General features: G+C 40.5%; 20 protein-coding genes and 4 pseudogenes across 25 annotated transcripts; 11 read left to right on the top strand and 13 right to left on the bottom strand.

Moving 5' to 3' along the window:
• Window positions 1–233: 233 nt before the first annotated feature.
• LOC147278411 (zinc finger (CCCH-type) family protein / D111/G-patch domain-containing protein) lies at window positions 234–2987 on the bottom strand. Its single transcript, XM_086251701.1, has 4 exons — window positions 2835–2987; window positions 2142–2459; window positions 1804–1864; window positions 234–1304 (listed from the first exon to the last, which is right to left on the bottom strand). Exons 1-4 carry the CDS (start codon window positions 2958–2960, stop codon window positions 304–306), a joined length of 1506 nt encoding a protein of 501 aa, XP_086107827.1. The 5' UTR covers window positions 2961–2987; the 3' UTR covers window positions 234–303.
• Window positions 2988–3120: 133 nt separating this feature from the next.
• LOC147278410 (spindle/kinetochore-associated protein) lies at window positions 3121–4653 on the top strand. Its single transcript, XM_086251704.1, has 4 exons — window positions 3121–3450; window positions 3532–3657; window positions 4128–4167; window positions 4428–4653. The coding sequence occupies exons 1-4, from the start codon at window positions 3226–3228 to the stop codon at window positions 4499–4501; spliced, it is 465 nt and encodes a 154-aa protein (XP_086107830.1). The 5' UTR covers window positions 3121–3225; the 3' UTR covers window positions 4502–4653.
• A 166-nt stretch (window positions 4654–4819) lies between these two features.
• Window positions 4820–6492, bottom strand: LOC147278409 (DnaJ/Hsp40 cysteine-rich domain superfamily protein). Of its 2 annotated transcripts, none has more exons than XM_086251702.1 (3): window positions 6199–6492; window positions 5370–5519; window positions 4820–5266 (listed from the first exon to the last, which is right to left on the bottom strand). In XM_086251702.1, exons 1-3 carry the CDS (start codon window positions 6430–6432, stop codon window positions 5165–5167), a joined length of 486 nt encoding a protein of 161 aa, XP_086107828.1. In that variant the 5' UTR covers window positions 6433–6492; the 3' UTR covers window positions 4820–5164. The 2 variants fall into 2 exon arrangements, with proteins under 2 accessions (XP_086107828.1, XP_086107829.1); XM_086251703.1 differs by having other exon boundaries at window positions 4820–5242.
• A 4173-nt stretch (window positions 6493–10665) lies between these two features.
• On the top strand, window positions 10666–11603 carry LOC147278408 (VQ motif-containing protein 31-like). Its single transcript, XM_086251581.1, has one exon. The coding sequence runs from the start codon at window positions 10794–10796 to the stop codon at window positions 11391–11393; it is 600 nt and encodes a 199-aa protein (XP_086107707.1). The 5' UTR covers window positions 10666–10793; the 3' UTR covers window positions 11394–11603.
• A 17855-nt stretch (window positions 11604–29458) lies between these two features.
• MGD1 (monogalactosyl diacylglycerol synthase 1) lies at window positions 29459–33352 on the top strand. The gene is made up of 8 exons (XM_086250997.1): window positions 29459–30187; window positions 30514–30686; window positions 31190–31351; window positions 31429–31570; window positions 31998–32222; window positions 32484–32546; window positions 32626–32700; window positions 32879–33352. The coding sequence occupies exons 1-8, from the start codon at window positions 29642–29644 to the stop codon at window positions 33113–33115; spliced, it is 1623 nt and encodes a 540-aa protein (XP_086107123.1). The 5' UTR covers window positions 29459–29641; the 3' UTR covers window positions 33116–33352.
• A 676-nt stretch (window positions 33353–34028) lies between these two features.
• On the top strand, window positions 34029–37726 carry LOC147278406 (putative vacuolar membrane protein YML018C). The gene is made up of 8 exons (XM_086250812.1): window positions 34029–34471; window positions 34760–35161; window positions 35395–35609; window positions 35875–35939; window positions 36067–36174; window positions 36687–36804; window positions 37137–37272; window positions 37466–37726. Exons 1-8 carry the CDS (start codon window positions 34391–34393, stop codon window positions 37529–37531), a joined length of 1191 nt encoding a protein of 396 aa, XP_086106938.1. The 5' UTR covers window positions 34029–34390; the 3' UTR covers window positions 37532–37726.
• Window positions 37727–38325: 599 nt separating this feature from the next.
• On the top strand, window positions 38326–40765 carry LOC147278405 (ER membrane protein complex subunit-like protein). The gene is made up of 6 exons (XM_086251473.1): window positions 38326–38557; window positions 38643–38699; window positions 38968–39121; window positions 39635–39732; window positions 39825–39890; window positions 40466–40765. The coding sequence occupies exons 1-6, from the start codon at window positions 38429–38431 to the stop codon at window positions 40499–40501; spliced, it is 540 nt and encodes a 179-aa protein (XP_086107599.1). The 5' UTR covers window positions 38326–38428; the 3' UTR covers window positions 40502–40765.
• Window positions 40766–41057: 292 nt separating this feature from the next.
• Window positions 41058–41669, top strand: MAPR2 (membrane-associated progesterone binding protein 2). The gene has a single exon (XM_086251819.1). The coding sequence runs from the start codon at window positions 41179–41181 to the stop codon at window positions 41479–41481; it is 303 nt and encodes a 100-aa protein (XP_086107945.1). The 5' UTR covers window positions 41058–41178; the 3' UTR covers window positions 41482–41669.
• A 3364-nt stretch (window positions 41670–45033) lies between these two features.
• On the top strand, window positions 45034–48307 carry UBP22 (ubiquitin-specific protease 22). Its single transcript, XM_086250870.1, has 3 exons — window positions 45034–46074; window positions 46639–46757; window positions 47074–48307. Exons 1-3 carry the CDS (start codon window positions 45308–45310, stop codon window positions 47850–47852), a joined length of 1665 nt encoding a protein of 554 aa, XP_086106996.1. The 5' UTR covers window positions 45034–45307; the 3' UTR covers window positions 47853–48307.
• Window positions 48308–50846: 2539 nt separating this feature from the next.
• On the top strand, window positions 50847–53572 carry LOC147278402 (putative folate-biopterin transporter 2). The gene is made up of 5 exons (XM_086249928.1): window positions 50847–51700; window positions 51972–52231; window positions 52352–52447; window positions 52528–52698; window positions 52862–53572. Exons 1-5 carry the CDS (start codon window positions 51328–51330, stop codon window positions 53459–53461), a joined length of 1500 nt encoding a protein of 499 aa, XP_086106054.1. The 5' UTR covers window positions 50847–51327; the 3' UTR covers window positions 53462–53572.
• A 137-nt stretch (window positions 53573–53709) lies between these two features.
• Window positions 53710–56902, top strand: LOC147278401 (putative folate-biopterin transporter 2). The gene is made up of 5 exons (XM_086249929.1): window positions 53710–54771; window positions 55120–55379; window positions 55497–55592; window positions 55663–55833; window positions 56123–56902. Exons 1-5 carry the CDS (start codon window positions 54408–54410, stop codon window positions 56729–56731), a joined length of 1500 nt encoding a protein of 499 aa, XP_086106055.1. The 5' UTR covers window positions 53710–54407; the 3' UTR covers window positions 56732–56902.
• A 141-nt stretch (window positions 56903–57043) lies between these two features.
• Window positions 57044–58247, bottom strand: LOC147278400 (L-type lectin-domain containing receptor kinase IX.1 pseudogene; annotated as a pseudogene).
• Window positions 57134–59355, bottom strand: LOC147278399 (anti-H(O) lectin 1-like). The gene has a single exon (XM_086249930.1). The coding sequence runs from the start codon at window positions 59319–59321 to the stop codon at window positions 58245–58247; it is 1077 nt and encodes a 358-aa protein (XP_086106056.1). The 5' UTR covers window positions 59322–59355; the 3' UTR covers window positions 57134–58244.
• Window positions 59356–61250: 1895 nt separating this feature from the next.
• Window positions 61251–63416, bottom strand: LOC147278398 (L-type lectin-domain containing receptor kinase IX.1 pseudogene; annotated as a pseudogene).
• Window positions 63417–64348: 932 nt separating this feature from the next.
• Window positions 64349–69529, bottom strand: LOC147278397 (L-type lectin-domain containing receptor kinase IX.1-like). Its single transcript, XM_086252267.1, has 3 exons — window positions 69516–69529; window positions 64734–66347; window positions 64349–64553 (listed from the first exon to the last, which is right to left on the bottom strand). Exons 1-3 carry the CDS (start codon window positions 69527–69529, stop codon window positions 64385–64387), a joined length of 1797 nt encoding a protein of 598 aa, XP_086108393.1. The 3' UTR covers window positions 64349–64384.
• A 1678-nt stretch (window positions 69530–71207) lies between these two features.
• On the bottom strand, window positions 71208–73151 carry LOC147278396 (L-type lectin-domain containing receptor kinase IX.1 pseudogene; annotated as a pseudogene).
• A 1183-nt stretch (window positions 73152–74334) lies between these two features.
• Window positions 74335–77365, bottom strand: LOC147278395 (L-type lectin-domain containing receptor kinase IX.1 pseudogene; annotated as a pseudogene).
• LOC147278394 (Myb/SANT-like DNA-binding domain protein) lies at window positions 77067–81685 on the top strand. Of its 4 annotated transcripts, none has more exons than XM_086250347.1 (9): window positions 77067–77190; window positions 77703–78056; window positions 78139–78289; window positions 78572–78912; window positions 79018–79165; window positions 79546–79886; window positions 79956–80106; window positions 80634–80968; window positions 81059–81685. In XM_086250347.1, the coding sequence occupies exons 2-9, from the start codon at window positions 77724–77726 to the stop codon at window positions 81575–81577; spliced, it is 2319 nt and encodes a 772-aa protein (XP_086106473.1). In that variant the 5' UTR covers window positions 77067–77190; window positions 77703–77723; the 3' UTR covers window positions 81578–81685. The 4 variants fall into 4 exon arrangements, with proteins under 4 accessions (XP_086106473.1, XP_086106470.1, XP_086106472.1 ...); XM_086250344.1 differs by having other exon boundaries at window positions 80628–80968; XM_086250346.1 differs by having other exon boundaries at window positions 77105–77190; window positions 77655–78056; window positions 80628–80968.
• Window positions 81686–82032: 347 nt separating this feature from the next.
• Window positions 82033–90147, bottom strand: LOC147278393 (RNA recognition motif (RRM)-containing protein). Of its 2 annotated transcripts, none has more exons than XM_086251175.1 (18): window positions 89932–90147; window positions 89640–89727; window positions 89412–89547; window positions 89189–89234; window positions 87622–87694; window positions 87390–87542; window positions 86868–86987; window positions 86603–86768; window positions 86400–86512; window positions 86150–86221; window positions 85844–86065; window positions 85630–85688; window positions 85412–85496; window positions 85194–85331; window positions 84811–85035; window positions 83915–84717; window positions 83635–83801; window positions 82033–83064 (listed from the first exon to the last, which is right to left on the bottom strand). In XM_086251175.1, the coding sequence occupies exons 2-18, from the start codon at window positions 89712–89714 to the stop codon at window positions 82751–82753; spliced, it is 2967 nt and encodes a 988-aa protein (XP_086107301.1). In that variant the 5' UTR covers window positions 89715–89727; window positions 89932–90147; the 3' UTR covers window positions 82033–82750. The 2 variants fall into 2 exon arrangements, with proteins under 2 accessions (XP_086107301.1, XP_086107302.1); XM_086251176.1 differs by having other exon boundaries at window positions 87634–87694.
• A 1558-nt stretch (window positions 90148–91705) lies between these two features.
• LOC147278392 (uncharacterized) lies at window positions 91706–97471 on the top strand. Its single transcript, XM_086250160.1, has 3 exons — window positions 91706–91973; window positions 92060–95435; window positions 95545–97471. The coding sequence occupies exons 1-3, from the start codon at window positions 91706–91708 to the stop codon at window positions 97469–97471; spliced, it is 5571 nt and encodes a 1856-aa protein (XP_086106286.1).
• Window positions 97472–108720: 11249 nt separating this feature from the next.
• On the bottom strand, window positions 108721–109491 carry LOC147278391 (uncharacterized). The gene has a single exon (XM_086250159.1). It carries the CDS (start codon window positions 109489–109491, stop codon window positions 108721–108723), a length of 771 nt encoding a protein of 256 aa, XP_086106285.1.
• A 594-nt stretch (window positions 109492–110085) lies between these two features.
• On the bottom strand, window positions 110086–112789 carry LOC147278390 (enhancer of rudimentary protein). Its single transcript, XM_086251449.1, has 4 exons — window positions 112657–112789; window positions 111880–111973; window positions 110988–111108; window positions 110086–110518 (listed from the first exon to the last, which is right to left on the bottom strand). The coding sequence occupies exons 1-4, from the start codon at window positions 112657–112659 to the stop codon at window positions 110428–110430; spliced, it is 309 nt and encodes a 102-aa protein (XP_086107575.1). The 5' UTR covers window positions 112660–112789; the 3' UTR covers window positions 110086–110427.
• Window positions 112790–114369: 1580 nt separating this feature from the next.
• Window positions 114370–118525, bottom strand: LOC147278389 (Major facilitator superfamily protein). Its single transcript, XM_086250158.1, has 4 exons — window positions 117863–118525; window positions 116457–116558; window positions 115094–115264; window positions 114370–114966 (listed from the first exon to the last, which is right to left on the bottom strand). Exons 1-4 carry the CDS (start codon window positions 118523–118525, stop codon window positions 114370–114372), a joined length of 1533 nt encoding a protein of 510 aa, XP_086106284.1.
• A 663-nt stretch (window positions 118526–119188) lies between these two features.
• LOC147278388 (phospholipid hydroperoxide glutathione peroxidase 1, chloroplastic-like) lies at window positions 119189–121724 on the bottom strand. Its single transcript, XM_086249544.1, has 6 exons — window positions 121336–121724; window positions 120867–120943; window positions 120664–120725; window positions 120149–120267; window positions 119883–120050; window positions 119189–119406 (listed from the first exon to the last, which is right to left on the bottom strand). Exons 1-6 carry the CDS (start codon window positions 121606–121608, stop codon window positions 119377–119379), a joined length of 729 nt encoding a protein of 242 aa, XP_086105670.1. The 5' UTR covers window positions 121609–121724; the 3' UTR covers window positions 119189–119376.
• Window positions 121725–121896: the final 172 nt, after the last annotated feature.

Raw genomic sequence — 121896 nt, 5'->3', positions numbered from 1 at the left:
TCTTCAAAATTAAAAAGGTAGAGAAGGATTGAAATTCAAAATTTTGGTTTTTTCTTAAAAGTGTAAAAAAGATAGAGAATCACTGGAGTTTCCAATTTTTGGAGAGTATATTTTAAGATCTAGGATAAAGAATGTGTTACGGAATCATTGAAGATGTTTGCAGCAAGGGACAACATTATTAATCTGGAAAAACAAGTCAATTTATGTACAACAATCCATGAGACCAAAAAAGCAATTCTCACCTAGGAAATTTTCATAGCAAAATATAATTTAGCATATAAGATTACAAATGATGTATCAATCCTAAAACTTAAGCCACCTCTTCTCTTTTTCTCTACTGACAACTGCATTTGATGCGGACGAATGAGCTGCCTCAGCCTCCACCAAAGCTTTGCGAGTCTCGTTCAATTTCCTCATAGCAGCCTCATAAACCACCTTCTCTTTTTTGTTTCTACTCGCCATTTCTTCAAGCTTCACAACTCGCATCCTCAAGTCCTTTATTTCATCGTCATAAGCAACCAAATCCCGCCTATCAACTTTCTTCCCCTCCCCTGAACCTTTCTTCTGCTGCTTCTTTGCTGATTCACCATTCAAAGCTTCACCATGCATAGCAAGTTGGCTATTAATAAGACTAAACATATCTGGTGTCGATTCCTCTTCTTCTTTTGCTGCTCTTGCCAGCGCTGCAAATTTCTTTTCACGTTTCCTCTTACCACCTCTGCTACGCTTCTTTCCTCCATTTTCTTTACCCTCTTCTTTACCCTCTTCCCCTTCACATGATTCAACAGCAAGACCAAGAGATTGCTTTCGTGGAAGGACCTTCACAGAGATGGGATTTACCATCCCCTGCCCAGATATACCTAGACCTGTTCCTTCAAGGTAGCCCATATTGGCCATCATCTTGGAAGCTATGCCCCGGGTGTGGTTCTCCCACTTCGCAAATATGGCTGTTTCTGTCTGGATGCCCCTCTGCAGTATGGTGCCTTCAAGAAATCCTAAGCCCTGCGGGCCCTCTACTTCATAGTCACTACAATCAGATTGTTCTGAGCTTGAATCACTTTCTTGATCACTCATTTGAGCATACTCAGATAATGTTATAAATTCTTTCCCAAGATTTGCAGAGCTTCCATCATCTCGGAAAACAACTTTCCCAACCCCAAGTGTACCATCCCATGATTCAAGTTCAGCTTCCCTCCAAACACCAGCTTTACCATCTGAGACTGCCCAAATATTTGAGCCCACAAGTGACTGCTCCCATGTTGTCGGCGTATACTTTTTCAGGGAGGATAGTGGGACATCAACTCCTGCATGCATAGAACATAGGTGAGCAGAGAGATGCTGGAAACAACTGATTCAGAAAAACAACGGTGGCATCAGCTGTTCTATGAAGCATAAAGAAACAACAGTTCTTCGTATAAATTAGAAAGAAAGCTACAGTGTAGGTGTATAACAAAAAGAAATCAAGATAGCTACATAACCATCACTCTTGAACTGAAAAATTCAAATCAGAAAGTGAGAGCTGATCCCCAATCAGAAAATGAGAAGGAAGAGGATCCGCTGAAATGAACTATTAAACAATTGCAGATGAAATACACCAGAACCAACGTTGAAAATAAAGGGGGCGAAACTCTGCAGCCTGACTATGCCCACCAATCTAAAATATGGCCTGCTATGAGCCTATGCCCACCAATCTATCTCATACTAGCATTGCTCTGGATCCTAATAACAATGCAAACATGGGAGCAGTGGGACTTCAGACAAGTTGTAATACTCACTTGTCCATTTAGATATGATTGAACATACCATGTGATAAGCGGCAGTTAGTACCAAATCGACATCGTTGTTGTAGAAAGAACTTGCAAATCTGCACTTTGGTGGTGTAGCATCAGTATATTAAAGTGGTTATATAGCATTAGGATATTGATGTGTTTATATACCATTAGTATCTTGAAGTGGTTATATAGCATTAGTATATTGAAGTGACAAAACACACCATCAAGTTCAACTTTATAACAAATATCTTTTTTTGATAAGGACCGGTGAATTTCATACTATGTGGCCTTGTTGCATTGTTTCTATCCAAGAACATAAGGCTTCACTATGTACTCTAGACAAACAAAGAACCAGTGAATTGTACGCACCAGCATCTTTTCAGATGTAGGAGCGAGGAAAGAAATCTTTGCCGAATTAGAAGCATCCAATCCTATAACTTCACCATTATACCAGCGTCCATCGGTGTGACGGAACCTACATTTTGACCCAACAGTGTAACTTGGTTCCTCCAGCGGCTCCTCAACAACATCTGTTGGAACAAGCTGAAGAGGCTCCACCTTGACGTCCTCACCAGCATGACCAGAACCATTTAGCACCGAATCAGCTTCTCGTAATAACCGTGCACGTTTTAGGTGCAGTAGCCCTTCCTCAGCATCTTTAATTGCCTGAAGAAGCTCCTCGTGAACCTGAGAGGGAATAATATAATGGTGTTCAACAACCAACCTACATTTCCATAACATCACCTACAGCTACAAACTTGTCTTCTTAATATATTATTAACTTGCGGAGCTAAGAGCTTAATCATTTACATTTACAAATGCAAATCATTTAAGCAGACATCAAGAGCAATAGCCTATCGGAAACTGAAACCAATAATATGATAAATTTGACAATAAAATCGTACGAATTGTGAAAGTTATACTCTTTTGTTACCGATGTTTTAGAGTACTTGTCTCGTTCAATATCACCAACTCAGTTAACCTAAAACCTAACATTATCAATATTCTCCCTTGGATTTTCTCGGTAACCAAACGGGGCCTTTAGAGTAATAAATGACCTACCGCGAGGAGCTCGGCATTGTTGGGGTCAGAGGCTAAGGCGTCGTTTAGGGTAGCGAGAGAGACTCTATGCTCTTGCAATTGAAGCTCGAACAGGTTCTCTAGAACCCTCTCTTCCTCGCTCGCCATGGCTCCACCGCACGCTTACGTTTACGCTTCTCCATCGTTGAAGGTTGAAAAGGAAAAGGAACTTGGGCCTGTCTGGGTTTATTTCTATTGGGCCTGAATAGAGTTGAATTGGGCCCATTACTCCGAGAAATCAAAAGCACAGGCCCATTGCTCCGAGAAATCAGAGTCTCACAGGCGGGGAAACTCAAAAAACTGTTTTGCTTGAATAACAGACCAAACGGTGAGCGCAAAACCCTAGGAGAGAGAAAGTGAGAGCTCTGAGGAAATGGGGCACATAAACGAACACCATGAAGCCACGGATGGTTTGGTGAAGCTTCTGATGAAAGCGAACTACGATCTCACAGCGGTTCAGTACAGGCTCGAGAGGGAGTTCCAGCAAACCTACCCCGACAATGCGAACCCAATGAAACTGGTTTCGAGGATAAAGAAAATTCAAGAACAATTATCGACCTTGAAAGAGCAGTGCCGTGAACTTCTTTCAGCCAAACAGGCAATTCTCTTTGTTATTGGCTTATTGCTCCAGCTGGGAATTCTTTTATTTTATTTTATTTTTTATTTTTGGGTATTGTAGGATTTGATTGACAAAGCTAGGTCGACTCTAGTTGGGAACAGAAACCTAGTGCAGCGGATGGAGGCATCGATGGGCATTTTCCCCAACAGTGATTCTGATGATTCTGCTTTTGCTAACTTCAATCAGGTTAGTAATGTGTTCTGGGTAGACTTTGTTTGCACTGCTAAAAATAATGTTCTTGTGCATTTGAGCTGCAAATTTTCAACTTTTTAAAGGGTCTTTGTCTATAGTGTGAGATTAAACATCAAAATTTTATGAAAGACAAGCTGAGATCATGGGTTCTCCTGTGTTCGGTATTAATGTTGTTAGCTGTTGTTGGCATACCGATGTGGACGGTTGTCTATTTCCAGATGGTGTCTCAAGTGTTTGCACCATTTGCCAGCAAGCAACAAAGATCAAATCTTTGGCTAGACAGTGTCTATTAATAAATCCCCAAGCAAAGATATTCCGTGGGTTGCTTTGTTCTCTGATTGAGCAGCAGAATTGAGCCTAGCTACATTCTCAGCCACTTCATCTTTGTTAGTTTGTTACAGTTTTCGCTCATTTTCATGTATAGTAGAAATCAATCTCAATGACCTTATTGATCTCTTATGCAGGTCATTGATGAGTGGACGGTTCAAGTCAGATCAAAAACAGGTAACGATTTACAGTTAATGCTGAAATGCTATAAATTATACTGTCGGGGGAAACTGATGATGCTCAACTTTTATCTTGAGATTCAGCCTTGCTACGAGGACTTAAAAATGTTTTTGGAGAGATACAGTAACTCTAGAAATTAATGCCTTTTCTCTGTGGTGACTCCATGGGGTGCTTAATGATTTACTGGGAAGAATGTAAAGCTAGCAATAGTTGCCTAGAGTTCTAGAAAATATTTTGATGAAATGTTGTTGATGCAGGTGATGAGATGCACGATTCGGAGTCCGAGGATATCAATCAATTACTCTTTTCAGCTATAGTTCAAAGCAACTGATGGTAATGAACTGAGAGCAAGACCAAACATGTTATTGCCCAGAAATTTTTAGAACACTTGAGGTGTCATCAATGTTGTTCTGTGAGCTGATTTGTTAGTGTGAATATTTGATTACATTTGGTATTGTATTGTAGTGTGAAAAACTTACTTTCTGTTTTGCCGAAAGAAAAGAAAAAAGAAACTGTTAATGTGAAATATCAGATAATGCCTCAATATTATGAAAACCTGTCGCAAGTGAAAAAGAATATCGATGAGGGGCTTCATCCACAAGAGATTGAAGCGTGGAGCAGGGACAGAAAGACATTCACACCCTTAACCTTAAACCAATTCGAAAACTTCATATCCACAGTTCTAACAACAAATAATTCAATAAACCAATGTGTAGCAGAATCTGGTGGAAGCAAATTACAATTCTACATTCCAAGAACCAAGATGAATAAAGTAAAACTAGTAAAGGGTGTGATGTTCTGTGAACTTGACTTGTTAACTACACAATTTAAACAATAGAGGATGTAACTTTTATTGTGGATTTAAAGAATCTGTAACAATCGTAACTTGACCGTATACCCTAAAAAGAAACAAAGAGTTTGTTACAACATGAATAAATGTCGCTACAATTTCTTTTACAGCTTTGATGGCGGATAACTCTTTCAAGCAACGCTGCTACTTGGAAATAGGAGGCTGTCCTAACCACTTGGCACGAAAGCCTGTTCCCTTACAATCGAAGCAACACATTGATCCCTGGAGGAACATGAGATATGGGGGCTTTTGTTATATATATAATATATAGCAAATGCATACGTATTAGAAACCGAGGGATGACAGTATTGTAAGTATCACTGACAGGCTCTATTAAGATTTGATTTACCTTTCCAGTACAAATAACACAGCTACTACTTCTTGAAGGGACTTGGCAGAGCATGTTATCACCGAGAATAAAGAAGCCGGTACCTCCACACCATTTGCATTCCACATGCCCATTTGAGTTGCAAGAAGAACAAGCAACAGGCCTTGGTTGCTGTAGGTAGCATAAACAATGAAGATATTAGAAAACAAGAAGCATACCACAATAAAGTAGTCTGTGTGGGAACCTCTATTGGTTGATGTACATAGAACCCTAACCCACATACATCAATGACTTTCAATCACCTACATACCAGATTACGAACACAAAATATCCATCTTTCCATATAGTGTCATGCGGGTAAGTATTTCATTGTTGTAGCAACAAACTAATCCAAAATCTGTCATAATGTATCCTTCTATAAGACCAAGCACAGTTAAAGTTCCATTAACTTCATCTAATCAGCCATTTACTTGATATTTATCTATATTTCCTTTCAAGCAAGAAGTGACTTCCAGGAAATACATACAACCAAAGTTTTTTATTTTATTTTGGGTAAGCAAAACATCATCCCAAGAGCTGTTTGAATAAGAACACAAAATTAACAGACGTTGATTAACTACACAAAGTTAATCAGCCAACAAAGTACAATTCATCAAAACCACTAATTACAATAAATTTTGAATTTCGAATTCAACTTCATTGAATTAAATTACTATATAATTTAACAATAGGATTGAAGTTGGAACGGATGAACCAAACCCAATTGGCGACTACACAACTGAAGCCCAGAAAACCTGAGACCCACAAAATTGAAAATGAAGTTTCAAAAAGTATTAGTAGCAAGAATTACCTCAGAGATTAACCAGGTCTTCTCCATGCGATTCACGAAATTAGAAGAGCTTTCATACGATTCCACAGCTGACGCTCGCACGCGGCCACGAACCCTTGAACCGAGGCACCTCGTACTTGTACCGTAAGGTACAACAACCCCAGCACCATTCAGCGCTCTACGTGACGATACAAAGGCCTCGTTGTAGAGCGGTTTGGCCACAATCGCAGGCCTACAACACATACAGGTCGTCATTTTCGTCTTCTTCGAATTCTGGGGAGAAAAATAATGAGATCGGGAAAATTGGATTTTTTATGTGGGTGCCAGTTGTAGCCCAAAGCTAACCGAAGTTTCTCTTACTATTTTTGGTTTTTTTTTTTTTTTATATTTAATACCACTTTAATTATTGTTTTAATATGGTACTTAAATTTTTATTTGTCCCAATTGAGTATTTAAATTTTTATTTTGTATCTAATAAGTACCAAAATGAATTTCTGTTAAAATTATCAACAAAAGTTAGGAGCAATATAGTCATTTCAAAGAATTTATATTTTAATTATAATTTTTTTATTTTTTTTGGTTGTTGTGTTTTTTTTATAATAATTTTAAACATATAAAGAAAATAATTAAAATATACTTTGACTATATTGCCCTTAGCTTTTTTTGACAATTTTAACAGAAATTCATTTTGGTACTTATTAGATACAAAATAAAAGTTTAGGTACTCAATTGGGACAAATAAAAGTTTAAGTACCACATTAAGACAAGGATCAAAATTTAGGTACTAAATATAAAATAAACCCTACTATTTTTGGACTTTGGATTTGAACCTAAAATATTAAAAAACAAACTACGTATACAATATACTGTATACCCTTAGTATTTTTGTTTCTCTATTTCTTCTTCTTCAGTAGCAAAAAAATTCTACAATGATGTCGGCATAGCATATGAATGTGAATTTTTCCGACTCTTAGATATTTACGAGTTTACTTTTTTATAATTAAGAGTATAAATTTCTTATTACATTATATGTGTTTTCTTTACGTTTCCAATCATTTTTATACAAAATTACCAAATACTCGACCAATTGGATTATTAGTTGACTGGCCTCGTATCCTACCCCTTTAGCATAAGCCATAAGGTAGAGGCGTAGACCAACTTCTTTTTTTTTTTTTTTTTTTTAATTTAGAGAGAAGTGATTTTAATTAGTCTCTTTCAATAAGCAGTGAGAAATATCACTGGACTTCGTAGCTCCTTTTTGGGCTGTCAAATCCTAGGCCTCTTTGTTTAATGAAACTTCATGCAAAGAAAAGCTTCGTGGACCTATTGATATTAAAAAGCCCAATAACTTGGCCACGTCGAACATGAGAGCAATTAAAAATACCGTGTAGCCTATAAGCTTATACCTGTCAATTAACAACAACAAAAATATAGAATTCTAATTCTATTTGTTTTTTTTTTTTTTACTGATTTGATTTGCCTATTTTTATTTTTATACTTCGTATATTTTAAATAAAAAATTAAGATTAAATATCACATCTCAATAATTTTTTGGTATAGTATGAAAACCATATAATATTTCAATTGAATTACCAAATTTAAATATAGTTTTTTAGATTAGATCACAAATATGTTGACCATTTTAATTTGAGCCTTTTTCATTTGACATTTTTATCCTTTAGCTCACATATAATGAGTATTAGTTAAAATTTATAAAGTTTTGACAAAATTACCCTTGAGACTTTTATATTATCTTGAAAATTTGTTAATGTAGTCTCAACTTCACATTTAGTTGTAACTGTACGACACTCATAACTTCAAATTTAGTTGTGACTGAACACATCTAAGTTGTGAGACAGTCACAGTTAAATTGTGACTTAATTGAATTTTTTTAAGAAAAATTATACTATAATATAGTATAAATAGAGGTCAAAATAATACTTTTACTCAAAATAATATACAGTATAGTGGTGTGAGTTGTTTCTTTTAATTTACCAAAACAGTCACAGTTAAGTTGTGATTGAAATGATTTTTTTTAATGTAATATAGTATAAATTAATATAATATAATATTTTTTTATTTTTTATTGTAGTGGCATGTGATGTAATATTTGTAAATTCTAATATTTTTTATTTTATTAATTTATTTAACTTTTCAACTAGTACCTAATATAAAATACTATTTAATTTTGACATTTAAATTAAAAAATTATTAAAATTAAGTAGTTCAAAACAATGTACCTTATTTTAAAATCATCTCACGTGTTAAGAAGGAATAGGGTTCGCGTGGCTTTCTGTCTAATTAAATAAACGACTGCATATTGTATAGTTAAAGACTTTGCTAATTGTCTTGGCCAAAAAAAAAAAAAATACTTTGCTAATTGTGTCGTTGGCCCAATTTAAAACTCTAAACGACAAAACGACACATATATAGTATATAGAATACCCATACCAATATTGTATCAAAATAAAGTGTCCATTGAACCATCCATCACTGAGCATGAAAACAGATGTCACAAAAAAAAGGGATAGAGGAATGGAAAATAAGAAAGGGATGTGTGAGTGTCTTCGTACAATAAAAGCTTCAAATATTATTAAATATTTGTCACCATTTCGAATCAAATTAAATGTTATTTGTCACTATGGATTTATTAATGGAAATAAGGTTTAAACGCAATCAAGCCAAGACTATTTTTCCTTCCCTTTTTGTTTTGTAATAAAATCACTTTACCAATCAAAACGAGAAATCATACCACAATTATTTAAATAATGGAGGCAATTAGAAGAACGTAGAATTGGTGTGTCACTATATATAAAAGGCATGTGACAAATACATAAGCATGTATTCTTGTATTTAGACTTCCTTTTTATTATTAAAAAAAAAAACTTTAGACTTCCTTATTTATTTTTTATTTTTGAACTTGAAGTTATTGCAGCGTGATAAATAAAACATTGCTATAATTAAAATCCTAATTACTTTTATTGATGTAGCAAATTTTTAATTATGAAAATGGTTGTGTTTGTTATTTTGAAAAGTACCATGCTTATGAGCAACAATGCGAGCGATATGCTAAAGTCATTAAATGCTAGTTCTTCGGTTCTTCCCACCTACTTAATTGCCTAATTGGTGTGTAGAGACGACGTTCATTGTAAAGCAATGATATTTATAAAGTAAATGGTGGTAAATAATTTTCGAGATTTTGAAATCAAGTCTAGTTTCAATAACAACAGATAAACAACAGATAAGTTTTAACCAACCGTGTTTCTTTTCCCTCTCGCTTTTATTTATTATTGTTATATTTTGTCATTTGTGTTTGATTCAATATTCTAAAACAGCGAGTTTGAACATATAGGCAATTTAGGCAAAAATCATAAATATCATAAATTTTCACCACCAATCCAATGGATTCATGGGTGTAGTATGTCCTTTGTCATATGTGTGTAAATAGTTGCATTTCTCATCAAAATATTCATCTTTTTTTTTTTGTCAAGCATATGAATATTTATCTAATAGGCTAATAATAACAACAATGATTTTGTATAATTGTAATACAGTCACATAATTTAATCAATCACGTTTTATAATATAAATAAAATGATTAATACTATAAACTTAAAAATATAAACATGCATGTGATTCACCTATATTTTAACATATGAATAAGTTACACCACTAGACATAATTAATAGCACCAAAAAATCAGATTTGAACAATTTATTTATCATTAATACAGTATCACATGCGGCATATCAGTTTAATGTTAGTGTTAGGAATTAACAAAAATTATAACATATTATTAATACAGTATAATAGTTTTAAAATTTATTATTTAAAAGACATGCACATTCACATAAAAAAATTTCTTAATAATAATTTAATAAATAAAAAATTAAGATTAAATATCAATAGTTTTTTAGTAAAGTAGTAAGACACTAATTTTTTTTAGTTTAAATACTAACCTAGAGTAAAATATTTTGGATTATGTCACAAATCAGTTTATTATACAGTTGTGACTGTCGAACAGTTACAGTTGTAATTGTCGAACAGTCACAGTTGTGACTATTTAGAATTTATAAAAAATCAAAAATTTTAAAAGTTTTATAATTTAGATTTAGATTTGGGAGATGACGTCTTATAACCCAAAGACTAAACATTAAAGTTTAAGCTTTACAAATATTGAAAAAACAACAAATAAATAAAAAAGTTATGATTGTTAGACAGTCACAATTCGATATAACCATATTTTTTAAAGTTGGTACCTAAACTGAAATTTAGTACCTAAAATGAAATGAAATAAATGTTTTAGTAGCTGAAATGAAAAAAATATTATAATTTAGTATTAAACTCAGTGACCTTTTAATAAATGCATGAAATCAAAACTAAATACGACCAAAATAAACAGAGAATCCATTCCCGAAACACACCCACCCCATACCCACAAAGTCACCATTATAAAAATCCTTTTCTTTTAAACACTCCTCATCTCTCTCTCTCGCTCTCTTCAAGGCCGAACAAAGCAACCATGAATTACATTCCTTCTTTTCCATCACACAAAACCATCATATCTTCACCTTAAAATCTCCTCTCTGTCTCTCACCCTCATTAGTCTCTCCAAAATGGAAAAACACCACCACCCACAAACTAACAACAACAACACCCTCTGTTCACCAACATCCTCAACACCCACACCAACAACCTTTGTTCAAGCCGATGCAAACACCTTCAGAGACCTGGTCCAGAAGCTGACCGGCTTATCCGGTGACTCGGAAAAGCTCCCGGTCACCCACCCCACAAGGCACTCACACTACCCCAAAGCACCCACAATTCCCGGTGACCCCACCGGCCCTCGCCGGTCACCCTTCAAGCTCCAGGAGCGAAGACACACCATGAGAAAACTGGAAATCAAACTCAGCCTCGCCACTCTACAAGGCACGCGCCAGACCAATTACCTGGTCGACTCCCCGATTCCGAGTCCCGTCACCCCACTCGGGTCCGACTCGCTCTTCTTCCCGAGTTCCGGCTCCGAGTCGCCGTCGTCACCGGCGGTGTCGACGGAGGAGGAGAAGGCAATTGCAGAAAAGGGGTTTTATTTGCACCCTTCCCCGCTCAGTACGCCCCGAGGGTCCGACCCGCCCGAGTTGCTGACTCTGTTCCCACTGAGTTCACCCAGTGCTCGTCAGTCGTCAGAATTCTCAGCAGCAGTCTTCCTAAAATGACACTTATTTGCTTTTGACCAAAATAATTTTTTTTAATACTAAGATATATTATATATGTGTGAGACTTTTCTGCTTCCGCATTCTTGGAGTTTTTTCCATCCTTTTTTTTTTTTTGGGTATGAGTGTATGGCCGTATGAGTATTATTTTTATTTGTGGGATAATTATTTGCTTACAGTTTCTGTAAAATAATGCAGCAGCTTGCCCAGTGGATTGTGGTTTTTTTTTTAAATTTTGTAGATGCGATAAGACTATTCCTTGTCACTCACTTAATCACTTTCCTCCTACTTTCTCATAGACTCGTAGTCATAAATTTATTATAATTAAGAGAAAGATTACAGATATGTACTAAAAGTTTATTATAATATTTTGATTGCAACTTGCGTTTTGTTTTCTTCTCGCTGTCTTTCAGTTTTTCTTAGTTATTACTACGGGATAGGGAAGCGTAAACGGTGCAATGAAATGTTGCGAGCAGCGTACATCGCTATATGTTGTCAATGAAATATATTTTTTAATAATTATCAAAAAAATTTTTTTTTCTCTAATTAGTCTATAAGCTTATAAAAAGAGATTTTTTCTTTTTTTAAGTAAAGTTGAAAAATAAGGTTGATAATCTAATCCACACATTATAGTAAATTACAGTCCGGTCTACTTTAATGAAATGCGCGCGACGCGGAACTCATTGAGTACTCGGTACTGTTCACTAAGTGCTCGACAATTATCATTATGCAACAGTAACTATTTGAACTGCTTAAAAATACTACTTATAAATATACCTTATATCTTTTTTTTTTACATAATCATGTAAAAAATAAATGAAATTATCATAAAACACACGAAAGAATTATAATGTGAGTTTTTTTTGTTACAAAGTGAACTTATTTGTCATTACAATTTTTATGTAAGTTTAATTATTATTAAGGATGATAAAATCGATTTTCAAGTAATTTACTGTTATAAAAAGCTAGCTAGTCTATAAATAAATTCTAGTTACATTAAGTGAAACGCGGAGTCGCGGACCAACCATTTTAAAGTAATTTGATAAGTAATTCAATCGCTACAAGGGTCAAGGATTGTTAGATTTTTTTTTTTTGTCAAACAAGGATTGTTAGATAGATGTGACATGTGAGGTATGGGGCTATAGACTGTAGTGACTGTCAGCAATCATGGGCCGTCGGATGCTTGGATTATAGCGGTGATGATCTCTCTCTCCCAGCGTGGGGTAGTTTGGTAGATTACGGCAAGAAGACTCTCTCTTCGATTCACATGGAAAGGTCTTTGGTGGTCCCCACTCTCTCACACAATACGCCTGGCGTGCTAGGCTGGAACTTCCACAGTGATCCAAAAGGTTGACTTGTGGACCGTCGTAAAAGGAGAAGCAAGCAAAATAAAGTAAGAGTTGAAAACAATGCTCAAAAAAGACACATCATCACTTCACTCCTACAGCTAGAAAGCAAATAATTTCCACGTAATAATAATGTATGAGTTGTTAATTATTTATTTAAAAATATGTCAATACATATATCAATATCTTAAAAAAAAATACGTGTATCACAAAGTTGTATGTAATTAACAAATTTAATCTATAATTTTCAGTTCGACCCTTGAAGCCAGACAATAAGGAAGGTAAAATCTCTTGTGAATTTTCTAGGCCCGGCATGAATTGTCTGCTTTTGACCAGCCCAAGTGATTAATCTGGTGCGCGAAAACTAACACATGACACCCTTGGTTACCAAAAGTAGATGACAGTGCAAAACATCTCTTTGCATAATTAGATTATCAGTAGTGTTAGATATTCCACATTTTTTTACCACTTTATGTGGCAACTTACATGACATTCATATATTGGATACTAAAAAAAAAAAAAAACTATGTCCAATAAAATAATAACACGTGAGATGGTATAAAAATATAGTATAAGAATGTAGTAAGTATAGCATTATTATTGGATTATTGAAATTGAATTTTGAATGGCCATGTCAATCACTGAAATTAAGGTCTTAAATGATTGCTAATTTTCATACCTATTTTCTCAATCTTGTTGTATTCATTTGGATGGGATTCAGACAGTTTCTGCCTCCTCTCACATGCATTTCTCCATCCAGTTTCTTGTAGACAATTAGATTCTCTCTCTCATGCAAGGTCAATGAATTATTATCCTTTTCTCTCTCTCTCTCTCTCTCTTCCCAGAAATATGGCTGCTCTTTCTCACTGCTCCTCTGTTTTCACTTTTCAATGATCAATGAATCAATTATAAGCCTGCCAAAGGTGTTTCCTCAATCTTCATATAATTAGTACCCCCTGCGCCCCTTCCCTCGGTGTCCATTAAATATTGAAGTACACCCTTCGATTCCTTTTGAGGGAGTCTCAAATTATAACTAAGTGTCTAAATTTTTCATTTTTTTATATATCTCGTGAAAAAAAGTGAGAGTCGAACTATTGTCATATACTAAGTAGTTTTTCATTTTATGAAGGTAACGTAAGTAATTTTAACACTAAAATAAGTCCTCACAAACCCAACAAAAATGTAGAAAGTCATACACAACGTGTAGAGGTTTGAGAAACATGATTTGTCATTGTCACACTTAATTTGCCATGTTTAAAAGCTAAAGCTACTTGGTTTATTAAAGTTGGAAAGCAGGATTAATTTGGTGCATATAATTACTATTGTTTAATTACAAGAAACTAATTAATTGGGGGTTAAACATCCATCATGGATTCATAATGTAATATGATAAGATGGGGGCCAGTAGACATGACCAAAACTTTGAAACTTGTGATGCTTAGCCATATTTCACTAAAGCAAATCAAACAGTAAACTTTCTTTTCATTTTCCCTTCTGCCTAAACACAATTATGCTATTCTCACTAAAATTCTTGCCACTTCCTTTCAACTTTGAAAGAAGCATAATAGTACTGTGTAAGTGGCTGTGAATGAGTATTTGGACTTTGGGTTCAAAATTCCCCACATGCTCCATACATTCTCACAGTGATTGCAGGCCAGTTCTTTAAACCATTTTGAGGCCATCTGGAGCTTAAAAAAAAAAAACCCATTTATCTATGTAATTTGGGTGAGTGGCATTGCATGGAGTCCTTAGTTAAAGTACATGAACATGAATCTAATAAATTGTGACCAATTACCTTTGAAAATTGAGATTAAGTGCCTCGCATCACCAAATTTCTTTTGTAATAAGGCAAGCCATCATAAGCTATGTGTAAGCTCAATTTGACAGTTCATGTCCAAGTTGATCTTAATCAATGGCCCTACAAACATATGTTAGGTAATGGGTTACAGTAGGAGGGCTAGTTTCTATTATCAATCTATTCCTCACATGCTTGTTGAGGATAAGATTTCAATCCCAAGTTCTTGATGTTGAAATTTTACCACCAATGCTATTAGTGATCATCTGCATATATGTATATATGCAGGTGACCTCAGGTTTTGCTCAATCTACCACAGTAAATTTCTTTTTCCCCCCTCAATAATTGATTAACAATCAGATTTTAGTGTGTTAGGGACAGACACAAAAGCACTTTGAGATATATGGGGTTGTGTTTGTTGAGAGGTAATAATAGTTTTAGTAGGTTGTTGATGCAAATTCTCGTAAGGTAGATGCAACAACTTAGATAAGTTGACCTGGCTGATCAGGTGCTTTGTTGGATGATGAAGTGGATGCTGGTTGAGATCTTCCTGTAGACAAAAACAAGATCAAAGGAGATGGACCGGTGTGGTACCAGCCAAACACACTCCGATGATGAAATCAGTGGTGGTGTTTGATGGTGGGTGAGGAAGAACAAAGGAAGAACTTGGGAGAATGGGAAGAACAAGGCAAATGTTCTGGGTTATTCTCAGCAAGTTGGGTAGGCTTTTTTTGTAGAAGGGAATGCAAGTGTTTTTGCGTGTATGTTGGTGGATTGCTAGGTGCCTCATTTTATGCATATGTGGTGTCTTATATAGGCAAAGGAAGACTTAATGATTAAGTTACCTGCCTGTGAATGAATGGTTGCCAGAGACCCACGCACCTGGTTAGACCTAGTTGCATGCTCAGCTGCTTGCTTCCTCAGCATTCAATGCTGCATTGAATGCTCCATTAAATGCAAGGTTGGAAGGTCCAGGTAAACTGCCCAGCAGTCATGAATGCAAGCCTGATATTCTATCTGTCAGAGGATTGTGTCAGGTGCATTCAAGTGTGGCGGTTCGTCCTAGCGTGATCTTCCTGGGAATGGCGGCGGAGAGCCGAGCCGAGCCGATACGAACACATGTTTTCATGCGAAGACACGAAGTCCATGTGTGGTCGGATCGGGCATGGGAATCCAGGCCGAGCCGGTCCATAGATTGGAGTCTTTCCGAGCCCTAACTGGTCGACGCCAGAACTCGGAAGGAAGCCATCTCTTGTGCCGAGCCGAGCCGAGCCGGGATGATCGTGGGAAGATGGACACTGGACTTCATGGAAGATCATCGGTTCGGCTCGGACCGAACAAGGAGGGGCGGTGTGGAGATCCGGTCTGAGCTGGTAGAGGAAGTGTTGATCAGTGATGACGTGGAAGTCAAAGTTTGACCACTGAGAATCAACTCCGAGGTGGATGTTTGACCAGCCACGTGTCGAGCTGTGATTGGCTGTTCGGGTCGATGTGGGTTTTCCCACAAACAGGAGTCCCCCAGCTTCCGATCCGAGCGGGCAGTGGTGGATTGGAAGTTGAAGTGTAATCCCAAAGATGGCGTGTTCGCTTGGTCCGAGCCGAACCCTACAAGCCCATGTTCCCGAAGATCCGAGCACATGACGACTTGTGATTGGTCAGAAAATCTCTGGGACAGGTGAAGGGACGTTTGATTTCTGCATGGGGGAACGTAAGGGTCACCTCATTATGGGTATTTTTGAATGCTTGACAGGTGTCAAGATCTGGCATTTGAAGCGCCAGAAATGAAGGGCTGAGATCGGTCTGCATGAGGATATAAATTAGCAATTTCTCTCTCTTCCCTTTCATTTTCCTGAAGCTCACTCTCTCTCCTGCAAAAACTCTCTCTCACCGTGAAATCTTCTCTCTCACCGCCGTTGGAGTGGTAGTCCGATCCCAACATCGACCGGGTACGGCGATAGGCGAGGTGATTCCGAGGGTGTTTGGGGCGGAGGGATTTGGCCGGACAAAACCAGTAAGTGATTCTGTCCACTTTTGAGTTTTTTGTGTTTTTCGGGTTTTTCTGGGTTTGTTCTTAGTGTTCTTGAAAAAGACACTTTTCAATCCAAAAAGTGAGAGAAAAACGGAAAAAAGGTGTTTTAGCAATGTCTGAATCCGATTCGAGTGATCGGCTCGGCTCTGGGGAGGCGTTTGATGGAGACAGTGATGCCGATCAGAGCCGAAGTCCTCCCGCGGGCCAGGCAAGTTGGGATGGGTTGTCCGAAGAGTTGGACGAGGTCATCTCGGCATTGCATCGCAACCCAGGCGAGGAGCGCCGAGCCCGAGAGGATCGGGAAAACCTCGAAGCGCCGAGTTCCGACCGGGAACAAGAGGCGGCCGAGGGCGACGACGAGGAGCCCCTTGACGTCGAGCCGATCGTGACTGTCCCGAGCAGGTTAACCTCGGGCCCAAGTGAAAGGGACAGGGGTCACGACGCGTCGACCTCGGCTCGGCAAGTGACAGGGAGTCCGATCGACCCGGACTTTTACGAGGAGTTGGCGTGGAAAGCCGATCAGATCCAAAACGAGATGACCGAGTTTCATCTCGAGGATCTGAGGGCTCGGTACTCCGTTCCCGAGGCCGTGCGGATGAGACTGCCGATGGAAGGGGAGAAGCCGAGCCGACCTCCTAAGGGATGGGTGACTATGTACCCGGAAATGTTTGAGAACGGGGTTCGGCTTCCCCTGCATCCATTCCTGCAGGACTGGTTGGCCATGATCGGCGCGGCGCCACATCAGTTGAATCCCAACGTGTACAGGATCATCCTGTCCATGCACATTTTGTGGTACAAGGTGCACAAATGCGAGCCGGATAAAGATATCCTGTTCTGCAATTACGCGCTGAGGTCGAAGCAGAGCGAGCTCGGATTCTACAACCTCCAGGCGTACTCGGGGCCACTTTTCGGTGGGAATCCCTCCTCCCAGAAGACATGGAAGAAAAGATACTTCTTTGTTTCTGGGGATTGGGAGTTCGCCGATCCGAACAGAACCACCTCGGCTCGGGTCCCCAGAGCTTTTAGAATTCCAGGTGGGTACTGGGAATTTGGGGCCGATCCGAGGACAATTCGTTTACGTCTTGTTAATAATTGCATTTTTTCTTTGTCTAACTCTTTTTGGCTTCGTCTTTGCAGTTAGCTGGGGCAAGTTCAAGCTCCGAGGCGAGCTTAAGGATCAGATCGCCACGATCAGGGACTCACCAGCAGAGTATTTGTCAACCAAGTTTCTGCTCGGGGAGACTCAGATCCGATCGAGCGGGATCTCCTGGTTTGTGCCCAGGTGGAATCCACGAGCCGAGAGGGGAATGGCGCCCACCGAATTGGAGACTCGCCTTAGGAGGAGGGCGGCTCGGAGCGTCCAGAAGAAAGCAGCGGGGCGGCCCCCTGCCGAGCCGGTACAGGCTCCTGCCCCAGCGGCAGCCCAGCCTAGATCTCCTGCGCCGAGACCGGTTCGGCAAGCAGAGAAGAGGAAGGCTCCCCAGGCTGAGGCCCCGGTGGAGAAGAGGGCTCGAGCCGAGCCCGGCGGTTCTGGTGCCGGAGCATCCGGTTCGGCGCCCCTGAAGGCGGTGGAGGTAGACCCCGGCCTCGAGCCGTTCGTCATGGGCCTCAAGCGCGTGATGACCGCGAGGGTGCAGGAGGGGCTGTGGGCCGATCATGGCGAGCCGGGCTTCAGCCACCAGGCTCTGATCGCATCCCGCCAGGCCATGTTGGTAAGTCTCTTTTACTTCGGATTTCGTCTATTCGCTCGGTTCGGACTAATGATGAATTTGTTTCTCTTGCAGCTCGCCATGAGGCAGTTCGAAGCTGCTAAGGCCGCCGTCGATGCCGAGGCGAAACTGGAGAGGTTTCGGGCACGGGTCGTAGAGCTGAAAGAGAAGTTGGCCGAAGCCGAGCGGACGGTCAATGCCGAGCGCGAACGGTCGGAGGGTCTGCAATCCAGGCTGGCCAGGAAGGAGGAGGAGGTCGGTCGGCTCGGCAAGGAGCTTGCCTCCTCGGAGCAAAATGTGGCGGACTTGAGGCATTATGTCGGCGATCTTCAGCGAGACGTCGAGGCTGCCGAACGGAGGGTCGAAAATGCCGAACTCAGACGTCGAGCTGAAGTGCCGAGCGCCCAGGCACTGGCTGATGCCCATTTTGATGGGTATCAGGAGCTCTTGGAGGCGATCAAATCGAAGAGGCCGGACTGGGATGTCTCATTCCTTGGCGAGTCCGATGACGATGAAGACACCCAGGGAAGTCAACAGGATGAGCTTCCTTCTCCCGATCGCCAAGTCCGCGCCGAAGTCGAGCCGACTCCGGAAGATCCTCCACTGCCTGCATATGAGCCGACCCCGATTCCCCCGGTCCCCGAATCCGATCCCAACGCTGAGATGCAGATCGGCGGGGTTGAGGTGGTGCAGCTCGGCGAGGAGACGCCCGAGGAGTCTACCGAGCCGATCCAGGAGGGCCCTGCCGAGCGATCTGCATGATGGCTGATTTTATTTAACTTTTATGTTGTCTTGTTTTTGTTTTTTGTTCCCGAGCCGAAGTGTGGCTCGGGTTTAATTGTTTTTGGAACAATTTGTATTTGGTTTTATGTTGTTTAATTTTATCAGAATTTTCTTTATATGATACAAGCTGCTGTCAGTTCGGCTCGGAAATTAAGCTAACGACAAAAACTAATAACACATGGAAAAGAAAATGATAAAAGTGAAAACATAATAAGAACCAAGACATTTTGAGATCGGCTCGGCATGCCGATTAAAATGAAAATGAATGGTGATGATAAATTAGAACTTGTCTTCGGATCAGCTTGATAAGCATAACCAGGATAAGTAAAAATTTAAAAAAAACCCTAGTCATCTCGGATGGGCTCGGCATACCCATTGAGATATTTAGGAATGCAGTTTTTTGAGAAAAATATTCAAACCTACTTTCAGATCGGCTCGGCATGCACGATGAAAGTTTTGGTTGGAGTGTATATTTTTCTTTTAGAAATATCCTGTTGAACGTTAGGACTGTAGGAAGTCGCTTCGGCTCAGACAGGGATTTTTATAGACCTGATAAGTCTGTACCATGCCGAGCATTGGGCCGAAAGTGGCGCGCTAGTTCGGCACGGGAGTTTATAGACCTGATGAGTCTGTAATATGCCGAGCATCGGGCCGGAAATGGCGCGCCCGCTCGACACATGAGTTTATAGACCTGATGAGTCTGTAATATGCCGAGCATCGGGCCGGAAATGGCGCGCCCGCTCGACACATGAGTTTATAGACCTGATGAGTCTGTAATATGCCGAGCATCGGGCCGGAAATGACGCTTCGGCTCGGCACATGGGTTTACAATTTTTTCGAAGGAAACACTTAGATCTTTCCTCTTTGTTAGAAGTGTATAGGAGTAGAGTCCCCAGTGTTTGCTTCGAAAAATAAGAAAAAAATGAGTAGAAAAAATGTTCATCTTTTCATTGATTGGAATGGGTGTTAGGTCGGACAGTCCCCGATCCTAACTACATTTTTACTGGTAATAAGTCTTCAAGTGTTCAGCGTTCCAGCTATGCTTGAGAGGCTTCCCAGCCAGAGTGGCCAAGTTGTAAGTGCCGGGCTTGACTATGCCCGTGATTCTATATGGTCCGGTCCAGTTCGGATCGAATGAGCTCTCTTTGATGGCAAGGGGATTCTTTTTCATGACGAGATTGCCCAATCCGAAGCTTCTGGGTCTGACCCTTTGATTGTAATATTTGGCTACCCTTTGTTGGTAGGCGGCTCGGTAGAGATCGGCGTCGGTTCGCCTCTCCTCGATCATGTCCAGGCCGAGCCGAAGTCCGGCGTCATTGGTCTCGGGATTGTACGTGCCGGTCCGGAATGAAGGAGTCCCCATTTCGACCGGGACGACGGCGTCAGTTCCGAACGCCAACGCATAGGGAGTTTCCTTCGTGGAGTTGCGATAGGAAGTTCGGTAGGACCAAAGTACCTCTGGCAGGAGTTCAGGCCAATTTCCCTTAGCCTTATCTAGTTTAGTCTTGAGGGTTTTCTTGATGATCTTGTTGATGGCCTCGACCTGTCCGTTCGACTGCGGATGGTATGGCGCGGTGAAGCGCAAGTTGATGTTCAGACGTGAACAAAAACTCCTGAACTTCTTGCAGTCGAACTGTTTGCCATTGTCCGCAATGATGGTGTGCGGCATGCCGAACCGGCAAATGATGTTCTTCCAGACGAAGGTCTCCATCCGTTCGGCTGTGGTTGTGGCCAGGGGCTCGGCCTCGGCCCATTTGGTGAAGTAGTCGACTGCTACCACCGCCATGGTGATTTGCCCTTTAGCCTTCGGCATAGGACCGATCAGATCGAGTCCCCACTGCGCGAACGGCCAGGGGCTGGATATGGAAGTCAGCAATTGGGGAGGTTGATGGGGAACCGCGGCAAATTGCTGGCATTTGATACAAGCGCGAGACAGATGATCTGCGTCCTTGTTCAGCGTTGGCCAGAAGTAACCCTGTCTGATCGTCTTGTAGGCGAGGGCTCTTCCTCCCGAGTGGTTTCCGCATATCCCCTCGTGGATTTCTCTCAGCACATCCTGACCTTCTTGGGGAGTGACACACCGCAAGTAAGGCAGGGAGAAACTCCTCTTGTAGAGCTGACCATCGATCATGCTGAACCGAGCCGACCTCGTTTTGATGAGACGTGCTTTATCCCTCTCTGGGGGGAGGATCCCGGAGACCAAGTAGGTGATGATCGGCGTCATCCAGTTCGGCTCGGCCTCGGTTTGCATAACCGTGGCCTCGGTTTCGGCGGTGCTAGGTCTGTCCAGGATTTCGACTGGAACATGCCTGGCGGATCCGGTGTCTGTGGCCGAAGCCAGGCGCGCCAAGGCGTCGGCTCTGCAGTTCTCTGCCCTCGGGATTTGGGATATTCTGTATTCGTGGAAGTTTCCAAGTAGCAGACGAGTCTTCTCGAGGTAAGCAGTCATGCTAGGCTCTCGAGTCTCATACTCTCCCAAAATCTGATTGACGATTAGCTGGGAGTCGCTGAAGATGTTTAGTTTGATCGCGCCGAGCTCTTTTGCCAATCTGAGCCCGGCGATGAGTGCCTCATACTCTGCTTCATTGTTGGATGCTTGAAATCTGAAGCGAAGAGCATACTCCATCACAACTTGTTCTGGGGAGATCAGAACAAGCCCGGCCCCGCTTCCCATGGCGTTGGAAGATCCGTCCACATAGAGGGTCCAGGTGATGAGATCAACCTGGCCGCGTTCGCCGATTGTGTTCGGATCGGCTGATGCTGGCATAGTGTCGGCGCGCGGTGGATCCTCCATCGAGGTGGTCGACTCGCAGATGAAGTCTGACATGGCCTGACCTTTGATGGCCGTCCTGGGACGGTAGATGATGTCAAACTCGCCGAGCTCGATTGACCACTTGATGAGCCGACCTGAAGTCTCAGGTTTTGCTAGGATTTGTCTGAGCGGCTGATCCGTCAAGACAACGATAGAATGAGCCTGGAAGTATGGTCTCAGTTTCCTAGCCGAGCTGACCAGGGCGAGAGCCATCTTCTCGAATTTTGGATACCTGGTCTCGGCATCGGCGAGGGCTCGGCTCGTATAGAAGACGGGGTGTTGTACACCGCCGACCTTCCTCACCAGGACCGAGCTGAGAGCCGAGTCCGAAACGGAAAGGTAGAGGAAAAGTTCTTCACCTTCCTCCGGTTTGGATAAGATGGGAGGTTCCCCCATGTGCCTTTTCAGATCTTGAAAGGCCTGCTCGCATTGGGGGGTCCATTCTATGCTCTTCCCTGCTCCCTTTAAGGCTTTGAAGAAAGGGAGGCACCGGTCAGTGGACTTCGAGATGAACCGGTTCAGGGCGGCGACTCTTCCAGTCAGACTCTGGATTTCCTTGCGTGTCCTCGGGGACTTCATGTTGATCAAAGCCTGGATCTTCTCCGGATTGGCTTCAATCCCCCGTTGGCTGACCAGGTAGCCCAGGAACTTTCCTGACCGAACCCCAAAGACACATTTGGCTGGGTTCAGCCGCATCTGATACTCCTTCAGGACTCCGAACATGTCTGAGAGGTCCTTGACGTGATCGTCCGCCCTGACGCTTTTGACCAGCATGTCATCCACGTAAACCTCTACGGATTTGCCGATGGAAGATCTGAACATGTGGTTGACCAGCCTTTGGTAGGTGGCTCCGGCATTCTTGAGGCCGAAGGGCATGACCTTGTAACAGTACATGCCGCGATCCGTTATGAAAGATGTGCCTTCCTGGTCGGACTTGTGCATCAGGATCTGATTGTATCCAGAGTAGGCGTCCATGAAACTGAGGAGCTGATGTCCTGCTGTTGCATCGACGAGCTGATCTATTCTGGGCAAGGGAAAACTATCCTTGGGACAAGCCCTGTTCAGATCGGTGAAGTCCACGCACATCCTCCACTTCCCGTTGTTCTTTTTTACCATGACCACGTTGGCGAGCCAGTCGGGGTAGTTGACCTCCCGGATGAACCCGTTGTTTTGCAACTTGGTTACCTCTTCAGCCATGGCGGCGTATCAGACCGGATCGTATGACCTCCTCTTCTGACGGACCGGTTTGCATCCCGGGTCAGTGTTCAGCCTGTGGGTGATCACGTCAGACGATATGCCTGGCATGTCATCGTAAGACCAGGCGAACACTTCCGCGTTGGCACGGAGGAAGTCAATTATGGCGGAGCGCTGCTCGGGGCTGATCTGAGTCCCCACTCGGACGAGCCGATCCGGTGCCTCGTCAGAGATCGGCACTTCCTCCCAAGCCTCGGCGGGAAGGGGTCGAGAATCTGAGATCGGCTCGGAAGTGAAGTCGAATGTCTCCGCCCTCGGCCACCTGCCCGAATCGGCGATGGAGTCAAGCTCCTGCGAGTTCGGCAGCTGACCCTTCTGCTTGATTGAAGCGGCGTAGCACGACCGAGCCGAGCACTGGTCCCCCTGAATGACGATGCAGTCGTCGCCCACCGGACATTTGATGAGGAGGTTGGCGTAATGGACGATGCAGTCAAGGTCGACCAGAGCCGGTCTGCCCAGAATGATGTTGTAGGCTGACGGCCGCTTGACGACAATGAAGTACGTCATGCAGGTCTTCTTGATCGGCCCCTTCCCGAGCGAAAGGGGAAGGTAGATGTGTCCGAGGGGCTGAACCACTTCTCCCCCGAACCCGACCAAGGCAGGTGTATCGGTCTCCAGCTTATCCTCGCCGATGCCCATCTGCGCGAACGCAGAGTGGTAGAGGATGTTGACTGAGCTCCCTCCGTCGACGAAGGAGCGCGCGATGGTTGTCCCGGCCACCTCAGCCACTATGACGACCGGATCATAGTGGGGGAAGATGATCTCGTTTGCCTCGTTTGGCTCAAAGGTGACCGGTGCCCAGTCCTTCCGCTGTCTTTTGGAAGTGCTGGGCTGACCCGCCTAGATCGACAGGGACTCGTGTGCTTGAGCCGCCTGTCTGACATACTCCTTCTGGGATCGGTTCGAGTTCCCCACGAAGGTTGGTCCCCCCCCGATCGATCCGATGGCAGCATCCTGGACCTCGATGGTGTTGGTGGGCTTCTTCGGCGCGGCCTTGGGTACCCTAGGCCCACCGGCCAGGAATTGATTGATCTTACCCGCCCGGGCAAGAGTCTCAATCCCGTCGCGGAGGGCGTAGCAATCACCCGTGACGTGGCCGTGATTGGAATGGTATTTGCAGAAGACGCCCTCCTTGATTTTGTCTGGGGGTGGTCCCTTGATCTCCCTTGCGACTGGGAGTTGGTCCTTGACCTTGGAGTAGATTGTCTCCAGACCGGCGTTGAGGGGAGTGTACTCCGTGTACTGGACAAACTTGGGTCCCTTGCCCAGAAGTTGGCGTGGCTCCTCGGTCCTGGTCTTCTTGGATTGGACCTGGGGTTTGGGAGTTGCAACCTCTCCCTCCTTCCTTTTGGCCGAGGTCGGCCTGGGATTCAGGGCCTCCACCTGAGCATCCCACTCCTCAGCCCGCGCCCACTTAGTGGCTTCGGCAGAAAGCTCATCGTAAGTGGAGGGAGGATTCCTCATCAAGTGGGAACGGAGTCCCCCGGCGTGCAGGCCTTGCATGAGGGCATTCTTAGCTGACCTATCGTCGCAATCGTCGCACTTCGTATATTCGATGTTGAAGCGGATCAGATAGGCCTTGAGGCTCTCCCCCTCCTGCTGCTTGATGAGCGACATATCGTTCAAGTTGTAGAGTCGTTCGGATACAACCCGATATCTCGCCAGGAAGGCCCTCCGGAGGTCGGAGAAGGAGTCGATGGAGTTCGGTTGGAGGGTTCGGAACCAACCCCGAGCCGAGCCCTTCAAGGTCGAAGGGAAGATTCTGCACTTCGTGGCTTCAGATGCCTGGCGGGCCTCCATGGCGTATCTGAAGCTGTCAAGATGGTCGTAGGGATCCTTGGTCCCGTCATACTGATCCATCTTGGGGGGCTTGGTGTCGCGGGAGACCTCAGCATCCATGATTCTGCTGGTGTACGGGAGGGGAAGTTCCTCCCCGTGGTCGGCTCTACCGGTATACCCCCCGGAGACCTCGACATGTCCGAGCCGATCGTGGACGCTTCGGATCTGGTCCTGGACCAAAGTCCGAACAAGATTTTCCACATTGGGCGGGGTCGGCTCGGCCGCATTTTCCCCTGAGCACTCGGCCTGGTTGCCGAGTCTCTCACTCACCGGCTGACGAGTGAGCCTCTCGCTTGCCGGTTGTCGATCCGACATGATCATGGTGGACCCCAGTCGGTCGCTCACTGATCGCCTCCCCGAGTAAGTTCCTGATGGGGAAGGATCCTGACTGGCGATAGGGCCGAGTCTATTCCGAATCGGGCCCCTGGTTTCGGCCGAACCGGCAGGACTGTTGGCCCCCAACCTTGATTGGGCCGGGGGTCGTCGATTTGTATTCGGGTCGGCACGGTCTCCGCCCGAATTCCTGGGGGCACGTTTCCCGAAAGCCGCCTGTTTTTGCTGAAGAAGACGGTGGGCGTTCAGGCATTCGGCCTGTTCGGCCGGGGGCATGTCTTCGAAGCCCGGGAAGACGTGATCCGAGTCCTGCTGATCGGTCTGGTCGTTCGGCTCGGCAGGAGTGCTTTGCCGAGAAGGAGACGGCGAAAGGACCTCCTGCTCGGTTCGGGTCCGGCGTGATCGGAAGCCCGATCCCCCACTATTCTCAAGTTGAGCACGGTGGCGTGCAAGTTCCCCGGCCAGCTCGGCCTGTTTTGCGAGCAGCTCATTATTCTGCTTCAGGAGTGCATTCTCAGCGGCCAGATGTCGCTGACTCTCCTTAAGGAGTTTGTGAGCGGCTCGGATCCTGGAGGAACCTTTGGACTTTGGCGTCCTGGGGAGTTGTGCTCCCCTCGTTTTCTCAGGTGTCTCAGGCTGATGTTGTTCATCATTCTGAGACGCTCCTGAAGAAGAACTGGTGTCCCGAAATATGGTAGTCATGATGACTTGCGTGGAGGAAGAGCTTAGCGTTTGCGGTGATGAACACAACGGCTGAAGTCAGTTTCCCACAGACGGCGCCAATCTGTTGATGCAAATTCTCGTAAGGTAGATGCAACAACTTAGATAAGTTGACCTGGCTGATCAGGTGCTTTGTTGGATGATGAAGTGGATGCTGGTTGAGATCTTCCTGTAGACAAAAACAAGATCAAAGGAGATGGACCGGTGTGGTACCAGCCAAACACACTCCGATGATGAAATCAGTGGTGGTGTTTGATGGTGGGTGAGGAAGAACAAAGGAAGAACTTGGGAGAATGGGAAGAACAAGGCAAATGTTCTGGGTTATTCTCAGCAAGTTGGGTAGGCTTTTTTTGTAGAAGGGAATGCAAGTGTTTTTGCGTGTATGTTGGTGGATTGCTAGGTGCCTCATTTTATGCATATGTGGTGTCTTATATAGGCAAAGGAAGACTTAATGATTAAGTTACCTGCCTGTGAATGAATGGTTGCCAGAGACCCACGCACCTGGTTAGACCTAGTTGCATGCTCAGCTGCTTGCTTCCTCAGCATTCAATGCTGCATTGAATGCTCCATTAAATGCAAGGTTGGAAGGTCCAGGTAAACTGCCCAGCAGTCATGAATGCAAGCCTGATATTCTATCTGTCAGAGGATTGTGTCAGGTGCATTCAAGTGTGGCGGTTCGTCCTAGCGTGATCTTCCTGGGAATGGCGGCGGAGAGCCGAGCCGAGCCGATACGAACACATGTTTTCATGCGAAGACACGAAGTCCATGTGTGGTCGGATCGGGCATGGGAATCCAGGCCGAGCCGGTCCATAGATTGGAGTCTTTCCGAGCCCTAACTGGTCGACGCCAGAACTCGGAAGGAAGCCATCTCTTGTGCCGAGCCGAGCCGAGCCGGGATGATCGTGGGAAGATGGACACTGGACTTCATGGAAGATCATCGGTTCGGCTCGGACCGAACAAGGAGGGGCGGTGTGGAGATCCGGTCTGAGCTGGTAGAGGAAGTGTTGATCAGTGATGACGTGGAAGTCAAAGTTTGACCACTGAGAATCAACTCCGAGGTGGATGTTTGACCAGCCACGTGTCGAGCTGTGATTGGCTGTTCGGGTCGATGTGGGTTTTCCCACAAACATAGGTGTTTGGTACTATCAGCAAATATGAGAACTTCATAACTAGTGCATGGTCGTAGTTTAATCAGTTATGTTGTTAGATTATTAATCATCCGATAAAACTCGGAGCTCAAGAAAGGCGAAAAAGCAGCATTAATCAGTTTTCTCGAACATGAAATATCCTCTAAGATATTCCCAAAACTAATCTGTACAGGTACTGAAAAAGCTTTTACTTTAAGGCACATAAAGGTCAAGCAATTCTCAAAGTCTGCCGCAAAAGGAAAAAACAGAGATGATTGTGAGCTCATTCTCAGTGGTTAGGGTTGCACATATTCTCTGAAATGGACAAAGGACAAATACATTCGCTCTCTGATATAATAATAAGGCTTTTGAAATTTGTTAAAGATAGTGGATTTGAGCATATGGGTATGGGATGAGAGTGATGAGATAGAGCATTTTCTACAAAAGCAATGAGCACTCCTAGCTAGCTTCACTTTTGTGAAAGAAAAAAAATTCTAAGTCCTGCATAAAGGGTATGTCCCATAAAATCATTGCCAATGTAAGCAACAATTGGAGTCATTGGACCACCTAAAGATTCATTTATGCTCCATTTTCTACCCAATTTGCCTCTTGACATGTCAAAATGCATTCTGATGTCAGCATCCAATTTAATTGGACTTGGGGTATATTTAGACAGACTCGTGTCTTGTTTGCTGCCTATCCGTTAAACACGATTTTTGTCAAACATGCTTAAAGATTCATAATGGAATCCCACAAGCCTTGTGTTTTTTACTTTTTTTTTTTTTTTTTTTTTCCTACACCCCTCTTTTACTATTAGAAATTTTTATTTTTATTATAACATGTAAACATGATCAAAAGATGTTTATCTTTTTTTCAAATCCACACAAATAAATAATTCAGATAAAATGATAAGCATCAAACGAGCTATAAACTTAAACTTTTCAGGTTCTAACATTCATAAGCATAAAAACATTTGGGTTTACAAAATGGGTTGCGGCAACTTATACATAGTGGGACGTTTCCTTAAGAATTTATTTGTACCCAATAAGAGAATGTATCGTGAAATTTCTTTGTTACCAAAAAAATACCGTTTTCTCCCTAAAAACTAGACACTTTACTGGGCTCCCTTTGAGAATGATATTCCAGTCCAACTTATTTCTGCTTAAAAGAATGGGTGCTTCATGGGCCGGTCCTATTTTCTCCAATGTTTCTCCCAATTGATTAAGCCTTCATTCTTGGGCCACCTTGAGCCGGATATTGTCCATTTGAGACTGGGTTAGGGAGTTGGGCCCAACTTTCTCTGTGCCTCTTCTTTCGTAGCTCTAGTTGGACGGTGAGTGCGCAACCCAAAAGGCTGTTGCTTCCGGATGGTTGCCCAAGTCAATGGCATAAAACACAACATGGGCTGCATACATAATTATAAAAGTTGTGCTTCTTTACCAAACACTAAATTGCATGAAACTCACATGCTTGCTCTTTTCCCTTTCTACTCCCACAAAAGCCAAAAGCAAAAAGTGTTAAATTTTCAATCCAACATGAAATAATTTAAGCTCCTTATAACCCCTGTAGGCTAGTGGGGCTTGGACCAGGACTAAATTGACTGGTTTCATGTCACACCATTATGTATTTTATATTTTTATGTGGTGTGGCAAACGCGTTCATTGACTGGTTTTGACACCCACAGTCACAGCCTTCTTCTTAGTTAAATAGCAATAACGTCAAGATGGTTGACTGGTTAGTTGAGAGCAAGCTCTCACTAAGCTTTTGAGGGTGAATGAAATAATAAGTTAAGATTATAATATATCTATAATTCGGTTCTTTCTAATATACCAAAGAGTAAACTCAATAGCAATTCAGGAATATGGTTATGGATACTCATATTCTTATTAAAATTTATTCATCATATAATATGGCTATTTTCATTTATTCGATTATAAATTGAACTTTAAATCTTATTTATATTAAAAAAAGAATAAGATTCTAACATGTTAGATGCATATAAAAATATCATTTCAATGAACAAATTTAATTAATAAATTTTGTGGTTATTGTTTCATTATTTCCTCAACAATTACTGCTAATGAAAAATTCATTCCACCAAGAAAAAACAATCTTTTATTTGCCAAAAAAAGAAGGAAAAATTCAGTAGCGATTCCCAATTGGGTTGGGCAATCAAACCAGACCCAGCCCAGTCCAGTTAAATTGGCCCATCCTCTATCCCCGTTTTGAGCGCAAAACGAATTTTGTTCCTATTCCCAGAATCTACTCTCTCACTCTCACGCGCGCGCACACCAAAATCCTCGCTCTGTGGCTACAAACCCCCTGCCAAGATTTCCTCTTCCTCAACTTCACTCCCTCCTCTGTAACTTGTTCTCTTCTGTATTTCACTATTTTGTTTTCCTGGCGTTGTGTACAAAACCCATTTGCTTTTGCTCCTATATAAGACCGCCATGGTTTAATTTCTCAACGCATTTATCATCATCTCCGGAACACAAAGTTCAACCATGCATAACCCTTCAATAACAACCACCCAAGAACCCAGTCCTCTCTACGACCTTTTATCCCAATTGGGTCGCTTTGCCTTCAGTTCAAGGTTTCACCACTCGGGCTCATATGGGCACGCTTCCTTTTTATCCAATTTCTTGTATTTTGAAAGCTTTGGGGGTTCTTCATTTTCTGGGAAAACGCCCAAGGTGGGTGCTTCTGCTTCCCTGAGTTTGGCTAGTAGAGGCGGTTCGAGCATTGGGAGAATTGTGATTGAGTTTAATAGAGCTATTCGGTTCCATTGTGACAGAATCCCAATTGGGTTCGCTTCGGTTCGGATTGGTTTTGGGGATAACAATGGATCAGATAATGGTGCTGGGGACAATAACAATGTCTTGAGGGAAGATGGGTGCGCTGTTAACGATAATGGGATAGCCTTGAATGGTGTGGAGCCAGAGAGCCCCAAAAAGGTACTGATTTTGATGAGTGATACCGGTGGCGGTCACCGAGCTTCGGCAGAAGCTATTAAGGCCGCGTTTAATGAAGAATATGGGGATGAATATCAGGTCAGTTATTATGGATTGCACTGAAAATGTTATCTTGTGACTTCTATTTGATTGCTTGACTAATGTGGAGAAGAATGGAAATTACATTTTTTTCATTCCTGAGCTTTTTAGTATCATGGACATGATAAAATAACAATATTTGGTTGACTGGGAGTTGTGCAGCCATGCAATTACAATTGACATAATACCATAAGATCTAAAAATATAATTTCCTCTCATTTCCCACAAAATTTCAGCAATTAAACAGAACGCTTGGGGAAAATGGTAAATGGGTGTGCGAGTATGTTTTTGTTGATCATGTTTTGTGTTAAGAGTGCATGTCGCAGGTGTTTGTTACTGACTTATGGTCCGATCATACGCCTTGGCCATTTAATCAACTTCCCAGGAGCTATAATTTCTTGGTGAAACATGGACCATTATGGAAAATGACATATTATGGAACCGCTCCACGCCTTGTGCATCAATCTAATTTTGCTGCAACTTCCACATTTATAGCTCGGTATGACTCTGTTTTCGCTTAAGGTTAATGCTAGTAATTCTCTGGCAAATAAATTGCACATGCTTTTTCTTCACGTAAAAGTTCACTAGCCATATTTAACATTACTCATAAGGTACCTCTCAATTTTGGAATGATTATATAGGGTAATATGTATACTGGGTTTGAACTATAGTCTTTGAGTAGCGATTGGCTCTAATTTTAGTGATTAAAATAGCTTGCAGGAATTTAGAACATTTTAATTATTTATCTTATGCACTATAAAGTTGTTAGAAAGGTCATGTTTGAGGACTTGATGTCACTGTCTGTTCTCAGACAGAACTTGATTTTACGCTCCCCTGGCAGATTTTAAACCGTATGATGAAAACACACACCTGATAGGCTTTCAAAACTCAACCGATGGGCGAATTATGATTGTTTTTTTAAGTACTTTCAAGTTGTGGTTCAAAGACAGCGTTCTTGGCAGTATGACTTGTTAATGTTCTCTAATTTGTTATGTTGTTCAGGGAGGTTGCCAAAGGACTGATGAAATACCAGCCAGATATTATTATCAGTGTGCACCCACTGATGCAACATGTACCACTTCGTATCTTGAGGGCAAGGGGTCTATTGGAGAAGATAGTTTTTACCACAGTTGTCACAGATTTAAGCACTTGCCATCCTACATGGTTGCTTATGCATGAAGCCTTTCTTGATGATATCCTTCTCTAAGCATTGTTTTGATATTGGATGTCTTCATTTTCAGGTTTCATAAGCTTGTAACAAGATGCTATTGCCCAACAACTGAGGTTGCAAAGAGGGCATTGAAAGCTGGACTCCAGACTTCCCAAATCAAGGTTTATGGCCTCCCTGTGCGGCCTAACTTTGTTAAGCCCGTGCGACCCAAGGTTGGTTGCCTTTCATATTGATTCAATCTTTAACCTTGATGATAAGTGGTTGTATGGCTGAAAGAAATTGGTATTTGGTTCGAATAGAAAAGGGCTCGTGAGTGTTGATTGAAAGTGAAATATGTAGTTTGGTCAGTGAGTTGGATTTTGATGATTCTGTCTCTTGCAAGTTATGATAATGCATGGCATTATATGATCAGGATCAAAGATGATGCATGGGATTGGTTAAAACCATTAACTTTCTTTGTTTGGTTAAAACTTAAAACAGAATCATTTGTTGGGGAGAAAAAACTAGTAAGGATGATATAGTAGGTCTGGAAATCTAGGGTGGGAGCTCACACATACATGTATTTAGATTGCATGTTATTCCATGGTTGTAGTTTTTAATAAATGTTGACTACCTTTTGCATGCTTTATGTATTTGCAGGCTGAACTTCGGAGAGAATTAGGAATGGAGGAGGATCTTCCTGCTGTGTTGCTGATGGGAGGAGGAGAAGGAATGGGTCCTATTGAGGCTACAGCTCGGGCACTTGGGGATGCATTATATGATGAGAATCTTGGGGAGCCAGTAGGTCAGGTCCTTGTGATATGTGGCCGCAACAAAAAGCTTGCAAACAAGTTGCTTGCAGTCGCTTGGAAGGTTCCTGTCCAGGTATTTTTATACCCTCTGAACTGAAGTCCCAAGCACAGCACTTATCACTGTTTTTCCTCTCAGAGTTCTATCATAAGGTTTAGTATTCTGCCAATGATTTCCGGCTAGGCACCTTTTTTACATCTGCAGAATTGATCTGCATGCCATGTCTTTAGGAACACATCACCTACCCAACATGACAATATACCAAAATATGTACATGCTTAAACCTGTATGTATATATAAACAGAAGTTAATAGCTGAAATTGATTGATACTGTAGGTGAAGGGGTTTGTCACTAAAATGGAGGAATGCATGGGAGCTTGTGATTGCATAATTACAAAGGTAAGTTTCTCAGTCATAATAACTATGACAATCTTTTGTATATTATCAACTAATTTAGTTGCAACTATCTTTTTAATAGGCAGGCCCAGGGACCATTGCAGAAGCCATGATAAGAGGCCTCCCAATTATTCTGAATGATTACATTGCCGGGCAGGTTCAAGCTTTGACTTAATTCTATTGTCTATACCTTGATTACATTGTCTATTGTCTACATTCTTATCTAATAATATTTAACTTTTTCTTTAAATTTCATCTGCTTTTCCCAGTTCTACTCTACTATGAGAATGTCCTCACTGGAAAATGTAAAAAATGGCTTTTTCTTCTTGTTATAGGAAGTTGGCAATGTGCCATATGTTGTTGAAAATGGGTGTGGGAAATTTTCTAGATCTCCAAAAGAGATAGCAAGGATTGTTGCTCAGTGGTTTGGTCCAAAAGCCGACGAGCTAAAGGCCATGTCGCAAAATGCATTGAAGCTGGCAAGGCCTGATTCCGTGTTCAAGATTGTTCACGATCTTCACGAACTCGTTCAACAACGGAGCTTAGTACCCCAGTACTCCTGTACACCTTAACCCTGTTTCCCCCAACCAATTTTGTTACTACTCTTATAATAGAGCAAAATAGTTATACAAGCTATTCTGTCCCCATGTCATTGCCTTGTACGTTATAATTGTCTTCTAATGATAAAAAGATAATTATTGTTGTCAACTTTTAGCTGTCTGCCTGTGATATCACGAGCACTGTAATGGCGGTAAATAAATCTTGTCACCTATTCCATGCGTGAATACCATTACTTTGCAATGATTGTGTTTAGACTCTGTGCACTCTTTCTTATTTATATGCTTTAGAAAGAAAATGCCTTGGACATATCTTTTACTCGCTCATGCCCCAAAGCTTCATGCTTCACTGGCGCAAGACGACTATAGCAAGTGGAAGATCAAGGAGCTGACGGCAGACCATGTCTGTAGCAGAAGAGTTTTTATCAATTTAGCCACAACCGCGATTGTGACACATATGTTCAGGTCTTACTGTGACACATAAGGATCACGGTTGAGGACTGAACATGTTGGATTATACAAGTTGGCCCGTCCATGCTTATTGATGTTGTTTCATATCGTGATCTTTCTTAGTTTTTCCTTAACAATAATAACACTAAACTAACATGGCAATTCGAGAAAAAAATGAACTTGAGACGAAACTGTAAACTCTACTATTTTATTTTTAAACTTTTAAGCTCGTTTAAACAACATTTGATAAATGATTGTAGATAACTTTTTTTTTTTTTTTTAGAAAGAAAAAGAAAGAAAGGTGACTGCCCATAACTTAGGGATTATTTTTTGGGTATAAATGTATAATCTACAATAATTTACGAGTAATTGCCCTTCATTTTGAGGAAGTATTTCTCTCTTCCGAAACATACAATAATTTTCCCAATATATATATTTTTTCTTTCGAAAATAATATCGCAATAAAGCCGTGGAAGTGTTTCAAAGATTGCCACCTTACCCCAAGCCCAAGGGAGGTTAGTTGCTACAGTACCACCTGCCACCACCTGTCACTCTCATTGACTCGCTGCTGACACACTAAAGTTGAGCAACAAAACTGAAAACCGCTTCTCCTACGATTTTGATGCGAAAAGTCAACAAGCTTTCTCGTAACTTTCACGCCTTGGAACTTCCAAAATCTCATAACTACGGAAAGAACCAGACAAGATTCATATTGGATTGTCTTGCTGCTGCGTCTGGAGCTTTCCTGAAAGATGTTGATTCTCTAGCAAAATCAAGGTTAACCCACTTCGTATTTCGGGTCTAATTTCTAAATTCTTGGGGTTTGGGCTGATCTGGGTCATGGGCTGGAAGTACAACGCGGGTTTGGGATTGATTGGCACGGTCATCTTCATATGGGTCGCCTCTGCAGAGGTTACTCAGGTTTGGAATCATTGACAGTCCTTCCCTTCCTTTTCTTTCTGAATTTAATTCTTTTTTTTTTTTTTTCTCTTTTTATATTTGGTCTATGGGATTAGTGTTGGTTATAAATTTATAATTTTCTTTTCTTTTTATAGGGAAAGAAAAGAAATTTACAACATCACTGTTCCATTTCTATATTTCTTTGGGGATATGACAATATGTATTTTTCTATGGGGTATTGGGGTGATGTTTCTTTGAGTATTGCTATGATTTGAAAGCTTAAAAACTTGCAGTACTTTCTTAATGCAGAGAATTTTCTCGGAGTACAAACAGCCGTTTTCACTCACTTATCTCGGGGTATCTCTATTGGTGGTCTATCTACCAATAGCAGCTTTGAAAGACTGGATCTGCAGCTTACTGGGCCAAAGTTTGGTTAAGAACTTGTACAATGACAGCACTGTCATGAGCACTTCAATTGGGCTTGATATCCCTCTTCGAATTAGTGAAATGCAACACAGTCCAGAAACAGATATTAGAAGCTGCCTAATTACTGACAAAGATCTTAGTAATAGGGAAGAAGGGCGGCCTCTAATCGTTAAAAATGAAGAAGATGAGCCTCCCTTGCTTGAACAAAGTCACCATTACCAACTAACTCCGTGGGAAGTTGCAAAATGTGGCTTAATTCTTGCTCCAATATGGTTTATGACAGAGGTAACATGAGTTATTTTGGTACTCCTATAATTTGTATATCACCTTTTTGGACTTCCATTAACATTTTATATTGCTCGAGGATTAATGAAATTGCATTAATAGAAAAAGAAATCTGAAAAGATTTTGGTTCATTTTTGAATATGCATGGATTAGTTGTATGGTGTGGGCAATGTCGTCAAGGTCCCTTTTAAGAATTATAAATGATTTGGTGAAATCGTTTTGATCTGGTGCAGTATTTGTCAAACTCTGCGCTGGCAAATACTAGTGTTGCAAGCACGACAGTCCTAACCTCTACATCGGGGCTCTTTACACTTTTCTTTGGAGCTCTTCTTCGTCAGGACTCCATTAATGTTCCAAAGTTGGTTGCTGTGTTTATCAGCATGGCTGGTGTTGCCATGACCACAGCTGGAAAAACTTGGGCATCTGATGAACTGCTGAGCATCTCTGAGTAAGTTTTTAACTGTTTCTTAAGCTAGTAGTAATAATTCTTTGAAGGTTTTATTCTTTTCTGCTTTCTTGTTTATTTCCTTTCAAAATGAATGGTTTAATATAACCTTATTTGCCTATTCAGTATCAACCTTTGGGTTCTAGCTCTCGTGAAAAATTGTACCTTATAAAGAAAGATCGCTTTAACAGTATTAACATAAGGTTGGCTTTCTAGGGAGTATTATTTAGTATAATTTTCTGAAACTCTATCTTGTTCTTGTTACCAGGAAGCACTCTATAACAGGAGACATTTTTGGTCTTCTCTCAGCAGCATCATATGGATTATTTACAGGTAAGAATCCATCAAGATATCCAGTGTTACCTTGAATTTTACAACATAATTCATACACTGATATACAATCGAATTATTATTTTTACTTCTCCATTGTGATTATTAGTTACTAGTCTTATTTATGCAGTGTTACTCAAAAAATTTGCTGGATCAGAAGAGGAAGGGGATAGGGTTGATGTGCAAAAGCTCTTTGGATACATTGGTCTCTTCACTCTTCTTGGTCTTTGGTGGCTTGGTGAGTGGAATAATAATTCCATGATCTATTTATTAATTGTCTCCATCTTTCAAAATTTCTGAGGCTAAATTAGACTATATTAGTATACCATCAGGGATTTTAGGTGCTTTTGATAACTAGATCATTGGTTGCATAAGAGAATGTGAATTGGACTACACCTCAGGTCATCACTCATCACTACTGATTTTTGTACTAAAATAAGATTGGTATGATTGCTATAATGACTTCTAGAGCCTTTCAGCACAAGATGCTCAAGTATGTTATCTTAAGGTTGTTAGAAGAAAAAAAAAAAGAAAAAATGAAAAGCAGAGACATTATAAGATAGTTGAAAAAAACGAAGTGAAGATATAATATAATATTGAAGTTTCTTAATTTCATAATGTGGTAAATTTGGCTCCTCTCTTTATGATTTTCAAGGGGAGAGGGCTCATAACGAAAAGATAGCACATGCTCTTGGCTGTTATTTTACTTTCCTGGAGCTGCATCTCTCACAGCAATGCTTTCCCTTGCAGTGTGGCCGATGAATGCTTTGGGGATTGAACCTTCTTTTGAGTTTCCACAGTCGAAATCTGTTGCGGAAGTTGTGCTGTTAAATAGCTTCGTGGGGAGTGTTCTTTCAGATTACTTTTGGTACATAAATACATTGGTGTTGATTGGACACCAACACATCACACCACAGGGACATTAATGCATCACACACTTATTTGTGTTATATTTGTTGATGAAGTAAACCTGCCATCTACCTGTAAAAGGAAAATAAAGATATAAAAGAACTTGCAGAGAAGTGGACTTATGAATGGTGCACAATTGGCTTTTCTTAAATGATGTGGAAGAGGTTGTTTCGAGTCCGTTCTTGTGCGGTGTTAGAATGTCCTATAAACACTTCTGCTACTTCTTCCATATCTATGAAACTACAAGATGCTGATACCCAATTCTTTTAACGCTAACTGAAACTCTGACAGGGCTCTTTCTGTGGTTTGGACATCTCCATTAATTGCAACGTTGGGAATGTCCTTGACAATCCCTCTTGCAATGATAGCTGACATGGTAATTCACGGCCGGCGTTTTTCTGCTATCTACATCATTGGTTGCATTCAGGTATGCAAATCTCTGTATGAGAACAGTCAAATTTTTATACTATTTTTTGTTCATATGGTGACATGAGGCTTGAGCTTCTGACTTGTAACCTCTCATGTGGGTTGGGATTTGGGAGGCCTATGAAGTACCCTTTAGAAGTTGCTCCTAACTTTGGCCATAGAGAATTTCATTAACTACTTTCTATTGGACTCAGGTTTTTGCAGGATTTGTCATGGCAAACCTTTCAGACAAGTTTTCTAGCAAGGAAGAGTTGTATTAGAGATGTATAAAGCTCAGAGAAGTTTAAGTTTGTATGTAGACTGAATATACATACATATATATATATATACACACGTAAGATATAGGAAACATCAGCTATCTCCCTTCCCTTGTATTGTATACAACATACAAATGTAATATGGATTTTTGGTAGATTTTCATATGCTCAAAGCATGACTCTCTCTCTCTCTCTCTCTCTCTCTCTCACACACACACACACACACACATTTTTTGGTGGATTTTCATATTCTTAGTTTCTGTTAAGCTGGCTGATGAAAGTCATGAAATCTTCAGTAAAAATGTCTGATGTTACTTCACTTCAGCAGTATCAAATCAACATATCATCGTTCATTGTCAATTTGTCATTGTAATTGTAATTAGTGATGTTATTTTTTGGTAAATAATCACTGATATTATTGTTAATAGGGATCAAAAACATTCTTAAAGAAACTTGGCTCAGATGAATCTGTACCTGGAAATTACTAAACAAGTTTCATCTGCACTAAAACAACCAAATGTTCGAACAACCAAACAAAATAAATAAACATTAGGGCGGTGGAGTTGGGTTGGGCCTTTATGTCCAGAAATACTTGGACTCGGCCCATTTCAATACAATTGGTCAGAACCTTTCATCCAATCAAATTAAGCCCATAAAAAAATGAGAAAGTAAAACTGGATGATTTTTTTTTTTTTTTTTTGTTTCCTGGAAAATTACAGTCATACAGAGTACCACTGAAGAATGGACACCCAAAAAACAACCTTTACCTTTTAATCAAAAAAGGAAAGCAAGAAAGTAAAAAAAAAAAAAAACCAAGAAGAAGGTGAGTGCGGATCCGAGGCATTGAGTTGAGCGCATATTCTATTCTCTGTTTGGATCGAAGGAAATCGAAGGAAAAAGATGGAGAAGGGAAAGGGAGTGATGGGAGTGGGTCGAAGATGGGCCGTTGACTTGACAGACAACTCAACCTCTCCTTGTTCCCGCGATGTTCCTGATCCTCCTGGCTTCTCTCGCGCCTCTCCCGATCAGGTACTTCTTCAGCTCCTCTTTTTCTTTGCTGATTGGAGTTTAGGGTTTTGGATTCATTCTTAATTCGATTGGGCTTTCTCTGCAGGACGATTCAACCGTTAGCCGCCAGAAGAAAGATGCCGAATCTACTTGGAAAGCTCAGGTATTCCCTAATTTCACATCCGTTTAAAGAAATTATGATAAGTGTTTATCTTCTCATTTTGTATTATGATTAGGGTTTTTCATGTATTTCAAGATTGTGAAGTTGTGTTTTTCCCTATTCGATTCAATACAGAGCATGATGTTTGAATTGAACTGTGAATGGATTACCAGTGTAGCTGTTTTCTTGATCCCTGTTAATATTGACAAAAATACAGTGATATTCATTGTTTAAGATTGTGTAATATCATGGTCTCTTTATGTTTGAGCAGAAAGCTTGGGAAGTTGCACAGGCCCCATTCAAGAATTTGCTTATGATGGGCTTCATGATGTGGATGGCTGGGAGTACAGTGCATTTGTTTAGCATTGGAATCACATTTTCAGCTCTTTGGCAGCCCATAAGTGCCTTACAAGGTGCAGGAAAGGGTAAGACGACTGCTATAGTTTTCCCCCCTACAACTGTTATTGGTTTTTCCTTATCCATCAGTCTATATGTGTGGAATTCTCAGTTATAGGGGATGAATTAGTGATGAAAAACAGTAAATTTCTTCCCTGCCTAACATGAAACCCTGTATTATACTGCATTATCGTATGGAATGGTTTTCATTAACCATCAATCATGGCATTAGGGTAGTTAATGTAGTGTTCCATTTACTTGTCTAGCGCTAAAAGTTAACAATCTAAATTTGTTTAGTTGATTTGACTGTTTGCCTAGATGTTGCGTGTAAAACTCTATCTCTCTCTCTCTCTCTCTCTCTCTCTCTCTCTCTCTCTCTCTCTCTCTCTCTCTCTCTCTCTCTCCCTCCCTCCCTCTCTCTCTCTGCATTTAACTGTAGTTTCATATGAATATACCAACTTCATATTTCCTTGCAAATTTTATTCAGGAGTACTTGATTGCTTGTCAGTTGATTTGTGCTTTCTTTTAATTTGGCTCTGCAGTTTTTGAACCCTACAAGGACAGCAAAGTAGATCTTCTTGGCCCAAAGTTGCTGTTCATTGCCCTTAATTTGGGTGGTTTAGCACTTGGTGTTTGGAAGGTGAATTATATTTTGTTTCATTTATTTGCTTTATCCCCTATGTTATCTTCAAATAAGAATCCAGTTTGTTAAATTTTCATTGTTCTTGGCAGCTTAACACTTTGGGGTTGCTTCCTACACATGCATCTGACTGGGTTTCATCTTTACCCCCTGCTCAGGTATAATTCTTCCTCCCAAGACAATTGAATTTTATCTGGCATTTGGTATTTTTTCTATTCAATAATTCATGTTGAACCATAAAATTTTTTCTAGAAATGCCAGCACTGCAATTTCATATATTTTCCTTGTTTGGCTCAAGAGCTTTTTTATTCAAGACTTGGGGCAGACTGTTGAGTGTGTTACCCTCAGATTTATACATTTTTCCTGAGCAGTTAAAACTTTTTCATGGAACCATTGTTGACTTTACACTGCTTCATCCAAGTTGTTTCTGTTAGTGAAGTTGATTTAAAGACGGTTGTTCTAGGGTTCTAGCAAAAGGAAGTTTGTTGTTAAAAAAAAACAAAAGGAAGTTTGTTGTGGTGGAGAACTGAACCCTTATATCATTGTAATTAAGGAGACTAGTATGACTGCAGGTCGGTTGAACAATAGATAATGATAAGCTTTTGATTTTACTGCACAAGTAAAGAATTGGCATTGTGGTTACCATTCTTGATGACTTCTCCTAACTATTTTGTAGCCTTCAACATAGATGAGCAATCAATCTCTTTTTAACATTTCTTTGTCCAATTTTCAGGAGGTTGAGTATTCGGGCGGTGGCATTCTACATTGACATTTATGTTTGGTTCGGATGAATGGGACTTACAGAAGCAAAATGAGAACCTGTTGCTGTTTACTTGCCGATGGTTCGTAGTGCATGGCTAGCCAGGACAATGTGCTTCTTTGAGTTATGAATGATATAACTAAATCTTGTGGGCATAGAGACTGAATTTGTAGTACTTTTATTTAAGTGATTCAGTGGATTATCGTGAAATCTATAGTTTAACACTTTGATTTTAACTATTGATTAAAAAAAACACTTTGATTTTTGCTATCAGTTTTTATGGTTATCAAAAAATTGATCACAAGGTCCAGGAATCCAAAGGCTCTTTTTTTTTTTTTTTTGGTCGAACAGGAATCCAAAGGCTTTGCTTGATATTTTAAAAGCTCATACTGGCGAGAAATAACGAAGAATATAATAAGAAAACAAATAAAATTCTGACTTTTCGAGGAAGAAGATTCTCTTCCACAGTTCACTGAACTAAAAAAGAAAAAAGAAATTCTAACTTTTAATATCCACCGTTCAATTTTATGTGTTTTCTTTATAAAAAAAACAAATTTGATGGGTTAATTAAATAGTTAAAACTTAAAACCAGGCGATTGAATAATCGAGCACGATCGTGATTTAACTCCGATAGCCTGCAACAGCTTAAGTCTCACCTTTGTCGTCCCCGTGAACACAACACAGCGATGGAGCTAACACCACAGGAGCTGAGCCAATACAATGGCACGGACCCATCGAAGCCGATATACGTGGCAGTGAAGAGCCGTATCTTCGACGTGACAAACGGCAAGTCGTTTTACGGGCCTGGTGGGCCGTACGCCATGTTCGCGGGCAAGGACGCCAGCAGAGCTCTGGCGAAGATGACCAAGAACGAAGAGGACATCTCGCCCAACCTTGAAGGCCTCTCGGAGAAGGAGATCGGCGTCCTCACCGATTGGGAGAAGAAGTTCGAAGCTAAGTACCCCATAGTTGGCCGTGTTGTTTCTTGAAAATATTCTACCTTATGTTCATCTTTATGACTTTATTTGTGTGATTCCAAACAAAATAAGTGTTTATGGGAATCATTTGCTTCTGGGTTTGTGATACTGTGTATCAATGTATCTGATCTTGGATGTTGTGTGTTGTGAATGTATATTGGATGCATAAATAATTATGGGTTGTGTGGATTTGGCTTTTCTGTGTGTAATGTGTGCGTGTTATGTTATTGATTTGGCTGAATTTTGGGTTGTATGTCTGAGAAGTTAACTGGCATAGCTTTAGCCGGAAGAAAACTCATGAATTAATGTTGAATTTTGGGTTTGGTGTATAATGGTTTTTTCTAATTTAATACAGATTCTGTGCTATTCAGCTGTTATTTTGTCTATTGCTGTGCTGTTTAGTGAAAGTGTAATGCTAGATCTACATTGTTTAATTCTAATTTTGATGTTCTATAGCATCTGGTTTCACCAAGTATAGTATCTGGGTTTTGTTTGTAATGGTAATGAGGGCTGTGTATGGTGTTTTGGTGCAAAGGTAGTAATAGGTGCAGGAATGGTTTGTCAATCTGGGTTGATCTATGCTGATTTCTATTTCTCTGGTAGTTTGAGTGAAATGGTGTTTCCCAGTTTTGCTGTAATTCAATAGAAAAAGACTTATTTAGCTAACCTAATGAGAATGTTACAATTAGAGCCTGAGTATGTTGGCAATTAAAGGTCTTGGCCCTTAAACACTAGCCATATCAATTAATTTGTGCAGATCTTTTCTTTTGGTTTCATTTACTGGAAGCAGTGGGCTGTTGCTGTGGCTGCTTGTTTTCTGTCCCGAGTACTTTGAAATTCTGTTTGTATCAAATACTTGCAATATGTTGATAGAATAAGGAGGGTGTATTCAATTAGGATTTTAAATGATTTTGATGGAATTAAAAAATTTGGTGGTATTCAATCAAAACTTTTAAAGAGTTTATAAAAGTCTGGTGGTATTTAATCAATACTTTTAAAAAGTCTATGGTATTCAATTAAGACTTTTAGAGAGTCTATAAAAGTGACATGGTATTCAAAAAGTTATTGATTTTATTAAATGATAGACTTTAAAAGACTTTCATGGACTTTGTAGTATAAATTATGTTATATCAAAGTCAATAATTCTCCAGCGTTCCCCCTGCAGATTTCAAAAGATTTCAAATATTAAAAAGCTATTAAAAAAGTGGTATTTATTTATTTTTTAAAGAGTGATGCTAAACCCCCTAATCTTATTTTTTCACTCACCTCTTAATTTATTTTTTTCTAATTACTATATCCTCTTATATTAATTTTATGTTTCTCTTATATTTAATTGACTCATCATCCTGGGTTAGAACCAACAGCGTTGCCACAATGCAATGTAACAGCAAGATATTCAAACCAACCACTTCACAGTCTTTAAGTACTCAACAAAATCACAAGATTATATATTCATAATTTGAGAAATAATGTTACCATCACATCATATAATGTTCTCAACCTGTCAATTCAATTAGACAAATTCTAAAAACTCGTTAAAACACAATATTTGACAGTCTAACAACATAAAAACATAAAATTCAGAACACTTATAATAAATTATGAAATAAAATAATTTTGGTCCCTACAATTCTAGCCCCAACTTTTTATATTGTTTGCAATATTATGACAATTTATAACACATGCATCTCGGTCTTGAAGCTCATCCCCATTCCACTCACTCACGGAGGACAAAAAAATAAAAAACATATTGGAGAAATCCTAAAATAAATAATAAAAAATTATATCAAAGTTATTAGAAGTCTATAAAAATCCTTCAAAATCTATAAGAAAAGTCAGGGAAACTCTAAATAGAATTCTGTCAAGGTCTATGTGGAGTTTATGAAAGTCATTAAAAATTCATCAACTCTACCAAAGTCAATGACTTTTAAAAACTCTACAAAAGTCCATTAAAATCTTAATTGAATACACCCCTTTAAGAGTCTACTTCTACAGACTCTTTTAGTTGTCTGTGGAGATAAATTAAGCCTAGTTTGGTAGTCCAGCCTATGTTATCAGGACAAATATCTTATTCCACATCTGCCTGCACTTACTCAAGTGCATCGTGCGGATCATCTGTGCATAGTGGTAATGTGGGCAAACAAAGGTAATGTGTATGAGTATGAGTGTATGACATATCTCACCCTCATCTTAGTTGCACGCGTTAACTATACCGCTTATGCTTATGATTGTTGTCACTCTACATTTGAGGCAAGTACTCAAATGCCCATATTGCACTCTCTCTCGCTCTCCCTATCTCTCTCTTTCTCACACATGCACACACCAAAGGTTGATCTATAAAACAGTACATTTTTCTCAGCTTTCCCTATAACAATACACGACATCTTTGGTTGTCCATTTAACATGACAACCAATACATTTTGGCATTTTGCCCATATTCACTCTCTCTCTCTCTCTCTCTCTCTCTCTCTCTCTCTCTCTCTCTCTCTCTCTCTCTCTCTCTCTCACACACACATAACACACACCAAAGGTTGATGTATATAACAAGGACAATGTATTGCTCTTTATGGCCAATCAAATAAGCCCATTATGAGAGAGAAGGGAGAGTTGAGATGGTGGACTCGGATCATTTGATTGGCCATAAGGACAAATATTAGGACCCAATACAGGACAATCAGAATAGCTAGAGGGCACAAAGATGACTGATTAATCCTTCTTTTGTACCTGGCCAAAAAAAACCCTTCTTTTGTAAAGCTCGAATACGCTTTTTTTTTTTTTTTTTTTGTAAAGCTCGAAGAGACATTTATAAAATATTAAAGATTATTGCCCCCTTCGTAAATTCCGTGAATCTTAAATCCCCTTACTTTTTATTTTATCTCTTCTTTATGGTTCTTGAACTGAAACATGATAACTAATTAATATAGTTTCCAAAAATTGATTTGAGTCTGTCCCATCCTTCCTATATATATATAAAGAAAAAAAGATGGTCGTGAAAAGAGGTGGAATATGTAATTTTTCCTCACATGGGATTTTAGTATTACGGTATTACCAAAGCATGTACACTAGTTTATATAAAATACTAAAAACCAAAAAACAAACTTTATGTAAAATACCATAAACGGTGTTGTTGAGCGGTGCAGCCGTGCAGATACAATTTAATGTATTATTTACATGCATTAAATTATAAAAGTTTAACTAAAATTAAATTAGCTTATTTACCAAAAAGTTCAAAAACAAAAAAAGGATTAGCCCAAAGGCCTGAAACCCTACTACATACATGGATGGTTGGGCCCATAAATCATAATTGTCTCCTAGAGCAAGTTCGACGGACTGGATCACTGCCTAATCGAAATTTCAACGGTCTAGATCTCTTTTACAAAATAGGAAGTGGATAAGTAGGTGCTTTGCTCCACGTGATACGAAAACCATTATCATTTTTACTATTATTATCATCACTCTTTTTACAAAAAGAAGCTTCTTTTGCCTTTTCTTATTTTCCAAATGAAATGTAGACACTAGAGTATAGACTCCATGAGTCGGTATAATACTAATCATTTATGCTCGTTAAAAGCAACTTCTTCATCCTTCTTCTTCGTCAAGTCATCCCTAAACAGAGCAACAAAGGTCCTGCCTTTACCTCTCTCTTATCAAGACCATAACCACCCACCAAAATAAATCCAAACCCATTTTTCTTATTCCATCTTCTCACTAAAAACTTGGATCTTGCTTTGTCAATATTTGTATTATTATTTATCTATCAATATTGCCATTTTTCTTTTTCTTTTTTTCTTTTTGATTTGTAACAAATCAGAGCTTCCTCTCTCAATCTCTATCAAAGATGTCCACAAGAAAGCCTTCATACACAAACCCAAAACCCTGCAAGCACCTTTCAGATTACAAGCTCAAACATGGCTTAAGTGGGTATAAATCCCTCCAAAAGTGCCTCAAGACCACCCCAAATGGAAGGACAAGTGTTCAGAATCCTGGCACAAAGATACCCAGATGCAGTTCCTGTAATGGGTATCAAGGTAGACTCTATTGTTGTTTGATTTGCTCTTCAATCTCATGCTCAAGCCACACCCTTTTGCATAGCCAGTCTGAGATTGGCCATGACTTAGCTGTGGACATTGAAAGGGCTGAGCTTTATTGCTGTGATTGCTCTGATCAGGTCTACGATCCTGATTTTGATAAGACTGTGATGTCTAAACACATGTTGGACTTGCCCTGTAGCACAAATGGTGCAGACAGTATAGGAGAGAGACTATGTGAGAGGAAGAGGCTAAATGGGTCAGGGGTAGAATTGGTGGATTTCAAAAAGTCCGAAAAGTTGGTCTTGATGAGAGATCATAGGGCTAAATCATGTTATCCATTGGGATTGAGGGGATTGAATAATTTGGGCAATACTTGTTTCATGAATTCTGTGTTGCAAGCGCTACTTCATGCACCTCCATTGAGAAATTACTTCTTGGGTAATCGGCATAACCGCAAAACATGCCGGAAAAGGTCGGCAAACCGGCTGTGTCTGCCTTGTGAACTTGATGGTATTTTCTCAGCTGTGTATTCGGGTGATCGAACTCCTTATAGCCCGGCTCAATTTCTTTACAGGTCTGACATTGCTCTGCGTGTGTGCTCTTTGGTTACATCATATATTGCCAAGTTAAAAATGCTTGATTTTGTGATTTGAAGGTTGATTAATATTGGATAGACTTCTGTTTCAGGATATGCTTTGCAAGTTTATGTATCTGCAATGTATCTGACCAAAAAGAAGTTCCTTTGATAACTATAGGAAATGTCCTATTGCTCCTTTAGCAAGTAGAGATGAATTTTAATAGCCCACAAGTTTTGTTCATGCAAAATGCATAATGTGTATGTGTACGCCGGATGCATCAAGAAAAATACCCAACAGAATCATCCGTCTTTATCTGTGTGTACTGAAACGTGTCATTTTGGGTTATTTTTTTTCGGTTGGAGTTAGTGGGATTCTTCACATTCATCTAAGAAGTCACATGTAATTGCCGGAAGTGATGGCACCTTTTTTGTGATTTGGGATCAAATTTTTATTCGTTATGTGATTAAATCTCTTGTTAGTTCTTGCAAGTATAAATTTTCTTAATTGATGTATGGAGTAGACTTACTTTTGAACTGATTAAAATTATCTATTACTTCAAGTTGGTGGCAGCACTCAGAAAATCTTGCAAGTTACGAGCAGCAGGATGCTCATGAATTCTTCATTTCAGTGTTAGATGGCATCCATGAGAAAGAAAGCAAAGCAAGGAACCAAACTCGAGGTAATTTTACATTGAGATCTGGTGTTACACTTTCTAATATGCTTGAGACACCATTTGCATGGCCTTGCACTAATGTTTATAAGGGAGAGACATACCTGGAAGCGTTTTGACACTGGTCCAAAAGGAATGTTGAATTATGGAAGCATCTGTTACTATATCAGTATATCATAAAGAAGACTTAAAATCTCAAAATGATTGGATGAGTTTGTGTGTAGAGAGCCTCATAGTGCATTGTAAAAGTAATGTGGAATTAATGTTTTTTAGATCGTCTGATAGTTCTTTTTTACTTATGAAGAAGCTATCCTCTGTTTCACAGATAGTGGAGATTGCCAGTGTATTGCTCATAGGGCATTCTCAGGACTGTTGAGATCAGACGTCACTTGTATGACTTGTGGATTCACTTCAACAACTTATGACCCTTGTTTGGACGTATCACTTGACTTGGACAAAAGCCATTGTTCTTTGTCAGATGTAGCTAATAAGCCTGCCAAACCAAATGACAACAGCAGTACATCTACTCTTTTAGGTTGTTTAGACTTGTTTACAAAACCAGAGAAGTTGGGATCAGACCAGAAACTGTACTGTCAGAATTGTCAAGAACTGCGAGACTCATCTAAGCAACTGTCTATCAGAAAGCTCCCACTGGTGTTGTGTTTGCATATAAAACGATTTGAGCACAACCTGGTCAGAAAAATGATGAGGAAAATTGACAGCTATCTGCATTTTCCTTTCTCCCTAGACATGACTCCATATCTGTCCTCTTCAATTGTCAGAAACAGATTTGGAAACAGGATCTTTGCTTTTGAGGGTGATGAATCTGATATTTCTACAGAGTTTGAGATTTTTGCAGTAGTTACTCATTCTGGGACACTAGAATCCGGCCATTATTTGACTTATTTACGCATAAAAAACCAATGGTTCAAGTGTGACAATGCTTGGATTAATGAGGTGGATGAGGAGATTGTAAGAGCTTCACAGTGTTATATGATGTTCTATGTGCACAAGACGCTTTACTATAAAGCAAACGAGGATTTGAGTTGCTTGCCAGTTTCTACACGGAGGGAGGCACTTCAAACGATTAATGGTTGCTGCTAAAGAGAATGTTTCCAGAGATTAAAGGCCAAAGAAGAAAAGGGCTTTCGATATGCATTCAAGACAGGCCATGATTCTATGAACCCAGTGAGATAGTGAAAAAGAAGACTGCCATTGCTGAAGGAACTTCAAATAATCATATCCCTTTGGACTAGAGGAAATCACAGTTCAATATTTTGAACTTTCCCTGAAAGGTATCATCAAATTGCAGACTTATTATGAAGATCATAGTTTGAAGCAGAGATACATGGATACAAATTCCAGTATATCTGTTAATTATTTGTTAATGGGTATTTCGTGAATGGTTTTTGAGAGATTGGGCAACTGGTGGAACTCAACTTCTTCATGTCGAGATTTTTGTGCTCTTTACAAGATTCTTGTTCAAAATTCTTTTGGCTGCAGGCCAGTCATGTACAGAATAGATATTTAGAACTATTGTTTATTTGGGATTTCACTCACGTTTTCTCTTCCACTTTCTAAATGTCAATGTTGATGCTATGTGCGTATAAAAAGGCCAATAATAAAGCAAGAGGGAAAAAAGGGACAACATTTAAATAAAATAGAAGAATGAAGCGAAAAGCAAGATGAAGACATTAAAGATGCCATTTTTCATTCCTCATGCCCCTTTTTTGGCATGTAATGGTTAGTCAACCTAAAGAAAAACACTACAAAGTTCAAACTCATTATTATTGTCCAATCAAACTAGCATTAAGATTTCCTCTTTAAGAAAAAATTCTCCTTGCGCTCTAAAGATGTAGAGAAGAGGCAAACTACTTGATCCAACCAAGTTGGATCCATCTTCTCTTTTCTTTTTCTGTAGTTAAAAAACATATATACCAATCATGAATTAACGCTAAAAACAGGTTTAGAATCCAACTTAACAAAAAAAAAAAAAAAGGGATAGGACAATAGTATGAGAAACAAAATTATATATTTTTTTAAGGGAAAAAAAAAAACATTTTGAGATGGATTAGGTTTTATAGTTAACCTACCCCGACCCATTAAAAACACATGCCTTACCTCGTTAATCGTTTGTCCCACCACTGTTTTAGGTTTTCAAGATAGATTAGGATAGGTTATTATAGTTTTGTTATCAAAGAGAAATATGAAATGGCCAATTCCGAATTGTAGTTTTATAACCTCAAATTTCAAGTACCTTTTAGATGACATAAGAATTTGAGATGCCTTTACCAACCAAAACACAAAAAGATTAAAAGAATGTGAATTATTTAATAAATGGGTGCCGCTATTCTCGGATGTAATTTTTTTTTATAGTAACCTCAACATACTTTCTACACCCAACTAAAATTTAGAAATTACAAAAATTTATTAATATACCCAATAAATTTTCCTCAATTATCATTACTAAAACCCAATACCACATCCAATCTATATATTATATTTTCTATACCCAACATAAACACCCCACTCCATTTTCACCACCACCACTAAAACGTGAAGTTCAATTGCACCACCACTAAATCAATACAACACTCAGTTAAATCTTTTATGAATCCAATCTTAGCCCCAATCAAACTTAATTTATTACTTCTACCGATCATTAATATATTTTTGCGAGGCTGATCATGGGTTGTTGTAAGGAGAATGTTACAGTTTTACTTTCTTCCACAATCCTATTGTATTGTTCAACTTGTTTCAATCACATTATTGTTCTTCAATTTATAACATAACTCATACCCAATCATTGTTAAATGGACTAACTTTTATCTCCCGTGGCCAAGTGTTCAAATTAGGCTGCTGCATTCCTAATAATTCTTGTGGCAAATAATATGTGTGTATCTGGTATAAGAAATTCTCTCCTCAAAAAGTTGTATGGGTGGCCAACATAGAGAATCCGCTTACAGTCTTAGATCCTCCAGCTAGTTTAACAATCAACAGCAATGTAAACTGGATAGGAGGATGCGTGAGGCGAACCAAATTGTCTTGTGATGATTCACTAAGAGGGACAAGTGAATGATTAAATTTTTAAATTAAATATTTATCCTTAATAGTCAATTTACATTAAAATAAAATTAAAAATTAACATTTCATTAAATTGTTAGGACTATAAAAAAAAATTGGGTTTGAATAAGTGGCACCCTTAATAAATTTATCTTTTTTCTATACAAATTATTCTGTGTTAACTTGAAGGTATAGCTGTAAACCCAAGCACTCGAGTTCGAGTTTTCAGTTTGACCCTTGGAGCTAGGCAACAAGGGAGGTAAAATTTCTTGTGAATTTCCTAGACCGGCTTAAATTGCCTGTCTTTGACCGATCAAATGGATTAGTCTGATGCGCGAAAACTAATTCAAAACATCCTCGATTACAAAAAAATAAAAAAAAATCCAATAAACGTCATCATATTAGTTTAATGAAAAGTGCCAGCTTTTTGTAACAAAAAAAAAAGTGCCAACTTTTCTCCGTAAGCTTCAGTGCTTCACGAATCATATAAAAACATCAATTGCTGCTCTCACTGAGTACGTGGCCACTCGTGATTGGATAGGCATGTGGCCTCTTGTGAGTTTACCCATAGGTTTCTGTTTGTTTTGTTTTTCAGAAAAAGAAAAGTTACAATCCATTTGTTTGCATGGCATGCAGATCGACGACTAAAAATTCAAGCGGACAAATCAATCGGCTAAAAATGTGACAAAAACTTTCACACCATACAAAACATTCGCATGTTAGCAAAATCCCTTTTAATAACACAAGTTTTCCAGACAGACAGAGTCACAGACGGAGAAGTCTTTGACTTCACCTCATCACAAGTGGGAGCTAGATCCTCGATGACTACATGTCCCCACTTGCATAGAAGATGGGTCCAATGGAATTCAGCCACGTGCAAGCCCATCATAAGTAGGTGAATCCATGTGCACGAAATACTTCCCTTCAAAATAAACTGTAGTTCTTACCATCACGGTGAGTTCAGTGTTTCGCTGAAGAGTCAGGAACATGTCTCTTACATGATGAGAGCGAGACACTACCCGACGGTAACACTGTAAAAACTGAAAACCAAGATCAGATTTTGATAAGAAAGATAGAGGGTGTAAACCGCTTGGTTGGTCAAAGTCAACCTCGCGGTAGGAGAGACAGCTGTTCTGCTACCTTGGAGCTTGGTACCAGGCTTTTGATCCATCTTGAACTTCAAGTAGTTGGTTTTTCTATTCCTGAGATCCATTACTTTTCAGAAAGGATAAGTTGCAGCGTCATTGCTATAATTAATTTGAGAAAGCTGCCATCTTCCCCTCATTTTTTGTTTTTCTTCTTATTGTTTTATGTGTTGGAGGTTTAAGCAGAAACCAAAACCAAGATCAGAAATTTCAAGCTTTCCTCATGAGCATCCGACAATTTGAAGAAACCCAATTGGAGAAACACCGAATCTTTGAACTGGGTTATTTCCTTTTCAAGCATAGTTCAGGAAACACTGATCTGTAAATTGGGTTGTTGGTGTTTTCGGTAAATCTGAACCGGAAAGTGAGTGATGGTGGAGGAGGAGGAGGAGGAGGATCTTAAACCTTCTGGTGATATTGTGGAAGAAAATGAGCCCAGAAAAGGGTGTTCTGATGCTCTCTGTACGCCAATCCATTGGTTCAAAATGCTCTGCAAGGAAATGCATTGGAGTTTTGTATGGGGGGTGGTTGTTGTTTATGGAATAAGTCAAGGATTGGGTGGAGCTCTTTATCGTGTGGGCACAGAATATTACATGAAGGATGTTCAAAAGGTGCAGCCTTCAGAAGCACAAATTTATCAAGGAATTACTTATATTCCTTGGCTTGTCAAGCCTCTCTGGGGCCTCCTCACCGATGTTCTCCCAATTTTCGGGTATCGAAGACGGCCTTATTTCATTGTAGCTGGTAAATGAGACAGTATTTCTCAAAAGAGTCATTACTTTTTGTTAGTTTTTGTGCTCAATGTTATATCTACAATTTAGGATACTATTCAAAGTTTAATTATGCAATTTGGGTTTATGTGATCTCATTGATATGCCCACACTCTGCACAAACTTTAGCTGTTGTTCCAAATCTGGCGTTTTAGATCAGCAGAAATTGTTTCATGGGATGACATTTAGATATTTCTTGATGACATGGTTTACTAATTAGCTAGTTTATGTCTTGTTCATGTTAGGTTCTATTGGCGTGATCTCCATGCTCCTGCTATCTTTCCATGAAAAGCTGCATCTGGCATTTGCCATCTTGTCATTAACAGCTGGAAGTGCTGGAGTAGCTGTAGCAGATGTCACCATAGATGCCTGTGTGGCACAGAACAGTATTAATCACCCTTCACTTGCAGCCGATATGCAAAGCCTGTGTGCCTTGAGTGCCTCCATTGGGAAACTAGTGGGATTCTCTATTAGTGGTATCTTTGTTCATCTTATAGGCCCTAAGGTTAGGTTTCTTCAGTTTTAGCTGTTCAAAGCTTTCAAACTTTTTTTCGTTTTTCATATTTTAGTTTACAAATATAATTGTTATATTTATCAGAAATGTTCTTTTTCCTATTCCTGGTAGGGGGTATATGGCTTGTTGGCAATCCCAGCTGGACTTGTATTTTTAGTTGGAACTCTGCTCAAGGAACCTCCTTCAACCAATTTTGCTTACACACAAGTAGTCCTTTACTCTTGTTGATCCCTTTTTTTTCCCTTCTTTTTTCATGCTTAGTGTCTAATATTCCATGCTGGGCACAGGTCAGTCAGAAGTTCATTGATGCTGGCAAGTCTATGTGGACAACATTGAAAAGCCCTGATGTATGGAGACCGTGCCTATACATGTACTTATCCCTTGCATTAAGCTTGAACATCCTTGATGGAATGTTCTACTGGTACACAGACTCCAAGGGTGGTCCATCTTTCTCTCAGGTATTTGACAATTACTTATGAGAGTGAATTTTAGGACACAAGTAATCAATATATTCTTAAAGAATCAGCGGTCAACAAAGAAAACTTCCTTTTACATGAGTTTTGATTCAGATCACTCTTTGCAATGTAAGTAAAGTTAATCAGCATTCACATCTTTATGCAGGAGAGTGTTGGATATATATTCTCTATAGGCTCAATTGGTTCCCTTTTGGGGGCAGTACTCTATCAATATGCTCTGAAGGATCATCCTTTCCGGGACTTGCTCTTCTGGACTCAGTTGCTTTATGGCTTATCAGGAATGCTTGATTTGGTGCTGGTATTGCGATTGAATTTGAAATTTGGCATGCCAGATTATTTCTTTGTTGTGATTGATGAAAGTGTATCTCAAATGACTGGAAGGCTCAAATGGATGCCTCTTCTTGTGCTTAGCGCAAAGCTTTGTCCCCCAGGAATTGAAGGAACCTTTTTTGCTTTGCTCATGTCAATTGATAACCTTGGACTTCTCTCGGCAACATGGGGAGGCGGCATCCTACTGCATGTATTGAAGGTTACACGGACACAATTTGATAATCTCTGGCTTGCCATTCTGATTAGGAACGTGTTGAGATTTAGTCCTCTTTGTGTGCTATTTTTGGTACCTAGAGTTGATCCCAACTCTTCCATTCTTACAACCGAAATCTTGAATACAAAAGAGGATATTGAAACTGCAGAAACAGAGAACATTGAATTGGTCTCTCTTGTAAACAGAGTTGATGGTAGATAGTGAAACAGTAAATCATTCACTTCAAAATAATTTTAAGTTTCAAAAACATACTTAGAAGACCAAGCCAAAGTTGCTTTAAGTTGATACTGGAATGTACTATTACTGCATCCATATCCTCACTATTTCTCACTTTGTTTCTTTTTTACTGAGAGAAATATTTCATGGTAGTCCAACAAGATATAATGAGATACATTGAAAGAAGAAAAGGTTTGGATGAATTATATATATTTTTTTGTTCTCTTTAAGTACTTGACAGAATGTTGACGACCCCAACTTCTCCGCTTGCGTTACATTTTTCTTCACGCACCTTATGTATTTCTATTGTGAGAATATCTGATAACGTCACTGATATAGAGTAAATTGAATTGCCATATTCAGAAGGACCCTAATTCTCTTTTGAGGAAGATAGTTTCTTACGTGATGAGGGTGAGACACTACCCAACGGCAAGTCTGTAAAAAGTTAAAACCAAAGATCAGTTTTTTACTTGACCAAAAAAAAAAAAAAAATCAGTTTTTTATAATAAAGATTCAAACTATTTTGTTGGTCAAAGTCAAACTCGCGGTATGAGAGACCCTTCAGTCCTGCTACCTTGGAGCTTGCTACCAGGCCATCTTGAACTTAAAGTAGTTGGTTTTTATTTCCCTGAGATCCATCAACTTGCAGAAAAGAATAGATTACAGCGTCAATGCATTGTTTTCTTTTTTGTTTTTTCCTTACTGTTTTATTTGTTGGAGGTTTGCTAAGCAGAAACCAAAACCAAGATCAGAACGCCTTCCTCAGGAGCAACCGTCAGTTTGAAGAAACCCAGTTCGGAAAAAACTGAATCTTTGAACTGGGTTTTACTTTTTCAAGCATAGTTGAGGAAAGAGATTCCCACATCAGAAAACACTAATCTGTAAACTGTGGTGTTGTTGTTTTCGGTAAATCTGTACCAGAAAGTGAGTGATGGTGGAGGAGGAGGATCTTAAATGTTCTGGTGATTTTGTGGAAGAAAATGAGCCCAAAAAAGGGTGTTCCGATGGTCTCTGTACACCAATCTATTGGTTCAAAATGCTCTGTATGGAAATGCATTGGAGTTTTGTATGGGGGGTGGTTGTTGTTTATGGAATAAGTCAAGGACTTGGTGGAGCTCTTTCTCGTGTGGGCACAAAATATTACATGAAGGATGTCCAAAAGGTGCAACCTTCTGAAGCGCAATTTTACCAAGGAATTATTTATATTCCTTGGATTGTCAAGCCTGTCTGGGGTCTCCTCACGGATGTTCTCCCAATTTTAGGGTATCGAAGACGGCCTTATTTCATTTTTGCTGGTAAATGATATAGTGTTAGTTTTCTGTTAACTCAAAAGTCAGCTTTTTTTGGTACTTTAATTTTGAATGTAAATATGGAATTTGGTATGTTTGCATACTGCCTTAAATGCCACAACCATTAGCTCCAGTTTTCTAGTTTCATTGATAATTTGATATGTTCAAAATGTTGCTGAGCTTGGACTGATGCCACATTATGCCCTTTGTTGGTGCTCCAATCAGTCCTTTGTTTCTAGAAACCCCGGACACAAAGGACTGATTGTTTCATGGAATGACATATGTAGAAATTTCTCGCTGACATGGTTTTCTTATTAGTAGCTAGCTCATTAGTTCATGTCTTGTTAATATCAGGTTCTATCGGCGTGATCTCCATGCTCCTGATATCATTCCATGAAAAGCTGCATCTGGCATTTGCCATCTTGTCATTAGCAGCTGGAAGTGCTGGAGTAGCTGTAGCAGATGTCACCATAGATGCCTGTGTAGCACAGAACAGTATTAATCATCCTTCACTTGCAGCTGATATGCAAAGCCTGTGTGCCTTGAGTTCCTCTATTGGGGCATTAGTGGGATTCTCTATTAGTGGTATCTTTGTTCATCTTATAGGCCCTAAGGTTAGCTTCTTTCCATTGCAGTTGTTCAAAGCTTTAAAACTTCTCCTTCTCATATTTCAGTTTACAAATATAATTAATTTATTTGTTAGAAGATTTTTTTTACCTCTTCTCTGGTAGGGGGTATACGGCTTGTTGGCAATCCCAGCTGGACTTGTATTCTTGGTTGGAACTCTGCTTTATGAACCTCGTTCACCCAATTTTGCTTACACACAGGTAGTCCTTTACTACTGTTGATTCTTGGTTCTTTTCATGCTCATGGTCTAATATTCCATGCTGGGCACAGGTCAGCCAGAAGTTCATTGATGCTGGCAAGGCTATGTGGACAACATTGAAATGCCCTGATGTATGGAGACCATGCTTATATATGTACTTATCCCTTGCATTAAGCTTGAACATCCTTGACGGAATGTTCTACTGGTATACAGACTCAAAGGACGGTCCATCTTTTTCTCAGGTATTTGACAATTATTTGTAAGAGTGGAAAGTAATCGAATATTTTTAAAGAATAAGTAGCCAAAAAATAATTGGCGTCAGGAAGTGGTGGGAAAAGCTTTTTCGTTTTCCTTTTCCTTTCTTACATACTTCTAAATTAGATATTGGAATGTCTCAAGATTCCATATTCTGGCTATATACTATTATGGGACCAATATCATTTCAGTACCAAGATGAAAACTTTTACATGAGTTTTATTTTAGATCACTCTGTGCAATGTGGAGTTAATCATCATTCACATCTTTATGCAGGAGAGTGTTGGTTATATATACTCTATAGGTTCAGTTGGTTCCCTTTTGGGCGCGGTACTGTATCAATACGCTCTAAAGGATCATCCTTTTCGGGACTTGCTTTTCTGGACTCAGTTGCTGTATGGTTTATCAGGAATGCTAGACTTGATGCTGGTGTTGCGATTGAATTTGAAATTCGGCATACCTGATTATTTCTTTGTTGTGATTGATGAAAGTGTGTCTCAAATGATTGGAAGGCTCAAATGGATGCCTCTTCTTGTGCTTAGCTCAAAGCTTTGTCCCTCAGGAATTGAAGGAACGTTTTTTGCTCTGCTCATGTCAATTGATAATGTTGGAATTCTCTCAGCATCATGGGGAGGAGGCGTCCTACTGCATGTATTGAAGGTAACACGGACACAATTTGGTAATCTCTGGCTTGCCATTCTGATTAGGAACTTGTTGAGATTAAGTCCTCTGTGTGTGCTATTTTTGGTACCTAGAGTTGATCCCAACTCTTCCATTCTTCCAACCGAAATCTTGAATACAAAAGAGGATATTGAAACTGCAGAAACTGCAGAAACAGAGAACATTGAATTGGTCTCTCTTGTAAACAGAGTTGATGGTAGATAATCCAACAATAAACCATTCACATCAAAATCATTTTAGATTTCAGAAGCATACTTAGAAGACCAAGCCAAAGTTGCTTTAGCTTGATACTGGAAAGAGTTGGATCTAAAACAAGGTGGTCTGGGTCATGCTGAATGTACTATTTTCTCACATTTTATTATTATTGAGGAAACACTTCTTGGTAGTCCAATAAGATATAATGAGACACGTTAAAGAAATGTTTGATTGAATTAAAAGAAATACTTCTCATCTCGCCATATAGGTGCTAAATTCTTTAGGTTTCAAGTTCAGTGAAGTTCTTGCATACATAGCTGCTGCAGATTGTTATTTCACTAACAAATTAAGACTTTATCGATCCAAAATTATACAACCATGCAGCTTGGTGATACCAGAGATTTTGCTTCATGGTAATGAATGGATTGCACAAATCAATCTTTCTGTTTTGGTAGCAGGGGCGTGTGGAATTTAACGATGATGCATATCATTTGGAAGGTCAGGTACTGATCTGATACATACAAGAAAAACATAAAAAATATACAATAACAGCAACGTCAAAGAGCGTAAAATTATCTCCAGCTCTTAAGCAATGATGAAGCTTGGTGGCTGTACTACTTTAGAGACCCACTGTGTCCAAGCTAGAAGTTAGGGAGACTTGAGAGAAACCAGCTTGAGCTTGTTGTTGAGGTTGAGGCAGTGGATAATCATGCATGTCATCTGGAAGTTTTGGCAATGGTGCTTCAAGCTGAAGAACCTTCATCACTTGTCCCGCTTTTGGCCTTTCCTTGCTGTTGGGGTTTGTGCACCACAACCCCACAATTAATAAGCATTCCATTTCATTTTTATCAAAATTCATTTCCAATCTCTCATCAGCTACACAGAGAAGATTTCCTGCGAGGTACAGTTGCCAAACCCACCTAAAAAGTGGCACATGATATTCTCCATCCTGGTAAGTCCTCCTTCCACATGCAATTTCCAAGGCCACAACTCCAAAACTAAACATGTCTGATTCTTTACTAGCTCTCCCTCCAGTTGCATATTCTGGGGCCATGTATCCGAAAGTCCCTACCACCCCTGTTGTATGAGTCCTGAATCGGGGATCCACGAGCTTTGCAATCCCAAAATCACCAAGCTTAGTGCTGAAATCATTGTCCAACAATATGTTAGCTGATTTGATATCCCTATGAAGGACACACTGCTCTGCATCTTCATGTAGATAATGGAGGGCTGAGGCCAAGCCTAAAGCTATCTTGTACCTGAATTCCCATTGAAGGGTGGTTCTGCAGCCAAATAGATGATTGTCAAGGCTGCCATTAGGCATGTATGCATAAACAAGTAAGCATTCACCTTGCTCATGACACCATCCAATGAATTGTACCAGGTTCCGATGTATTAACCGGCTTATTATTTTGACTTCATTGATGAAGATTTTCTCATAGTGCTGCTCAGAATCTGAATCTGCAAAGATTCTCTTCACAGCAACCATGCAACCTAGATCTTGTATGATTCCTCTATAAACTTATCCAGACCCTTGGCCTAGCCTTCTATTGTTTGCAAATCCATTGGTAGCTGCAACTAATTCTTGGTAAGAAAATCGTTTTGGCAAGGCTAAAATCTGAAGATGTGTATTTATAGAGGGCACAGCAGTATTGGAGTGACTGCTTATCCGGTTCCTTACCACCACCCACCGACATATGGCCACGCCAAGCATCAAAATGAAGACACAAACTGCGACCACCCCTATCAAGACTGTCTTCTTCCCTTTTTCCTTGTTCTTGCTACCGATCTCATCAGAATATTCCAAATTTGAATTGAATTCCCATGATTTTATAATATGCCGCTCAGGGTATACTCCGGTAGATGCTGAAAAACCAATTGTAACCCGTTCAGGAAGAAACTTTCGCAAGTCAATGTGGTAAGAAAGAGAAGAATTGTTCACAAAAACAGGGTTTTGGTCGTATGTCCAAAACACACTGAGGTTGTTGGTGGTAGCATTGTAAGTTATCCATACATTTGCGACCTTCCCACTGTTGCTGCTAACATTCCAACTCGTACTATGAACAATGGAAGAGATTCCATTGATATTGATCCCAACATGCGACCCTTGTGGATCCCACTCCATGTTTGAGAAAGTGTCAAACTCAACTGCAACGATTTTATTTTGGGGCACTCTTTGGTAAGTGCTGGCGTTGAATAATCCAAGATAACCAGCTGCAGAGTTAGGTGGAATTGCATAGCCAACAGGAGCAAAGAAAAAGGTAAACCCATCACTGAAGATCTTCATTTCCCTGGTGTCGACAATGAAAGTAAAATGGGTAGTTAAGTCTGCCAATGATCCCGAGGTAGAGTCCCAAAGGTGCACAGGCTCTGCATACCTAGCCCACCCAACTTGGTATGGGTAATTGATTGCGTTGAGTTCAATCACTCCATTTGTAGGCGTGGCATCACCTTCATAGAGTATGTTGTTTGCACCAGCGTCGAACTGAGTTATATTGAATGAAAGTGGATGAGCAAAGCCAGCCAAAACATTGATCCAAATGAAGACACAAAAGGCCGTTGCCTGCAGCCTTCTTAGAGTCATCATCGTAACTTGCATCAGATAACCAATAGTCTAGGGAATGGTGGGCAAGGACTTTATTAGGGGAAGGCTCAATGAACGTGAGTGCTCCACAAACATAACATAATGGAAAATAATAGAAAGAGCAAACATCTACTATAAAGTAAGTTCAAGTTGCTCCGAGTGGGACTTGAGAGATTCCATGTTACAGTAACAGACATACACCTGAGGACGACCAAAATGGAAAATAAAAAATTATGGGGGTGTATACCGTGTATTTATGGACCCGGATTTTTTATAAATTTATTTTGAGATTTTCTTTAGAGAGACTTGTCTTTTAATTTTACAATTTACTGACTAAAGCTCTTGTGACTTTTAAAATTTTAACTAAAGTTCAATAATATTGTAATCATTTCATGTTACATTATATTGGTCCATTAGTTTCTATATTTTTTTCACACATAGCAGGCGCCAAGCGCTCGACGGCCATTTTCGAGAGTTCAATAGTGTATTTTTATTTCTTCCTCAAGCATTGGTTTGTCTGTTTTATATTAGGTTTTAACTTTGAGATTTTGGGTTATGCCCAAAATCTCAGAGTTAAAACCTAACATGCAACCTCCAAAAATCTCATTCTATACCCTAGGAAGGTATGAGGTGAACCCGTATCCTATACCCTCAAAAAATAAAAAAATAATGACATATTTCTTTGACAAGACAATGGTCAAAGGACTTTATTTAAAAAAAAAAAAACAAGGGTTTTATTTAGAAAAAAAAAAGTCATAAGGTTTTTTTTCAAATAAAAAATGTTAGAAAGATTAAACTCTAATTTTTCATTTTTTCTAATACTTTAGAATTTTTTCTAGAATTATTTTGGTGGAAAATTTAATCTATGGAATGGTGAGCAAGGCTCTGTACTTTGTTTGGTGAAGACTCAACCAACGTAAGTCTTCATGTTGGATTCGATTATGGTTATTTCTAAAAAATAAAAAAGGTGCCCTAAGTGTCTCCATGTTAAAGTCGATAGTGATATGATTTAACACCATATAACTTTAACTCCCCAATAAAGTTTTTCTTGAGAAAAATATGAGTGGAACCTCATACCATATCATCAAGCTACTCAAATGCCATGTTTTAAATATAAGCCATTTGCATGTTAATGCTTAATTTCTGCATTTAAAACAATATTCCTAACAACCCAATTGATTTATGGGACCCTTGACCTATTAGGCAAAAAGAGAACCACTCCATTACTCAATTAATGTAATGACATTAAAACTAAAAAGAAAACAAGGAAATGATATCCAAGAGATTGGTAGAGATTGGTCAGCAGATGGAGAAGGAAATGATATGGCCTAACTTCTCTTCACAGTATGTAACGGCTTCCCCATCTTTCTTCCCTATTGTTTGATTTTGCTTCTAATTTTCTTTTGTCAGTTGTTGGGTTTGATGTTCACTTGGGTAGCCAACAGGAGCAAGGGAAAAGGTGATGCCGCGCAAAGTTGAAAACTTTTCTTTGGCTGCAACATCTGTTGATACGAGTGGTTCTCTTTGTTTACCTTTAGATCATGATTGGCGGTTTGAGAACTTTTGAGGTCTACTTCAATTAGAGACTTGCAGTTTGGATTGGCCCTTGATTTTTGCTTATACACTTATTGGTTCTTATGAAGATGGAGAACGATCAAGGATTTAATGTAAGCCATATGCATACACAGTATACCCCTTAAGAAACTGCAAACCTATGACATTGGTCGCATTAGTTATTAGACAATTAGGCCTACCCCTTATGTCAAAAGTCAGATTTTGTTTTCAGTAAGAAGCAGAGAACATTGAATTGGAAATGCTCATGAACAGAGTTGATGCAAGAAAGGCTAATCATTCAGAGAATCATTTTAGATTTCATAAACATAATTATAAGACCAAAATCCAAAGTTGCTTAATTAGGTTCGGAGTTCATTGAACTTATGTTCTTACATACATAGCTGATGCTGTTTGTTATTTCACTAACAAATTAAATAGTCCCATATGCTTATGCAAAATGATGTCGAACAACACCAAACAAATACTAGCACCCAAAAACAAAGATACTACTTTAACGGCCCGTAGTGGTGAAGCTAGAAGTTAATGATGCGTGAGAGGAATCAACATGCTGTTTAGCTGGCTGAGGCTGTGTTTGATCATGCATGTCATGTGGAAGTTCTGGTAATGGAGATTCAAGCTGAAGAACCTTCATTACTTGTCCTGCTTTTGGCCTTTCCTTGTTGTTGGGGTTAGTGCACCATAACCCCACAATTAACAAGCATTCCATTTCTTTTCTATCAAAATTCATTTCCAATCTTTCATCAGCTACAGAGAGAAGATTACCTTCAAGGTGCAGTTGCCAAACCCACCCAAAAAGTGGCACATGATATTCACCGTCCTGGTAAGTCCTCCTTCCACATGCAAGTTCCAAAGCCACAACTCCAAAACTAAACATGTCAGATTCTTTACTAGCCCTCCCTTGAAAAGCATACTCTGGGGCGATGTAGCCGAAAGTTCCTGCCACCCCAGTTGTGTGATGAGTCCAGGCCCTGGACCGGGGGGATCCACGACCTTCGCAATCCCAAAGTCACCAAGCTTAGTCCTGAAATCGTCGTCCAATAATACATTAGCTGATTTGATATCCCTATGAAGGACACACTGCTCTGCATCTTCATGAAGATATTGAAGGGCTGAGGCCAAGCCAAAGGCTATCTTATACCTAAAGTCCCATTGCAGGGTTGTTCTATTGCCATATAGATGAGTGTCAAGGCTGCTGTTAGGCATGTATGCGTAAACAAGTAAGCCTTCGCCTTGCTCATAACACCATCCAATGAATTGCACCAGATTTCTATGTATAATCCGGCTTATGATTTTGACTTCATTAACGAAGATTTTCTCATATCGCTCTGATTCTGCAAAGATTCTTTTGACAGCAACTGCGCCACCTAGATCTTGTATGATTCCCTTATAAACTTGTCCTGACCGTCCTTGGCCAAGCCTTCTATTTTCTGCAAAGCCATTGGTGGCTGCAACTAATTCTTGGTATGAAAATCGTCTCGGAAAGGCTAGTATCTCAAGATCCATATTTGTAGAGGGCACATGATCATCATCGGAGTCATTATTTGCATGTTCAAGAAAAATTAGAATCATGTTAATTATCCGCATCCTTTCCAGCAACCAACATATGGCCACACTAAGCATCAAAATGAAGAAAGAAGCGACGGTGACATCAATCAAGCAAGCCTTCTTCCTTTTTTCCTTGTATGTGCTATAAGAATCCAAATTTGAGTGGAACTCCCATGAATTTATAACATGGCGCTCCGTACGTCCTCTGGTAGCAGCTGAAAAACCGAATGTAACCCATTCGGGGAGAACCTCTCGCAGGTCAATTTGGTAAGAAAGAGAAGTACTAGTGTTCACAAAAAATTGTTTGGGTTTTGGTTTTTGCTCGTATGTCCAAAACACACTGAGGTTGTTGGTAGCAGCATTGTAAGTTATTCGTACATGGCATGCCTTCCCAATGTTGTTGCCAGCATCCCAACTGGAAGTCACAACTGAGGAGATGTTGTTGTTATTGATCCCAACGTGCGACCCTGGTGGATCCCATTGATCGTTTGAGTAAGTGTCAAACTCAACCATTACAATTTGGTTTTGGGCTGCAAATTGAGTGGTGGAGTTGAACAATCCAAGGTCTCGACCGGCAGAGTTAGGTGGAATGAGATGGCCAACAGGAGCGAGAAAAAAGGCGAATCCATCAGCAAAGCGGGTGGTGTTAGGAGTGTAGAGAGTGAAAGAGAAATTAGTAGTGAAGTCTGCCAGTACTGACCCGTTCATAGGGTAGTAGTACTCCCATAAATGCAGAGGTTCTGCATACGTAGCCCAGCCAACTCGGTTAGTTTTGATTAAGTTGAGTTCAATCCCTCCGGTTGAAGAATTAGGCGCGGCATCACCTTGGTAGAGTATGTTGTTTGTACCTGGCTCAAACCGATTTATACTGAAGGAAAGTGGATGGGAAAAGGCAATAAGGAAAGAATTGATGAAAATGAAGAGACTAATTACACAGCAATTTTTTAAGCACTCAAGACGAAAAGTTGCCAACCAGCTGCTTAGAGACATTGCGAGTGCACTATGATAGAACCAGAACGTAAGCAATTATTATATATGAAGACAGAGCCTGTTAGGTAAAGAGTGATTGACTGGGATACTCCTAAGAAGTATGAATTATATATAAAGAATGACAACTAAGGAATTAATGCAAGTTGGAATTATATAAGACCAAGAATTTTTATTGAGATTCTAATACAAGAAGAAAGTTACAGGGACCGCAGTGAACAATAGCAGTGATGAAATAGAAATAAACCAATGAAATACATCAGAAAAAGTCAGCAGACCAAGGATTTAGCAATCATCATCATCCTCATCCTATGCAATTACACTGCAAAATTATTTTGGTACTAAAAGTTACTGCAAAGTTGATTTAAAAATTCCATGCATGTGCCACACAATAACCCTGGGGGAAAGTAACCGAATATGAAAGAGATCAAAAAAAGAGAGCCGGTCAAGGATTAAACGCTATATGTATTGGCAGTTCTAGCTCTCTAGAATTTGGGATGGTCGACTTTGACATGGTCGCACTACGTGCACTCTAAGCTATCTCGAAGGTCAGGCCGGCCATTATTATCATTATCCTCTTAGCAATCTGTATTGTGTTGCATTGATATCAATATCGAAAATACTCTTCTAGCCTTATTATGGCTATGCCTACGGAGGACAATGATGATAAGCCATCAATAAATTAGAAATATATGGCAATCACACCATTGAGTTCAACCAACACCACCACACATGTAATATGTTGAAACAATGCACTCTAATCAAACATAGCTGATGTTATGGAAAAACAATGGAGTTCTGTTCTTCCATACATAGCTGATGCTGCACTAACAAATTAAATAGCTGCAAATACAAAGATACTAATTCAGACTTTATATCAAAATTAAATCATACAACCATATATATAGCATGATGTAATTAAGGCAAAACTTGGACAGAAGGATATAGCTTGGACATGGCTCCATACTACTTTAACGACCCGTAGTGGTGAAGCTAGAAGTTAAAGATGCGTGAGCGTGAGAGGAATCAGCTTGTTGTTCAGCTGCTTGAGGGAGTGGATGATCATGCATGTTGTGTGGAAGTTCCGGCAATGGTGCTTCAAGCTGAAGAACCTTCATCACTTGTCCTGCTTTTGGCCTTTCCTTGCTGTTGGGGTGAGTGCACCATAATCCCACAATTAACAAGCATTCCATTTCATGTATATCAAAATTCATTTCCAATCTCTCATCAGCAACAGAGAGAAGATTTCCTGCAAGGTACAGTTGCCGAACCCACCTAAAAAGTGGCACATGATATTCTCCATCCTGGTAAGTCCTCCTTCCACATGCAATTTCCAAGGCCACAACTCCAAAACTAAACATGTCTGATTCTTTACTAGCTCTCCCTCCAGTTGCATATTCTGGGGCCATGTATCCGAAAGTCCCTACTACCCCTGTTGTATGAGTCCTGAATCGGGGATCCAAGAGCTTTGCAATCCCAAAATCACCAAGCTTAGTGCTGAAATCATTGTCCAACAATATGTTAGCTGATTTGATATCCCTATGAAGGACACACTGCTCTGCATCTTCATGTAGATAATGGAGGGCTGAGGCCAAGCCTAAAGCTATCTTGTACCTGAATTCCCATTTCAGGGTTGTTCTGCTGCCAAATAGATGCATGTCAAGGCTGCCGTTAGGCATGTATGCATAAACAAGTAAGCATTCGCCTTGCTCATGACACCATCCGATGAATTGCACCAGGTTCCTCTGTATTAACCGGCTTATTATTTTGACTTCATTGATGAAGATTTTCTCATAGTGCAGCTCAGAATCTGAATCTGCAAAGATTCTCTTCACAGCAACCATGCAACCCAGATCTTGTATGATTCCTCTATAAACTTGTCCAGACCCTCCTTGGCCAAGCTTTCTATCATTTCCAAAGCCATTGGTGGCTGCAACTAATTCTTTGTAAGAAAATCGTTTTGGCAAGGCTAGTATCTCGAGATCTCTGTTCATAGAAGGCAAATGATCATTGGAGTTATTACTGTTTATCCACTTCCTCACCACCAACCAACAAATGGCCACACCAAGCATCAAAATAGAGAAAGAAGCAACAACGACCTTAACCAAGAATGTCTTCTTCCTTTTTTCCTTGCGATTATTACTCATGTCATCAGAATCCAAATTTGCATTGAATTCCCATGAGTTTATAACATGGCGCTCACGCTCTAGTCCAGTAGCAGCTGAAAACCCAATTGTAACCCTCTGGGGAAGAACCTTTCTTAGGTCAATAATGTAAGAAAGAGAAGAAATATTGCCCACATAATTGTCAGCTGGGTTTTCCTTCTCATATGTCCAAAACACACTGAGGTTGGTGGTGGTAGCATTGTAAGTTATCAATACATGACACACCTTCCCACTGTTGCCGCTAGGATCCCAACTGGCAGTCACAACTGAGGAGATGGTGTTGTAATTGATCCCAACGTGAGGTCCTGGTGGATCCCATTCAAGGTTTGGGAAAGTGTCAAATTCAACCATTACAATTTGGTTTTGGGAAGTGGCTGCGGAACGAGTGGTGGTGTTGAACAGTCCAAGATGACTACCGCCAGAGTTGGGTGGAATCGGAAAGCCAACTGGTGCAAGAAAGAAGGCGAGTCCATCTGCAAAGTAGGTTCTGTTAAGAGTGTGGACAGTGAAAGAGAAATTGGTAGTGAAGTCTGCCAGGGACCCGTTGGCAGAGTCCCATAAGTGCAAAGGTTCTGCATACGTGGCTCGACCAACTCGGAAGAAATCGTTTGTGTTGAGTTCAATAGTTCCCAGTGCAGAAGGTGCCGCATCACCTTCGTAGAGTATGCTGTTTGCACCTGGATCAAAGTAACTGAAACTGAAGGAAAGTGGATGGCAAAAGGCAATAAGGAAAGAATTGATGAAAATGACGAGACTAAAAGTTGCCAACCTGCTTATAAGAGACATTTTGATATATGAGCGAGTAATTTGTGATGAAATTTATTCATGGATGACCAGAACGTAAGAATTATGAAGAGTACTGAAAACTAAGGAGTGTGAGTTGAGAATTATATAAGACCAAGAAGAAAGTTACAGGTGACAGTAATTAAACAATAACATTTCGAAAAAGAAGTAAACCAATGAACTATATCAGAAAAAGTCAGCAGACCAATGACATTGTAGATCGTGTTTCAATTATAAATTTCTGGCACTACCATTACGCATGACATCCGTTTACTCCTTGGTTTGGTGGCATCTATTTCCTCCTTTTTAGACTGAAGGAGTACCAAGTTTGTCACATTTCCGCGAAGCAAATTTGTGATTGATTTGATTTGCTTGCAGACATTGGTCATGACCTTTCGGTTCCTCGTTTGTGGTATTCTTCCTTGAGGAATGCTATCCACCTTTTTCAATTTACGTTTTTTACCGACCTTCTTTATTTTTCTCATTTCACAATGTACATTTATGATCAGAATCATTTATTTTTTATATCTAACTATAATGATCATCTCTGTAAAAAATCAATCAAATCGAAAATCGTTTAGTTATATAACCGTGATTAAATAAACATACGATTTTGGTAACAATTTGTTTATTTGATAACGATTACATAACTAAACAATTTCTAATTTAATTAATTTTTTGCAGAGATGATCTTCAAATAATTATTTAAATAAAATAAACAGTTCTGATCATGAAAATACACTATAAAATGAGAATAATAAAAAAGAACACCCACCTTCTTCCTTGCCTGTTGTAACACAATCTTTTGTTGACTTTGATTTAAGAAACCCCTAAACCCTAAACTCTAAACCCCTTGTTACAGTGATAGTAATGTGAATAAAATGAACATCCACCTTCTTCCTTGCCTGTTGACTTTGATAACGATTACATAACTAAACAATTTCTAATTTAGTTAATTTTTTGCAGAGATGATCTTTAAATAATTGTTTAAATAAAATGAACGGTTCTAATCATGAAAATACACTATAAAATGAGAATAATAAAAAAGAACATCCACCTTCTTCCTTGCCTGTTGTAACACAATCTTTTGTTGACTTTGATTTAAGAAACCCCTAAACCCTAAACCCCTTGTTACAGTGACAGTAATGCGAATAAAATGAACATCCACCTTCTTCCTTGCCTGTTGACTTTGATAACGATTACATAATTAAACAATTTCTAATTTAGTTAATTTTTTGCAGAGATGATTTTTAAATAATTATTTAAATAAAATGAACGGTTCTGATCATGAAAATACACTATAAAATGAGAATAATAAAAAAGAACATCCACCTTCTTCCTTGCCTGTTGTAACACAATCTTTTGTTGACTTTGATTTAAGAAACCCCTAAACCCCTTGTTACAGTGACAGTAATGCGAAAAAAAAAAAAAACCAATGGAATTAATATGCATACAGCCGACCAAGGATTTAATATGCAGGGAGCGGCTCTATTGCGGATGGAAAATTTTGCGGATGAATAAGGGTGTAAAATTTTAGCCATTAGATCTAATGAATGGCTTAGATTAAAAAATAAAAAAATTACTTTTTTATTACTTTTTTCCCCCTCACCTGTGACTCCCCTCCCTTTCTCTTTCTTTTTTTTCTTCTTTCTTCTTCTTCTCGCGACCTCACCCCCTTTTTCTTTCTTTTTTCTTCTTCTTCTTCCCGCGACCTCACCCTCTCTCTGATTTTTATTTTCTTCTTCTATGGCTTAGATTAAAAAATAAAATTATTTTTTTCCCCTTCACCTGTGACCCCCCCTCCCTATCTTTTTATGTTTTCTTATTCTTTCTTCTTTCCCCTCACCCGTGAACCCCCTTTCTCTTTCTACACCCAGAAAACAAAGTTTTCCGGCGAATCAAACAAAAAAAGAACCGATTGCCTCAGCGTCGATCAGCCGTTCTCCGGCGGAATTAAGGCGGCAGACCATTGGGTTTTCTTCCCCAGGCCACGGTGAGTCCATTGGCGTTCATCCGATCAACGGCGAGGGAAAATCGAGAATTTTTCCAGCGGCGTTGACTTTTTTCCGGCGGTGTCTCGACCATCCACCACCCCAGACGCCGAGAGAGAGAGAGAAGAAGAGACGCTGGAGAAAATAAAAATCAGAGAGAGGGTGAGGTCGCAAGAAGAAGAAGAAGAAAAAAGAAAGAGAAAGGGGGTGAGGTCGCGAGAAAGAGAGGGGAGTCACAGGTGAGGGGGAAAAAAAAGTAATAAAAAAGTAATTTTTTTATTTTTAAATCTAAGCCATTCATTAGATCTAACGGCTAAAATTTTACACCCTTAATCATCCGCAAATTTTTCCATCCGCAATAGAGCCGCTCCCTTAATATGCATACACGGAATGCGAGTTGATAATTACATAACATAAAAAATTTGCCTGTTTGTCTTAAAATATATATCAAAATAAATGCATAACTCGAAATTTCCCAAGAGAAAACAATAACATGCACCAGAAAGTTGCTGCGAAGTATATTTAAGAAACCGAAGACTTTGACATTGAATAAAAAAAAAAAAAAAAAGCCCCGAAGACTGACTATATCAAAATAACTATCTTTTTCCATTTGATTTCATCTCGCAATGTGTTGAGTGTTGGTTGGATTGATTCACTCTCTTCTTTTTATTTTATTTTTTATTGTTGCATCATCATCATCATCATCATCCTTTCCTAGAAGCAATTTCTCTGCAACACATCACAGATTGCTAAGAGGATGATGACGTCCTTGACTCTGAGAGTGCAACTAACGCAGCCATGTCAAAGTCTAAGCTTCCAGTTCAATTTTAAAAGGTACTGCCAATACATATTGCATGAAATCCTTCCACGCCTATCTTTCCTGGTATAGCATTTTCTGAGATAACACCTAGAATAATTCTATACACACCTGACATGGACCACACTACCAGGGCCGGTCCTGACTTTTGGAAGGTCAGGAGCGAAATTTAAATTGGGCCTTTAATAAAATCTTTTGCAAAATAATTCACAATTGACAAGAAATTAATTAAGAAATTTTCGATCACATCAAGAAATCAATTAGGAAATTTTTGATTGAACGTCAAGAAAATAATTGAAAAAAAAAAATTTATAAGAATATAAGAGAAAAATTAAAAGGAAAAAACACATACTCAAACATTAATTACCTTCTTGCTTTAATGAGACCTCTCTAATTTCTTTCAGATTGAAAAAGCCTGTGGAGAACAAAAAAAAAAAAAAACCAGTTTTCCACAAGACCATATGGAGAGACAGAGATCCGTCTTTGCCAATTCAAAGCAAACATGCTATTTGAATCCAACTTTTCAGAAAAAAGGCATGTACTTTTGATGAAAAAAAAAAAAAAAAAAGAGGTGTAAACTCAAGGGCAAAAAGGATCCACTGCCATGCAGATGAGGATGTTGGCTTGAATCTCTTGTGATTCACGTGAGAAGCCAAAGAAAAATGAAGCAAGTTGGCCAAACACAAATTAAGGAGATAAAAATGTGGCTTTCAACTAATAATTAAGGAAAAATAGGTTGTAGAATCCAAATTTTATATTTTAGAATAACCTAGTTTTTTTTTGTACAAAGGGGGGCCTAAGCCTAAAGAAAGAAACTAGATAACTACAGCTCTGACACAATAAGTAGAAGAGCCTAATTGCAACGAAGACATTATAAATAGACCAAACAACTATTTTTTTTAATATATATATATTAATATATACATAATATAAAAATTTGTGGGCCCCCTTGAAGGTGGGCCCTAGGCGGTCGCACTCAGTGCCCCTCTTAAGGGCTGGCACTAGGCAAGTCCATCGCTAAATTTGTCACTTTTATTGTTGTCGATCATGAAAGTGCAATGAGTAGTGAAGTCTGCCAATGCCCCAGTAGTATGGTCCCAAAGGTGGAAAGGTTTCTTATAGGTCCTATGGAGAATAATTGAGTGATTGTGTTGAGTTCACCCAACATTCCTGACGAATGCTTGGCATCACCTTCGTAGAGTAAGTTCCTTGTATCATGGTCGAATTCAGTCTTAGCGAACGAAAGTTTGGTGTGTACTGAATGTTGGATGAGGAAAAGGAGACTGAAAATTGATGAAAACGAGCATAGAAATTATGAAAAAATGTTACCTGCCTACTCACAGACATCATCATAACTTTGTGCAATGTGAAGAATCAGAGGAATCTACACAGCAATTATTTTGATTTCTGAAGCCAAGGTTTGTTGAGTGAAGAGTGGCGGACCAACAAACGTGCATGAGTTGATAAATTTATAAGATCTAAGAATTTGTGTTAGTGTTTGTCGTAATTATATCCGAGGGCCAAGCCTAGGAAAAATCTACAAGAAATTTGGTGCACTGCTAAGTCTGCTAGTGGATTTAATAAATAACAAGCACGTGACATAATTTGTTGAGTGAAGAGTTGCAGACAAACGAACCAGCATGAGTTGATATATATATATATTTTTAAGAACTAGTGTTAATGTTTATCTTACTTATATCCAAACCTAGGAAAAATCTATCCAGCCGACCAAAACCAAGGTTTTAACGCCATATGTATGTATATTGGCAGTACTATATGTGCTTCCAGGCTTCTAAGTTCTAGGTGTGGCGGATGATGTTATTTCACAACAAATTAAATAGCCCCCATATATATGCCAAACCAAGAAACCACAATACACTTGTCCACCCTCTTATAAACGTTAACAGAAAACACCAGAGAATAATAGAAAATTAGTACCCATTTTACTGTCAGAAAATTAATATCAAAATGATTGAGATACCAATCTTCAGACTAAAGAAAGAGCCTAAGGATCATCTAAAAAGTGAAAAGTACTATTCTAAATTTCTAAGGATTCATACATGTCATGTGGAAGTTCCGGAAATGGTGCTTCAAGCTGAAGAACCTTCATCACTTGTCCTGCTTTTGGCCTTTCCTTGTTGGGATTAGTGCACCATAATCCCACAAGTAGCAAGCATTCCATTTCAATTTTATCGAAATTCATATCCAATCTCTCATCAGCTGCACAGAGAAAATTTCCTGCAAGGTGCAGTTGTCAAACCCACCTGACAAGTGGCACATGAAGTTCCCCATTCTGGCAAGTCCCCTTCCACATGCAAGTTCTAAGGCCACAACTCCAAAACTAAACATGTCAGATTCTTTACTGGCCTTCCTCCATTTGCATATTCTGGGGCTATGTATCCAAAAGTCCCTACCACCCCCATTGTCTGAGTCATGAACCAGGGATCAACCAGCTTAGCAATCCCAAAATCACCAAGCTTTGTACTGAAGTCTTTGTCCAACAATATGTTAGCTGATTTGATATCCCTATGAAGGACACACTGCTCTGCATCTTCATGTAGATAATGAAGGGCTGAGGCCAAGCCTAAAGCTATCTTATACCTCAAATCCCATTGCAGGGTTATTTTATTGCCAAATAGATGATTGTCAAGGCTGCTGTTAGGCATGTATGCGTAAACAAGTAAGCATTCACCTTGCTCATGACACCATCCAATGAATTGCACCAAGTTCCGATGAAACAAGCGACTTCTGATTTTCACTTCATTGATGAAGATTTTCTCATAGTATCCAGATTCAGCGAAGATTCTCTTGACAGCAATTTCGCATCCTAGATCTTGTATGGTTCCTTTATAAACTTGCCCTGACCCTCCTTGGCCTAGCCTTCCATCGCTTGCAAAGCCATTTGTGGCTGCAACTAATTCTTGATAAGAAAATCGTTTTGGGAATGCTCGTCTCTCAAGAGCCTTATTTATGGAGGTCACATCCTTGGAGTAATTTTTTTGTACATCAATCCTGGTTATCCGCTTCTTTATCAACCACCTACACAAGGTAACAGCAAGCATTAAAATTAAGAAAGAAACTACAGCCATCACTATCAAGAATGTCTTCTTCCTTTTCTTTTCCTTGTGTTTGTTACTTATCTCATCAGAATCCAAATGTGACTTGAATTCCCATGAATTTATAACATGCCGCTCAGGGTTTAGTCCGGTAGCAGCTGAAAAACCAGTTGTAACCCATTCGGGGAGAACCTTTCGTAAGTCAATTTGGTAAGAAAGCGAAGAAGTAGTGTCCCCATAATCAGGGTTTCAGTTTTCCTCGTATGTCCAAAACACACTGAGGTAGTTGGTGGTAGCATTATAGGTTATCCATGCACTACACACTTCTTTTTGCCGGTGCTAAAATCCCAACTGGCATTAACAGCTGAGGAGATTTTATTTACATTGATCCCAACATGCGGTCCAAGCGGATCCCACTCATTTGAGAAGGTGTCAAACTCAACTGTGACAATTTGGCTTTGGGAAGCTGCGAAATTAGTGGTGCTGTTGAATAATCCGAGAGGACCACCAGCAGAGTTAGGTGGAATTGGATAGCCAACAGGAGCAAGGAAAAACGCAAATCCATCACTGAAGATTTCCTTGTTGCGAGTGTCAATCATGAAAGTGAAATGGATAGTGAAGTCTGCTAGTGACCCTGTAGCAGAGTCCCACAGGTGCAAAGGTTGTGCATAAGTACACCGTCCTACGCAAAATAATTGAGTGACTGTGTTGAGTTCAACCGTCCCAAATGAAAGCGTGGCATCACCTTCATAAAGCACGTCTTTCGCGTAATCAAATTGATTTATAGTGAAAGAAAGTGGACTTGCAAAAATTGGACGAGCTAAGAGAGACAGAAAATTGATGAAAATGAAGAGACAAGCATAGCAATTAGTATTCAAGTAGTGAAGATCACAAAAGCTTGCCTGCCTGCAGCTTGTAAGAGACATGGTGAACTTTGTGCAGAGATGCACACAACAAAAAATCTCTGAAATGAAAAGAATGAAAGAAAGTCTACATAGTAATTATTCTGAATTCTGAAAGCAAAGCTTGTTAGTGAAGAGTGGCAGACTAGGAACGTGCATGAATTAAGAAATATACAAGGACAAATGCAGAATCTGATTTTGTCTTTATTGTATGAAGCAATGGAAAAGCCTACCAGAAAGTTGCTGCATGCTTTTTTGTACTAAAGTTGCTGATTGTTTATGTAAGAAATGCCATGCATGTGACATACACAAAAACACTGAGGGAAAGGAACCAAATATGAAATACATCAAAAAAATTCAGCCGACCAAGGATTTAACGCTATACGTATTGGTAGTACTAGCTCTTTAGAATCTGGGACGACCGACTTTGACATGGTCACATTAGATGCACTCTCAGATATCTCTCTAAGACAAGGCCAATAGGCCATCATTATCCTAGCTCTTAGCAGTCTGTATCGTGTTGCGGAGATATCAATACCGACAATTTGCTTCTAGGCTTTAGCCATGGCTACGGACGAAGATGATGAGTCATCAATAAATTTAAATAAAATAACAAAAGATTGCAATCACCATTCAGTTCAATTGATAACATTGAAATTCTCTCAGCATCATGCTGAGGACTGAGGAAGTGTCCTGTCTGATATTTTTAGTACCACTATCTCTTCCATTCTTGCAACCCAAATTTTTGAATAAGAAGAGTGGATACTGAATCTCCAGGAACAGAGAACACTGAATTGGCCTCTGTCCTGAACAGAGTTTATGCTAGATATATATGGCCAACAATACACCATTCGCATCAAAATCATTTTATATTTCATAAACATATTTGGAAGGCCAACCAAAAGTTGATTAATTAGGTTCCAACTTCTGTGAAGTTCTGTTCTTTACATACATAATTGATGTTGGTCACTATTTCATTAACAAATTAAATTACACCGTATGCAAAAGCAAGTTGAGCAACACCAAACAAATAGTAGCATCGACAACAAAGATACTAATTCATATTTTATAGATCCGAAATCACACACCATGTAGCTTGGTGATAGCAGAATATTTGCTTAAATGTCGTACATTTTTCATGCTGGAAGTGATGAGTTGAAGGAATGGTCAAATCAGTTATTTGATGAGCATGCATAGCCTTGGAAATTTAGGTAATGGTCCATGGAGATGAAGACCTTATACCATTTTGTTGAGGCAGTGGATGATCATATTCACGCCTGTCGTGTGGAAGTTCCGGCAATGGTGCTTCAAGCTGAAGAACCTTCATCACTTGTCCTGCTTTTGGCCTTTCCTTGCTGTTGGGGTGAGTGCACCATAATCCCACAATTAACAAGCATTCGATTTCATGTATATCAAAATTCATTTCCAATCTCTCATCAGCAGCAGAGAGAAGATTTCCTGCAAGATACAGTTGCCAAACCCACCTAAAAAGTGGCACATGATATTCTCCATCCTGGTAAGTCCTCCTTCCACATGCAATTTCCAAGGCCACAACTCCAAAACTAAACATGTCCGATTCTTTACTAGCTCTCCCTCCATTTACATATTCTGGGGCCATGTATCCGAAAGTCCCTACTACCCCTGTTGTCTGAGTCCTGAATCGAGGATCCACGAGCTTAGCAATCTCAAAATCACCAAGCTTAGTGCTGAAATCGTTGTCCAACAATACATTAGCTGATTTGATATCCCTATGAAGGACACACTGCTCTGCATCTTCGTGTAGATAATGGAGGGCTGAGGCCAAGCCTAAAGCTATCTTGTACCTGAAATCCCATGGAAGGGTTGTTCTGCAGCCAAATAGATGATTGTCAAGGCTGCTGTTAGGCATGTATGCATAAACAAGTAAGCATTCGCCTTGCTCATGACACCATCCAATGAATTGTACCAGGTTCCGATGGATTAACCAGCTTATTATTTTGACTTCATTGATGAAGATTTTCTCATAGTGCAGCTCAGAATCTGCAAAGATTCTCTTCACAGCAACCGCGCAGCCTAGATCTTGTATGATTCCTTTATAAACTTGTCCAGACCCTCCATGGCCTAGCCGTCTATCGTTTGCAAAGTCATTGGTGGCTGCAACTAATTCCTGGTAAGCAAATCGTTTTGGGAAGGCTAGTCCCTCAAAAATAGTCTTTATAGAGGTCACGGCATTGGAGAGAGACTCTTCATCCGCTTGCATACCACCACCAACCTACATATGGCCACGCCAAACACCAAAATGAAGACGCAAACTGCCACAACCTTCATCAAGAATGTCTCGTTCCATTTTTCCTTGTTTTTTCTACTGGTCTCATCAGAATCCAAATGTGAATTGAATTTCCAGGAATGTATAACATGGCGGTCAGTGTGTAATCCTGTAGAAGCTGAAAAACCAATTGTAACCCATTCGGGAAGAACCTCTCGCAAGTCAACATGGTAAGAAAGAGAAAAATTGTCCACATAAACAGGAGTTGGGTCCTCCAGGATTGTCCAGAACACACTGAGGTTCATGGTGGTAGCATTGTAAATTATCAAAATATCAGTCTTCTTCCTAACGCTGCTGCTAACATTCCAATTACTGGAAGTAACAGAGGATGAGATTGTATTTACATTGATCCCAACATGGGGTTCCGGGGGATCCCACAGTGTGTTTGACCAAGTGTCAAACTCAACTGTCACAATTTGGTTTTGGCGTACTCCAAAACAAGTGGTGGTGTTGAATAATCCAAGAACACCACCACCAGAATTGGGTGGGATTGGATAGCCAACAGGGACAAGAAAAAAGGCTAACCCATCGCTAAATTGTCCACTGTATTGAGGCTCAATCATGAAACTGAAATGGGTACTGAAGTGTGCCAGTGACCTAGTATTAGAGTCCCAAAGATGCAGAGGTTGTGTATATGAGCACCGTCCTACGCGGAAACAGTCATTGACTGTGTTGAGTTCAACAACTCCTAATGAAGGAATGGCATCGCCCTCATAGAGTATGTTTTCTGTATCAAGGTTGAATTGAGATATAGTGAAGGACAGTGGACGTGCATTGGAATCAAATGGATGAATCAAATGGTTGAATTGAGATATAGTGAAGGACAGTTGACAGAAAATAATGGATGAAAATGAAGCAATTAGTAGCTGTTACCTGCCTGCAGCTTATAGACATTGTAACAGCTTTTTGGAAGATGTGTATACATCAAAGAGAGAGAGTTTGTCTAAATTGATTATTATGATTTCTCAAGGCAAGGCTTATATATAGGACGTGTGCATGAGTTTAGCAATAAAAGATACTTATGTTGTTGTCAAATTTATGTTTAATTGGCATGTCTTAATTAAATATCCAAGACTAGGAAAAATCTACTAGAAAGTTGTTGCAATGCTTCTAGGATTCCAGGTATATGGAGTTATGGACGATGATGATGAGGAATCAACACCAATCAGTTCAACCAACATGCGACACATGTCACATTATCAAACAATGCACTCCAATTATGATGGAAAAGCAATCCAGTTATGATATTATATATTTTGTTGGTCTAGTTATGATATGATATGATATTGTATATTGCAGACAGTAATAATAAGATACAAACTAAGCTAAGATTGGGGCTTTTTTCTTATTTAATAAAGGTACAAAGTGAAAATGAGAGAAAAGATAGAAAAGTAAAAAAATACATGCTTGTGTGAGATGAGATCGGAGGAACTCCTCTTGCCAAGTATTGTTCTTTGGGTGGTGTCATTGCTGAGTTGGCTGAGTCTGGGATTGTGAGCTATGGGCTTGTCCAATTAGCAAACAGTGTTATTGGGCTTAAGACAACACTCAAACTTGATCCACTCTACTTCATTCGCAGCCCTAGGCCCTTTATGATCCACTCAACTCTTGAGAAAAACAAAAGGGTTGCCGTTGCCTCCGTGACCAAACAACTCGGGCGCTTTGCCCTTACTCCGGATTAGGGTTAACTCTTTGGCAATCACAGATTTTCCCAGGCGCCAACCAGACCCTGGAAAATCAGATTCTCACTACAAACAGGTAAAAGCACCAAACTTTTTGACCCATTCTGAATATGAATCCTACGCTTCTATATCTCACTATCACGTACATACTTTCTTCTCTGGCACCGAGAATTTTGGCCTAAATTACTTTTATAACGACCATTGTCAGAAAATAACTCTAATACATGTATTGGGAATTTCATGACATTCATGTTCAATAATATAAAACCGAAAAAAAATAAAATTTGTTAAAGTTGCAAAGCTAAGATTCAGTTCTTCAAGTTTTGTTTAGTTTTCTTTCAGGAACCGGTCCAGCAGCTTATAATTCAGCCATTTTTCTTCAAATTTGTTTCTTTTCACTTTGGGTACAGAGAATTTGTATATGGCTTTTCCTTAAAGTAAAAACTCTTGCATTATCAAGAATTAGCTTATATTGTGTGGTTTACTGGCTCCACATTTTTGAAACCCATTTATGTATGTTATACTTTGTTTGAGTTTCAGCGCTTCTTTGGTAAAACTTTGTTTTTTTGGGGGCTCTATGTATGGCAGTATTAATTCAAGGGGAAAGAAATGGGTTGCCAAACTGTGGCAAGCAATGATCGTTCGAGGACATATTGGACACCTACAATGGAACGTTACTTTATTGATCTTATGTTAGAGCAAATGCATCGAGGAACCAGGATTGGCCATACTTTCAACAAGCAGGCCTGGACAGACATGCTGACTGTGTTTAATGCAAAATTTGGATCCCAATATGACAAAGATGTTCTAAAAGGCCGGTATACGAATTTGTGGAAACAATTCAATGATGTGAAGAATATTCTTGGTCAGAGTGGGTTTTCTTGGGACGAAACTCGTCAAATGGTGGTAGCTGATGACTACATATGGGATGCTTACATCAAGGTGCATTGCTTCTCTACTCATTCTTTATAGTAAAACTATCTATTATACTGCAACTGTGAAATGACCCATTGAATACGTGTAGGTTCACCCTGATGCACGGTCATACAAAACTAAAGCTGTGCTGAACTTCAATGATTTGTGCCTGATTTATGGGTATACAATTGCTGATGGAAGATACAGTCGATCAAGTCATGACTTAGACTTTGATGATGAAATTCAAGGAGTAAATATGGGTTTGTGTTTTTCCTTGCCATAAACCTGAGGCTAAGGTTTGGTTTGTTGTTTGGACTGAATAATGTCTGATTAATATTGTAATTTAAGAGGCTACTCACTGTGTGTCAGGTGGGTGTAAGAATAAGGAAAAGATTAAGATATGACATGAGAGGCCTGTAATTTGAATTCTGTAACATAACTGTTCTCATGATGGTTGACTTTCAAACATTAATTCTACTAGTGCACATGTGGATCATATGCATTAATATGAGATGACAACTTAAACATTTCTCAATATGTAGGTGATGGAATGGGCAGCCTTGCTCCTTCAAGTAGTGAGCGTCCAAGGACAGATTGGTCACTAGAGATGGACCAATATTTCATTGAGCTTATGCTGGACCAAGTAGGAAGGGGCAACAAGACTGATAATACATTCAACAAACAAGCCTGGACAGATATGCTTGCCTTGTTTAATGCAAAATTTGGTCCCCATCATGGCAAACGGGTTTTGAGGCATCGATACAAGAAATTGTGGAAGTACTATAGCGATGTAACAATTATTCTAAAACAAAATGGCTTTTCCTGGGATGAAATACAACAAATGATTGTAGCTGATAATGATGTTTGGGATGCTTATACAAAGGTACACTGACATGAAAAGTTTCATCATTCATCTACTTATTCTTGGTATTGTTCTTCTTCTCAATTCATTCCTTTCAAATAACTGATTGATACAGAACTATTGCAGGCAAACCCACATGCACGGACATATAGAACGAAAACCTTGCCAAACTACTATGACTTGCTCCTAATATTCGGAAATGAACCTGATGTTTTGGTCGACAATCATTTGCATCCGCAGAAACACCTTGACGACATATCACAAATAAAAGCAGGTGAGTTACAACTACCTGCACAATATTCAAAAAGATGTAAAATAACTAGAAAGGAAGATGGGAACCTCATACTATTCTTTCTAAAATGTGATATGTTAAACAATGACATATGAAAGTTGCTGGTCTTTCAGTTTTCTCATAACCACTGATGAGGAAGTTTTGAGAGTATATCAATCATGAAAAGTTTCTTCTTTGTTTCTCTCTTTATAGCTTATTTTTATGAAAACTGAAAGCAGCTGAGTTATAGACATGGAATGTTCGTAACATATTTTTATGATTATTTCATCACGTGTCTCTCCTTTTTTTTTTCCTTTTTTGTGTGGTCCCTAAATCTTCTAAAGAATGAAGAAGTTACTCCAAGTAGATCTTTAATTTTGTAGGCGAAGGAAAGGAGAGCCAGACCCCAACTGTTAGTGATCGCACAAGAACATATTGGACACCACCAATGGATTGTTATCTCATTGATTTGTTACTAGACCAGGTGCATAGAGGAAATAAACTAGGGCAGACATTTATAAGTCAGGCTTGGATTGACATGGCTTCATCTTTCAATGCACGATTCAGATCTCGCCATGACAAAGATGTTCTGAAGAACCGGTACAAACATTTGCGGAGGCAGTACAATGACATAAAGGTTCTTCTTGAGCAAAGTGGGTTTTTGTGGGATGAATCACGAGAAATGATAACAGCTGAGGATCATGTTTGGGACGCTTATACCAAGGTGAAATTTCCTTCTTGATTGACCCAAAAGTTTATTAATTTTGCTGCTACTTACATTTAATGCATGCAGAGCCATCCTGATGCTCGATCATATAGAGTTAAAACTGTGCGAGGCTACAACAAATTGTGTGTTATATTTGGAGAAGAAAATTATAATGGAAGATACAGTCGCTTGGCATGCAATGCAGATCCTTGTGGTGAATTACCAGTTTTGATGACTTGTATGCTTTCGTTACCTTCTCATAGTAATCTGCTCTACGGTAGCTTGTGGGATAAATTAAAAAAAAAAAGAAGTTCCATTGATTTGGTGCAATAAAAATGAATTTTCTTGCCTATTTGATTGTGTTAAAATGCATTTCTATGTTACTTTGACTAATATCAAATACCAGGTGAGGCAACAAAGCAATATAAGTAGATTTGATGTTAACTCTTATTTATAATTGTTCCTGAATGTAACTTATAAGCTTGGAGTGGTATGGATGCAATCTGCCCTGTATTGGTCTGAACTAAAGTATTAGGTTGTTATACAAAATGGAGTTCCATCTACAGAAGCCCATAAATTTATCATACCACTAGAGAGTAGCATAAATGCCACAGTTTCTTTGATCTCGTATGCTCTTAAAGAACTTGAATGCCATATGTAGAAGTGTAATTATTGCATTGTGTTTCAAATTAAAAGACAATTCAATGGATGTTTTGTATCCTCATGTTTCTTTACTTGTTTTAACAAATTAAATTGTAGGTACAGACAAAAATGACCAATCCCACAGTGTTGCTGTTCCTTTGACAATAGATTGGACACCATCAATGGATTGCTATTTTATTGATCTTATGTTAGATCAGCTGCATAAAGGGAATAAGATTAATCACACATTCAATGAGCAAGCATGGGCTCACATGCTTGTATCATTTAATAAGAAATTTGGACTCCAATGCAATAAAGATGTTCTGGAAGATCGCTATATATGCTTGGTGAAACAGCACGATTACATCAGCACTCTTCTCAATCATAGTGGATTTATGTGGGATGAAACTCAGCAAATGATAACCGCTGACAATGACATTTGGGAAGCCTACATTAAGGTGCATTCCTCACTCTTTAAAAATAACTGTTTATATCTTGACAACTTGTTGATCTGTAGTGCCAGTTCTTTATGTATAATCTGCTTGCAGGAACACCCAGATGCTACCTCTTACAGAAATGCATTCTTAGGTAGTTATAGTGATTTGTGCAAGATTTGTGGAAGTAGTGAATTAGATGGAAGATTCAGTGGTCAAGTTGTAGGCATGGAAGCTGACCCTAATTTGTCGGGAAAAGAGGTGGATGGAGCATCAGGAGATCTACAATTGTCAATTGAGGACATTGAAGTATCTGATCAACAGAAAAAGAGGCCAACTGCGACGCCACCAGACTCAGAACGTTCTAAAAAAACACAGAAAACAGACAAGGATATGCAGAAGGCTCTCACTGAGATGGTAGGTGTAGTGACAAAATTGGCAAATAATAAAGAAAAAAATAAGTATACATCAATAGAAAGTGCAATTGATGCACTTCAAGCTATACCAGATATGGATGATGAGCTTATGTTGGATGCTTGCGATCTATTAGAAGATGAGAGAAAGGCAAAGACATTCTTGGCCTTGGATGCGGCACTGCGGAAGAAGTGGTTACTGAGGAAGCTCCGTCTATAGCTAGTCACCTTTATATATGGTCTTCAGTTTTGGAAGATAGGAATTCCGTCTGTATTAATTATTATAATAACTTTTTCATTTTTCAAAGCCTAAAGCATGCCAGCAATTTTCTTTATCTGCGTTCATTCTTTTAAAATTAAAAGTTAAAACCTTCAAATTAACAATATGATGTCATGAAAATGATGTTTTTTTTTTTGGTGAATAAAATGATGTTTGTTTAACCCTTCTAATTGGTTTTGAATTTCAATTTTGGAAATCCAATCATAACAAAACTAAGAACATAATGAGCACACTTTATATATGCTCCCGATAAGAATATTTTCAAAATTAAGTACCCATCTCCAATCCTGCAAAGTCAAATGAAAAAAAAAAAAAAAAAAAAAAGGGAAAGTAAAAAATGGATCGGAAACTGCTTAGTCAAGGACTCAAAATGTTCCCAATTTCACCAAATCGAAAAAAGCACCAAGAATTAAATAATTGAACGAGGGAAGATATGTGATACATCTCAATGGTGAAAAAACAGATCAGGAATACTCTTACTCTAACTAGAGTAGCAGAAACAGCAATCGAGCCTGGTAAATGCTGCTAAACCGAATAAAATGCTAAGACTTAACTCTAACTAGAGTAGCAGAAAACAGCAATCGAAACTGGTAAATGCTAAACCAAATAAAAAGCTAAGACAAAGCTTTTTATATAAATGCGAAGTACACTGCATATAAAAAAGATCAAAAAACAAGGGGAAGATTTTGATGGCTTCATTTCACATATTAACGAATCTCCCCTAATGGATTTACTAAACCAGCACCAAAATGTGGCATTAGAAACGCAATGAAACACCTACACCTTGGTCATTGTAACACAACTGAGAGATATGATACCTTCAGGTGGAATTATAATATGTTTGGCTCAAATATTGGTTAACAGAACCAGATTTCCTCTTACAGGATGTCACTAGTCACAAGAAAAGTCGGAACTCTATCACGTTGAAATCAAAGAATTCTTCTTCCAAAGCAGAGCCTCCAGCTTAACTCCATCTTGAACCTGGACACCACTTCATCTAGAAACATGGCACGTTGGCACCTCAATGTTGAAAATGACCCACGAGATTCAATTCCTCAGAATTACCCCAGATTCCCAACTCTTTTCCAAAGGAAGAGCACTTCAAGGATAGATTCACTTCATTCGTCTCCTCCTATCCCTGTCTCTTTCTCTGCCTCTATCTCTGTCGTGGTCATCCCTCTCTCTACTTCCACTTTTCTCACGGTCCCGATCCCGGTCCCTCCCCTTATCACCGTCAAAGTCATGGGCTCTATCTCTGTCTCTATCCCGCTGTCTTTCCCGGTCTCTGTCTAAATCATGTTCCCTTTCCCGGTCTCTGCTTGATGATTTCTGTAGGGGGCTATCACCTTGGCTTCCACTGCGGTACCGCTTTCTTGAAGTATCACGGGTACCATCATCCCGTCTGTCCCTCTCAGAAGATGTTCTCTCTGGAGAAGCCAAAAAAGGGAAATTATAAGCATACGCCTCAAGCAGGCAAGCATTATAAACAAATGGGAATTCAAATAAACTCCACAATCTCAACAGAATGTTGTTACCCAAACAAAATAGGACAAAAATATTACTCGTATTAAACAGGTTTATGGATTATATAATAAATTACAAAAATCTTCCTTTTCTCGTATGCAGAACGAGTAGCTATTTTTTTCCTTTCCAGAAAAGGAAGAAAAAAAGAAGAGGAAAGAATAATTTCCCTTCTTGAAGTAATAGATGATAGAAAACCTGCTAACTTCAACAATAATAAAACTACCATAAGGTTAGAGTAATATCTGTTCTACATTTAAGTGTTTAGGCCACGAAAATCACTCTAAGCTTCTTACCAATACTTCTGTTAATACCTGAAACAGTCTGAACTAGAGATCAAGGATATACAGATACATATACATATATATATATATATATTAAGTTATTAACTAAAAGAGACTGTGGGGAGATCGGAAGATATATAACCCTAAAAACTAAGAGCACATGAAAAATATATAGAAGTGGAGAGCACTTACTACTCCCAGATGCATCTTCACTAGAATTTGATAACCCGTACTCTGATTCAAGCCGTTTCCGATGAATTGCAACCTTCCTCTCAATTTCTTCAGGATTTTTGATTCCCCGCTCTTCAAGAGATTCACGATATTCTATCAAAGCAACTTCCAAACGTCTTAACTTTTGCCTGCAGTAATACAGTCAAGCAAAATATAAGTACATTTTCCCAAGGTGTCCTCAAAGCATTGCTTCCTAATAGATGAAACTTGACAGAAAGTCAATCTAGAAGTAAGATACAACCTCTGCTCCTCACTTATTCCACTGTCAGGTTGTGCTGGAATGCTTGCATCAGTTGCAACCTCCACCTCATCAGCTTTACTGGCACCATCACCAGCATTTTCACTTCCAGAGGATGAGTAGCTTAACCCAAGACCCCTATCACTTCGCTTTTGTTCATCATCACTATCATCATCCTCTCGCGCCCATTTAGAGGCTGGTAGAACAGGATCACTTTTCTCTTTCTTTGTTAAAACTTTTAGTTCAGGCTGCGGAATGGGAAGGGTCTGAGCCAAGGGTAAAAACCCTTTCCCTTGAGACTGTATCTCATCACCTACATAACGATTCCATCCAGACAGTCCCACTGGGTCTGGTTCAATATTCGTTTCTCTACGGCTACTTGAATATCTAGCTGAGCTTGAATGGTTCTGTGCATATTTCAAGTCATCATCTAGTTCATATCCCCTTTGTTTTTCTGCCTCTTCAAGACTAAGCAATCGTGCAACCATCGTTTCTCGACCACCAATAAGAGACAATCCATTATGTCTGCAGCGTCTTTCCAACTCAGCTAGGGGAAGACTCAATAACTCCCTCATAGCCGCTCCTTTGCCCATTGCCAAAGCAGCATCTTGGTTGGTCTTAACAGCATCAACTGTATCTTCAGAAGTGGTCTTTTTTTCTATTTCAGGTGCATCACCACATATGGAGTGAAAGGGAACCACACCAGAGTTCCCAGACCGAAGGAAAGTAGCCCGTAATCCATTCACATAGGCATCTGAAAAAAGAAACCAGTCTGCCCACACTTGCAATACTTTCAGAACTCTTTCCTGCATAATTTCAAGTAACGATTACTTTAACATGAGATAAAATTATGGTAGGATGTAACTACAGCAGTATGAATTACAATATATATATCTTACCTTAAGGGCCTCAGCAGTGATCCTTCCTGTTATGCTACGATACAAATCATTAAAACTCTCCATTATGTCTGGTAACGTAGCTTCAAATTTGGTGCGGTATGCAGATGCATTCTTTACAGGAGCACTGCTATTGTGAAGCACATCAGAGACAAGCATGAGTCTTGCAACTTTGGTTGGGATAGGGGTCTCCTTAAGAGTCAAAGATTCTGTCAGAACCTCAACTATCTGCAGCACAAAAACAACATGAGAAATATGTAAGCACAAAACGAGTCTTTTTTTCTTCCTTCTCTTTTCTTTTGATACTCTCTGCTAGTTAATAGAACTCCGCACATATTTGTGAAGTTGAATAAAAACTGATAAGTGAGTCTATTATCGGCATTTACCTCGCCAGCTGCATCAGCATTGTCCAATGCAAACCCCATAGCATCCTTTATCTGACTCCTCTCCAACGTTAATGCACGCAACATATCCTCAAACTCATCCCTTTGGGAATCAGTCAGTGTTCGTTCTGGCTCTACACGCTACAATATTAATGAAAAGAGAGTTACACCATGAAAAGTAAAGAAACTAAATTCATCCTGCTCTCGCATGTGACAATTACCCTGCTTCTTCCTGCAGCATATGTGGTACCAGACTCTTTTTCATGCTCTGGGCTTTTCACTGTCGGCAGAGGTGGTGGAATCCATCTGGAAATAAAATAAATGTAAATTTCCATCACTAATTCTCTATCATGGTACAATACACCAACTTATTACTCAAACCTATGTAGCTATCAAAATAACTTGGTCACAGAAAGAGAAAAAAGTAGGTCTGATTTACCTTCCACTACCAGTTATCATAATGAAAGGTTCTGTTCGCCACCGTTGCAGAGTATCACCCTGCATTCATGACAACAACAAAAAATCTTCAGTCTCTTACATTATATATATTTTATCAACAAAAATCATGTCGTTTTACCAAAAAAATAGACAAAATATTTACACAATTGCCATGAAAATGATACATGCCCATTGACATGTAACAAAGGATTTACCTGAGCAAATGAGTAGAGCCTCCAAACATAGTAAGTATGTTCTTTCGAACCAAGCTCAAACAAGAAGTTGAAAAGAGGATTCCCTCTACCTCTCTCCATAATAGCTTGTTCAAAGGCACACCCGCCATCCAAAACATACAAAGCCATTGTATCAATCACATGGTGGAGGTGATCATCCTCCGGTGGAACAACCATTATATCAGGAACATTTGGAGTAAGAACCTATTCACCAAAGAGATCCAAAGTAAGAATGGAAAGATTATTAGAAAAAAAAAATGCCAACAATAAAAGAACTAGTTAACATACCAGTTCAGAATTCTGACTAGGGACAGAAGTGACAGGCGGGCCTGATGGACCAGACAAGATTACAGTGGCACCCTGTCAACAAAAAAATGTAATGTTAGTTGCAATGATCCATGCGCACTCTTAATTGATGCTGAGAACGTCAAATCATTTCTAAGCACATAGTTAGCCTGAAAGCATCAAATTCAGAAAAAGTGATCGACATATGCAAACAATTTACAGCTAAGTTAATATGGTAAAAAATGAAACAAACCTCCTTACTCCTGATGGCCATATGTCCTGGAGGGGGAGCAGGTAGAGCTTGGGATGGGAGAGCTACAGACTTGCCCCACCCAATCTTCAACTCATATTCATAAACAACCACCCCTAAACATAGAAAACAACTCAGATTCGCATTGCAGGCAATATCTTATAAGGGAATCCCTCAATTGTGTGGTAATCACAATATAACCAAACCTTGCATTTCATCCTTCGCCGCCTGTCCATCAGCTCGATTCATGAAAGCCACAAAGCCACAATTTCTTTGACGCCTTCGCTCCTCCTCTGTCCTAGGCCACATTATTTTCACACTAGCAATAGGCCCAAATCTTCCAAACGTTCGCAGAAGAAAATTTTCGTCAACCTAGACATATCAAGAATAATTTGATAAATTAGACTGACAAGTCTTTCGTATCATAAGCAACAGAGCACTAGGTAAAAAAGTTCTCCAAAAAGACCAAACCTTTGGTGAAAGATTTCCAACATATAGATTAGTAGTTTGTGGATCACCATCATCAAATGATCCAAGAAGCTTTCCACTTGGATCAAATTCATCAGGCAGTTCATCAAACCGACTAGATGGCTGAAAGAGAATGACCTTAGTGAATATATGTTTTTAAACAACATTGATGCAAAGATAAAGCATATGATGTACAAGATAAAAGATATAAATTACTTTTATAGAATAGAGATGTAATAAAACACAAATCAGAAATTTGTTTGATGACGACAAAGAATTTTAGTGCGTAAATAACAAATAACACCATACACAAATAAGATGCCAAAGTGTATTTGCATGTATTCACTAAATCTAAATCTACTCAGATAGACTTGCTCAAATACTGCAAAATAAACCAAACAAGATATATTGTGAACTGAAAATGTCATTTAACCAACACATAATACCTATACCCATATGAAAAGATATCATCCAAATCATTTTTCCTAGAAGATCGAAAACCAGTTCATACAGGGAAACACATACCACAGAAGACTCATTGTGGCGCCCATCACGCCAATGTTCACGCTCTTGATTTCGCCTCTCCCTCATCTCCTGCTCATGCTTCAGCTCCTCCATAAAATGATCTATGTTTCGAGACTTCCCTTTTTCTTTCTCCTTCAGCTTTTCCTCCTCCCTCTACAATGTGTAATGGACAAGATTTAGAACTAATATACCAGGAAATTCACTTTTAAAAACTACAAATGAAATCCATTACCTCCATACTGACCTTCTTCTCAGATTCTTTCCCTTTGGATGCCAAAGGAGGTGGTAAGAAAGATGGAACATACCTGCAGAAGATAATTTAATGACAAACTTGCTTGTTACCGAAGTTCTTTTCCTGGACAGTAATTAAATACAATAGAAAAGAAGAAGGGGAAGTGGGGAGATTAGTGGTACATGAACCATTCAACCATAGCATACTTCTAACTTAAGCCCTTTGTAACAGCATAGCTATAGGGCCTGTTTGGTTCCTTCATCCTAAAATAGTTTTTTTTTTTTTTTTAAATCATGAAGGCATAGTGTAAAAACATGCAGCCAAACGAGTTTTCAGAACAATTTTTACGAGGCAAGCTTGGAAACAAAAAAATCGTAGAATTTGTTATCAGTTTTTAGTTTATAAATTATGTAATGTAACTAAACTATTGAAAAAAAAAAAAAAAACATATGTAAATATATAGATACTAAAAGCTACTGTTTTCCACTGCTTTTGTAAAAAAATAAAATTATTTAAAAACTCAGCCAAAAAGGCCTAGAACTTCCATTGTTTCTACAAGATGATTTAATAAGCTCCATCTGAACACTAGATTTTATCACTTCAAATGAATGAGGCCTTGAAGCCCAAGTTTTGGTATAGTTATTAATCCAAACAACATTACACCTGCAACTCATGAGTCATGATCAACTACATGTAACTGAATAGGTTCATGTAACACTCGGAATAGACAGAATATTGTATATTTACACACTAAGAACTTCCATTGGACCAAACAATGATCTAAATTTTACACTAATACAAAGCAATAGAACTAACAATGTTTCATATGAACTTAGCATTTGTTCAATTTTCCATCCAACTTCAGAACTTCCAATTTGGGACCACCCTCTAGTTTATCAAATCCAGTAACTCATGGTCCAGACCAACGGCGCAACTTCAAATGACTGATTATTGTGCTCTATATTCCATTCAGATATATTTCTTCACATGTAGATTATCATATAGCTTGAAAAGTCTCATGCACACATTTAAGAAACACAAAAATGCCAAAATATGATTATTTGATCGTGTCAGCCATATTTTAGTATAATATGCATATGAACATACATATAAACTAAAAATCTAAGTAAAGAAGTAGAAGTAAATGCTCAATAAGATATTCAAGAAATCAAAGGATTGTCATCATATTCAATTCACTAAGAATGAATATTAGCAAGCTCACAACACAACTTTATCAAAGAAAAGAAGTTAAAAGACAAAATGTGTGAGCAGTATGCTTGCTTTATCTGAAATCTATGGTTGAATACTTGAAAATCACTCCTTTTCTTGATTGGAAGAAGAATAGCATCATAGAAAAAGTTTGATTATTGTGATTCCATTGAGTAAAATAACATGAATAAAATCAGTATCCACTTTTCGTTTTCCATTTTTCTATTTTAAACATTTACAAACCTCAACAATACAAAACCCATATGAGGATATCAAATCATCACCAAATATAATCGTCCTAGTTACAATGCCTTATCAAAGAGTATTGCAGCATGGTTAAACAAAAGCATTTCTTTACCTACTCCCCTTCTTTGGAACAGATACCCCATCTTTGGACTTTTCACCTGCCATCCGCGAATGAATAAAAAGGTCCATATTTTTATTAAAGTGTCCCGATAATAATAGAAAAGTATTTTACTTATCCATAGCATGAAATGACATAATATGAAAGCAAAACACTAAGAACTGAAACTATCAAAACTGGAACAAAAGGCAATATAGAGTTCTTCAGATATACTAACCTTCAGAATCAGTCTTCACCTTCTCATTGGGATTGATTGTTCCTCCCCGAACAAATGCCTTCGACCCGGGTGCATTATCCCCTTGAAATGACTCTACGAACTCGGCGTACAATCGAGCTGTTTCATCCTCCGCTCTCTAAAATCAAAGGCCAAAACAAAAGTAATATGTCAGTAAATCTCTGTTCCACAGAATCCCACCAGCTCAGTAAGGTTAATCAATGGCGACACCTTTTTCTTTGCCTCTTCCTCCTCTCTGTGCTTCTGGAAGGGAGTCTTCTTCCGCGTAATGGAGAAAGAACTCATTCTGCATCAACTCCTGAAAATCAATTCGACAAAACGCATCAAAATTTACAACATGTGCATAATGCACAGAGAATATTCATCAACATTCAAATACTTTAACGGCAATTCAAAAATTATTGAAAAATAAATCCAAATTTGATTCCCCACATAAAATCAATATCATGTTTTCAAGTTTCCAAATTGCTTTCAGCTGATCGACGGAACCAAATCTACTTACCCGAGAGTCTGGCCAGCCTGAGGCCTTTCTATCACTGCAAAGCCCTAACCCTACTATTCGGATTCCGATTCCGATTCCGCCTCCCCAAACTGTGGAGGAGGACGACGACTATGAAACAGAGAACGATCAGAACTTCGGAAGGGACTCCGCGAGCCCTAATTGTAAACTCGGGGTTCGACCGCAATATCGGTTTACTGAATACTGACCTACTGTAAAACAAAGTGTTGCACTATTATTGCCCATATGATATATGTTTTTCCTTTTTGATAACAAGGTGTATGATATGGCCCCAAAAAAAGAAATTGATAATAAAGTGTGTGATAATATTTGGTAGACTATTTTATCATTTATGGTAATTGGTAAGTTAAAAAAAGAACTAAAATGGTAATTTTAATTTTTATATCATAAAAAATAACAATTTTATAAATTTAATATAAATTTCTAGTAATTTTTAAAGCGATCACCCTTTTAAAAAAAAAAAGGCAGCAGTGCAGCACTTACCTAGTTTTTATGTGAGGTAGTAAATAGTAATGTAGAACAGTAGAAGTCTTCTTTTCAGGACAATAAAAAAACAAGCTCAGAGGCTCTCAATTATAATACAAAACAAGAAGTTTATAACTGTTTTGTAAAAATTACTTAAGGTTACAGCATTAAAAAAAGAAAGGTACGTAGTAAAATTTTTAAAAGAAAAAAATTTATTTTCCACCTCATTTCCTCCATTGATTTGTTCTCCCTTCTCTTTTATCTTATGACAATTTTTCTCTATTCAGTTAGAAAACACAGAGCACTGCAGCTCCTTCACATGGACACACTACTTGGCAAGCACCATCTTTTTCTGGAATAGCAGATTTGGCAGGACTTGTTTAGAACATGCAGTATTATATCACAAGGCCTTGCACAAAAAATTATACGATTCTAATATGCAGAAACAAGTCTGCTGTTCCACAAATCCTTGTGTTCGTATGATTAATCGTCTGGGCATAACGACAAGTCACACAAGGCTTAACGTCATGTCGTTTGGGCCTGGGCACAAAGGATAAGCCCCTCCTAAAGTTCCTGGGCTCCGACCCTTTCTGGGCTCCTAGCCCCTGACCTCTTAGGCTCCGGCCTCCTAGGCTCCGGCCTCATAAGCTCCGGCCCCCTAGGCTCCGGCCTCCTAGGCTTCGGCCTCCTAAGCTCCAGCTTCCTAGGCCCCGACCCGTGTCAACTCACTCAGATCCTCAAGACCGGTGACACGTGGCGCTCCTACAGTGCAAGTCATCACAAGGGACACGTGTCATCACCGGATTGGTTGACACTCTTCCAAAGGTACTATAAAAGAGGTACCTTCTTGTCACAAAAGGACAACTGAAATCATTATTATACTATTCACTCACTCTGCTCTCAGATCTCTCTGAACACTGACTTGAGCGTCGGAGGAGCTTTGGCCGGCACCACACCGGTGCCCTTCCCGCTCACTTTTGTGTACTTGCGCAGGGTGCTTTGGATATCATTCTCTCTCATTACTCACCAGTCGGACCCAGCTACCCGTTCCTGCCCTACTTCGACGTGTCGTCCTCTCAGTGGCGGGTCAACGGGCCTACGCGGTTCGACTCGACGTTGACTGCTTTACCATTTTTGAGCATCAACAGTTTGGCGCCGTCTGTGGGAAAGTTACAACTTTTCCCCATTGAATTCTCTACCCTCAGTTGAAGTGCAAAAACCTTCCGAGCTTCCGAGCTTCCTAGTTTCCGAGCTTCCGAGCTTCCTAGCTTCCGAGCTTCCGACCCTCACAATGTCTGACGGAGGCCCTATCCTCGAACAAGTCGACAACACCCCGCTGGTTGACAAGCGAGGCAAGAAGACTGCCGAATCTGATCAGGAGGAGTACATCCAGCGATTGGAGGCTCAGCTCCAACGAACCCAGGAACAGCTTGACCTCCAAAAAGGTGAAACACAGCTGTATGAGCGACTCCTCCGCGACAGGGAAGAACATACCACTCCCCGGAGTGGTGAGAGGAGGAACCCCCATGACAGGGACGAACGCACCACTCTCCGGAGTGGTGAGATGAGGGACCCCCCCCCCCCCGAAGGGACCAAAATGTTCCCCGCCAATTGGATGTAGGGCAAGGTAGCCATCCACCCCCAGGTTTCCAAAAGAGACTTATCCACCCGGTCGGCCGGGCTCGATCTGGCGAGCATCCTACCCGCTCTGAGGAGTTCCACATTTATCGGGACTGTCGTCATCTGCTCGATGACAACCGCTCTCGGCGAGAAGAGCATCGGACGAACCGGGACGAATCCCACCCGCGTCCCCAAGACTTGGGGGAAGAGCAGGCTCCTCGTCCCAAGCGACGACGGGGAGAAGAGCAGGTTTTCTCGGCTGGGCGCCGCGCAGAAAATGACACTTTCACAAGTGAACAAGTCGCTGACTCCGGTAACAGCGGTTCTCTTCCACCAGACCAACTCCAACAACTTTACATGGACATCAGTGAGCGCCTGAGAAGAGTGGAGGGGGGAAGTCGTGGTGGGCACCCATCTTTAGAAACAAGGGAGCTGCCTGGACCTTTCACAGCTCGCATCCTATCCACTCCTCCGGTTGGCGACGTCCGACCTCCCAAGATCACTCCATACACAGGGAAGGAAGACCCATATGACCACCTCATGAGTTTCAGATCCGCTCTAGAATCTAAAGGTGCTGATGACATTACGAAGTGTCGAATCTTCCCTTCCACCCTCTCTGGCAGTGCAAGGGACTGGTTCTACCAACTTCCTCCGGGCTCGGTTGATTGCTTCAACGAGCTCCGAGAGCTCTTCCTAGGCCAGTATATCATCCAGACCGATAGAATCTACACCACGGATGACCTGACTCGAGTCCGACAGGGCAGCAGGGAGTCCCTCCGGGAATACATTACTCGATTTCAGCTAGAGCGATCTCGGTGTCGCGACTGTGATGAGAAGGTAGCCTTCGCCGCCTTCAAGGGTGGTCTCCTAGAGGGGGACTTCTTGTTTGAACTCAACCGCCGCAATCCGCGCACCTACAAAGAACTCATGCAAGAGGCCATTGCCTATGCTACTGCTGAGTTCAAAACATATGGGAAGAAGCCGCCCACCATGGATCGCCCAAGTACCGACCAGGCCATCATAGCGCCACCCCAGCCCAAGCCTTACTCGGGTAACCAGTATGGGGGGTCCGGGAAAAAGTTCAATAAGTTCACCAAGAAACAACTTGGTGATGGTCGAGGTGGAGGACAACGAAGGGAAGAAACTTATCAGACATCCTACGCCTCCAGGTTCAAAGTCTATACGATTCTCACTGTTACTTATACAGAATTGTATCCTCAGATCAAGGACATACTCCCCAAGCTCCCACCCCGCCCACCACAAACACGGTACCGGGCCAACAAGAACTTCTTTTGCCTTTATCATAATGACCATGGCCATGACACCGAGGCATGCAGAGCCTTTAAGGAGGCAATAGAAACTTTGGTACAGGAAGGAAAATTGGATGGCTTTATAGACAAGGAGGCCACCGAGAAGGCCAAGACCGAAGGACAACGACGGGGGCGGGTCAATACCATCTGCGGGGGCCTGACCCTTGCTGGCAACTCCAACAGGGCTAGGAAGGAATACGCCCGAAGTGCTCAGCAATGCTCCGGCATTATGGCTGTAGACTTCCACCGTGGAAAAAAGATTCCTAAGCTCGGGTGGTCGCCCATTTCCTTTGCTGAGGAAGAGGAACGTGATTTGATCTTCCCACACGATGACCCCTTGGTCATTGAAGCCACCATAGCTAATTTTGATGTGGCTCGGATCCTTGTCGATTGTGGTAGCTCCGTCAACATCCTCTTCGCCTCCGCCTTCACAGCTCTTGGGATTGACCAAGAGAGGCTTGACCGGTCGGTCGCTCCTTTACTTAGCTTTTCGGGCGATATGGTCACCCCTCTTGGCGGGATCTACCTTCCACTCACCCTTGGGAGGTATCCTTCGTCCGCTACCACAACCACTCAGTTTTTGGTGGTCGACTGCCCCACAGCGTACAACGTCATCCTGGGACGACCAGCCCTTAACCAACTGAAGGTTATGATTTCCACTCACTTGCTTTTGATCAAGTTCCCGACCCCATGTGGCACGGGGGTAGTCAAAGGCAACCAGGTGTCAGCCAGGTCCTGCTATACGACTTCCGTCAAGAAGAATAAAGAGGCCATGCCCTCTATGGCTGTTTCTGTCTCCCCCACCTGCCCCACCCCGGATCCTCCCGAAGATCCTCGTGATTCATCTTTCAGAGCTATTGCCCAACCAGATGACAATCATGTGGAAGAAGTTCTCATCTCACCTGCCTACCCGGACCGCAAGGTACGGGTCGGAACCCAGCTTAGTATTGCTCTCCGAGACGAACTCATCAACTTCCTTCGTGCCAATGCTGAAGTCTTTGCCTGGTCCTATGATGACATGCCTAGGATCTCTCCGGAGGTGATCTCCCATCGCCTAAGTCTTAACCCGCAGCACCGCCCCGTCCGCCAAAAGCGCAGGCAGTACAAGCCCGAAATCTATGCTGCTATGAAGGACAAAGTCGACAAGTTACAGAAAATTGGTTTCATTCGCGAGGTTTCCTACCCGGATTGGCTGGCCAATGTTGTGATGGTCAAAAAATCAAATGGCAAGTGGCGGATGTGCGTCGACTTCACCGACCTCAACAAGGCCTGCCCCAAGGATAGTTTTCCTCTTCCTCGCATTGACCAACTGGTTGATGCCACAGCAGGCCATGCACTCCTTAGTTTCATGGACGCCTACTCCGGCTATAACCAAATCCTTATGCACAACTCCGACCAGGACCATACGGCCTTCATTACTGACAGGGGCCTATATTGTTACAAAGTCATGCCTTTCGGACTCAAAAATGCCGGGGCCACCTACCAGCGTTTGGTAAACTCCATTTTTTCAGAATATATTGGTAAGTCCATGGAGGTCTATGTGGACGACATGCTTGTCAAGAGTGTCCGGGCGGAGGACCACGTTAACAAACTTTCTGAGATGTTTTCTGTGCTCAAGAAGTACCAAATGCGCCTGAACCCTGCCAAGTGCACGTTCGGCGTATTTTCGGGAAAATTCCTTGGCTTCATGGTAAGCCAAAGGGGGATCGAGGCCAACCCCGAAAAAATCAAAGCCTTGATCGATATGCAATCTCCCAGGACTCAGAAGGAAGTGCAGAGCCTAACGGGCAGGGTCGCCGCCTTGACACGATTCATATCCAAGGCCACCGACCGTTGCGCCCCATTCTTCAAAACCCTTAAGGCTCGGACAAAATACATTGACTGGACTCCGGAGTGTGAGAAGGCCTTCCAAGATCTAAAGGAGTACATGGGCAAATCACCTCTACTTTCTAAACCCGAGCCAGGGGAAGAGCTACTCCTCTACTTGTCTGTTTCCCTGACAGCCACCAGCTCAGTCCTAATTCGACTTGAGGATAGGGTTGAGCACCTGGTGTACTATACCAGCAAGGCCCTGCAAGATGCTGAGACCAAGTATCCAGAGATAGAAAAATTAGCCCCTTGCCTTGGTCACATCAGCCCGGCGCCTCCGCCCATACTTCCAAGCTCATCCTATCGTGGTTCTCACCAATCAACCACTTAGGCAAGTATTGCAGCGGCCTGAGGTCTCTGGCCGGCTTATCAAATGGTCCATTGAGCTGAGCGAATTTGACATTTCCTACCGCCCCCGGCCCGCGATCAAGGGACAAGCCATTGCAGACTTCATTTCAGAGTCTACCTTCCTACCTGAGGCTGAGCCCTCCTCCGCCATTGTGTCGACCACCGACCCACCAACTTCTTCTACTCCGGCAATCAGACCGGATCGCCCAATCTGGTCTTTATATGTTGATGGGTCTTCTAATCAACAGGGCAGTGGAGCCGGACTTGTTTTGATCGCCCCTGACCAGACCACCATTGAGTATGCTCTTCGATTCGGCTTCCAGGCATCCAACAATGAGGCTGAATATGAGGCCCTCATCGCCGGTTTATCTTTGGCACTACATATGGACGTCGAGCAACTCCGAATCTACAGCGATTCTCAACTTGTGGTGAACCAGGTCACGCAGGAATACCAGACCAAAGGTGAGCGCATGGCCGCTTACTTCACCAAAGTTCAAAGCCTACTCAATCAATTCTCAGCATACCAGCTCATACAAATCCCTAGGGCGGACAATGAGAGGGCGGATGCCCTAGCTCGCCTTGCCTCGGCAGTTGACCATGAAGCCGGAAGGTCTGTCCCAGTTGAGTTCTTACCTCAGCGCAGCATTGATGTTATGGAAGTCTGCCAATCTGCGCAACAAGCTAGTTGGATGGACCCTCTCCTTGCATTTCTTAAGCACGGGAACCCACCCGCGGACAAGGCTGAGGCTCGGCGCCTTCGCCATAGAGCTTCCCGGTACACCATTATTAACGACAAGTTATACAAGCGGGGTTTCTCCCTGCCATACTTGCGCTGCCTTACCCCCGAACAAGGCGACTATATCCTCCGGGAGATCCATGAAGGGGTCTGTGGCAATCATGCAGGGGCCCACTCTTTAGCCCACAAGGCCATTCGCCAAGGCTATTATTGGCCGACCCTCCGCGCTGATGCAAGGAAGCTCACCCAGAAATGCATCAAGTGCCAAAAATTTGCCACTTTTCCGCACCAACCACCCGAGCCCCTAACTACCATGAACAGTCCTTGGCCCTTTGCCCAATGGGGCATTGACTTAATCGGACCAATGACCGAGGGGAAGGGCAAGGTTAAAATGGCAGTAGTCGCAGTGGACTACTTCACTAAGTGGGCAGAGGCCGAGCCCTTGGCAAAGGCAACCACCCAGACCATCAAGAGCTTTGTATGGAAGAACATAATTTGCCGCTTTGGTCTCCCTTACGCCATTATCACTGACAATGGCAAGCAGTTCGACAACAAAGAGTTCAAGTCATTTTGCTCCGCCTTCAACATCAAGGTTTTCTTTGCCTCTCCTGGTCATCCTCAGGCCAACGGGCAGGTCGAGGCAGTCAACAAGACCATTAAACATACCTTGAAGACCAAGCTTGATGCAAAGAAGGGAAAGTGGCCTGACCTCCTACCCGAAGTCTTATGGTCCTACCGGACGACCTGTCGATCCTCAACCGGGGAAACCCCCTTTTCTTTGGCCTTTGCTTCTGAAGCCGTCATCCCAGTTGAGGTCGGGCTTGCCTCTTATCGCCTCGATACATTTCAACCCCAGCACAATGCTGACCAGCTAGCCTTCAGTCTCGACCTCGCTGAAGAGCATCGGGCCCAGGCTGAGCTACACAAGTACGCCTACCAGCAACGGGCTACTCGATACTACAATTCTAAAGTTAAGCCTCGCCACTTCCGAGTGGGGGACTGGGTCCTGCGCAGTACTACCTTGGCCAAAACGGGTGCTCTAAAACCTAATTGGGAAGGACCGTATGAAGTCATCGAAGTCATCCACCCAGGCACATACAGGCTCCGCGCCACAACTGGCAAGGAACTCGGCCACCCTTGGCACGCCGAGCACCTCCGCTACTTTTACAAGTAGACAAATGTTGTACCCCCCGGGGACTTTTTTCCAATTTTATCTATGTTATCACTTTCAATAAATACAAGTCCTACCACGGACACATTTTTCTTCATTTTTATTCAAAGTGTTAATTGGCTGTATGGACCCCCGGGCCATCAGACATCCGACCCTGCCCATATCCGCCCCATGCATTCAAGGGAAGCTAAGTACCATGCATTCAGGGCGCGGTTACGGCAAATGCATTCAAGGGAAACTAAGTACCATGCATTCACGGAAGTCCTACCACGGACACCTTTTTCTTCATTTTTATTCAAAGTGTTAATTGGCTGTATGGACCCCCGGGCCATCAGACATCTGACCCTGCCCATATCCGCCCCATGCATTCAAGGGAAGCCAAGTACCATGCATTCAGGGCGCGGCTATGGTAAATGCATTCAAGGGAAATTAAGTCCCATGCATTCACGGGAGAATCAATTTCATGCATCCAAGGGAAACTAAGTACCATGCATTCGAGAAAATACTGCAATACCATGTATTCAAAAGCAGGGCATCCTACCCCATAACGGGTCGGACACCCTCCAAATCATCCAAATAACAAATAAGTACAAAACTTAATAATCAAAAGAGTTTGCAAGTTGGCACGGGCCACATCCGACCCGACCATACAACTCAAACAAAAATAGGGCAATGGTCCGCCCACCCCTGCCCCCGGGCCATAAGTACAACAGATGCCTATTTGGGATCCTCTCCCATATCACGCTCCCCAACTGGGGATGCTCTGTCCTCATGCTCTACCTCCTGGGCACCTTCCTCCGGGACGTTGCCAGGCACTTCATTGCCAGCCCCTAGCAGACCACGCACGCGGTCCCAGTCAAAGTCAGGACACATCTCCTCGAGCTCTAATTTGCAATCACCAAAGCCCATGGCATAGCCGCTGTTGTACTCATTGTCCAACTCCTGCCTAGCCTGGTCCACCTCTTGCTTGGCTTGGCTCAGCTCCTGCCCGCTCAGCTCCAACTCCTGCCTAGCCTGGTCTGCCTCCTTCCTGGCCTGCAGCAGCTCGGCCTGCAACGCCTGGTTCTGGGCAACCAGGGTACCGACCTTCTCCTCGGCTGAGAGCGCTCTGTCCTTCCACACCACGAAGCTCGACATCTCGTCCTTCATCTTCTCCACCGTGGCCAGGACACTAACATGTGCCTGATAAGTGAAGAACAATGCCTGCCAGGTCGAATGCCACGAAAGTGTTATCACAAGCTATAAAGTTTAAACTTTGGACATCTCATCAACATATACCACTTTCCCTTACCTGGGACTGTTCGGAGAAGGCCCGCTGCAAGACGGATAGTGGCTCCACCTCATCGCCAATCACCCGGTCATCCCTCCCCTTCTTCAGGGATCCTCCAAAGTCTGTCACTGCCTGCTGTGCCAGACGATCCTCCTCTGGCACTAGATCAGACGCAGTGGCTGTGGCTGTCCTCTTGCCCTCTCTCCCGGGCTCGGCCGCATCTAACCCCGTCTTCCTTTTCCTCCCGGGAGAAGCCGCCTTCGGAACCTGGGTGTTGGTAGACCCACTATGCCTCATACCCCCGGGCACCGTTGCACCTCTACTTGCATTTCCTTGGGACGAGCCACCCCCGGCCAACAGCGCCCCCATCATCATCCTCCTCTGAGCGGGCGGGGCATGACCAACTGGTCTACTTGTTTTCTTCGTATTGGCCATTTTCACTGCAAGACAACAAAAAATTCAATGAGCACAAATTATTATCTCATCAACTAATACTCCAAGAGGGGAAGTACAGAAGCTCACCTGGGACTCCGAAGCCGTACTTGGCCAACTTTTCAGGAGACAAGAGGTAGGCAGCGCTCAACTTTCGAGCAGGTCGGCTAAGCACTCTTCGCACCTCTTCCGCGCTACCCTCCGACAATGGAAGTCTCTCCCACTCACCCCCTGCAAAATCAAACAACCAAAGACTACTATTAGTACAAGCATAACATCAGCTAATAATCCAAGTGTACATAGACCAATGCATCGGCTCAGCCAAGCAACCTATTATGTGGAAATTTGTCGGCACTCTATACGTGGTCATCCTATCACTCCGGCCGAATTCCCAGGCTCCACTCGCGAAAAACCATTTTTTCTTCCATTCCTTATGAGCGTCCGGGTGGCCCACCTGTATTTGGCGAGTCGTACCATCCGTGAACTGCCCGTTTGCCAACTGCGAGCAGTACATCCACCCTCGCAATTGGGGGCTCGACTTAATCTCAAACAAGTTTGAGAATTGAGCCATATTCGGGGCATCATACCCCTCATCTCGGAACAATACATACAGCCCAATTAATGTTCTCCAACTATTGGGCGTCAGCTGAGCTGGTGCAATCCCTAACTTCCTCAACATATACTGGAAATAGGGGTGGAGAGGAAGCCTAAACCCATGGTGGAAACTCTTGGCAAAACACAAAATATGCCCCTCCGGCGGGTCACTCAAGACATCACCCTCTCCCGGGAGGCTCAGATGGATATAATCGGAAATGTGGAACTCCACCCTCAATTTTTCAAGGTCCTCCTCCGTCATCCTGTTCTCACACAACCCATCAACGGACCAGTATGTCTTAGGTACAATGCGCCTACCCACATCACCACAACTGGTGGGCGTCTCTCCATCATCGTTGTCCTCACTACCAGAGCCTTTTCCCTCACTTCCCATCACCATGGACAAGCTCTCCTGGACGGTCTTGAGCACTTTGCCCACCCCCATATTTCCACACCCCATCCGGGGTCGGGGCATCTTGGGCCTCATCGGCGTCCCATCACTTGTGGACGCCCGATCAGACTCTCCCTCATCTGTAGAACTGTTCTCATCTGAGGAAGCCATGAAATGTCCGACCTCAGCACATCTGCCCATCCAAGACAACACCATGGACATATCAGATCAATACCGGTTCCCACCCCCCTATATGTGCTCTTCTACCCCAATTTGGGACCATTCACCCTATCACCTTTTCACATGCTCAGCCACCAATCATTTATCAAAGCCAGTATTCACAATATCAATTTAAGCAGACAAGCAATAAAAGCACAAGCCTTTACCTGTATTGCGCGGCTCCAACGGCTCAGACGGTTCCGACCCACTTATCTTGTCTCCTCTGTACCTAGCCACAAACACAACACCCAATAAATTGCAAAGTCCAAAAATGAAGGCATGTTGCCTACCCAGTGCTTGGCAAGGCTCATACCCACTTGCACCTCCACCTGCCCCTACTCACATTATCTACAATTAACAAACAGAATTCCAAGGTCCGCCTCAGGCTGGACGACCACAACTTCTCAAAGTTCTCATTTTCAAAGGCAAAATCAATATATCAAGTGGGTCGAAAATTTTTATTTGAATTACCTACCTCAAAGTGTGAAAATCAAGCGGCCCGACTCAGCCACCCTCCGTGCAGCACCACCTCCAGCCCGTGCACACCAACCCGAGCCACGCAGCCCCCACTTCGCGCTGCTTCCGAGCAGTCACGCCCGAGCCGAGCAAGGCAGCACACCAACCCGAGCCGCTCACACCCCTCCGGCCCGACCCTCCCCTGCACAGCGCCTCCGAGACGCACCTTGCACGCAGACCACCCAACCCGAGCCCGAGCAGCAGCTCGCCCGTGCCGACCCGCGCAGACCACCCAACCCGAGCCCGAGCAGCAGCTCGCCCGTGCCGACCCGCGCAGACCGCCCAACCCGAGCCCGAGCAGCAGCTCGCCCGTGCCGAGCCACGCAGCCCCCCTTCGCGCTGCTTCCGAGCAGTCACGCCCGAGCCGAGCAAGGCAGCCCAACTCCTCCGGCCCGTGCAGCACCACCCCGATCCAAGCACTCACACCGATCCGAGCCCTCCAAACCGACCCGAGCTCGATCCGAGCATTCCCCCACCCCCCGAGCAGAGCCTCCGACCCGCTCCGAGCAGCCGCGATCCTCCACTCAGCCGCTCCCCGCCCCGAGCACAAATCCGGCCCGGCCTCTCCCTTCCGACCCGGCCTCTTTCCCCCCGACCCGAGCACCGCGCACCAGCAGCGATCCGAGCCGAGCCCTCCCCCTTCCTCTGTTTTTCTTTTTTAATTTCCGCCCCTTGCAGTTCACGTGAATACACTTTATTTTACAGCCTCTTTCTCTCCAAAATACATCTACAGTGACAAATGTGAGATATGGGGTGGGTCTTTTATATCTGAGCTATACTGATCAGTTTCAAAAACCTGTTTACAGAGGGCAACATCCCCCCATTAAAATCGGACGAGGTTCACTGGGATTACATCAAGTGTCTACTGCTCGGAATACAGGGTGATCAGACATTCAAAAAAAAAAAAAAAAAGGAATCTTTCATATGTAACCCCCAAGCTTTCCTGCAGTACAGCTTTTCTTGCTAAGGAACTTGGGGGACTTCTAGACAGTAGCTTAAGCAGGAACAAGTATGTGGTTACTTGTCGTTCTGCTCGAACTTTTTGTGTACAAAGTTCCCAACCAAGAAGTATCTTTTGCTCGGAAACTTGGGGGACTTCTGTTCGTATGATTAATCGTCTGGGCATAACGACAAGTCACACAAGGCTTAACGTCATGTCGTTTGGGCCTGGGCACAAAGGATAAGCCCCTCCTAAAGTTCCTGGGCTCCGACCCTTCCTGGGCTCCTAGCCCCTGACCTCTTAGGCTCCGGCCTCCTAGGCTCCGGCCTCATAAGCTCCGGCTCCCTAGGCTCCGGCCTCCTAGGCTCCGGCCCCATAGGCTCCGGCCTCCTAAGCTCCAGCTTCCTAGGCCCCGACCCGTGTCAACTCACTCAGATCCTCAAGACCGGTGACACGTGGCACTCCTACAGTGCAAGTCATCACAAGGGACACGTGTCATCACCGGATTGGTTGACACTCTTCCAAAGGTACTATAAAAGAGGTACCTTCTTGTCACAAAAGGACAACTTAAATCATTATTATACTATTCACTCACTCTGCTCTCAGATCTCTCTGAACACTGACTTGAGCGTCGGAGGAGCTTTGGCCGGCACCACACCGGTGCCCTTCCCGCTCACTTTTGTGTACTTGCGCAGGGTGCTTTGGATATCATTCTCTCTCATTACTCACCAGTCGGACCCAGCTACCCGTTCCTGCCCCACTTCGACGTGTCGTCCTCTCAATGGCGGGTCAACGGGCCTACGCGGTTCGACTCGACGTTGACTGCTTTACCATTTTTGAGCATCAACACCTTGAAAACAATCATGCTCGGTGATAAAGAGTAAACATGTAAAACTGATAAACTTTGGTCCATCTCATCACAATCGTCAAGCTTTTGAAACAAAGAGTGCTTTGCTACAACATAAAAAACACAAAAACAAAAGTTTCTGTTCATCTGAAACTTGTGCAAAGCCACCACTACTTTAAAGATATGTGCATAGAAGGGAAAGGTATTAAACCATACTAAACACAAACCAGATGCACACTTGCACAGCCCAGCGCAGATAGTCTCAAATTATACACTTCATAGGTACTCCCTTCATATTGAATTCAATACAGAACTAAAGCTGCAGCATCATATTATATTCAGTGTGCTGAATTCTATAGATGCTGAAACGTCTGTTGTTTTATCCACTGTCGGTCATATAGCAGATAAGCAAGAATTAATAACTGCGAACCAGAATCAGACACAAACTTATCATTGTCCTACAGACCCAGAAGTGCAGTTGGTACGAGTACTACAATATGCAGGAATAAGGACTTTGGCTGCAGAGCCGCAGAAGTGCAATGATATCAATCTCAGTCACAAACATCAACCATTAGCGCCTGCACTTATTCACACGAATAACTTAAGAATTAAGAAGAAAGTGGTATGACTATGTATACCAATAATGTGGTATGACTGTATATGCCAATAACTCTTAACAAGAGAATTGGAATAGCAATCCTGTTAAGCAAGTTTCCTTGGCACTCAAGGATTCCTCACCCGACTAGTATCCTAGTTGTATTCTCTTAGGATTCCTTGTATATTGTTTACTTGTAAACCAAGTCTCTCACTTGTATAAATATGTGCATGAATGATCAATAAAGTCAAGCCATTCAATTACAATCTTCTACATGGTATCAGAGGTTCTCGCGAACTAAACCCTAGTCTCCTCTTTATTTTTCCTAAACCCTTGTCTCTTTCCTTTTCTTCCCATGACGACTTCAGCCTCCTCCGATCCTATTCCTCCTCTCTCGGCTGCTGCTCCCCTCTCCCTCCCTGGCCCGAATGTGGGTCACTTCTTCAAACTCACCGAAAGCAATTATCTGATTTGGGAGAGTCTTCTTCGCCCGTTTCTTGTGGGTCATGGTCTCTGGAAGTATGTGGATGGTACTTGTGAGGCACCGTTGGCTTTCCTTCCTTCCACTGATGGTCATCCTATTCAGCCTAATCCTGCGTATCTTACATGGTTTCAGAATGACCAATTGGTGGTTAGCTATCTTAACTCCACCCTCTCCGAGCCTATTCTTGCTATGACTGTCGGCCACTCCACTGCTAAGGCCATCTGGGATTGTCTCAAACAACATTTTTCACAAATTTCTATTGCGAATGCAGCCAATCTTCGGTTTCAACTCATGGGATTGCAAAAGGGTACTCGCTCTATCTCGGAGTATCTTCAGCATGCCAAATCCTTCTCTGATGCGCTTGCTGCTATCCAACAACCAGTTTCGAATGATGACTTGGTGACGGCTATTCTTCGCGGTCTTGGTCCGGACTTCGCTATGCTTGTTACTGCTATTTTGAACTCTCCCCCGCTTCCCATGTTCCCTGACTTGCGTGCTCGGCTCCTTTCTTTTGAGGCCCAATCTCTTTCGCTTTCTTCGACCACGGCATCTCAGGCGTTCCTTGCTGCTCATCAGCCTCGGCCGTCCTCCTTCTCCAATTCTACTGGTGCTCCTCACTCCGGCTACTCTGGTGGAGGTCGTGGCGGTTCCTGGCGTGGTGGTCGTGGTGGCGGTCGTGGCTGGCATCGTGGTCGCGGCCAACGTGGGCGTAGTCGCGGACACTGGCAGCAGTTTTCGACACCTCCGTCTGCTTCGTCGCACCATCAGTCCTCTTCTTCTCCGCAGCAACCCTATTGGTCTGCCTCGTGGCCATCGCCGTCGCCCTCTCTTCCTGCTCCGCCACCGTCCAGTGGTTCTGGTCTTCTTGGGGCTTCTCCACAAGCCACATGGTGCACCTACTGTAGCAATCCTGGTCATACCTTCCCAATGTGTCCACATCGCCCCATTCATCCTGATTCTCCATTTGCGGGTCTGCACACCTCGCATCCTGTCTCTCAGCCGACGACTTCTTCTGATCAATTTTGGCTCCCTGACACTGGGGCGACTCATCACATGACCAACAATGGTAGCGCTTTGCAGGATCCTGTCCCTTACACTGGTAATCATGCTGTTTTTATTGGCAATGGTGACAATCTTTCTATAGCTACTACTGGTAACATACCCCTTCGTCTTGGTTCCTCCTCCTTTCGTTTGAATAATGTTTTCCATGTGCCTCACATTGCGCATAATCTCCTTTCTGTTGCTCAATTTACAAAAGATAACTCTGTTCGTTTTGTTTTTGACCCCACTGGCTTTTCTATTTTTGACTTATCTTCTGGTCGTTGTCTTTTTCAGGGCCCATGTAAGAATGGTCTTTATCCATTACCTATTGCCTCTCCTCAAGCTTTGTCTGCGTCTGTCTCTGCATTATGGCACAACCGTCTTGGACATCCATCCCGTGCTGTTTTGTCTCGCCTAGTTCCCTCTCTTTGTTTAGGTTCTCGCTTTAAATTATCTTCTTCGTTTTGTAAGCCGTGTGCTTTGGGCAAGTCTCATAAACTTCCCTTTATTTCTCCTAATAATATTGCTCCCTCTTTATTTTATTTGATTCATTCTGATGTATGGATGTCTTCTGTTCCGTCCAATTCTGGCTATAAATATTATGTCTTATTTACAGATGATTTTAGTCGTTTTTCTTGGATTTTTCCTATGCGCCAGAAATCTGAAGTTCTTCATCACTTTACTACCTTTTATCATATGATTCTTAATATTTTTGGGGTTTCTATCAAATATTTTCAGAGTGATGGTGGCACGGAATTTGTTAATAATTTATTCTCTGCATTTCTTAGAACTCATGGCATTGTTCATCGTATTTCGTGTCCTCACACGCCCGAACAAAATGGGCTTGCTGAGCGGAAACATCGCCATATAGCCACCATTACTCGTATTTTATTGGACACCTCCGGTGCTCCTCTTTCTTTTTGGGCGGAAGCTGCTCTTACTGCCGTCTTTCTCATTAATTTGTTGCCTTCCGCTGTTCTTGGTTGGGCAACGCCTTACTCCCGTCTCTATGGTCGTCCTGCCCCTTACTCTTTTCTTCGTTCCTTTGGTTGTGCCTGCTATCCTCACTTGGGGTCGTATGTTACTAACAAGCTTATGTCCCGTTCCATAGAATGTGTATTTTTGGGTTACAGCTTGCAGCATAAAGGCTATCGTTGTTGGGAGCCTACCACACAACGTTTATATATCTCCAGACATGTCGTCTTCAATGAACAACATTTTCCTTTTCGCCAACCCCGGCCTGCATCGTCTTCAACTTCTTCTGTGGAACTACTACTTCGCCCACTCTCCGCGCTTCCTGCTCCGGCTCCACCACCACCGACGCCTGCTCCTTTGTCTCCGCCGCCTACTCCTCCACCCACTCCGCCGCCAGCTCCACCGTCCCCATCGGACTCCTCAGCTCCGCCTTCCTCGTCCGATTCAGAGCCCGACACTCCTCCTGCTTCTCAACACCCCATGACGACTCGACTTCGCGCGGGTGTTGTCAAACCCAAGGTTCGAACTGATGGTACTATTCGGTATCCCTTACCTGCTAATCTTGTTGCTGCCTTTTCTTCTCAGGTTTCAGAACCCACCTGCTTCAGTCAAGCCTCCAAGTGTCCTGAATGGCGCCAGGCTATGACTGAAGAGTTTAATGCTCTTCTTCGCAACAAGACTTGGTCTCTTGTTCCTGCCTCTTCTTCTCACAATATTGTTGGTTGTAAGTGGGTGTACCGAATCAAACAGAAGTCTGATGGGTCTCTTGAGCGCTATAAAGCTCGTCTTGTGGCAAAGGGGTTTCATCAACAACATGGGTTTGACTATGATGAGACTTTTAGCCCCGTTGTCAAACCTGCCACTGTTCGTACAGTCCTTAGTTTGGCGGTCAATCGCGGCTGGTCCATTCGTCAACTTGATGTCAAGAATGCCTTCCTGCATGGCTTTCTTGATGAAGATGTTTACATGGCTCAACCACCTGGATTCATTGATCCTGCTCATCCTACTCACGTCTGTAAGCTTCATCGTGCCCTCTATGGCCTCAAGCAAGCCCCACGCGCATGGTTTCATCGCTTCAGCACCTTTATTATCAAGGCCGGGTTTCGCCAAAGTCAAGCTGACTCTTCTCTTTTTGTTTACTCTCATGGCACTCACTTTATGGTATTACTATTATATGTTGATGACATTGTGCTTACAGGCAGCAGTTCATCTCTCCTCACTTCCTTCATTACTGTGCTTGGGCGTGAATTTGAAATTAAGGACTTGGGCCTTCTCCACTACTTTCTTGGTCTCGAGGTTCTTCACACTGCATCTGGGTTACATCTCTCTCAATCAAAGTATGCTGCGGACATACTTCGTCGTGTCTCCATGACTGATTGCAAGCCGTGCAACACTCCAGTTGCGGCCAAAACTCAGTTGTCTCATCAAGATGGATCTCCTCTTCCTGATCCTTCGGCATTTCGACATTTGGTGGGCTCCCTCCAATATTTGACTCTCACCCGTCCTGATATAGCTTATGCAGTCAATCACGTTGCGCAGTTTATGGCTTCCCCCACGCCTACACATCTCATTGCCGCCAAACGAATCCTTCGCTACATTAAAGGTTCTATAGACTTGGGCATTGTTTTCCGACGCTCTCCTGGTGCATTGACCATTCGTGCCTTCTCTGATGCTGATTGGGCAGGTTGCCCTGATACTCGCCGTTCTACTTCTGGGTACTTGGTCTATCATGGTGCCAACCTCGTCTCTTGGAGTTCTTCCAAACAACACACGGTCTCCCGCTCTAGTGCTGAATCTGAGTATCGTGCCCTGGCTCATGCTTGTGCGGAATCTGTTTGGATCACTTATCTTCTCCGTGATCTGTGTCAACCAGTCTCTTCTAAGATCACACTTTATTGTGACAATCTCAGTACCACTTATATGGCTTCCAATCCTGTCTTTCATGCTCGAACAAAACACATTGAGCTGGATTATCACTTTGTGCGTGAACGAGTTAAGTTAGGGTCTCATACAGTTCAATATCTTCCCTCACTTGATCAGCCTGCTGATATTCTCACTAAAGGCTTGCACAAGGCTCGGTTTTTGCTTCTGCGATCCAAACTTGTCTTCCCCAGGCCGCCAAGTTTGCGGGGGGCTGTTAAGCAAGTTTCCTTGGCACTCAAGGATTCCTCACCCGACTAGTATCCTAGTTGTATTCTCTTAGGATTCCTTGTATATTGTTTACTTGTAAACCAAGTCTCTCACTTGTATAAATATGTGCATGAATGATCAATAAAGTCAAGCCATTCAATTACAATCTTCTACAAATCCACACCCAGACTCTGGAATGAACATTCACCAAAAACAAAGAGCATAAACGGGCACACACACACAAATTGTTATACCTAATTCTAAACCAGACCATGAAGAAGGCAAAAGAGGAAGTGTGGAACTAGCTAGCAGAGGGCAATGATCAGGTAAAACCAAAAAATTGACTCAGTCTGAATGGAAGCCAAATGCACCTGCAGCTAGACAAACCCAAAAGGAAAGGAGATCACTTTAAGCATGCTGCAAAGCTCCAAGCCATGATGGAAATTAATCAGGGCAAGGAAATGCCAACTGCACCAGAAATCTGAAACAATAATTAGCAAAGCCAAAAGAGAAAACCAACTGCACCAGCAAAAATAAAACCTGAACAAAAGTTGCGCAAGGCCAATTAATCTAACTGAACAAAAGTTGCGCTTTCTCAAGCCCCTCAATGTATATATTGAAAATTTCTGCTTTAGTTAATAAATTCACAATGCTCCTCCATGTATAATGAGAATAAAGAGTTGACCAAAAATAATAATAAAAGAAAGAGTTAAGTCACCAGCAAATACAAGTGAACCGCTGAATCCTGAAAACTTTAATGAAAACAAGTTTAGTACTTTAGTTCTTCCTATATATCTAGTAGCTAGCTGCTAGTTCCTTCACCATGGAAGCACAAATGGGAAGAAGTAACCATTATTAATTTCACTCTTTCTTGCTGGTAACTTTGACCACTTTCTTGTACGAATGTCCCACTTGACAATATCTCCATCGATATTTAGATACAAGATATCCTCGTTATTGGGGTCAAAAGCTATCGGCTCAACCACATCATCATCAACCGGAAACATACTTTGGTCCAGTGAATAAGCTCTCATTTGAGATTTGACAGCTCCATCGACAACCATCTGATCACGATCATCTTGTTCTTCTTTCAACTCGTAAACAACCAGAGTATCAGGTAGGTACTGGTAGTCACACATCCGCAAACACCCTCCACACACGCCAAGGCAGGCAATCCCAGACTTGTCTCCAACTACAGCTGGGTTTTCAAAATCAATGAAACGACATTTGTAATAATCACTAGCATCATCACCATTACTACTACTAGTACTGTTCTTGAACATGAACGGATCAAACCGACCGTTTTTACCTTTGAGGTTTATCAGAGTGCCCACTATTGGGGTTTGTTTATCAATCTGAAGACGCAGAAAGCGCCCTATCAAATAAGGATCGGAGATCAAAGTGCACCAACGCTTGGACACACACCTACATTGAAAAACTAATTGATTGCGAGGAAGTCGACAAAGAATTTCAACCAAAACAATGTCGGGGAGATCATCCAAGTTAAAATTCATCAATTTTGATGATCCTCTGCTTGATGACGATGGTGTTTTTGATCTTTTCACAAAGTCAATATGATCGGAGGTCATGGCGCCAGAAAGATATTTAAGGGTTTTTACTCCAAGCAGAAGATAATATAAAAGTGACAGTCTTGCAATATATATATACAAAAGCGACAATTACGGAAGGCGTTTCCGAGGGAAATACGAACAACCTATTTGGCGCCCGAAGTCGGCGATTACCCGTTTGATACTTTGATGTTTGAAAACCTTGTTGTGGTGTACTGTTTTTGCAGTCTTGCCCCCACATTACGTTAAAATAGCATTTTGGTCCGACATGCTTTTCGGTGATTTTTTTTTCTGGTAAATTGGAGGCAAAAAGCCCAGCAACAAAGAAGTATCGAGCAAAAGAAAAAAGAAAAAAGAAAAAGAATTATATTCTTACAAAGAGAATTTAAAAATTCTCAACCACTAATATCGAGCAAATTAATCATCATATGTAACCCCCTTCTTATGGAATAACAGATTTGGCAGGACTTGTTTTGTAACATACAATATTTATGTCACAAGGCATGCACAAATAATTCTATGATTCTGAATTTCTGATATGCACAAACAAGTCTGCAGTTCCACAAACCCTTGGAAAACAATCATGCTGGGTGACATGGTGTAAGGTTGTAGAAGTAATAAAATATGAACTCTTAACAACAAAGTAGGAAGTTTAGATAGTACAAAAGTCTAATATCACAATTGTCAAGCTTTTGAAACAAAGAGAGTGCATTGCTACGGAATTAACCACCCAATACAAGAGTTCCTTTTCATCTGAAACTTGTGCAAAGCCACCACTACTTTAAAGATATGTGCATAAAGGGGAAAAGGTACAACACCATACTAAACATAGACCAGATGCAAAGCCCAGATAATCTAAAATTATACACTTCATAGGTATTTCCTTCATATTGGATTCCAGTCTACAAATACTCTTTTGGTGATCAATACAGAACTAAGCTGCAGCATTGATCATATTCAATGTGCCAGTTTTTGTAGATGCCGAAGTGTCCTTTGTTTAATCCACTGTCGGTCATATGGCAGATAAGCCTGAATTGAGTGATCATAACTGCAAACCAGAATCAGAAGCAAAGTATCAGTTTCCTACCAGGGCAACTTTCAAATTAAACTGGATGTCCATTGAGTGGGCTTTAGTGGATGGATAAAGTAAGCATGCCATGCAGCTAGCCAGCCTATTCCTTCTATGAGCAGGCCTATGGTAACTCCTGTTTGGCTTTGCAGCGTGATGGAAAAAGAAAAAGTCTGAACCTTAAAATCTTGAACTGGAAAAGAACCTTGTTTATTTTTATACAAAATTATAAATTATTTAAACTTCCATATGTCTTTCTAGACAATTGAATCTGTTGCTCTATAGTTTAAAAGACCAAAAAAGAATGTATTTCAAGAACACAACCATATGTGTGTGTGTATATAGATTCCATAATAATTGTGTGTGTGTGTGTGTGTGTGACAGAGAGAGACAGAGAGACAAAGAAAGACAGAGTGAGAGGGGGAGAGAGAGAGAGAGAGAAACATACACTAAAGCACTCATGTCAGCGAGGCCATCGATAAAATTATAGAGATCTCCGATGTCATAAGAGATATTTCTAATTGCTGGATTTAACTCCCTCAGCTTCCTCTCATACAGCCCACATATACCTATACATGCGCAGCAGCATAACCACCAGTGAATGCAAACAAAAAATTGAGGGTTCTAACCACATTGTACCCCTTTTCATCCAAAAATACGAGAAACAGTATCCAATTGTTAACCAAGACATTTAAAAAAACTCACCAGAAAGATATACATATATATATGCATAGAAAAAAGAAAAAATGGGACATGCGGAAAAACCGAGTTTTCTCTCATATGAAGTGGAAGTATTATATGTGACATGAATTATCATGTTTCCATGAAAACAAGTACACTAATCCTAACATATGTAGTATAGTATACTCACTCACAGTTGACATTCATATCCACTGAGGACATGCTAATCTTTCATTTCTTTACCCCATACAGGTCTACAGATCTCACATTGCCCAAGCAAGGTACCCCTAATACTCCCTACTAATCAATCATCAAATCCTTCACTTTTATGAAAAATGTAGTTATTCATCCTATGAGGTGAAAGTAAATGCCTTGCTGTCTCTTACTATATAAATCATCTATGCCCTTTCTTCAGTTTCTTTTGAGAAATCAGCAGCTCACAAGCATTTTTTTTATATATATAACAATTCCCTTTACAGTCATATATTTCATTTGAATGACATAAGGAAGAAGTTTCATAGCTAGCTTCAAGGGCTAAATGCATTCTGGAGTCAAATGATTTGAACAATGATAATAATGATAGTGTAATAATAGCAGTTCTTATAAAATAAAATAAAAAAGTTAGAAGTATAATAACAACAAGCATAAACACAACATACCATCCATTGCTTGACTTATTGAATCATAATCCATAAAGGTTCTAGTTGCTTTGTTCTGAGAAGTTTGCATTAGAATGATGGTGTGCCTGTTAGCCTACAAATGATGATAAACATACAATTTAGTCAACATTCAAACAAGACACGGGAATGTTTTCTTGCTAGAGTAACTTACAATGAAACACGAAAAGTACTGTTCATATCAAGAACTATAAAATCATAGTAGGCATAATCCACAAATTGAAAGCGAAACATTATAGATGTAGTTGTGGTATTATAAAAGCTTGACAACAAAGTCAAATAAAAAAATACATAAAATCTATATTTTGAAAAACCCAAAAAATAGGGACATAGCCATCTGTTTGGTTCCCTATAAAACGAAGAAAAAAAATAGCAAACAAAGGAAAGAATGAAAAAAAGAGAACTTTTAAGGCTAAATAAGCTCTGGTATTTTTAATTTTCTCGAACACGACAAAAAGATAGCCTAAAGTAAGTTTATCAAGCACAGACTTTTAGATTCTCAGGTCCTATGCCAAAATTGTCTCAGCAACCAAGAAGAGCATTATATTGGTTTAAAGAAGAAAAATTGACTGAGAAAATTACCAAAAAACGAAACCCTAATTTTGCATAAAGGAATGCTTTTTGGTTTAGGAACAAAACCCACATGCTTGAAAATTAATATTTACATAAAGAAAAGTGAGATTCATACCATTACATTTAGGAAATAAAGAATTGTAAAGAGAAAAAATAAATTAATAAGAGAAAAAGAAAGTAGGTTACCATGTGAGAGCTGATAGTGATGAACCAAAAGCTCACAGCAATGTTATGGTTTGGTTTCGTAGCAGCGACGCGACCACCTGAGGGCGAGAGAGAGAGAGAGAGAGAGAGAGAGAGAAAGAGAGATGAAGAAGACATGAGAAGAGCCAGTAGTTTAGAGCCACGTCAGAAGTCAGAACTGAGGGCGAAATAGACAATTTAGATTGTAGGTCCAGTGGTCTTTTGATGGAGAATTAGCCGTTGGATTTGTTTTATTTTTCTTGCGTTATTATGGTAAAAAAATGTGGAAAAGAAGAAAAAGCGAAAGACTTTGGGCTAGGGCAGGTCAACGCAAGTCAATGAAAAATGGGTTTGTGGAGGAGTCAAACTAGCAAAGAACCATTTTGGTATTTAACAATTAAGACAGAGTAAATCGACATCAAAACAAATTTAGGACAGAGTAATTTCTTTCTTTAATAAAAGGCTATGGTAATGTTTTCTTTTTCTTGGATAGAGAAGGACATAGTAATTAGTAAAGTTAGATTGTGTATGATATAATATCAGATGACACCATGAACAATTCATGGTATTAGACTAAGGTTTTTGTTAATAGTTTCTTCTAAAGCATCAAATTTTTTTGTTTAAGTGTTTGTAGCTATAGACTTGTAGTTTTAGTGGAAGAAAATGTTTGCCCCGCACTCGATATGTTGGATTCGATCTCTCCCTCTCTACCAAAATAGTCATCCATTTAAAATTGGCTTATTATTTGGTTTAGGCCTTCAAAGTAATTCAAATTCTCACATCATATTTTAATATTTATTTTCTTTCACGTTATTCTCTAAATATTTACCATTATAAATATTGAATAATAATATTGTTTTAATTTAATATTACTGTGGCATCACGTGGGCATAAAAATTAATTTAATATTATTTTAAAATTTTGATCTTTAAAAAAATTCAAAAAATAATAATAAGCCTATAAAATTTTGTGAATAATAATAAATTTATAAAAAGAATTACACATGATACCCTAAAAGCAAGTCCATTGTGTAAACCTCTTTAAGATTTTGTACAATGTACAATTCACGTGCCAATAAGCATCATCATTCTTTACAAAACCCAATTCTGCCTATGCTATTTTTTCGATCCTCTGAATATTTAAAAGAGGAAATTACAGATTTAGTACAGTTATTTTATATCTAGTTCAATTTTGGTTCACAATCTTTTTTAAGTTCTGTTTTGGTCCACTAATTGTTTCACTTGTTCAATAAAGGTCCAGATTTGTTTTCTCAAATTTGGCCTGCTTTTTACCCTATCAAATCTCACCCAAATTCAGCAAATATATACTTATTTTAAAGCTATGCATTTCTTCTTTACAACCATATAAAGATCATTCAAATTGGAGTTCTAAAACTCAAGATAATTGACCCTAAAGTAGGGTACCCAAAACTGCCAATTTTTCAAATTTCACCAAATTTCAATTCTCTTAGATTATAATACTCCAAATTTGTTTTTATGACTAAGAAATGATGAAATATAACTTATACTTCAATTATAATTGAAGAAAACACAACCTAAAAAATTTAAAGTCACAAATCTGGACCTTTATTGAACAAATGAAACAATTAGTGGATCAAAACAGAACTTAAAAAAGATCGTAGACCAAAATTGAACTAGGTATAAAATAAGTGGACCAAATCTGTAATTTCCTCATATTTAAAAAGAGCATGAGTACCTAAGCTTCAATTTTCTCATTCATTGGAACCAGTTGCAAGCTCCCATCATCCTCAGCACTCACTCCAGAATTCTTGGTCAAAAGATCCGAAGGGATCAACACCTCAAGTTGATCAGCCATGGGGACCAAAAATACCAAAGCAAGTGTCAAAAATCTCAACACATTTCTGATGAGAATAGCCAACCACAAGTTTGTAAAGTTAGTCCTTGTGACATTAAATGTATGAAGCACCATTCCTCCACCCCATTTAGATGACAGTGCACCAAGGCTGTCGATGCACATCAACAGCGCAAAAAATGTGCCTTCAATGCCTAAAGGACAGAGCCTTGTGCTTAGTACAATCATGGGCATCCATCGAATTTTGCTTACAATTCGAGAGACACATTCTTCTGTGATGACGAAGAAGTAGTCCGGAATGCCCAGGACTAGGTTCCACCTTAGGATGAATACAAGGTCGAGCATTCCGGATGTGGCATAGAGAAGTTGGGCGAAGAAGAGGAGGTTTCTAAAGGGGTAGTGTTTTAGAGTCTTGTGGTAGATTAGAACCCCTGCCATTGAAGCCATTGCACCAACTGCATAGATCATCCCAACAAACTCCTGCTTAAATTTAAACCACACACATTTTAACAAGAGTTCTTCTAATGAGTCGAGATTAAGAGTGTGATGATAAAATTTGCTAAGCATATATATTGAGAGAGTGTGTGAGATTGCCATAGAGAGGGACCTGAGAGAATGCAGGACCAGCTGTAGGGTCAGTGTACCAATAAAATTGGCCTTCATGGGTACTTATGCTGAGTGCCAAAGATAGGTACATGTAAAGTGATGGCTTCCACACCTGAGGGTATTTGATCGTTTTGTACATGCCCCTAACTGCAACTCCTACTTTCTCCATTGCCTGGAGTACATGCACAAATTAATGACTAGCTACTTTTTAACTGCTCAACATAGATATTGTATGTGAAATCAATGTGCATCTTAATTAAATAATTGGGTGTTTAACATGTCAACAAAATAAAACTTGGTTTGTTCATTGGATATTAAGTGTTTTAGGCAGCTATTTGGAGAGCCCCTGTTACTTGGGAGTTGTGACATATATAACAAAAAAATTTATTATCAACAATCCATCATGTTATGTTATCTGTTATGTTGTCAAATGTCAATCTACAACATTGATTGAATTAACTTTTAATAAAATATACATCTTAATTCACATTATAACAGCATAATATGCCATATATATATATATATATACATATGTAAAATATGATAGTACAACATATTGACCCTAGTCTAGTTGGTCTGTAGGAATCAAAGGGCTCTGCCACATGCTAAAGCCTAAAGTCACGCCTCTGTATTTTGAAAACCAATAAAGCTTAGGATTAAAGTTTAGTTTGAGATTGTTGTGAGAAAAAATAGCTGTGAAGTAAAGCAGTTGAGTGTTTGGTAAACTATATTTTCAAAAGTGTTGAGTACAAAAAGTAGTATGAAAGTGTTTGGTAAATTGTAATATAAACCTGTTATGGCTATTTATAATTACTAAAATAAGGGTATTATGGGTAAAATAAAATTTTCATTGTTGCTGTGATTCACTGCAGCTTTCAAAAACACCTACAAACTTGCTTTATATTTTTGCTGTGGGGAGTTGAGAATTGTAGGACAAAGCACTTTTTTATTTTTTTACCAAACACCAAAACTGTTGTAAGTGATTGAGAATTGTCATCCACAGTAGTTTTTGGGTTCTCCACAACAATTTCAAACGGAGCTTAAATTAATTATGAAAGAGCTCGCTCGCCTTAATGGTGACTTTTCTACATGAAAAAGTTGTATACTTCATTATTTCATGTTATCACGACATTGCTGTTAATCTATATATTTAAGCGATCAACGACAACTTTGCTGAGTTTGTCACAAGAAAATATAGATAATGACGGGCCAGGTAACTTAAGAGTTATTTGAAACCACAAAAATTTGACTTGAAAATTTGTAAGCATCATTTGACTCATTATTTCATGTTTGTACTTAATATGGGAAATTAATTTGTTAATAAAAACATTTGTTGAAAGTGAGAAAAATGGGAAATTTCTGACCTTCTTCTTGTCAGAACGGAGGCTGGTCGATCTTTCTTCATATATAACAAAGCCCATCACAATCAGTAAGACTGGTGGGATTGCCAAAAGACCCAATGCACCCTACAACAACAATTAATGAAGAGATTGTTAATCCAAATTATTGTTCTATCTCATTCCCAGAAGGGACGGCATATTACATTATTACATATAATAATAATAATAATAATAATAATAATAATAGTAAGTCAGAAATTTTGTATGGGCCAGATATAATTTTTCTCTTATAAATGCTTAAATAAAAAATTTAATCACAATTCTGGTTCTTTTAAATAGTTTAGATTTCGCAGATTCGTCCAGAATTTTTGAGAAAAAAATTGCATGTTAAATGAAATTTTCTTGGAAACTTGAAGGCAATAAGATAAACAGTACCAGCTGTCTTAGTAACAGGCACATTCCCTCAGAGTAGCATGACTGTACCAAACACGTGCCATGATTTGAGACACGTGTATTACATGCTCTAACATCCATCACATCCATATACATACAAAAAGAGAAAGACATTAATACAATTTGCATTAACTAATTAAACTAGGTTACTATATATGACAAATGCATCTTTTATAATGAAAAATTATTTTAATTTTTGTATGATCATAATACCATATAACATGATAATATGTTATTATCAATTCACTTAACTTATAATATGTATATAATTATTTATATCTAAAATCTCAAATTATACTTTTAAAAATACTTAATATGATTTGAATGAATTCAAAACGTCATTTGATATGTCACTTTATGAACACATACAATAATATTTCCTTACAAAATGCTAGATCATCTATGTGGAGAGAAAAAGAAAAGACAAACAGCAGTTACATAAAAGTTGTACTCAGACAAATGTATGATAAATCAACCATGACAATCGTGGCAAAAAAAAAATATATATATATATATATATCCATGACAACAGGCTTCTTCTGTTGAGGTATACCTCAACTTATTTATGTTGAGGTATGACCTTGTTGGGGCCCACACGAGTCGTTTTGTGTCGATCCGAACCGTTCGCAAGGATCATCTTTTTTGATAGATCATCCTTGCAAAAAATTAGTCAAATCGGAAATCATTTGCCTATCTAACTTTGATAAAACAAATGGACGGTTTCATCGAAAATATTTGGTTCGTCCATTTATTTGATGAAAGTTAGATAGGCAAATGATTTCCGATTTGGCTAATTTTTTGCAAGGATGATCTATCTACGGAGATGTAAAAATTGAACGGTTCGGATCGACACAAAACGACTCGTGTGGGCCCCAACAGGGTATACCTCAACATAAATAAGTTGAGGTATACCTCAACAGAAGGAGCCTGTCCATGACAATATTGAAAAATGAGAAAATAAAAATAAAAATGGGTACCTGACCACCGAGATGATGAACGAAAAACCCACTGGTGGAGTACCCAACCAAAGCTCCTGCAGAGGAGCAGAATCCACAAAGGCTCTGCAAGTCCGAAGCCAAAGTTGGGATCTGGATGCTATTCTTCGCAATACACGCGTCGATGGTCACCTCCGCGATCGCCATACCCGCCATTACTCCAACCAAACAGCCCAAGGCCACCACCGCAGCCAACTTGCCGCTTAATGCAACCGTCAGTGCCGAAATTGTCCCTATAATCCCCGCCACCACAAAATAGGGCCGTCGTTTATAGCCTTTAACGGGGAATACGTCGGTGAATAAGCCCCAGATGGGTTTCATGACCCACGGAATGTAGTACAGTCCTATGTAAATTTGGCCAACCGAGGGCTGAACTTTTTGGACGTCTTTCCAGTAATAGTCAGTGACCACTCTGAAGAACGATCCTGAGAAGCCTTGGCTGAGGCCATAGACGAGGATTACACCCAAGATGAAGCTTGGGTTTAGTTCTGAAGAGAGCATTTGGAGCCATTGGAAGGGTTGGTGGAGTATTGAAGCAAATGGGATTGTGGGTTGGGGGGTTATGGATGGATGGTGATGATCATTATCATCAGTTGGGTCTGAAATGGTTGATGATGGTTTATGGGTTTGATCAGAGGGATCCATTTTGGGAGCGTAGGGGAGTATGGCTCTGGGGTAGTAGAGGAGATGAGATTTTGGGGTCTCAAAGAAAAAGTTTGGACTTGAACTCCTAGGAAGGAACAGATGACTTGGAGTTTAAATTTCAGGCATAATGTATTAATGTTATGAATTCCCTCTTCCATGCATGAAAAATAGGTAGTTGATTGATGACAGTTCATGGAGTATAAAGAAAAAAGTGGTTCGGTACTTGAGGGGCTGGAATAAGAGAATGTAATTTAAAAGGAGGAGTTTTCACACTTCGAAGACAATATCATATGAATCAATGAATAAAATAGTGCATGGTTATGAAGGAACTTGGTTTAAGATCGAAGGTACATATATTCGATTAAAAAATCTAGTATATTTCTGGTTATGATTTATGAATATTATATTGGGATAAAATTGATTAATTGTATGGTTAATACTTAATAGCAATCCATGGTGAATTTTAAATTATTTACTTGTGGAAGATATTGGATAGGTTGGTTTCTTGATCTTGATGAATTGTGAGATTAAAAAATGATCTTCCTTATTGCTTTTATCAATTATTTGATAATTATTAATCCTATAGTTTCATCCTAAGTTCCTAACCATTAGATTAATTGGCAAAATCTGGCTGTATGACATTGCTAGATTTTAGATTCTGGATTCCCATCAATACAAAATTATGATAAATATACCAGAAAACGAGGGAAAAACAGAAAACAAAAGGAAAGGAATGTATCCATCACAAAAAACTACTAATTAGGAATCCATATACAGAGATTTCATTTCAATATATAAACCGCTGCCGCCCCTTACTGGTTTCCGCCGTGCATGTTGTGCAACACTGTTCTTCACGCAGCAACCAGTTTCTGGATATCCTTCTGAAGAAATTTATAGACAAAGAATCAGACCAGCAAAAAACAGAGAAGCAAATCGTCTTCTTTTTTTATTTTGGTATGAATGAAATTTTCTCCAATCCAAAGAAAGCTGCAAAGCAGCACAGATTGCAAACTGAAAGGTTTTGATCATCAACTAGCTTCCCCAAGTTTAAGTGAAAGCTTGAAGAAAGATATATGTTAGTTCACATGTTCTGTCAAAATCTGGAAACATGTTTCTATAACCTATGTTCCAATTTGAGTCCTCTTATGTTGCAGTAAATCAATCTTTTGTAGATAAAATATCTCTTTTTATGATTCCTGTTTGACACTCCTATCCCACACTCACTGATAGGTGGGTGAGTGTGCACCTGTGGCTGTCAAACCCCACTTCCCTACTGCACCTAAGCCCTGTATACTAGACATTCAAGGGGGTAATTCCCTTTTCATGTAATAAAACCAAGTAAAACAAGGAAGCATACCTCAATTTGAAAAGGTGATGTTGTTGGTGGATATCTCTCGACAACTTTACCATTCTTGTCCACCAAAAACTTCTCAAAATTCCACTTGATAATGTCACCTAAAAACCCTCCCGCACTTGATTTCAGAAACTGGTAAACCGGAGCTGTGCTGGGTCCATTGACATCAACCTGTTATGCACTTTTAGTACTTGAAAGACCCATCTCCATAAATAAGAAAAAAAAAAAATGAAATGGATGGAAAACATGCAGTTGACCTTCAAACCCACCTTATCAAAAATTGGGAATTCGGCTTTAAACCTTGTACAAGCAAACTGCTTGATTTCCGGATTTGATCCCGGTTCTTGGCCCCCAAACTGATTGCAAGGGAAAGCTAGAATCTCAAACCCTGCAATGAGGTTGAATATAAGACACCCAGCAACTATTACCACCTGACTATAATGTTCACTCAAAAGGAACTTCGGGAAATAAAATTTCTGTGACAAGTCATAAGAAAATAAGCTCTCAACAGAAACACTTTTGCTAAAAAGTTTCGTACTCAAGGATGAATTAACAAAAACCATGCATTCTAAAGCTAATCCTCCCCATGCAGCCACCACCCTGACCAACCAACAAGAAAGTAAATTTGAGTAACAAGAAAGAAGCACTCAACTTCAAGAATGTAACAGGAAGGACTAATCCAAAGGATTTTCAGAATTGTGTAAATTCAATCTAATCCAGATTTTGCAGAGGAAAATTTTGTACGGCAAATAACCAAAAGGAATTTCCCATAGCTGCAGCATACCTTGAGTTTTGTATTTCTCATACAAGTGTGACAGTTCTGAGTAATTTGAAGAAGTCAACCCACTGAAATCCAAATAAATATTTTTTGGTTAATTCAGAAGCATCTCAAACTTTCACAGACACAGGCCTTTCGTAAATTGACTTCATATATTCTCAACTAAAAGACAAATATAAAAAGGAGCTTGTCAATGAAGAAATGAATACCATTTTGAAGCAACATTGACAACCAAAAGAACCTTCCCCTTGAATTTGTTAAGAGGAACATCCTTTCCATCAATATCCTACATAAAAAATAATCCAGGCATGAGCAGAAAAACACAACATCCATATCTAAATTTTCTGCCTGAAATATTACTCTCCTGAACATACAATATTAGAGGTAAAAGGTTTAAGCTTGTATCAAGTAACTTGCAACAGTCCAAATCACATACACATAATGTTCACCAAATAAAAACTTATCACTTCACACGTATCAATTTCAAACCAATTTGTGTCACCACACAAAATTGAGTTACAAGTTTGGTTCTTTTCCCTGCCACGCCCAAGTGAATGGTATTCGAGCTTATCAAAAAACCATAAAGAATAAAAAATTTCGAAGAAAAAAACATAATTACTTCAAGAATTAGGAAAAGGGGAAAAAATATATAATATTTCCCAGGCATGTAAGATGTACCTTGACGGTGAAATCATACAGAGTTTTCTCTGTAGCTGCTCTTGCATAAACACCCAAAGACCGAGACTTGAAGAAAAACCCATTAGAATTCGGCGATTGTAAAGAGAACCCATTTCGGAAAATTGCTGATTTAGAGGACCCAAGTGAGGATTTGATGGATGGGATCCAGAAAGCCATGGAAGGGCATGAAGCTGAAGAGCTTGAGCGTGTTTTTGTTTGGAAATAACCGTGTAAAGCTGTTGAAATAGTTGCAGAGAAGGGCATGGAAGCCATTTTTGCCTGGTTAGAAGTTAGAACTTGGAGCTCGGTTGGAAATTTGGAATTGGGAGTTGGGAGTTGTGGATCGCTTCTATATTAGCTCGTTCAGTTGAATGTGAAGCCTCAGGACTTCCCAGTCTTACGTAGAGGTTCTCCTGTGGAAGGTGTGGTCACACGTGGTCCTTTCGTCTGCTTTGTGTTTTTTTTTTTTTTTTTTCTAATTTATTTTCATTTTCTTTTCGGGGTCTGTACCGTTTGGTTATTATTTTTGCACACTAAACCATAATATAAACATAAAATGCT

This window comes from Dryas octopetala, chromosome 7, assembly GCF_963921425.1.
Source record: "Dryas octopetala chromosome 7, drDryOcto1.1, whole genome shotgun sequence".
NCBI classification, from domain to species: domain Eukaryota; kingdom Viridiplantae; phylum Streptophyta; class Magnoliopsida; order Rosales; family Rosaceae; genus Dryas; species Dryas octopetala.
This window is presented reverse-complemented; position numbering and strand designations above follow the sequence as displayed.

Excerpts from the sequence above, each read along its gene's own strand:
- LOC147278411 (XM_086251701.1), bottom strand. The coding sequence starts at position 2,960 with ATGGCGAGCGAGGAAGAGAGGGTTCTAGAGAACCTGTTCGAGCTTCAA. Across the intron at positions 2,460-2,834 it reads ACAATGCCGAGCTCCTCGCG|GTTCACGAGGAGCTTCTTCA; the intron begins GTAGGTCATTTA and ends ATTCCCTCTCAG. Across the intron at positions 1,305-1,803 it reads TAACTGCCGCTTATCACATG|GAGTTGATGTCCCACTATCC; the intron begins GTATGTTCAATC and ends CTATGCATGCAG.
- LOC147278410 (XM_086251704.1), top strand. The coding sequence starts at position 3,226 with ATGGGGCACATAAACGAACACCATGAAGCCACGGATGGTTTGGTGAAG. Across the intron at positions 3,451-3,531 it reads AACTTCTTTCAGCCAAACAG|GATTTGATTGACAAAGCTAG; the intron begins GCAATTCTCTTT and ends TGGGTATTGTAG. Across the intron at positions 4,168-4,427 it reads TCAAGTCAGATCAAAAACAG|GTGATGAGATGCACGATTCG; the intron begins GTAACGATTTAC and ends TTGTTGATGCAG.
- LOC147278409 (XM_086251702.1), bottom strand. The coding sequence starts at position 6,432 with ATGACGACCTGTATGTGTTGTAGGCCTGCGATTGTGGCCAAACCGCTC. Across the intron at positions 5,520-6,198 it reads AGACCTGGTTAATCTCTGAG|CAACCAAGGCCTGTTGCTTG; the intron begins GTAATTCTTGCT and ends TGCTACCTACAG. Across the intron at positions 5,267-5,369 it reads GTGTTATTTGTACTGGAAAG|CCCCCATATCTCATGTTCCT; the intron begins GTAAATCAAATC and ends ATATAACAAAAG.
- LOC147278408 (XM_086251581.1), top strand. The coding sequence starts at position 10,794 with ATGGAAAAACACCACCACCCACAAACTAACAACAACAACACCCTCTGT.
- MGD1 (XM_086250997.1), top strand. The coding sequence starts at position 29,642 with ATGCATAACCCTTCAATAACAACCACCCAAGAACCCAGTCCTCTCTAC. Across the intron at positions 32,223-32,483 it reads CTTGGAAGGTTCCTGTCCAG|GTGAAGGGGTTTGTCACTAA; the intron begins GTATTTTTATAC and ends TTGATACTGTAG. Across the intron at positions 32,547-32,625 it reads GTGATTGCATAATTACAAAG|GCAGGCCCAGGGACCATTGC; the intron begins GTAAGTTTCTCA and ends TCTTTTTAATAG.
- LOC147278406 (XM_086250812.1), top strand. The coding sequence starts at position 34,391 with ATGGGCTGGAAGTACAACGCGGGTTTGGGATTGATTGGCACGGTCATC. Across the intron at positions 35,162-35,394 it reads CAATATGGTTTATGACAGAG|TATTTGTCAAACTCTGCGCT; the intron begins GTAACATGAGTT and ends GATCTGGTGCAG. Across the intron at positions 35,610-35,874 it reads GAACTGCTGAGCATCTCTGA|GAAGCACTCTATAACAGGAG; the intron begins GTAAGTTTTTAA and ends TCTTGTTACCAG.
- LOC147278405 (XM_086251473.1), top strand. The coding sequence starts at position 38,429 with ATGGAGAAGGGAAAGGGAGTGATGGGAGTGGGTCGAAGATGGGCCGTT. Across the intron at positions 38,558-38,642 it reads CTCGCGCCTCTCCCGATCAG|GACGATTCAACCGTTAGCCG; the intron begins GTACTTCTTCAG and ends CTTTCTCTGCAG. Across the intron at positions 39,891-40,465 it reads CATCTTTACCCCCTGCTCAG|GAGGTTGAGTATTCGGGCGG; the intron begins GTATAATTCTTC and ends TCCAATTTTCAG.
- MAPR2 (XM_086251819.1), top strand. The coding sequence starts at position 41,179 with ATGGAGCTAACACCACAGGAGCTGAGCCAATACAATGGCACGGACCCA.
- UBP22 (XM_086250870.1), top strand. The coding sequence starts at position 45,308 with ATGTCCACAAGAAAGCCTTCATACACAAACCCAAAACCCTGCAAGCAC. Across the intron at positions 46,075-46,638 it reads CCGGCTCAATTTCTTTACAG|TTGGTGGCAGCACTCAGAAA; the intron begins GTCTGACATTGC and ends TATTACTTCAAG. Across the intron at positions 46,758-47,073 it reads AGCAAGGAACCAAACTCGAG|ATAGTGGAGATTGCCAGTGT; the intron begins GTAATTTTACAT and ends TCTGTTTCACAG.
- LOC147278402 (XM_086249928.1), top strand. The coding sequence starts at position 51,328 with ATGGTGGAGGAGGAGGAGGAGGAGGATCTTAAACCTTCTGGTGATATT. Across the intron at positions 52,448-52,527 it reads CCAATTTTGCTTACACACAA|GTCAGTCAGAAGTTCATTGA; the intron begins GTAGTCCTTTAC and ends TGCTGGGCACAG. Across the intron at positions 52,699-52,861 it reads GTGGTCCATCTTTCTCTCAG|GAGAGTGTTGGATATATATT; the intron begins GTATTTGACAAT and ends ATCTTTATGCAG.
- LOC147278401 (XM_086249929.1), top strand. The coding sequence starts at position 54,408 with ATGGTGGAGGAGGAGGATCTTAAATGTTCTGGTGATTTTGTGGAAGAA. Across the intron at positions 54,772-55,119 it reads GCCTTATTTCATTTTTGCTG|GTTCTATCGGCGTGATCTCC; the intron begins GTAAATGATATA and ends TGTTAATATCAG. Across the intron at positions 55,834-56,122 it reads ACGGTCCATCTTTTTCTCAG|GAGAGTGTTGGTTATATATA; the intron begins GTATTTGACAAT and ends ATCTTTATGCAG.
- LOC147278399 (XM_086249930.1), bottom strand. The coding sequence starts at position 59,321 with ATGCAAGTTACGATGATGACTCTAAGAAGGCTGCAGGCAACGGCCTTT.
- LOC147278397 (XM_086252267.1), bottom strand. Across the intron at positions 64,554-64,733 it reads GCCTTGGAAATTGCATGTGG|AAGGCCAAAAGCAGGACAAG; the intron begins AAGGAGGACTTA and ends CAACAGCAAGGA.
- LOC147278394 (XM_086250344.1), top strand. The coding sequence starts at position 77,724 with ATGGGTTGCCAAACTGTGGCAAGCAATGATCGTTCGAGGACATATTGG. Across the intron at positions 78,057-78,138 it reads TATGGGATGCTTACATCAAG|GTTCACCCTGATGCACGGTC; the intron begins GTGCATTGCTTC and ends GAATACGTGTAG. Across the intron at positions 78,290-78,571 it reads AATTCAAGGAGTAAATATGG|GTGATGGAATGGGCAGCCTT; the intron begins GTTTGTGTTTTT and ends CTCAATATGTAG.
- LOC147278393 (XM_086251175.1), bottom strand. The coding sequence starts at position 89,714 with ATGAGTTCTTTCTCCATTACGCGGAAGAAGACTCCCTTCCAGAAGCAC. Across the intron at positions 86,066-86,149 it reads CTAGTCAGAATTCTGAACTG|GTTCTTACTCCAAATGTTCC; the intron begins GTATGTTAACTA and ends TTTGGTGAATAG. Across the intron at positions 84,718-84,810 it reads TCACTGCTGAGGCCCTTAAG|GAAAGAGTTCTGAAAGTATT; the intron begins GTAAGATATATA and ends GAAATTATGCAG.
- LOC147278392 (XM_086250160.1), top strand. The coding sequence starts at position 91,706 with ATGTCTGACGGAGGCCCTATCCTCGAACAAGTCGACAACACCCCGCTG. Across the intron at positions 91,974-92,059 it reads ACGCACCACTCTCCGGAGTG|GTTTCCAAAAGAGACTTATC; the intron begins GTGAGATGAGGG and ends ATCCACCCCCAG. Across the intron at positions 95,436-95,544 it reads CTGCAAGATGCTGAGACCAA|GCAAGTATTGCAGCGGCCTG; the intron begins GTATCCAGAGAT and ends TCAACCACTTAG.
- LOC147278391 (XM_086250159.1), bottom strand. The coding sequence starts at position 109,491 with ATGACCTCCGATCATATTGACTTTGTGAAAAGATCAAAAACACCATCG.
- LOC147278390 (XM_086251449.1), bottom strand. Across the intron at positions 111,109-111,879 it reads AATAAGTCAAGCAATGGATG|GTATATGTGGGCTGTATGAG; the intron begins GTATGTTGTGTT and ends GCGCATGTATAG. Across the intron at positions 110,519-110,987 it reads GCTGACATGAGTGCTTTAGT|TTATGATCACTCAATTCAGG; the intron begins GTATGTTTCTCT and ends TCTGGTTTGCAG.
- LOC147278389 (XM_086250158.1), bottom strand. The coding sequence starts at position 118,525 with ATGGATCCCTCTGATCAAACCCATAAACCATCATCAACCATTTCAGAC. Across the intron at positions 115,265-116,456 it reads TCCGTTCTGACAAGAAGAAG|GCAATGGAGAAAGTAGGAGT; the intron begins GTCAGAAATTTC and ends CATGTACTCCAG. Across the intron at positions 114,967-115,093 it reads CTGGTCCTGCATTCTCTCAG|GAGTTTGTTGGGATGATCTA; the intron begins GTCCCTCTCTAT and ends AAATTTAAGCAG.
- LOC147278388 (XM_086249544.1), bottom strand. The coding sequence starts at position 121,608 with ATGGCTTCCATGCCCTTCTCTGCAACTATTTCAACAGCTTTACACGGT. Across the intron at positions 120,944-121,335 it reads TGTATGATTTCACCGTCAAG|GATATTGATGGAAAGGATGT; the intron begins GTACATCTTACA and ends TTTTTTATGTAG. Across the intron at positions 120,051-120,148 it reads AATTCCCAATTTTTGATAAG|GTTGATGTCAATGGACCCAG; the intron begins GTGGGTTTGAAG and ends AGTGCATAACAG.